Source organism: Sus scrofa, chromosome 1 (genome assembly GCF_000003025.6).
Source record: "Sus scrofa isolate TJ Tabasco breed Duroc chromosome 1, Sscrofa11.1, whole genome shotgun sequence".
NCBI classification, from domain to species: Eukaryota; Metazoa; Chordata; class Mammalia; order Artiodactyla; family Suidae; genus Sus; species Sus scrofa.
Genome location: NC_010443.5, coordinates 258,262,591 through 258,406,769, shown reverse-complemented (window position 1 = coordinate 258,406,769; position 144,179 = coordinate 258,262,591). Strand labels below are relative to the sequence as shown.

Here is a 144,179-nt window from a genome sequence, read left to right as displayed (position 1 = left end):
AATAGTCATAAGTGAAAAATAACCCAACTGTTCATCAACAGATAAATGGATAACAAAACGTGGTTATTTCATATAACAGAATAAGCCTCAGCGATAAATTGCTCTGCAAGAATTAACTTTTGATATATACAACATGAATGACTCTCAAAATGATTACGCTAAGTTAAAAAAAAAAACATTAGATGTACAATTTCATTATTTAACTTTATAGAAAAAATAATATGCATTAATTAATAAGCATTTAATTGGCTGTCTGCAGACAAGTAGGTGGGTTTCAGGAAAGGTAGAGGCGAGAGAATACGAAAAGGCTTGTGGACATTTTGGAGGCAAAGGGCATGTTCACAAACTTGATTGTGGTGATAGTTTCATGGGTGTAAACATATGTCAAACATAGGATAAAATGCAAGAGAGACTCTCTGCAATTTCACGATATACCAAGCTTTCTTAGAACACAAAAAGAACTAAATGTAAATGATAAAATATTAAGTTGGGTTTCATCTAAAGCCACTGTTAATATTTGTTTTTAAACTGGTTACTTGGAGAAAGTATTGTAAATACAAATATTTGACAAATGACTTTTACCTGGAAAATATTACAAATAGTTTTACAACTCAATACTAAGAATAAAAAATTCCCACAAGATGGGAAGACTATGTAAATACACATTTTAAAAAGGGATAATGGCATAATGGTTGAAAATCATAAATTTTTTCACCTACATTAATTCTTAGGAAAATCATTTTCGAAACACCTTCCTAGAATAACTAAAATTAAAAAGTCTGGCAAAATCAAGTGTTCATTAGGATATACAGAAACTGGAAGTGTCATATAAGGCTGATAAGATTAAAAATGGTACTTTGGAGAACATCTGGTAATTTCTCATAGAGTTAAGCATACTTTTACCACATGACTGAGCAACTAGGCATTTACCCGCAACAAACAAAAACATATCCAACACAAAAAAGTTGCACAAGTGTTTGTAGCCACTCTATTCAAAACAGCCATGATTGGAAACAGTTCAGTGTTTAATATGTGTAAATGCATAAACAAATTATGATATACATGGTATATGCACGCCATGGTACCTAACTAAGCTATTAAAAAAATTACTCAAAACTAAAATAAAATGAGTAAATCTCACAATTAGGCAAGACATAAAAGGGTACACTCTCTATTGCTTCATTAATATAAAGTTAGAGAAATTTCAAAATTAATTAATTATAATAGAAATAATCTCAGTTTATTTAGGGTGCATGGTAGAGCAGGTTGCCTGGAAAAGAACATGAAAAGACACGATGGGGGGATAAAAAGCATTTTATTTGATTGATAAAAGCACACCCATACCTTCCCAAATTTTTAAGAGTGTACATTTAAATGATGGTTTTATTGTATATATTTTATATCCATGGATTTTATGTAAACTTTTGAATATATATATTAAAGATGGAGATGATAAAGTATTAGTGTCAAATATATATAAGTTGAGTTAGTTTTATCTTGATATCTTACAATTTTGAAAAGCTTACTTATGTATGAAAGTTTCTCCATAGTACCACATAAATGTTTATAAGGTTCCTTCCCACCCACAGAACACCAACTTCTTACCGCCCCAGCCACATTTAGTCTTTTCCAACAGAGTTAAACAGCAGAGATATGGAGAGTAATACAACAAACTATATAACATACTGTGTAATTGAAATGGACCATAATCACTAATATTAAAGACAGTGAATCATTCTAATAGAGCTGTGTTCAGCAAACAATGAAAAATTATGTGCCAGAAAAGCTAATGCTGGTTTTAAAATGAACAGAAATGAAGTGAAATGGAACCTCACTTGTTATTCATGAAGGTCAATTTAACGTGATTTTTTTTTCCCCCAGCATCACAGCTTTGTGATTATTATTGTATACCTGAGTGCTATTTTATAACCTAATAAGACAATAAAAATAACCAGCTGGTGATGATTTTGTTTAAAGCTGAGCCTAAATAACCCCCTAACAGACATCAAGTTAAACATGCTACTGGTTGCAATGCAAACAAGTTCCAACATATCAAAAGTCAAAGGGAATAAGAGGCACTCAACAATTAGATTTTATTTTAGCAATTCAAAGGGAGAAAGACAGGCAAGTATGAATTAATCTTTGGTGACATATTTTTCAAAGCTAAATATCACATACTTACCTCTACTTCTACTGTAATATTTACTTTTAATACACATCTGCTATATAGTCTGGAAAGGACATATCCTAAAATTAGACCCTTAAGTGGCACAGGATGAATGCTGACACTGCAACTTGCTGGTAATTTCCAGAATATCTTGGAAATATCAAGCAGGAAAACCTATATAAAAGTTAATTAAAATATGCCTAAATAATATCATCACCAACACTAAGGGAAATAGTGTTTGGACAGCAAACAAACAATCCAGTAATTGAAAATTTCCCTTAAATTTAGCTTTACTGGGGTTTACTGGGGGTCTCTATAGATTGCAGCAACAAGTTTTCTAGTTTTTTTCTTCCTATAGAATTTACCCCATTTTGTGCTTATCTCATTTTTAATTTTACTAAAATCCCAAAGAGACAAATTAGTAAGGAGGCAGAGTCTGGCTGAGTGCCTTCATTAGCTCAGCGCTAATAACTTTTTTCAGCACCACGGATAGCGCCTGACATCACAACTCAAGCTTATCCAAAAGCTAATTATTTTCCCTGTTATAAAACAAAGGTTCTATATCAAAGGCCCATAATGCGACACAGTACACCCTCTAGATGCACTGATTTGCAAATAAATCAACTGTGTCAGGAGGGAATTTAAGCAGAAATTACACAAATTGCAATTATACTTGCAATGGTACACTATTTAAATGCACTGTCAGTTATTCGTGGCAAGATGGCACCCATGCCATTCTGAGGGTTTAGGGAAAAGACAGAATTCTCATCTGTCACAGCCATAAAAGTATTCGTTCTTCTGTTTTGCAATTTATATATTCCATTTTAGCTTAATTCATAAATAATGATGTGATTTGGAAAGCCTTAAGGGCCCATGACCAAATGAATGAAGTAGTATTTTAATCACACACACACACACACACACACATCTGCACACTTACCTATTTGCTTTAGGCAGTTATGCTATTGTATATTTTCTCCCTTGAACTGATAGGTGTTCTGAGACATATGCAACACGTATACTCTAGCTTACTTACAAAAACAAAAGCAATTCATTACCATGGGCCACAGAGCTTATCCTTCAGATTACATCAGATCCTCAGAGATTCAGAAGAGTTGAAAAATAGACCAAAGTGTACTTAGCTGAAAGTTACACTCAGATGCTAATAACTAGTACACCAAAGAATTTCCCATGGGCCTGTGTCTACACTATTTCAAAAATAAAGAAGACTTGAGTAAGAAAATAATGTTTCCACTTCCTCCTTTTTCAGGCCAGAATCTGTTAATTTGGAGCAGTGCTTGTGTTCTTTGGTTTCCTAGGGGTGAGCTCTTTAGAAGTCTCTCCAACCTCATATGGAAAAGAGTAGAAGAGAAACAAGATGCCTACAAGGCCCCTCAGATACACAACATGCAATCTAGGAAGCAATGAACTATTACAGGTAATTAAAAATATCCTCCACTCTGACTAAATGTGCTTTAGTGATTCAAAATAGTTAATACCCCCTTTTTACAATTTTTATTTTGGTTATGTATCACAAAGATTGCTTCTTATACCATCTCTCACACACTTATTCTTTTTAATTCTTGATTTAAAAGGAAAAAAGAGAATGCAGTCAATAAACTGTCTTCTGTAATTTTGTCCATTTCCTCTTTGAACTTGGCCTGTGGGTGAACATCGTTTCCATATTAATATCAGCTGTTTATTTCACTCACCGCATACTATCTCACTTTCATTTCCCTTGGTTTGTTTCCTAGGTTTTTATCTTGAAATCTTTTGTTATATGCCAGACAGAAGTCTGCCCCTTGAGTTCATTTGTTATTCCAGTCTCATACTCCCTATTGAGTTATTTTCTTTGCTGCAATCAGTCTTTAAATACAATCCAGTAAAGATACAGCAATGATTTTTGACAACTTGACCTTTCCCTGCTTTCTTACACTTGTTTAATTAGGTACTACGTGCAGCTGTGACTTGATCTTTACAGTTTTCTTCTGGAAAAAAGAGAGATATGTTGCTTAAAGAGGTCAGATTTGGCAGGTTTTCTAGTTACTCCAGGAATTGACATTGGAGACTTGGAGGCTGGAGGAGAGAGGGAATGCTAGAGCAGTTTTATTAAATACAATAATAATAAAAAATCTGATCTGGACAGAACCCTTGACTCCAAGAATAAGTTATAAAATTCAGAGCTTTTCACTTCTGGATTGACAGCTTCAAGTAACTGCAAATCATGATGGTGGAAGTGTTCATTTTGAGCCTGTTTTCAATGAAGTGACAGGCCAAAGCCAGGTTCCAATAGGAAAATACCTCAAATAACTCAAAAACAAAGATATGAGTCTAATTCGAGATGAAAATAGAGCAGACAAATCCAAAGGGGTTAGATATAGGGTGTCTTAATATCCAAACTAGTAGAAGGAAATGTTAAAAAGAAGTATAATGAAATATTAAAATCCTGGCAGAAGTAGAACTGGATCTGAAATTAAGACATTGAACTCAAGTTCCAAAACAGTCACCTACTCATTTTGAGATTTTATGGAAGTCATTTCACCTATTCTTGTATTTAATTCTTTATTTATGTAGTTATAATTAACAACTGCATATTCAAAAATTATATTTTAATAGTTTGATATTCAACCCTCATAAGGTATGTGAGGCTCTGATTACTATCTCTTTTGTCTCAATGAGACTTGGTAATTTGTCCAATGTAACATAACTGAAAAGTGACAAAACTAGAGTGAATTCTAAAATCAAAAACGATGTTTCTCATTTACTATTATTCACTGATTCTGCTGACAAATTTTATTTATGTACATTATATATTTCCTAGCAATTTTTAAATATGCATTTATTTCATTATATCACCCCTGCAACATGGGGTGAGTATCTCTGTATCAGATCCACAGCAATACTCATCTCTGGTTTGGTTATACTCCCTCTTTCTGTTTACATACCCATTGTTTTTTGTTGGTGATGGTGGTGTGGGATGACATATCTTGAAACCAATTTTTAAACAAAAGTTCCACTCTACTTTGTGTTTCAGGAAGGTGTTTTTGCTGAGAATTGAATAACTATATCATGCCTCAGAAAATACTGATGATCCAGGAGAATCAATCCAATTTGATATAATTCAATTCAGTAAGTACTTTTATTGCATGCTTATCTTGTAATCAATCCAATAATAGAGTCTACGAGAGAGACAGAAAAATGTGATGGTTTCTGCCTTACAGGAATATAATATTTCATTATAATAATATGATACTGACATATGTCAGATCTCAATAAAACTATTGGATGGTTACTGATTATATTCCAAGAGAAATAATCCTGTTATGCAATTTTAAAGCAGAAAGAATGCAACAGTAGATGAACTGGAGTTCAATATGTGACCTGAATAATGAATAAAGTAAGGCTAGATAGAGGTGAGAGAGAAAGTAATTTCTGAAGTTATTAAGGATTCTGATATGGGGTTTTACATAGAGTTCATAAAGCAAAGCAGGTATACATTTTTCCCTGGAAAGGAAAAGTAAGGGGCGAGAAGATCACTCATATCCACTTTGTCAAAAGTTAAACTGTCAAAATATGAAATTACCATGTACATGTTGATTTAATACATACATCTTATTTTTTTGCAATCACAGTAATACTGAATCTTTTTTTTTTTTTTTTTTTTTTGTCTTTTTGCCTTTCCTAGTGCCGCTCTCATGGCATATGGAGGTTCCCAGTCTAGGGGTCAAATCGGAGCTGTAGCCTCTGGTCTATGCCAGAGCCACAGAAACGTGGGATCCGAGTCGTGTCTGCAACCTACACCACAGCTCACGGCAATGCCGGATCCTTAACCCACTGAGCAAGGCCAGGGATCAAACCCACAACCTCATGGTTCCTAGTCAGATTTGCTAACCGCTGAGCCATGATGGGAACTCCTCAAACTGCTTATTAAGCTGGTTGCACTGCAACAGTGAAAGAGAAGTTATTTTCAGTGATTTTATAAAATAATTTTGATTTATTTTATCCTTGATGATATATATTCTAAGAACAAAAAAAACTATAACCACATTTTTTAAACCACGTTCTGTAGTCTTATTAGCAGTGAAATTGAAACTGTTTTTTAATTGATTATACATACATACATATGTATATATGCACATGCATATGCATACATATATGCAAATGATGTAAATTTTGTTGATTAAGAATCAAGATTTTCAATGTAATAAATACATCTGTAGGTATAAAAATCAAAAGAATTATGTAAAACCTTTAATTTTAAATTTTAATTGGAAATATATGGATTCATGATACTTTTTCCTTAAAATACTTAAAGGTCTAGGAGCAATGATAACACAGTGAAGAGAGAACCAAGATAGAACAAGCAGATACAGGAAGAAGTTGAATTTGGAAGGTGTAATTTTTATACAGGTCAAATAAATCAATGACTTTTTAAAATGAAGTTTCAATTATAGAATAAAATAGATTTAAAAGATTGAATAGATGCAATGCATAGACTTTATATCCTGAGTACAAAATATAAACAATTAGGATATCTGACTAGGTACTGGGTATTAGATAATATTTGATAATATTTTAAAAGTCCTCATGTTTGTTATTTAGAAAAATGTAGAAAAATATTTACAAAAGAAGTGACTTGATTTCCAGGGTTTGTTTTATAATAATCTAAACAAAAAGTAGAGAATTTAGATGATTCAAAACTGGCAAAATACTTCTAATTATTGAAGGTGAATTATGACTATATTAAGATTAATTATACTACTACCTATACATTTGTGTATACTTGCAATTTTCCACAATGAAAATTGGCGAGGAGATTGGGAGGAGAGAGGAAAAGGTAGTTAGTTAACTCCTACCCAAAGGCCAATTTTAGCTAACAATATGGGAACTTTATGAAGAATGGAAGTGTCCTTCCAAACACTTTATCAGAACTTCATGTCATTATAAAGCCTTTAATGATATAATGACTGAATTTATTATGAGTTACTATTGCACTTAGTGGTGTGATTAACAAATATTTATTAAGGGTTTACAGTGTCAAGTGCTAATGCTTAATTGTGACAAAAATTTCTCTTGCTTTCACAGAGGTTTCATCTGGTGGAAGAGTGAAAAAAAGCAAACAAATAAAATGACCATGGGTTTTGATGATTACTATAAAGAAAGCAAGCAAGAAAATTAGATAAATAGTACTGTAAAGAGAGTAGGATTTTACGGTTGTGAAGAAAAAGCCTCCATATGGGACAATATTAAAGTTCTGACCTAAAGGATATCGAGAAAAGAAAATATCAACAGCTGCTATGGGCAGACATCTAAGTTCTTCAAGATTCCTTGCCTAAAAAAACACACACCCTTCTTAGTTATTCAGCCAAGTCTAATCTAGATGGTGACGGGAAGAGATTATAGAGATGTAATTAAGGACCCAAATTAGTTGACCTTAAGACAGGGATAGTATGCATATAGAGCTGATTTAATCACATGAGCCCTTTAAGTGAAAAGGATTTATTCTAGTTGGTGGCAGAAGTCAGTGATTTTGAAGCATGAGAATCATTTAATGCACTGTTATTGGCTTAAAGATGGAAGTGGCCATGTGGCAAGAAAGGCAGGCAGCGTCTAAACCCTGAAGGCAACACCTGATTGACAGCCAGCAAGTAGACACCTCAGTCCTACAACCACAAAGAAATGAATTATATCAACAACGAGTATAAAAGAGGGTTTGCTTTGCTTTGCTCTTCTCCAGAGTTTCCAGAACAGCACACGGTTTGAGTGACACCTTGAGTTTAGCCTTGTGATACCCGGAGCAGAGAACCTATCCATAATGAGTCAAATTCTGACCTACAGAAGCTGAGTCTTTCACACAGCATCTGAAGGGATACTCTCTATGGGAAGTATTTTAGTGGTGGAAAGTCAAATGCTCTTCCCTTTGAGAAAAACTTACTCATAATAAATGCATATGGTACACTTGTCAACAGAGATACTTTAGGCAGGATAATACTTCAGGTTCCATTTCAGTGATGAAAATAATCTGGGGTTTGTAAATTGAGGAAATGAGAGTTTGAATGAAACGGTTAACGTGTATGTAAATTTAATAGGATTCAGGTACTGCTTAGATGGGAGGGGGCAAGGGTAAAAAGAGTGGAGAGAGTAATATCTTGAATTATTAGAAAATTTGTGATGCTGAAAATGGCAAATTAGAAGGACAGGGTTGTTGGGGAAGACAATGACTTGAGTCATATGCAAATATAATTTAAAGTTACAGCAGAGTGGGTAGAAAGGCTAGACAGAAACTAAAGAGAAATGGTGAACTGGAGTAAAATATGGGGTAGTCATTTCAATAAAGTTAAGAAGTATGTAAATAATAAGTATGGCTTTTCCCAGAAAAGGGAAAAAAAAAATCTAGAGACTGAATCTCACAGATGATTATAATTATATGCTGGACCTGGCTCACCCAGGCTTGCCTGAATGCATTTTGTATATTCTGTCCTAACTCTGTATTCACAGATTTATCTCATGGGTAGCTTGAACTAGACCATACTGTTGAAGTATTTAAAACATATACATCAGCAAACACTATAATCAGGTCCCTTTCCTCTCCCTACCACAGAGAACCGGTTGTTAAACATTTACTGTTTAGGGCCAATTTCAGAGTAATTTGTTTTTATTGTTTGTTTAAAGGCCTAAGGTAGTTGATTGTCAGAGAAGAAACTACTATCATGAAAATTGTGTGCCTACTGTGTAAATTGTTCAAGATAGCCAAAAAGTATGAATGACTTTTGAGACTGTGAATTTGTCATTAATAAAAGAGAGCATTTTCAATAAAGTAGAGGCCAAATGGCAAGAAACTGGGCAAAGATTTTATGCTGAGAAAATACATTCTAAGTAGAATGCTATTATTTTACCCAAATGACATAGTTTAGTATATCATTTGCTGGGATAAGCATCAGATCTGAAACCCTTATACTGTCACTATCGCTTATCTTTCTGGGCCTCGGTTTCTCATTTGTAAAATCAGGGGTTTGGATGAAGTCCTCTGAAAGGCCTATTCCAGGTCTGTTAGTTGAGAATTGATGTTCAAAGATGTCCAAGAAATCGGTTAAAAAAGAAAAGAAAAGAAATAAAATTCTAGCATCCTCAGACGCCTCTGACTACATCCTTTCTCCCATGAACTCCATATCTGGAGCCATCTCTTCTAGGAATTAAACACATGCATCATATCACATTTGGTACAGGTATTATTTAAGCGAAGAATGAGACAGTCAAAGGAAGCTGATTAATGTGCTATCTCAGAGGTGGGGGGAGGGGGAAGAGGGTTGTATTAAGTGAAACTACCTCTCCCACTTCATCCCTTCAGCTCAAATTATTAAGTCAGTGCTGTCAAGACAACTAAAATTATTCCTTGTGGTTGAAAAAAACAGATCTTTATTTTTCATGCTAAATTTTGAAACACATTTAAAATTACTTTGATCAAATATTTATCATGGAGAATCTTCGCTCTTTTCTCTCGGGGGGTTTCATGGATAACTTGCTAATATGGACTTTCCTTGGGAACTTGTTTATTGGTCGTTTCCTTTGACTGACACTCAACAGCTTGATTTGTCACTAGCTTTTAAACCTGAGAATTGTCTTAGAGTTCTGTCAACCTGTTCTGATATCTGCCTCAGTGTTTTGATACCTATGACTGAAACTATACAGGGGATTGGCGACCAAAGTTTTATCATTCACTGAGGGAGAAGATGAGCTGTGGGGAAATTTAAGTTCTCTTGGTGGAGCAAACACACTTAGCATCTGCATCTAAAGTAGCTAGTGAAAGATTTAGAAGCTCTGGAGAAGTTCCAGTCTCTTACCCCAATGTCTGATAGTATTCAATGCCAGAGCTAGAAATTCATAGAAACATATGAATAGCAGATCAGAGTATGTATATATGTGTATATATATACACACATATGAGTCTATATACACAAAAAAATGTTGCTCAGCCATAAAAAATGAATGAAATAATGCCATTTGCAGCAACATGGGTGCATCTAGAGATTATTATACTAAGTGAAGTAAGCCAGACAGAAGAATATAAACATATTATTTTGCTTATATGAAGAATCTAAAAAAAATTACAAATGAACTTATTTGCAAAACAAAGACTCACAAACAAGAAAACAAACTTATGGTTACCAAAGGGGAAAGGAGTGGGGGGAATAAACTAGGAGGTTGAGACTAACATATACACATTACCATACACAAAAATATAGAACCAACAAGGACCTACTACATAGCACAGGAAAATACACTCAGCATTTTATAATAACCTATAAGGAAAAATAATCTGAAAGAGAAGATATCTCCTAAGTAGAATGCTATTATTTCACCCAAATGGCATGGTTTAGTGCATGGTTATATATAAACTGAGTCACTGTGCTTATATCTGAAACTAATACGATATGGTAAATCAACTATACTTTAGTGAAAAAACCCTAGTTTAAAAAGAAGGGAATGCTGATGAACCTGGCAAAGTAATTTTTGGCCAAGTCTGTGTTTGAAGGAAGGAGAGAGGATAAAAACATGAAGAAGCAGAGAGAATTAAAAAAATGTATTTTAGAGGCTGATGATAGTCTTAAAAGGAAATAATTATAATTGGCTGCTGGATAGGGATTTAGGATGAAGGAGGATTATCTGTTTATTTATTTACTTTTGTGAAGGAGAAATTTATACGTCCATAGGCTATAAGCACAGATTAAAAACAAAGAAAGTGGACTAGTTTACTGATGAAGTGAGATACTTCAGAAAGGACATTCATGACTAAAAACGTACAATTTTATAGGATGTGAGAAATTTCTGAGAACAGGCTACTATATGGGTCCTGGATTCAGTTTCAAATCCTAATCTCTGTATTGGATCAAAGAGAGATGAGTGGTGTTACTACCATGTGATGGTACTTGAAATCCCTACAGGAATTGGGATGATCACTTTTAGGCATGAAATGTCCTGTTTCATAACTCTTTACTAGAGATTAGAAATGATCTTGGACAAACCAATCTGGACCAGAAAACATATAAGAAACCTGAAAACTATATGTCTACAGTTATCTGAGATTAGCTGAAATCAATATTTCCACTGATTGACTGATACAAATAATTTCAATTCACATTTGCTTATCTATATTTTCAATAAAAGGTGATGGACAACCTGCCATGTTCTGGGCACTATTATACATTTTGGGGATACAATAATGGCACAAAGGATACTTCCTTGTTCTCAAAAAATATACATTCTGGAAGACACAGAAAAACACACAAATGTAGAATATAATGCTGGGTAGTCTAAGGGTCAGCGAGGACTGCCATAACAAAATACCACAGACTTGATGGCTTAAACAACAGAACATTTCACAGTTATGGAGGCTGAAAGTCCAATACCGAGGTGCCAGAAGGGTTTGTTTCTGGTGAGACATCTTTTCTTGGCTTGCAGATTGGACCTCCCAGCTGTGCCCTGGCTTGGCCTTTTTTTGGGGGTATGAGGTGAAGTATCTCTGGTGCCTCTTCTTTTCATTATAAGGACACCAGTCATACTGGATAAGGACCCCACCCTTACAACCTCATTTAATCAGAACTGCCTTATCTGCAAATCTTGTCACACTGGGATATAAAGCTTCAACCTATGAACTGAATTTACATATAATTCAGTCCATTAACAGATAATGATGACTGCTACAAAAATTAAAAGAATGGAAAATAACAGAAGGGGTGCTATTTAGATAGCACAGCCACACACAGCCATACACACACACACAACTGAGGCAGTAATTTTGTATAGAATACTGAATCATGTAAACAAGTGATGAGAAAGCCAGGAAGCACATTCCAGTCTGAGAGAACAAAACATGCAATGCTTCTGAAGAAGTTGCAAGCTTGATTTGTTTGAAGGACATCAAGAAGGCCCACATATCTAGAGCAAAACAAGCTGTATGAGTAAAATCTAAATATTGCTGACCCTTAAACAATATGAGGTTTAGGGGCACTGCCCCTCTGTGTAGATGCAAATTCAAGTATAACTTATAGTAGCCCTCTATAAACATGAATTCAACCAAAAACCCATTGAGAATTACTGTACTATTTACTACTGAAAAAATTTGTGTGTAAGTGAATCCAAGCAGGTCAAACCTATGGGGTTCAAGGGTCAACTGTGATTATATGAGATTGATACTCATGTATTCAATACATTACCTATTGAGTTTCCACTATATTCTAGGTCACAGACTTGGTACTAGGGATATCAGTTATAAATTAAAACAATTTGAAAAAACCTTCAAGAGAGATCTCATACAACAGCGCAATGATTCAGACACATGGTCTTTTTCGTCTAAATAGAATTTGGCAGTCATTGCCATCTGATGGCTAATCTATGTAAAGTTACAGGAATGAGACTGTCTACATTATTTCTCTGCCCTACCACTCTGTAGTCGTATCGGTTTGAGCAAGTTACTTAATGCTTCTAAAGCTGTAATTCCTCATTTGTAAATTAATATAGTAAGGTTTCCTTTCTCTTTGATGATTAATATTACTTACGTTAATTCAAGAAAACTTCCCAATACAGAGTTGTACGTAGTATGTACTCAATAAGCAAGACTTTGTTTTTTTGTTTTACAAGTTACTCCATATACAGTTGGAGGTTATCTGATTCCAAAATAGTCTGTGCCTGAAGAGTTATTATGAAGAACCCTTCAGAAGAGAATTGAAGGAGAGGCTATCAGAAATGCAGATGAGAAATTAGTATTCTGTAGTAAAGGCAGCATACAAAACATGCCTTAGGTCAACTTTCAGAACCCTGTGTATCTAAGGGTAACAGACATTTAGAATAGGGTTGCCCATTGTTTGGGAAGAAGGCTACAGATGAAAAGAGAAGGCTAGATGATTTGTGTAGTAATGAATTAGAATTCCAGACTAAGTATGAACTCATATTTAGCTTACAATTATTACAATATTAATTACTTATAGATGTATTTATAGATATATATGTCTATGTAGGTTAGTATATATACACACATATATTTCCATATCGTTCAGACCTTGGTTTCGGATACTTCATAAGAGAAATGGCTGATTCTAAGACAAGGGCAGGGAATACAGAAGATGAGCCAGTAGCAAAGAGTGTATCTAGTATGGCAGTAAATGTGTAAGACAAACATGTAGCATTCTATAGTACTAGCAAGTGCTAAAACATTACACATACATCCCATACAAATCTCCTCCACACCCCATCCCACCTCACAACCCACACTGAAGAGGGGAGTCAAAAACTGGGATCAAAGCTGAAATATTTAATCCAAATAGTAATAGGTTACAAAAATATTCATGAGACATATCGATATAAATAATTAAACAAATAAACATATGGGGAGACAACAAAAATCCCATATATAAGAATTACAAAGATTATGTAATAAACTGCCTTTAACACAGTGGAACATAGCTCGTATGCCTTAAGTAGGCAAAGGAAAGAAAAACGTAACATTGCAATGGTGAAACCTTATAAACATTACCTCAAGCCAAATGATCCAAGTGGTACGGCATATTGATATGATGTGTATGATGTGAATGACGCTTTACCTCTGTGGTCCTTCTTCAGAAACACACTGCCTCAGTCCAATCATGAGAAAAAAAGCATCAGATAAAGCCCAATTGAGACCCATTCTACTAAAGACCTAGCTGGTACTCTACAAAAGCTGTCGAGTTCATAAAAAACAAATCTAAGACACTGTCCCAACAAAGGGCCTAAGGAGATATGACTACTAAATAATGTGATACCCTGGGACAGATTCCTAAAACAGAAAAAAAAGGACAAAAAGGAAAAAATGAGGAAATCTGAATAAAGCATAGACTTTAATAATAATAGCAGTATCAGAGTGTTTATTGTGACAAATATGTCATAGTGCACGACATTAATGGAAGACACCCGGTGTGCAGTACACAAGAGCTCTCGGTACTATCTTGATAATCCTGTTAATCTATTTTTTTTTTTTTTTTTGTCTTTCTGTCTTTTCTAGGGCCGCACCCATGGCATATGCAGGTTCCCAGGCTAGGGGTCTAATCAGAACTGTAGCCACGGGCCTACACCAGAGCCACAGCAACGCCAAATCCGAGCCGCATCTTCGACCTACACCACAGCTCACGGCAACACTGGATCCTTAACGCACTGAGCAAGGCCAGGGATTGAACCCGCAAGCCCATCGTTCCTACTCGGATTCATTAACCACTGAGGAATGATGGGAACTCCTGTTATCTAAAATTGAGGTTTTTTAAAAGCAAATGAAAGAATGATTTAAAAAGAAAAAAAGATACTAAGATATCTAATTGAGAGTTTATATCAATAATGGTCCAGCACTGGCATTCCCTTTGTGGCTCAGTGGTTAACAACTAGAATCCATGAGGGTGGGGTTCAATCCCTAGCCTCGCTCAGTGCATTAAGGATCCAGCATCACTGTGAACTGTGGTGTAGGCTGCAGACACGGTTTGGATCGCAATTGCTGTGGCTGTGGTGTGGGCCAATAGCTGTAGCTCTGACTCGACCACCAACCTGATAACCTCCATGTGCCACAGACGCGGCCCTAAAAAGCAAAAAATAAAAAAATTAAAAATTAAAAAAAAAATAAAGGTCCAGCATCTCTAAATGTATTTTTCATGGAACAGTATAAGCAAAACGCTTTAGGAAAATAAATCATTTATTTGGTCAAATAATTTTGAGACAGGCTCCATATTGCAAGAGCCTTTGGAGATGCACAAAGCACATCAGAATATTAAAAATTCTAAGAATCTTAGAGAAAATATAAATTATTGTTTACCACTGCATTTCCTAAACTTACTGTAACCATTTTAATTTTTTGGCCATATTGTCTAACATCTGTGGAGATACCATTCCCTAGAACATACTTTGGGAAGGGTTTGTTGTTCTGTTCACTACTGAAATCAATAATGAGCTGCTTTGAGATGGAAATGCTGTAAAACTGGGTTGTCAAGATCGTTGTGCAACTATAAATGTAATACAATTCATTCAGTTAAAATAATTCCTTCTTAGAAAAAAATAATGAACTGCCTATGGAGGTAATATGTGATATTCTTGAGGTGAAGTTATGCAGAATAGGATATGATGGAAGAATCTGTGGATGGCTAATGTGCAAAAGAGAAGGTTTTGGTAAAACACAGTATCTGCCATCAGAACTTGGAGGAAATATCCTTTTGATAATACCACACGCATAACCTAGTAGACCTAATCCACAAGAAACAAAAAGGTGACTTCAACATGAAGAAAACTCTGAGGAATTTGAACTACTCAGGAATATATCTGGAAGGCATTGAAGTCTCAGTTCCTAGAGGTGTTCAAGTTCTAAGATAAGGTACAAATGGACAATATAAATCGATGTACTTTATTGGAGGAAATGATCTCGGCAATCTCTCCCAGTCTTAGTATTCTACTTATGCATGTATCCATTCACAAAATGGTTAGTGCCTATTATGTGACAAACACCATACCATTTTTGGTGTAAAGCATTAGCATGTTTTTGGCTCCTCCTCCCAATTTCAATCTAATGGGAAACAAGAAAATGAGTGCTACAGAGTTCCCATTGTGGCTCAGTGGGCTAAGAATCTGACAGGTATCCATTAAGGACATAGGTTTGATTGCTGGCCTCAGTGGATTAAAGGATCTGGCATTGTGGCAAGCTCTGGCAAAGACTGCAGATGTGTGTGGCTCAGATCTGGTGTTTCTGTGGCTGCGGCATAAGCCAGCAGCTGCTGCACCGATTCAATCCCTAGCCTGGGAACTTCCATATGCCACAGGCACAGCCCTAAAAAGAAAAAAAAAAAAAGAAAGTAATAATAAAAAGAGTGCTATGAAAGAATGAAAAACCATACTAGAGAATGGAAAATTTTCCAGAGAAAGAATATTCAATAACAGCTTTACATACTTAGGTAGTTCAATGTGCCAGGCACTTATTATGTTTACACACCGAGTCATTTCATTCTCATAATTTATGAAGTGGATTCTATTACTATCACCTTACTTTACTCAGGAAGACACTGTGTGACCCAGAAGTTAAGTGACTTACCCTAAATGATTCAAGTATTTAATATCAGGTGGTCTGTCTCCAAAGCTGGATCTCTTAACCACTAAGTACCACTGTCCAAATTAAGACTTGAAGGATGAGTAGTCATAAAAAGCTATTTGGACATATGTGTGCATAGCAGGGAAAGGGAGGGAGACAGAAGGAAGAATAAAGATTTGAAAGGGAAAGGAAATAACTTGTTCATTCTTTCTGAGAAGTGAGAATAACAAGGAAGCATTTAATAAATTTAAAGTACCTTTTGAGTTATTTCCCAGACTAAAATTCCTGATAATAGCAAAAAGAAAAGAAAGCAGGTTTCTTTTCCATTTTATTTCTTTCATTTTCCATATCCTCACCCAAACATCCACCTTCCTTCCATGTACACAACCATACACAAACATAAACTCATATAGCACAGGAGTTAATTTGGAAAACTAAAGAGGTATATAACGCCTTTTTAAAATCACATCTCCATAGAGCTAAGGTCAGTTCTTCCTCCCTTCTATGTACCTAGGAAAATTAATTTAGCAAAGCTAAATTAGAAAAGGTAAAGACTCCATCTATCAGCTTACTCATTCCAGATTTGTATAGCACTTAGGAATGTGAGAGGGCTTGCCTGAGGGCCCAGCCTGATGGTGGTGATGGAACACTGGGTAAAGCCTGCACAGCCCACAAGTTCTCCAGCTGCTGAAACCGCATATTTGAAAATGATTGAGTTACTCCAGCAATTATGAAATTGGATACCACTCAGGCCTGCAAGACTCTTTATTAGACACAGTGATTTAGAGTTTATAAGACCATAAATCCCATCTGTAATGAAGTACTCCAGTCCTAGATAGGTTGTCCCTCTTTGGAAATGGAGCAAATGTCCAGAGGGCTGGTCTGATGACCAAGGTCCTGGAAGGTAGAAATGAGCATAATAAGTCTACTGACCCACAGAGCACAGGTGCTTCATACTATGTAAAGTTCCTTTTCATATCCTTACTTTATTCTCACTTGAAGGAGGAAGATTTTTAAATCCTCATTCAATTAAGGAACTGAGTCTCTGAGATAAAGTGACTATCCTGGATCAAACAACATTCAAAGCTGGATAACATGTTTATGCTTTTTCTTACCATAACCCTCAGGGTCATGGCAGAAATTAGCAAATCTTGCTCTGCAAGGTGGTAAGTCAGTTACAGACATGACAACACTATATAACCTCTATATAATAAAAGCAGCATACATCAATAAGCCTTTTCTTTATTTCTAAGTCAGGGCTGTCTAGGGGTCTGGTGATCTAGACTGGGCATAAGGGGATTCTGCCTTCTGTGCTTCATCCTCCTCCTGGGAACAGTAGGTTAGTCTGGGCATGTTCTTTTCACTGTATGCAAGATAACACAAGTCATCTTGAGGCTGAGCCTCAGAGCAGCACTATCATTTTCACCTTGTACTACTGGCTGAGAGAAGTTAGACAGATCCATAGTCAGAAAGGAGTGAAGTATATCTCATAGATAGTGGAAAGGTAGTACTGACTTATACAGAAAATAACATGGACAGCAATGAAGAATTTGGACAATCTACCACAGAGGATAGATGACTGTGGATCATGAGGAGAGAAAGTTGAAAATGTATCTCTCTTACCACTGACAGCAAGTCTGAAGCACACTGAGGCTCAAGAGAGTTGGACAGGGACCTCACATAGTACCGTATATATTTTAAGATTTTAACGTTTGTTTGAAGTAGGGATATGACGTGGTCAAACTTACATGTTCAAAAGATTAGAGCAAGAGAAACCAATTAGGATGCACGGGATAACTGGTAAGAGATTACAGATGTAACAAGTGGCAGTAGAGATGCGGGCAAAGTCTTGACTCTCAAAACTGCATCTTGGAGTTGAAAGGGCCTAGAAACTGACTGAAGTGAGAGAAGCGAGCACTGAGGGAGATGGTGCTGCATGCTGTGAACGAAATGCAAACTTCTGGCCTCAGCAACTCGGGAGATACAAGTAGAGAAAAGAGGAAGAGACCCATACTTTGCTCTATTTGCCAACGGTACCAGTCCAAAAATGAACTGTCAGAGTCTCTGCTTCTTTGGAGCTAGGCACTGCCTGTGGCCCCAGATTCAAGGGAACTTTCCTTTCCTTCCAGGCATCATCACTACTGGCACTTTTTAAAATTTTTTTTAGGATTTTATAGTGGAAAATGTCAAATATATTACAAAAGTAGAAACCCGTACACTCTTAACTTACACAATTATCAAACTCATGGCCGATTCTACTTTATACATGCCTACAACCATCCTCCACTAAAATTGCTTTAAAGGGAACTCCTGGCATGATATTTAAGAATATTTTAAAAGGCATCTCTAATAAAAGAAAAACTTAAATACTACATTAGACCTAAAAGAAAATAATAATAAAAAAAATTGAACAACATCAGGTAAGTCAATACCCAAAGGTCCCTGACAGGTTCATATTTTTAATAGCTTGTTTAAATTACTATCCATATAAAGTTCATATGTAGACGTCTCTTAAAGTTCTTACAGTCCATAACAGTCCCTACATATTTTTCCATGCAACTTATTTGTTGAAAAAAAAAAAAATTTGTTCTATAGCATTTTCTACAATCTGAATAGTTGCTTAGTGTGTTCTGTAATGTATATCATTTCTCTATGTTTTGTATATCACACAAATTAGTAGTTTTATAAAGATTGATCAGGTCTAAGTTTGATTTTTTTTGGCAAGATGGGAAAGGAGCATTTTGATAAAGTACCATGAAAACATCAGTGCAGGTGGAAAGAGAATGCATTCAATTCAGCTGTTTTTCACCTTTTTTCCTCCCTAGATTGTATCCCTGGAAAAATCATTAACCCATCCCACATTTCAGTTATCAAAGTGGGAAAATGGAAAGAATAATGTAAATTACTGATATGAGATTAATAATGCAATGGTTCTTATTTTGGTTTGTACATCAAAATCACTTGATTTGTTTTGAAGTTCAAACGCCTAAGCCTTACATTAAATAACCTGAATCAGAATTTCTGGGATGGGACCAAGATGTCCATATTTTTGAAAATCCTCAGGGAGCCCTTAGGTTGAGATCTACATACTAGACAATAAGCATCCCCTAAGCAGGGACTGTGTCTTGCTGACCAGGTTCTAGCTTATATTTAGCCCTCAACAAATATATTCAAGTAATAGCATGATGAAATAGGGATGGATGTATAGCTGGTAGGATGGATAACTAGAAAGATGAATGAATTTTAAAGTTTGATGACCCTTAATTAGTGATAGAGTGATTTTTTTTTGGTTTTTTTTTTTTTTAGGGCCACTCCCACGGCATATGGAGGTTCCCAGGCTAGGGGTCTAATGTCTAATTGGAGCTGTTGCTGCCAGCCTATGCCAGAGCTACAGCAAATGCCAGATCTGAGCCACATCTATAACCCAGACCACAGCCTGCAGCAACACCGGATCCTTAACCCACCGAGCGAGGGCAAGGATCGAACTTGCAACCTCACAGTTCCTAGTCAGATTTGTTAACCACTGAGCTACGATGGGAACTTGTCTGATAGAGTGATTTTTAACTTCAAGATAAAAATTATATAGGACTACCCTATACAACACAGCTTACATCATAACTACTCGGCACTGTCTCTGCAGTGGATCTGGTTTGATCCTTGGTCGGGGAACTTCCCTATGCTGCAGACGCGGCCGTGTGTTTGAAGGAAAAAATAAAAATGAGTTCCCGTTATGGCTCAGTGGGTTAGGAGCCTGAACAGTATCCATAAGGATGTGGGTTCGATTCCTGGCCTCGCTCAGTGGGTTAAAGGATCTGGCATTGCTGTGAGCTACAGTATAGGTCACAGGCACAGGTTGGATCTGGCATTGCTGTGAGCTACAGTATAGGTCACAGGCACAAGTTGGATCTGGCATTTCTGTGGCTGTGGGGTAGACCAGCAGCTGCAGCTCTGATTCAACCCCTAGCCCAGGAACTTCCATATGTCATGGGTGTGACTATAAAAAGAAAAAAAAAAGTTATCTAATATTTAACTGAAAAAAATCAATTAAAACATTTGTAATTTGGGCCAATATGACAAGCACTCTACATATAAATTCCAGAGTTTCTTTAATAAACTTAAATTCAAGCTATTAATTAGAAGTGTTTTCAATAAAATGGGACTTGGGAGTTAGCATAAGGAATACCAAAATATCTGAGTAGCTATCTTGGGAATGAATGGGATTTGTGAAGGTAATCAAGAATGTTTTCATGTCAGAAAATTTTTTGTGTGGATAGTAATCAAACAAATTCCATTTTTCTGGATATGGTAAATATTCAGGACTAAGCACAGCTGAAGAATCTCACCACACATATAAACACATTCTTGAAATGTCATGAAATTTAGGTTGAGGAAAGGATATTTTGAAAAAAATTTCCATGTCTTACCCTGTGCACAAATAGTACCACGTTCCCTAAAAGTCAGATAAGCAAGTGTCTCGTCTTAATCTAATCATCTGTGGTAACCACAAGGATTATTAATAAAAAAGAATTGACTATAAAAGCCAAGAATTACTGAACTGAAATGAGTGTGAGTGTATGTGTGTTCAGGGCTCTAACGGCTATTAAGTTTTGCACAGTTCTATTGTGTCTCCAGTTATTTGTCTTAGGATCTGCCTCTTCGTGTTCCCACACTGCAAATGTTAGCCTTTGCTATTGCTTTTATTTGATTTTGACATTTAATTGGTGAAGACTGTAAGCATCGATCTTTCTACCTCCCAGACTACCTGCTCTGTTTACCTAAGAAGGTTTTTGTAACAATACAATATGAAACAATATGTGAAACACATTATCGTTCAATAAAAGCTTACAGATAGGAAAACTTATGAATATGACCATCCATTATCATCATCATCACAACAGCCTCAGAACTGGGGACTGGTGATGAGGGTTAGAGCAACTCCTTTTTGTGAGGGGACCAGTGGCAGTCATGCCTCCATTAGATGATGATTCTCCCTCTCACATATGGAGAGGAACCAGGCTAAGTATTTTACAAATCCCCAAAGAAACACCTGGATGTTTGCCATGGTGGACAGGCAACACAATTACTGAGGGTAGGAAATAAAGGTTAGAAGGAAACAATGAAAGTACTGCCTTCTCTATGAGCTTCTCTACAGCTAACCAGCTCAAGATAGAAGAACTCTTTGATCTCTATGTCTCTGTATATTTCTCTCTCTGATCTGAATGTCTCCCTCTCTCCCCTAGACCTCCAACTCTGGTCCATGTCAACCAAGAGGGGAGAAAGCCCACCGTAAAGTATAAGGGGTGGTCACTTAACCCTAATGATGTGGGGTTACCGGGCAAGCGCAGACTCCCCCCCCCCCAGGTGCACTTGGTAATCAAGGTGGATGTACCTCAGTGGAACATTTTATTACCACTTTTTCTTTCCATACTATGAGCTTAATTCTTCTTTCTCTGTGGGTTTTCCTCTGTGATATTTTAATCATTATTATAAAAGATCCCCAGCTACCTGAGCCACTATTTCTTCTGCCTCTAATTATTAGAAGTGTGATCTTTGGCAACTCAACTTCTCTGAACATTTGTTTTCTTCATTTTAATACAGACACGATTTCTGTCCTACAAGAATCTTGGTGACTTAATTAGAAAATATTTGAACATGATGTATAAGTTGAACAAGACAATCAAATAATGAGGTATAATTATTGTAATTTGGTGTCTGACCCAATTTTTCATTCAAGTTTCAAAATCTATCATACTTGGGAAAATATTTGAATACAGGACTAAGATTCCTTTGCCTGGGGGTTTTTTCTTACGTACCCACTATGAATGTTTGGTAAGGGCTGCCTTCAGTACCCATTGGGAAGGATTTTAAGTTCCTTTCTAGGCTCTGCAGGGGAAGAATTCTATGATAAGTAAGCAGTATCTTCCATGGGCATGTGAGATAGAAGTGTCAAGCAAGGGTATTTGCTAGCTCCATATAATGCTCTAAAACAGTATCATAGAATGGAGGTACATAAATAAAATTCACTCCAGACATGTTTCATAGGACCTAAGCCCACATTTAAAAGTTGGAAAGTTTTTCAGATGTTTGTATTTTCTTGAAATGTGGAAGATCCAATGAAACTATTGCCACACACTCCAACACTTTCCCCATGGCAATAAGCAAAAGTAAGTAGTGTTTCCATTTCTCCTTTTAGATAAAACATGAGCTCTCCTTTTTTACCTAGGCCCTACCACTCCGTATTGCCTGAATCCAGTCTGTTTCTCTCACTCACTTTATTTTCTAAAGTTTCACAGACATTATTAGTTCTGATTGCTGGCTTAGAGTTTTTCAGGTTTTTTTTATTTTTGTTTTTTGAAGAGATTAGTGTGTCAAATTTCTCTTCAAAAATCAAGCAACCACTATTTGAGGACCACATGTTAAGAGATTTGAACTCTGAAGACTAAAAGTATTAGCTGTTCCAAAATACTGTATTGTACAGGTTTTCTCATTTCAAACCCAGCACTGTAGGTCCAGAAAATGTCAATGCCATTATGCATTGATCAAGCCTTTTAGCAAAAGGCTTCATTAAATGAATCATCGTCAACAGAGAAAAGCCAACTCTAGAGCTAGAAAAAAAAGTCACGCCTCTCTCTTCTTCCCTGTAATCTCTCAGAGCTGTCAGGACCTGGCCAAAAGCAAAGCACAAGCAATATAAAATGAAGTGAGTAATTCACCATTTGTTAAGGGAACATAAATTAGTACCTTGTTATGACGTCACTTTTTATTTTTTAAGCTAAAAATCTCCACAGATAAGTTTAATGTGGAAAAGTACATTTGTTTTCCTTTAATAGGACATGCTTATCCCCACCCCACCCCCACACACAACATGCTCATACATCCCCTCTCAGATCTCCTCTAATTGAACAAAGTGGACTTAATTTGAATTAAACTGTCAAAAATACTCCACTTAAATTGATGTATCTACCTTCCCAGCTAAAATGGATTCATTTCTGTGCAATACACAAGAGGTGTTGATGGACTGTGTTTTGTGAACTAGAAACATTTTGCATTTTGTCATGTAACTCAGGTATGAAAAGCAAAAGACATGTGGCAAGAGAGCAGGTCATTGAAGGAATAAGAAACACAAAGGGCAGGTGAGGGGCATAAGCTTGAGGAACTGGTTGTGTTTTTATTAAAAAGAAAATAATCACTCTCTTTGCATTTTTGGAGGCAGAGTCATTTTTCAAATTCGATGTGTTAAGCCCATCTTAAGTCTGATGCAGTTCACCTTCAAAATCCTCCACACTAGGCATTTTAATGATGTCTTCTATTTACCAGCATATGACTTTCAACATGAAAACAGCATTAACATTTTTTTTAAAAAAGCTGTATTTTTAACATTGTGAACTTACTATCAAATAGTGATTTAAAAAATATATATATCAAGAAGTCTTTGTGGACTTAACAGTAGATTGTCAGTTCTATGTTCACCCACTAGGGAATTACAAAAAATAAATTCAAGTGTAATAACTAGTTCTACTTTCAGGGATATTATAATTTAATTAGAGGACATAAAACAATTACTATCATATTTGAGTCAGAAAATAATTTAGCACTTAAGCCTAAGGTTGTGGTTGTGGGCTATAAATGATGAAGAAAACAGAAAAAGGAAATCAATGTGAATTTTTATAAATCAAGAAGCTTCATCAGTGAGGTTCAGTTGTGGGAGATGGAAAATAATGCTTCATGCTTGTTGGGGAAACTGGAGCACTGCTCAACAGTTTTGGCAGTTTTGACCAATGCAATGCCGTAGATATTAAAAGAAAATTAAATAGGAAGCAAAACACCTGTTTATAAATCACTCCATGAACATTTGAATTGCTTTTTGTAGGTCTCTGGAAAACATGGGAGTAAAAGAATACAACTTACGACATGAAATTAAAACTGGCCTCCAACCTCCCTATTTCACATCTATATATTAGAATCCATGTATTCAGACACGATTGCAAATAAGGAAGTTTAGAAGAGTAGTCACCTAGCTTGTTACTCAGCCAGCTGCATGGATGAGACACAGATCTGGCTCCTTGGTTAATTCAAAGGCAACACAGGAGAAAAAAAAAAAAATACAACAGGGCTCAGACCTGTACAGCCCAGCTGAGTTGCCCACTGCAAGAAGACGAGAGTAAGATTCTATCAATCGACACTAATTTTTATCAGTGTCTCTGCCTCCTTGTAAAAGGTAGTTCTTTAGATTAGCAAAGAACTCCTCTATCCCACAGGGAGGATAAAAGAAAGCAGGTGCTCAAAGGAGTTAAAAGCATGATAGATCCCCTACTTTACGAGCCAAAGATAAAACTTGAGATCAATAGCAAATACATTTCCCACAGTTGGGAAAGGGAATTGTCCCATATACCTACAATGGTTCTAAGGGAGTCTAGAAACAACTGACTTATGACTGTGAACTTCAATTTCCCCTCACCATCACACAGTACTTCCAAAAGTCTCTTTCAACTAAATATCCCATCTGTTATACATCAGAAATATCTTAACATATCTCAAAATACAAACATTTTGAGGGCTACATATAAAAATAGTAGCTAATTTAGAGAGAAAGTAGATATGAGACTAAAAAAGATTGTAACTTAAGAGAAAAAGGCTTAAAAAAACCTAGTGATATAAATGCTGGAGGGAAAGATTATCACGGTCTTCAAATATCTACATCATTATCATGGTAAAAAAAATCATGCAAATTCTTATGATCCAAATAATAAAAGTAAATGTAATCAAACATACTTCCCCAATCAAAGAGGAAGCACTGACTCTTTAATAACTTAACAGGGATTCTGTATAGAGGTTAGGCAACCATCTAACCTGAAATTCTCCGATTCTGTAAACCTAAGGCTATCCCACATGCTTTTAAACCATCTCTAACCTTTAGCTCCAGGAATAGTCTTCAAATGTTAATCTATTTCCTTTGAATGCATAAGATGCATAATATTTTTTTCACCGTTTTCTTTCCACTGTACAGCATGGTGGCCCAGTTACACATACATGTATACATTCCTTTTTCTCACATTCTCATGCTCCATCATAATTTACTACACATAGCTCCCAGTGCTACAAAGCAGGATCTCATTGCTAATCCATTCCAAAGGCAATAGTTGGCATCTATTAACCCCAAGTTCCCAATTCATCCACTCCCTCCCCTTCAGCAAACACAAGTCTATTCTCTAAGTCCATGATCTTCTTTTCTGTGGAAAGGTTCCTTTGTGCCGTATATTAGATTCATAATATTCTTGATTGAAGGCATATGAGTCCACTTTTGGAACTTGAACACCCACTGAACTTGGTCGAGACTGGGCCACATTTAAGAGAAGCTAAAATTTCCTAACAGTGGATTCATTCAATATCATGACTTAAAACACCATCTTTATGCTAAAGAAACACAAATTAGTTGTCAGTCAAATCTCACCTTTGAATTCTAGATTTGTAACACTAATGGCCAAATAGAAATTTCCTGTTTGATGTGGTAAGTATCACAAACAGTATCTTTAGTTAGAAAAAAGTAAACGAAAGTGGTGTGCATGTTTAACCAGCCCTCTATCCACCCCCCACACACATACAAAAAGCCTTTCCTCCTCCAATATTCCCATTCTCAGTAAAAAGCTTCAAAATCCACTTGTTAGCTGAGATAAAACACCTTAGAAGTGAACATTAATACACTGCTTTTTTCTCACTTTCTACTTGCAAATATCTTCTGTTTCCTTCAAGTCTACCTCAAGATCTATTTCAACTTTATCTTCTTTCTATTCATTCTCTCAAGGCTGCCATTATAAACCCCCTATACAATTACTATTGTCTCTAACTGGTCTCCCTCCTTCCACTTATGGGTCTTCCTGGTCCACTTTCCACACCAGTCAGTAGAGGAAGGAGGTGGCAAAGATGATGAAATGCTTGAGACCATTGTGTTTACTAAACAAAATATTTTTCAATCATGAAACATTATCTGCATTTTGATGACCTGGATAGTGTTTACTGTAGTGGGAATCACTAAAAAACACTAAATTTTCACTCAAAAAAATCCTTATTTCTAGAATTTGGTATGAAGAGTGGCAGATTCAAACTCGGATGAAGTAAGAATTTCTCTTTATCCCAGTGAGTCTAAATATTCTTTACTCTTTTCTTTCCATGCTCTTTTAGAAACTTTAGGTTTGAAAGACCATAAAGATCAAAAAAAAAAATTCACTTATTCATGATACACAAGCTTTCTGACTTATATTCCAGGTTCTGGGAGAGCAAGCAGTAATACAGGCATTAGCAAATCAGACTTTTTCTGCTTTCACATGGATTACCGGGTTGTGGAAAATAAAAGTTATTAAAACTTTACTCAACTGCTTCAAACCATATTAAGAGCCAGGCAAAGAAAGATAAGCTGAAGTTCGTACAAGAATGAAGGTAATCACCAGATGAAAGTTTTGTTTTTGTTTTTCACACAGTATCTTTAGTTTCTAGTAAAATTATTCCAATTAATACCCTGGACTATTGCCATTTAGATGAGCAACTTCTGCACCACTTTCTCTCCTACCACCTCTCTACTTAGAAGTAGACTTTATTGGAGTTCCTGTAATGGCTCTGTGGTTAACAAATCCAACTAGGAACCATAAGGTTGTAGGTTCGATCCCTGGCCTCCCTCAGTGGGTTAAGGATCCGGCATTGCCATGAGCTGTGATGTAGGTTGCAGACGCGGCTCTGATCCCACGTTGCTACGGCTCTGGCGTAGGCCAGCAGCTACAGCTCCGATTAGACCCCTAGCCTGGGAACCTCCATATGCCATGGGTACAGCCCTAGAAAAGACCAAAAAAAAAAAAAAAAGTAGACCTCATTTAAGCAAAAATGATGGTTTTAGAAATAGGAGTATAGGAGCGACACTGAAAGGAAAGAGATATCAGAAAAACATTTGAGTAGTATGCCTCATGAGATTTTACATGCTATTCTTTTTTTTTTAATTGTACTTTCAATATGAAGTAGAAATAAATATCCTACATTTTGTTCCTATTTTTCTTAAGCACAGGGAAAGAAATCATCTTTGAGATGGCAAGGAACTTAGCAAAGTCTCATACATAGACGAACTGGCATGTCTAAGCTCCAAGTCCAAGTTCATCCCCTCCCGCCCAAATCCATGCATCTATTAGTTGCACCATACAGCATTTGCATCTTCCATGAATTACGCTATGTCTGGGTTCTATATGGAAAAAAGCTAATAGGACCTTGGAAATAAACCAGAGATTTTTAAAGAGATCCCAGAGGCTTCCGGACCAAGGTCCTTTTCTGGTATCTGCCAGTTGAGCTGTCTCGCAAACTTTTCCTTTCAGAGTCCTCTGGGATTTTTCATAATTATGCACTGTTTTTCTCCAGCTTCCTCTCTTCAATTCCCTTGCCCCTTTGGCCCCTCTCAAATGGGAATTAATCTAGCCTTGAACAGGCTGTCACTAAGTAAAGATTTTACTGTGATTATTGCTTGGGAGAAAGATGGTGCCTTTCCTCCCCCCTTCTCCAAATGCCTTATTTGCAGACTAGAAATCATGGGGCATGTGTCCAATTGATACATTTCCCTTCAAATAGCAGATCCAACGCTCAAGTGGGATGCAAATTTAATTATTCCACATGTACAGAACAGAAACAGAATCTCATTGTTAAATTTGTTCTCCTATGTCGGAAAGATTAAAAACAAAAGATGTTGAAGTGGTTTGTGTGAGCGGAATATATTTTGGTTCATAAAAATGAGAGGCAATGAAATAAGGTTAGTAAAGGGCTTATTTCTACCACATGGATTTATTATTTCTAAATGTTTCTTCTCTCAGAAATCTTTGCTCCTCACCTGGGAACCCCAAAAGAGACCTTAATCCCTTTCTCTGTGGTGATTTCTCCAAATCTCCTTCAAACACCTTATCCTCCAGCCAAGCCTGTCTATTTACTTTCTTAAAATAATTTGGAATAAAATGGAGGTACAATTAACTAAAACATAACTATGAGTCTAGTGACTAGGAGCCTCTGTAGCTGGCTACTTAGAATCTAATCTTGGCTTTATGGCTTAAGGTTTATATAAGCTTGAGCAAGTTACTTGACTTCTTTATGCTATGTCTCTTGCTCCATAAAATGGGGACAATGATGCTAGCCATTTCCTATGGAAAAAAAAAAATGAGTCAATACAACAATTGTGCCTATAACAATGCCCAGAACTGGTAAGCACTCAGCGAATTATAGTTATTTTCAGAATACATCTTACACTTACTTCCTTTTCCTCTTCAGCACATACTTCAAAGCTCAACTTGAAGTTGAGTTACGTCACAAATCCATTCCTCCACCCAATGGTTCTCATCTTTAAAATTCCCATAAAACATTAAAGTCTTCCTACCCAAATCCCCTGGAACAAAGAAAGGTGATGAGGATAAAACACTTGCTGGTCACTCAAATGATTAGGATAAGCAGTGTTTAAATTACAACCCTCAAGGTCTGACTCTATACCCAGACCCTGGGCCAAGATTATGTCATTTAATCTTTGCAACATTGTTGGAGGGAGGTTTCACTATTTTCATCATATAGATAAGGACATGGAAAGTCCAAATCTGAGACCTCTGATAAGCTTGCATAAGCACACAAAGGCAGCAAGAAGCAGCCTGAGCATTTGATGGCATGTACCTCTGTCTGGCCAACTACAAAGTGCTTATTTGTAACTGTTCAGAAATACTATCCTATCAACCCTCAGGCTGGAGAAAGGATGGCCTATGAAGCACTTCTATGTCAAATTTGAGTTTTCCAAGTTATTGGATTTCTTACAGGCACATTTTTTTCTGTTAATGAGAAATGCTACAGAACTAAAACTTTGTTAAGAGTTCCCCTGATAAGTCCTAAATTGAGATGGAGGAAGTGAGAGTAACATTCTCCTTCATTCACTCACCTCATCTAGCAATATCTATATACCTGAGAGAAGGACTGCTTTCTTACTTGTTCAAGATCTTCCTCTTTCAGCAGCTATGGTTTTTTTGAGCCTCATTATTGGGTCACCCCTCCTTTTCTTCTCTCCTCAAGCCAAGAGGACTTTTTAAAATTCTCTGTATGTTCACTCTTCTTTATCTTTAAAGTTTCTTTGGCCAAGTTTCCACAGTTCTCATCTCACTGCAAAATTCTTGCCTAACCAAATCTCATCCTAGCCAGCCCTTCCTCTGGGAAGACTTTCTCCTTGGTCACTCCATGGATCAAACTGCATTGCATGTACCCATTTATTTCTCATTAACTCCTCAGAAGCCTGTACTCTCCATGAGAGTAATGGCGTTTTCTAATTTATATACAGTTCCCCAAACACAGCATCTGCTTACACGGAATTAAGAAAGAGAAGGAGGAGTTGAGAGAGGAGAGGTAATGAAGGAAATGGAGAAGAGAAAGAAAAGAACTGTAACACAGATTTCTGACTCCTGGTCTGGAACACAAATTTTTCTCAATAAAACACCTCCAGAAACTCTCAACACTAAAGAAAACTGGAGAGAAAATCTTTTACAGGTTATCAGAGCCTTATTGGTGTTTGAAAAATCCCTCAAGCTTTTAAGCAGCAGTTAACTTTAATTCCTCCTCCCACCTACACCATCCTCCCTCCCCCAAACAGCATATAAAGAAAAATAATTTAAGACTGAGATTACCTGAAGAGAGGGGCCAAGTGACGTAAAAAGAAGACTCTTCCAGTAATGTGGAGACAGACTTCACCCCTCTCCCTTCCCTTTTTTATAGCTAATGACTTGCCCTGTGTCCGGGCCCAGTGCTTCTTAAACCTTAGTATGCATAAAAACCACCTGGAGAGCTTCTTAAAACACCTCCCTAGCTCCCAATCTTCAAATTAGATTCTAACTCAGTAGGTCTGAAGTAGGACCATCATTTGTGTTTCTAAGAGCTTGCAGGTGATACTGATATGCCCACCTTGCAGAGGAACCTTCTAGTCTCTGGTCTTGTCTAGACAGTGGGTCACAGAGTCATCAGTGACTAGCAGGGTGACACTGAAATAATGGTAGCGTGAACTGTGGACTAATCTGAATGTTTATGATCCTTGAGAATTTTATTAATGTTTTGAGCCACTGGAGGTTTTGTGAATGCTATAAATGGGAGCTTAATTTCATATTTTTGAGAAAATAATGGAAACATGCATTAAGCATATTTATTTTCAAGAGATCTTGGCAGTACAAACACTGTCATTTGGTAGGACTAAACTAAAAGGTTTTACCACAAAGTAGAATTCAGGGTAAGCTGGGTTCCGCATCAAACAGCTTTGTGTTTGAATCCCATTTTTTAATCCATTCTAGCCATATCCTTACATTTTCTGTTTTTTCACATACAAAATTAACATAATTACATCTACCTCATACTATAGCATGTGATAAACAGTCTATAAATGTCTCTTACCAATGTAATAACCAGGGAAAACAACTTCACAAGATAAATATTACTATTCCTCTTTTATTGATGAATACACTGAAGTTTAGATAACTCATTTAGGGTCAGAAAGCCACTTAGTGTTAAAATCAGGATATATGCATGAGTCAGCCTGATTCCAAATCCTTTGCTCTTAAGCACTAGGCTATAGTGAATGGAATCTTTGGTGTTGAGTTGATGTGATTTTAGGGATACCTAAGAAACCTAAAAATAAATAGCTCTGTGTATGCAACCCTGCTATTCCTCAACCCAGAATGGGAATCCCAACCCCATACTTGCGCACAGCCTTTGGTATTATGAGGCTCTGTGACCTCCACCTCCTTACTGCTTCTGTAGGGCTCTTCTGTACCAGAACAAAGAAGGCAGCTGAAAATCATGTATCAATTATGGATAATCATGTCTCCATTTAGCACAGGCAAGTGATTCCTCATTGTCTCTGTCAAATAAAACCAGGCCTTTGCTCAAGCTGTTTCCTCCAGAAACCATAGCTTTGATTCCTCCACCCTGAGCACAGTTAGATTAACATTAATGATTTTTCTACTCAGATGCATCCCAGAGCATTGGACCCTGCCAAGCCATATTCCACTCAGAGTGATTCTTGCCCTGGCCTCTTGCTTGCAAAGTGGCCCTTTCTCAATTTGGAAGTAGCAGCTGTTTAACAGATGCTCACCCACTTAGATTTGGAATGGAGACCTTGAAAGATGTGGAGAGAGTCTGGTAGGCCAGGAAAGAGAGCAGGGCATTGCAGATATACTGAGATGAATTCTAGAAGTAGAGAGCATAGACCTGGCAGGGGAGAACTACCACAGGGCCTGATAGTTGACTTCAAGTGATGGAGACAGAGCATTTAAAACAATTTTAACTCTTTTTTTTTTCTCTTATCACAAGCTAAAAACTGCAAAAGATATAAAACCAAAAGTCTACATGTCCTAACTTCCTTTCTTCATTCCAAAGATCATCACTGTTTAGTGTCTGTGTATCCTAAAACTTGTATAAGAATCAAGGCATTTAAAATAAATATTTACTGCTTTGCAACCACAAATGAGATAACATGATATTCTGTGCATCATTTTAACATTTTTCTTGAAGTATAAGAAAAATGCGTGCATTTTAACTTTATACCTCTTTGTTTTATAAGCTGAATGCTCAGGTGCAGAAAACAGAACCCCAGAAGTTCCCGACTACACTGTGCTTTCATTTAATAAAATAACTTCATGATTTCTCCATTTCATTATATATAGATATACCATTTTTTGTCTTTTTCTTTTTCTTTTTTTTTTTTTTAGGGCTGCAGGTGCAGCATATGAAAGTTCCCAGGCCAGAGGTTGAATTGGAGTTATAGCCCTGGGCCTATACCACAGTCACAGCAACACCAGATCCTTAACCTACTGAGCAAGGCCAGGGATCAAACTCATGTCCTCATGTATACTGGTTGGTTTCATTACCACTGGGCCATGAAGGGAACCCCGAGATCTACCATCTTTTGATAGTTATGGAGTATTTTGCTATATGAAAGAGATTATTTATTTAATGAACTGGCTATTGATAGATATATCAGCTATTTCCAGTTTTGCTCTGTCAATACCACCAAGAACATTTGTCTAAGTATATCTTTGCACACTCCTGAGAAGTATTCTTTAGACAATATTATTGAAAGAGAACTGCAATAACAGAAAGTATACATATTTTAATAGTTTAGAATGTCTTAAAATTGCCCTGCAAGAGGGTTACACTAATCTATACTCCCACACTAGTACCAAATTTAGAAAAACGTATTTTTTAAAAGAATTACTTGCTGAATATATATCATTAGGAATATACCGATAAACAAAAAAAGTAAAAATTACCAGCTGTCTTATTACCTAGAGATAACTTATTTTTATACACATATGAAATATTTGTCTTAGATTCAAATGAGAAGAAAGGGGGTTGATCTGAAAAGGCATCATGAAGATACAGACCAGCCTGTTACAAGCTCAGCTAATGTTCTAAAAGAGCTGATCTCTTTCAGTTTAGCACCAAAACTTCCCCACAGCATGATTTTGGCAGCTCCTAAAGCCTCTTCTCCTCTCTATTTATTTAGGCTGACTACTTGAGGCCTGGGAGGAGAGGAGACCCAGGTAGCTGGCTAACTGGGCAGTGTGGCTTTTTATGCTTCTATTGAAGATGATGGATTGGTATTGTAGGATCTTTTCTTTGAAGTCTAGATTCTCTGATAGAACAAATAGATCCTTATACACTGTCACCGAGAGGCAGACTCCTTTCTTTCTCTCTCTGTGCATTTCTCACTGCTGACAATCATTGAGTAATATCTCTATTCCATGTATATGGGAAGAAAATGTTCAGAAAAGAGACTCCATGAGGAATGAGATGTCATTAAACATAGCATCAGATAAAGCAGAAACGTTCCTGCTGTATCCATCTCACTGTCCCTCGCTGCCGCTGCTTTTGGTTCTACCTGTGGCATCATATTTCTAAACAAACAACTCGAATGATTCTTCTTGGAGTATTTTCACTCTACTTGCTATCTTCAGCCTTAGGGTTCCTGGCAAAAAGAACCCAGTGCAACAGAGGTTTTCGGAGCTGAAGATTTTCAAATCTTAGAGGTGTCGGGATTCCCCCAAACCTCAGAAACTTTGGTGGACAGCGTTGAAAGAATTCCTTTTAGAGAACCAGCTCCTGCAGACATGTATTAGAATACCTCCCTACCATACTAAAACACACTTAGCCTGCGCTTAGATGACAAGTTAAATCTTAGATTTTCCTTCTCCCCCAGGATGTGCATTTATCTTATTTGCAGCCAAAATCTCAGAGCCTAAAGCAGTTTCTGGCACAAAAGCATTATCCTCTAAACAGCTAATTAAATCATGAAAGAATTAACCCAACTTTACCTCTCTACTAGACTATCCCAAAATCCATGCCTTCTCTTAATTTGCAAACATTACGAATTACCAAACCTATTCTAGTTCACCATTCTTTCTCACTCATTGAGTATTTGTCCACTGTTGTTGGCAGTATTTTAGTTATCCTGTGGTGCTTCCCAAAGCTTACAGAAAGAACTATTTAGGAACACCATGGTCTAGCCAGACTAGAAAGAGTAAATAGAGACTACAAATGACATTAAGAGGCCTATAGAGTTGGATTCAGCTGAAGATGCTGGAGGAAAAAGCAGGCAAGAAGTAGATGAAGGTATGAAGCAAACTTTGAGTGTGGACATGGTTAACACCTGGGTTGCCCAGCAGGTGTTAATGGGCAGGCAGAATGCAATGTCAGGAGGTGAGTTGATGATAAATGGAGATCCTGCTGAGACAATGATGAGACAGAAGTGAAAAGTTCCAGTGGGACCTAAAGTTCAGGAACAGGACTCCATTCTATTAGGTCCAGAAAGAGAAAGGTAGAGCCTTAGTCTGAGAGGAGACTTTGTATGCTTGGAACTCTTTCTTGACTGGGGCTCAAACACTGAGGATCAAGGCTTAGATGCTGTAAGCAAGACGGGGGGAGCAGGACTGGCCTTGCTCAGATGAATGTAGAACTCAGTTTCAGGAATGTGGATTTGGAGTGCAAGACTGAGTCCTAGGCTCCAAGCAAAGCTGTTGTTATAGCAAGAATGAATCCTCACCCAGTGGAAGGCATTAGAAAGTGAGCTCGAATAGCCTGCAAAGATCCTCTAGTTCTGTTTATGTAAAGAAAGACAGGACTTTACAAGGAATTTCATCTGTGGTCACTACTTCTGCTGCACCTCTCTACATTTTTCTTTCTCATTGTTCCCTTCTCAGGAAGCTCAGGTTACTGCAGCAAATACCATCGACTCAGTGACTTAAACAACAAACATTCATTTCTCACAGTTTCAGAGTCTGGAAGTCCAGGATAATTGTGCCATCATGGTCAGGCACTGGTGAGAGCCTTCTTCTTGGCTTATAGATTGCTACCTTCCCACTGTATCCTCAAATGGTAGAGAGAGCTCACTTTGGTGTCTTCATTTTCTTCTAAAGGCCCTAATCCCATCATAGAGGCTCTACCCTCATGACTTCATTTAAATATAATCACTTCCAAAAAGGCCCACCTCCAAATACTGTCTCTCTGGGGATTAGGGCTTCAACATATGGATTTCAGCAGGACAGAAACATTCAGTCCACAGCAGTCACACATAGTACAACCAGAATGAACCTGCTTTATTTTCTTAAATGTACCATAGATTTTGGAAATGCTGTTCCCTTTGCCTGGAATGCTTTTCCACACCCTATTTGTCTAACTCATGATCATACTTTAGGCCTCTGGCTAGAAAACGCTGTCTCTTGGAAGTCTTAATTATCTCTCCATTTTTCTGAGATACTCCTTTCTGTAGCCCCATAACTCACTCCCCTGCTCTTTCGTAACACTTATCCTCTGAGGAGGCAACATTCTCTTTCCCTCTCTCCCTAAATGGGATGCTAATTAATGGCAGAGGATGTGCCCACCTCAGTCATGACTGAATCCTGAACACCTTGCATTCAGTACATTTCTTCCTCCATGTAGTAAGTGTTCAGTATTTGTTCAACAGCTGAATACATACATTTAAAAAATGTCAGTTTGGGTTTACTCATTTTTAATAAAGTGCATTAAACGCCTCTCAACGACCCTGGCATTTCTATTATAAATTACAATGAACATTTCTCTTTATTTTAAACAAGGAATAATCCAAACTCTTAGGAGACCATAGCTGGTTTATACCTTGGGCCAGTCTTAAATCAGTACCTTAGTACAACATTTTAAGCAAAAGAAGTTTTGGACGGGAAGTGAGGTGACTTGAGTTTGCAAAACAGATCTATCCCTCAAATTCTGCGATTCGATAACTATAGTTTAAGATTTTTTTCTACCCAGTGAGCATCAAGTAGACTGTGAATATGAGCAATCTCACCAGCAATCCCTGAGCTCAGATCATCATGATCTCATAAGACAAGAAATGTTTATTCACCTGCCCAAGTGAGTATGGTGGCGCTTCTTGATTCCTATCTGTCAACTATGTTGACTGGACTGAATTTTGTGTAGTGACTCTTTTCCTCTGTCTCCCCTCTCTCTATGAAGAAGAGATCCTCTCTCTTTTTTTCCTCTCATTTCGCCTTTCTCTCTTTCACCTACCTACTCCAACTCTCAGCATCTCTACTGCATTATTAACTGGGACGTGTCCAATTAAAGGGCCCATGGACCTTCCTATTTCATGGTTGCTCACTAGCAGTCAGATTGGCAGGCCAAAGAGGAACTGCAGTTCCTCAGACACTGGCTGCATGAACTAACAGAAGAAGATGAGCAATGAAAAGGAAGTGTGAGAAATCAATAGACTCACACTGGCCCCACATGTCCACCTGCATCTTTATGCTCTAGGAGAATCACTAGGATGATTGTAGACATCATTACTACAGTATTTATTTTCATCCCTCTTGCCTATCAAATACCTGGCTACAATCAGGAGTCTATTGGAGTCTGGCATTTAAAGCTCTCTTAATTCACTCTGGGTCAGATTTCTAGTCTTTTCTCATGTTGTCTCACTAACAAGCCAGATGCTGCTTTTTTCTTTGACTGACTACAGGTCTAAAATATTGTGAGATGGTTGTATCATCGACGAGAAGGGAGGGGGCTTGGTCTTGATGATTTTTAAAGTTTCTTCTAATTCTGGGTCTCACAAATTCAATGGCTAAATGAATGCTTTGTCTGAGACTGAGAACTTGCTCTTGTCCTCATAAATATTTATTTATTCAAGAAATTTTGATTGCACATGTTGTGCCAGGTACTGGTTTATGCTCTTGGTTTTACTGATCATGGCCACCTTTCATGCTAATTTTAAACAGACTCTGCCTGGTGATTTGTGCCAGGCATCATACCTCCCTATAATAGCCACAGTCTCTGAACCCCCACAGTATGTACTTATCTGCATGTTTCTCAGAATATGATTCACAACTATCTGACTCAAGAGAAGCCACTAGAAAGTAGAAAGTAGTTAAGAAACTGACCCCTGGAGTCTGATCCTACCTTAGGCCACCTACCAACTGGTGAAACACTGAGCAAAGCATGTAACCATTTAGAACAATGCTTGGTAAAATCAGTCTTTAATAAACATTAACTGTCAGAATCACACAGAGATTGTGTGAAAATGCAGGTTCAGAGATGTTTACGTGATAGAATGAATGTCTGTTTGTTGCAAGGAAAATTCTTATTTATTGAAACTTGTACAATTACTGAATTTTATACCTTCTCTCCAGTTTCCTTGTGCTCCCTCCCATTCTCCTATCAAAGACTGGCTTCAAATCCCATTCTTTTTGAGAGTTCTGCACCCAATTTCCAATATGGGTGGGGACTCCCCCATACCGTCAAACAATTCTGGGACACCAACAGAAGTGTTCTATAATTAAACTCAATTCTGACACTCTCTGTTTGGACATGCATCATATTCCACAGCCTAAGGAATCGGTCCCACAGGAACACCTTCCACTTCAGTTGTCAATCCCAACTGAAGCACCTTACCTGTACTTCTGGGAAGTTGGCTATTAATCAGTTTCCTATGATCCCATTCTCTGGTTTGATTAATTCACTAGAGCAGCTCAAAGAACTAAGAGAACCAGATTCCTTACTAGATTACTGGTTTATTACACAGAATAAGCAAGGATGAGTCAACACCCAGATGAAAAGATACATAAGCCAAGGTCCTGAACAAAGGAGGTTCTGTCCTCATAGAGCTTGGGGCCCAAATCAGTGATACATGGAAATGTTGCTGCTCACTAACCTGGAATCTATCCTAACGTCCTCCTCCAGGATATTATAAAGGCCTCCTTACATGGACATGATTGATTAAATCACTGACTGCTGGTGTTTGATTCAAACCTCAGCCCCTTTACTCTCCCCAGAAATCAGGGGAGAGTGATTTCCACATTTCCATTCAAGTTGGGTTCCTCTGGCAACCAGCGCCAATCCTAAGGTGCTTTCCAAAAGCCACCTCTTTAACATTCACGTGTGTTGGAAAAGGGCATGTTATTTATTTATTTTTTTCTTGCTACTCTTCTGCCTTAATTTGTTGAGTCAGTAACTATAGAATCAAATGTTCTGTTTTCTGTGCGAACGGTGCTTTATACTATTCCCATTTAGTCTTTGGTCAACTTGGTAATTCTTAGTTTTATCTTAAAACTTGATTTTCTCAAAGAAGATTTATTTTTAAATATTATTTTCACATCCTCATACCAGCTACAGAGGAATTAAATTCACTTGGATTGTTACCGTGCTCCCAAATATCCTATAATTCTATTATGCTGTGTAAATTACAATTGCAATTTTTTTTTTTTTTTTTTTTTTTTTTTTTGTCTTTTTGCCATTTCTTGGGCCGCTCCCACAGCACATGGAGATTCCCAGGCTAGGGATCGAACCGGAGCTGCAGCCACCGGCCTACACCAGAGACACAGCAACGCAGGATCCAAGCCGCGCCTGCAAACCACACCACAGCCCACGGCAACGCCGGATCCCCAATCCACTGAGCAAGGCCAGGGATCAAACCCGCAACCCCATGGTTCCCAGGAAAAGGGCATGTTATAAATATCAGAATATTTATTTCATCTTTGTGGCTTTGAAGTAATTTCAGGAACTGAGGATGACAGTCTAAATACTATAACAAAAAATGCTTCCACTGTTCAGGAAAATCTAAGGGGGAGCTGTGATATAGGAACCATGGAAGAAGACCAAATATATATGAGAAATATTATTTTGTGCATTTGAAGAACCAAATATGTATCTCCTTTAAGTCACAACATTGCACCTGTCTTTTCTGAGATGTATCATCCAGGCAAGTTGCTTGAACTCTCTTACCCTCAATTTTTTTTGCACATACAAAAACAGAGGCAATATGTTCAGTGTCCCTGGTAATGATTAATAAGGCAAGGATTAAGTAACATAGAATACACAATAAAATTATAGCTACTGAAACCAAGCAGGACCTGGCAGGAACCTACCAGCCCCTCTATGTATGGAGGTTCCCAAGCTAGGGGTCGATTTGGAACTACAGCTGCCAGCCTATTCCACAGCCTTAGCAATGTGGGACCTAAGCCGCGTCTGTGACCCACACCATGGCTGACAGTAATGCTGGATCCTTAACCTACCGAGAGAGGCCAGGGATCGAACCTGTGTCCTCATGGATACTAGTTGGGTTTGTTACTGCTGAGCCATGATGGGAACTGCCCACTGAGCCATGATGGGAAAGCCCCATGTTTCTTGTTTGTAGAAAAACACTTTAGTCTCCTATGCCCTCCCTAAATTCTAAAGAACAGACTCAAGCAGTTACTAATTAGGGACACAAGGGAATACAGAAATAAAGGAAAAACAGTTAAACAAGAAAAGCAAGGATAGTTTAAACAGTAGTTCATCAATGAAACAGAGTCTTAGTAGTACCTCCCCAAGGATGGATATATATATAAAACAATCTTATGCATACCTTTGAGTTAGTCTGCAGAAAATAAGACACCCCACCAAGCAGAGATGGTGCCTATGTGCTGACCACAAGCACTCAGATCTCAGACTGGTTGGAACCAGAAGGCTGATGATTAAGATTCCCGAAGCAGTATCCTATTACCTCACTACCAACCAACCAGAAGAAAGTTCATAATCTGCAACTCTCACTCCAAGATTTTTAAGGACTTTAAAAACCCTTCACTTAAAGCTATTTGGGAGTTTGGGTATTTTGAGCACGACCTTCCCATTCTCCTTGCTTGGCATCCAGTGATAAGTGCCATTTTTTCCCTCATCGCAACCTGGTGTCAGTAGATTGGCTTTGCTGTGTAGCAGGTAAGCAGACTCAAGTTAGTGCTATTAATAAACATAAACACAGAATGGTATAACATGTCTTCATAGACCCACAATGTATATCCAAGTCTCTGGACTTAAGATTAAGAAGTTCTCTTGTGGCTTAGTGGGTTGAGGATCTGGCTTCTCACTGTGGATTTGATCCCTGGCCCAGGAACTTCCACATGCCGTGGGTGTAGCCATAAAAGGGGAAAAAAAAAAAAAAAAAAAGGATTAAGATTATCCCATCTAGGAGCTCCTGTCTTGGCTCAGTGGTTAACAACCTGACTAGTAACAACCATGAAGACTCGGGTTCGATCCCTGGCCTCGCTCAGTGGGTTAAGGCGCCAGCGATGCCATGAGCTGTGGCTCAGATCCCGTGTTGCTGTGGCTATGGCACAGGCTGGCAGCTACAGCTCTCATTCAACCCCTAGCCTGTGAACCTCCGTATGCTGCAGGTGCGGCCTTGAAAAGACAAAAGACAAAACAAAACAAGATTTTCCCATCTAAAGCAATCTTGGAGGCTTTGGAAACATGGTGACTTCCAAGACCAATGCCCATGATAGTCAAAGTAGATAAAATTCCATGGAATTAGACATGGTTGCTATGATATTGACATCCTCAACATTCTCTTCTAAAAAGAAATTATATTTCCACTCAAGTATCCCTTAGAGCAACAACGCTAGAATAGTCTGTTTGAGGACACAACACACTATTCTTTTATTGTAGAACCCTGCCTCACCAAGGTTACATTTAATTGATCAGAGTTGGCTACTTGTCCCTCAAAACAGCTAGAACACAGACTAGTCAGCATCCTATGAAATGGTCTGTTATAAAACATAAGCTAGACAAATTATATTTTCGCTGTAGGAAATCTGAACCAGTACTTAGAGAATGACATTGATACCTGTGGGGAAGGTAAGATGGTTCAGAGTCCAGAGCAGTGGGAGCCCTGAGATTCTGAGAAAGTCATATGAGGAGGATGCAGATGCTGCAGATGCTATGACTAAGTGAATACTACGACAGCAGAGACAGAGACCAAAGAACAGTGAAGTCAGTCTTTAGTTAAAAAAAAAAAAAAAGATAGAGATGTCAAGATCCAGAGAATACCAAGATTATACTAATTTTGGAAAACTAGAATAAATACCTACTAGTGTTTGCTGCCAGAGTCTCAAGAACTTTGTACTGTTTTCAATTTCTGAGAAGCTGAATGAGCACTTGGCTGGCATGGCATAAGGGAAATTCAAGAATCAAGTTGAGACTAGGCTAGATAAACCTCTAGGTGTTTCCTAATTATGAGAGTTTATAATCAAGATCCCAAATCATTACGCCCACATAGCTTACTGTCCATATCAACATCTTTTAAAATCCATTGCCTTCATCAAGATAATTTTACTATTCCAGGAAAATGTTGCCTAGAAAGATAAAAACCACAAATAATTTTATTGTTTATTCCAGATTCTCTACCAAAAATTTGTTTCCAAGAAGATCAACTCTTAATCTCTTACCTAGCATTAAAGAAAAATTGAGTCCCCATGACTCTTCCAACCAGTGTCCACAAATCTTATACAACGATATCAAAAATCCTTACTCAATCGTAGTCAAATCTCTTCAAAGACTCAAAAAACTCATAAAAGTTCTAACTTTATCCTCTACAGTCCAAGACTTCACTAAGAGTCTGCCAAGATAGTATGTTCCCTTACCATAGTAAGAAACAACTCAGCTTTTTCTTATCAACTGGTTGTTTTCCCTTTTAATATCATGTTGAATGAGACATGAGCAAAAAAAAAAAAAAATCCCATGTGACTTCTAGAACCTGAAAGCCTCATGCTTTAATTATTCCCATTATGCATTGTAAGACTCTGGCAAGTGACCTGAATTAATCAGGATTTTATCCCTCTTCCCACCCACTCCCATTATTCTCTTTCCACAATTCTCATGCCATGTCATTTCTCTCACTCCTTTCCTTTTAAAATGGAGGTACTTCTACTCTCATTTCATTTTCTACAAGTTTCTGAATTGTTCTGGATGAACCTCTTTTTCATCTCTGTAAATTTATCTCTATTTTATTTTCATTCCAGTTGTAAATATTTGAAATCTGTAATAGATCAAACCTTTGTTAAAATCCCTTTCAAATTATATTTGTGATGCCTGGAAAAGATGATGCGATTTTTCTTTTTCTGCTTGTCTGCATATGTGTGTGTATGCACACACACACACACGATGTCAAAAGAAACACATAAAATGTCTACCAACATCAGTCCTTTCACCAAATAGCAACCAAATTAAAAAGAAAACCATAGATAAATTCAGGTCCATATTTTCAGAAGTGAATGAGGACCTCTTTATTTCCAATGCAATAGAAATGCAAAGAGGAAGAAATCAATGCAAACCAGTATGTCTTGGATCAGCACATTTTAAAACAAAATGTACCTTTGTATCTAAAAATCTGAAAGCCATGAATATTTAACAGAGAGAGAAAAGAATGATTTTGTCAGTGCGTAAAGCAAGTCCCAGGGAAGCTTAAATTCTGCTGCCTTCTATTAGCTTCTCTGCTCAGTAAACAAAATGAGTCATTCAGGGGAAGGAGAGGAAGGAGGTAAGGACTGGGGGAGGCTGGTGAGAGGAGACATGAGTCTTAAGAAGGGGCAGACTCAGGAACAGTAGTAGAGGGGAGAGAATGATGAAGTTTAATGCCAGCCAATGGTCATGTGCTCTCTGGCTGGGTATAGAGCAGCTGGCGACAGTCCGTGAAGAGAATTTTCAAAATCCTGTCTGTTCTCCAAACCAAAGGAAGCAGGGAGTGGCTATTGTATTAAAGGACCTAAGGGATTGATTTGGCTGCTCCAGGATACAAGTCTTGTCCAGTTAATTTCTCCAAGGCTCTCTTTCCTCACCTCTTAAAAAGGCAGCAATATCAGTTCCCTGCTTTAGGAGGATATCTTGAGGATAAGTGAAGCACATTTGCCAAAATCCATGCTAAATATTTGATGGCTGTGTCTGAAGCCATGCAAGGGAATATTTGAGCAGCTTACCAGCTTCATGGGGGGAAGATCCTTAATGCGGCATAATTCGGGACTTTTATTAGAGCCCAACCCCTATCATTATGACTCAAATAATGCTCCCAGGAGCTTGCCTGAAACCCAGAAAACAATATCCTGCAGGCTAATGATATATTGATTCTTTGGCTATGAAGTCTGCAGAAAAGGAAAATGCTGACCAGCAGGCTGGGATAGTGTAAGTGGGTGTGGAGCTGCATTAAGCAATACTAATCAACATATGCAGGTAGTCCTTCAGCCTCCCCCCACATCATCCTTGAACTTCAGACTGGCATTCTGCCCCCTTTAACTTTTAACAGATAAACTCTGCAAGAGGCAGCATAGTGTTGCACGAACTGAACTTTGGACTGGGAGTTGAAAATGAGGGTCAGCATCCTAACTCTGCAATAAACACCATTCATGAATCTGAGTAAGGCACTTCTAATTCTTTTATTTTTAGAATGTCAGGTTTTCAGTCTACAGAAGAAAAAAAAAAACGTTCTACAGTTCTTTGTATAATAGAAGGAGGAGGGAAGAGACCTTCATTGTGGATATAACACATATCACTTCCCTGTTTATGCTTTTTCTAACCACTCCGAGCTTAGAGCCTATATTTCAAGGCTATAAGCTTTGACTATAAGCTATAAGCCTTGCTGGAGGCTGTCACAGCCTGAACAACCATTAACTAATTAAGAGGGAGCAAATCAAGTTGTCAGAAACCTCTAAAACTAATAAGTCCTAGTAAATCGGGAGATCCTTTTTTTTTTTTTTTAATTTAAGAAGGTACACAGCAATCTCATTGCTTCAAGGCCAGGCATGCTTCGCACAAGGTATCAGCAGATGACCCTTGAAAAAAGATTTCTCATTAAATGCAGTATCCCGAGGCCATTCCTTCGTTCAAAGCTGTCCTTGGTGCCTTAATTTTGGATGAAAATGCAGATATTCAGAGGAAATAAGAAGTCAGCACCACGGCTGTCTTCTAGGAGTCTCTTGAGCCCTCAGGCAATCAGTCTAGAAGCAAAAGTCTCTTACGCAAAGGGACACTTGAAATCCATCAATTATCCACCTAAGCTGACTAATTCTTCTTCATGGCTTCTTGATGATGACACCAGAGCAGAGGTGCCATCTATACGAAGGCTGACTTTGTATCAGCTGAAACACAGGAGCCACCCAGGAGCTATAGAATAGTAAATGCTCAGGAACTGCCATATTAGAGATGGAGATGACTGGCAGAGGGGCATCTGACTAGGACCATATCTGCAAGTAAGACACACTTACCCTAGAGATGGGAACGGAACCATTCAGCAATAGTTAACAGAGTTTCTACTCTGGACTCACACTTGTAACTGAGTATAGAGGATAAAGAGTTGAAAAGACAGGGTCCCCTCCACTTAAGTACCATACCATAGCTTTTAGCAGTTATATAGAGACATTAACAAACTTCGGACCGTAGATGGTTAATAAATCGAAAGCATGTCTACCCCTCTCATTGCATAAGGTGCTAAGGAAAGACATTACAAAAGAGGCAATATCTGAGCCAAGACTTGAAAGATGAGTAGGATTTATGAGTGTAAACAAAAAGAGGGAAGGCCATTCCAGGCAGAGGAAATATTACTTGTAATGGCAAGGTCTCTAAAATAATGATTTTTTTTTTTAAAGCAGCATGGAATGAAGAGGCACTGCTGAGATACTTGTCTGCCCAACAAAAACACCCACAATTTTATGCCACCGTTTAGGGAAGCCGTGATCAGATACTGAGCAGGTGCAGGACTTGATTGATTGCAAAAGGTAGAAACGTCACTCAGGAGGTTGTGGGGAGAGGGGATAAAAGATTGTCAAGTTCCGGTTCAAGATGGCGATGGAACATGCTCCTGAATTCCCCGCTTCCTACAAACACACTGAATGTACCGCCTCACAAGCCATGGTTTACTCTGAAAAGAGCTTTAAACAAAGCGACTCTTGCAAGTGAGGCAAAGGAGAGAAGGCCCACAGCAAAGCAGTGGGGAGCGGCCCGGCCACACCCAGTCACTTCAAGGCCACACACCCCTCCACCCTCCACCGCGTGAGCATCCCACTGTCCGGAGGGAACTCAAAAGCCGGAGCTTCTCCTGAGGAGGGCTTGAAGCCCACACTGGGCGTTTCGACTTTTTAAGACCTACACCTGAGCGACAAGCCCCAAACATCTAGCTGGGAAACCTGCCAAGGCCGGCTTGCACACGCCTGCCCGTGGCGCTGAGAGCCGTCTGCGGAATGGCCCTAGAAGAGCTCGCGCTTTCGGACTTACCTGCCTCAGGGCCCAGCGAGAAGCTGCTGATGGAGGGACTCCGGCCTCGTGGGAGAGGCTCCTTTGCAGAGTGTGGAGTGTCAAACTGAAGGACAGGGTCTGATTCGACACACATTCGGAGGCTGGCTGAGGTGTACTGTGGGACGAAGACCGCCAGGCGCCATCATTGTGCGCGAGCCTCGCTGCGGACGCCTGACGCCACCTTCACGGTGGACGCTGGCCAGCCTCCCGGGCTCCCTCGCACATGCTCCGCCCGCAGCGTCCCCCGCCTCGGCGCATGGGGCGGGGTGGGGCTTACACGCAGCTGTCCCCCACCCGGAGACCTCAGTACATCTCCTGGCCTCTGGGGGCCAGTGGCATGTTGGCTTATGACTCCCACAGAACTGTCAGCCGCAGAAAAAGCGTAATTCAAGGGCTGCCACCTCCAGGGCACAGCAAGAGGGCTGCAGGCCCAGGGGCTCAGTCTTTCTGTGAAAGTGGTCAATTAGCTAATCATCAGAGGTGCGGCTTGAGAGACAGGCGCCTAATTAAACACGAGTCGAAGAGCTTCAGGTCACCCCGTCTGGAGACGTTGCGGGGCTGCATTATCTCCAGAGTGCCAGCATCTCCTGGCCGGACCCGTTGCAGGCCTGTGGTGCTGAGGTCTCTGTGGCTGCTGCACAGGGGACATCTAGAGCCTGGCTTTGGTGGCCAGGAGGACTTGTATTCCTGGATGTCATGGACTGTTACAATCAGAAATAGTCCTTGGCAGGCTGCCAACCCCAGGGCACTACGTGGACAGTGGATTGAATCACACCCCCAGTCTTTCTGCAGAAGAGGCTGGTTTGGCCAAGCACCTAGAGACCACACAAGGTAAGTCTGTGTATGCCATCTTTACACTCTCCCTCTGCCTCCCCACAGCTTTCTGGTATCTCCCAGGCAAGAGCTTATGCACTCATTTAGACCTCTGATTTTTATGACTGCTGCCCAGGGGACACCCCTAATTCACCTGGCTCTGGTGGCTTAAGCTTGTGGTCCCATTGGACTGTATATATTTGCATACTTTAAAAGATGCTCCTGAGTGTCTGGCTTCCAATCAGCCTGAATTGAGGTGCTGAGATCCTCCGCTTTGGGACGCTGACAGGTCTTGGCACACCCTCAACTCCTGGGAGCCCTTAAAAATAAAATAGGCTGCATGGACAATCAAAAGGGTTTTGGAGACAACTAAGAGCTGGCACAGGGTTGAAAGTTAAGGTTTATCTCCTCCTTGAGGTCACTTTTTCAAAACGAGGAGAGGTGGCTGTTTAATGCAAAGAAAGCAAGGCAGAATGTCAGACAAAATGTAGAAATGGAGGAATAAGCTCCAGACAAAAGAGCAAGATAAAACCTTAGAATTGTCAAATCATGGGTGGTAGGGGTAGGGAGACAGTATATAGCCAGGAGAAGAATAAGGGTGCCATTTCAACAAAAAGGGTGAAAGGTGACCCTGAAGTAGTATGGCAACAACTGGAATGGTATCATGTAAATGATATTGGAGTGACGGAATTAGCACTGAAGTTTGTGATTGACATGGTGAAGGGGATGAGGAAGATTGAAAAACATCTCACCTGTGTTTGGGCTGTTAGTGAAACTTTCTCACTCAAAGCAATTCTCCCATTTTCCTAAGTTCTGAGGCATGTGTTAATTCAGTTGCAGCACCACAAAGCTGTGACGGTCTGTGTTTTCAAGTTGGCGGGAATTGAATAGCAGAGAGCCTTTTCCTTAGCCTTTCTAGCGAACACCCATTGACCTGCACTGCACCTTCTAAGCACAATATATGTATTGAGGGGAAAATGATAAAAGGTCACGACACCCCATACAAACGCTGGTGGAATCTGTCACCCCATGTGGTCTAATTCTTTCGTCCAAAAAGTCTGTGAAAGTGGGGATGCCAATTTTTGAAACTGTATTTTCAGGGTTTACAAAATAGCTCAGAAAGAGGTCAAAATGGATGTTTTGAAGTCCATTTAGATTAGATAGAGCTCTCTCTGGATTTCTTTGGGTTTTCTAAACGTGTGTGCACTGAAAAACTGAAGTTCCTGGGTAGGTAATGTGAAGACATGAACATGTACTTGCACAGAGGACACAGGAAAGATCTGAGAGTCAAAATGCATAGCATATAATGAAACAAAATAATTAATGGCTTATTTATTTGCTAATTAGCTAAGTACTTGTGGAATTTCAAACATTATAAAATTTGCAGTGAGTATAATGGTGGAATTAACAGTTTAGAAGTAAATTTAATACTCAATGGTGAGTATTGTGATGGAGTTATGAAGTGTTATGGGAATGGATACATTTAGCTATGGATTCAATTTCCTCTTAAACTCAGGGCTACGTATGTCATTAGTGGAGGAACCAGGTAGGAAATGCATAATAATTCATTTATCAACCAATATTTAATATTGGTCCATGCTTCAGATATTGAGCTAGGTTTGGGATGGATTTAAGATTATTTAGAGGTTCATCCTCCTCCCTAGACATTTGTAGACCAGTCATGGTAAGATATGGACTCAAGTAACTTTGAAATCAAGGACCTATGTTAAACACCTTCATAGAGGAAGTACTACAGGATTTGAGCACAAGGAGTTGAGTCCAATTGAGAATCTGTCCAGAAAATTTTCAAAGTTCACAGAAACATTAATAAAAATAAAATAGGTTAGGAAACATAATAGAGGAATTGCATTTACTGGTTCTTCTTGTGAGAAGGCCAGCCAATTGGTACCAAGTACGTTTGTTCACTCTCTTAAACTTTTGATCACTGTCTACTACACTGAATTCCTAAGTCAGGCCCTCCCTGTCTCACTCCTGGACTGCTTCCCAGCAAACCACTCTCTTGGTCTTCCCTCTCAGGTCCTGTCTTATCAGTTTGGACTGCTCTAACCAAGTACCATAGATCGAGTGGCTTATAAACAACAGAAATTTATTTCTCATAATTCTGGAGGTCGAAGGACCAAGATCAGGGTGCCAGCATGGTTAGGTACTGGTGAGGACCCTCTTCCAGATTGCAGACTTCAACTCTTCATTGAATCCTCCTATGGTGGAGAGCAGAGAAATAAAGCAAGGTCTTTTATGACTCTTATGAGGGCACTAATTAACTTTCATGAGAGATCTACCCTCATGACCCCATCTAATCCTGACTACCTCCCAAAGGGCCCACTTCCTTATACCATTCCATTGGAGAGTAGGGTTTCATCATAGGTCTTTTTAGAAGACACAAACATTCAGTCTATGACAGGCCCCTTCTAAGTTTTCTGACACTGAGCAATCATTTGGCTTTCTAGAAAACAGGCTTCTGTGTTCACTTTCTGGCTTAATATCTCTAATGCTTCTTTTGATTAAAGCAAGTGTGATCATTTGGTTTCAATGACCTCATCTCCCATCATTTCACCCCATTTTACCTTTACAACTGTGATGCAATTATCTGAAACTTTTTTCTTTCCTTTCCTCTAAACTGTTGTTTTAGGAGTTCCCATCATGGTGCAGTGAAAATGAATCTGACTAGGAACCATGAGGTTGAGGGTTCATCCCTGGCCTCACTCAGTGGGTTAAGGATCCGGCATTGGTGTAGGTCACAGACGTGGCTCAGATCTGGCATTGCTGTGGCTCTAGTGTAGGCCAGCAGCAACAACTCCAATTAGTCCCCTAGCCTGGGAACCTCCATATGCCACGAGTGCAGCCCTGAAAAGACAAAAAATAAAATAAATTGCTGTTTTATAATTACATGCATTTTTAAAATTTATTTTTATTGAAGTATAATTGATTTTTAGTTGAAGGCATATAGCACAGCTATTCTATTTATATATAAATAAATATTTTATATATATATATACATATATACACCTTTTTCAGTATCTTTCCCCTTATAGGTTATTACAAAACATCGAGTGTAATTCCTTGTGCTATACAGTAGGTCACTGTGTATGTGTTAATACAAACCTCCTAATTTGTTCCTCCTCCCACCCCCCTTTCCCCTTTGGTAATCATATTCTATGTCTGCGAGTCACTTTCTATTTTGAAAATAAGTTCATTTGTGTGTGTGTGTGTATAAGATTCCACATATCAGCAATTTCTGCCTTTGTCTGACTTAGTATAGTAATCTCTAGGTCCCTCCATTTTGCTTAGACCACATTATTTCATTCTTTTTTATGGCTGGGTAATATTCTATTGTATATATGTACTGCATCCTTATCTATTCATCTGTCGGAAGGACACAGGGTGCTTCCATCACTTGGCTATTATTGTAAATAGCCGTGCAATGAACATTGGAGTATTTTTTTAAAAATCATGATTTTCTCCAGATATGTGCCCAGGAGTGGGATTGCAAGATCATATGATAGCTCTATTTTTAATTTTTTTAAGGAAACTCTATACTGTTTTCCATAGTGGAAGTACCAATTTAGGTTCCTGCCAACAGTGTAGGAGGGTTACCTTTTCTCCCCACAATCTCCAGCATTTATTATTTGTAGATTTTTTGATGGTGGCCATTCTGTCCAGTGTGAGGTGATACCTCATATCTTAACATACATTTTTTAACGTGCTTACACCCTGACCTAGAATTGATCCCCTCACTCTGTGTACAAAGAAACTTCTATTTACTCTCACAGGACCCATCTTAATGATCCCCTTTACTGTTTATATATATAAAATCTCTGAGCCTCAGTTTCCTCCTCATCCCTGTTTCTTCTGTAGTACTTATAGTTTTAGAATTATCTCTTTTAGACCCTCACTGAACTTTAAGTTCTTAGAAAAAGGAACAATGTCCATATTTTGTATAATATTTAATCTGTAAATTTTGATCATTTTGGTATTCTAGTAGTCTATATTTTTTGTAAAATAACTTACAGATTTTCAGTGTCTCCAGTTACACCCTTGCTTTAAAGGATGGTCAACAAAAGGTTACTGAATGACTCATCAGAAGAAATAGAACTAGCTTCATCCCCTGGTTTCATTACATATCCTCTGTGTAATTTTGCACAACTTTTTTAACTTGTTCAAGGCTTAAGTTCATTATCTATAAAATGAGGATAATAATACTGAGCTCATTGTGAGGATTAAGTGAAATAATGATTGTAAAGTTCTTGGCTCAATTCCTGGCATGTCTTATGCTCCTAATAAATTATTTATATTAAAACTATTGCTATTAATTACTGTTTTAACCCGAGCAAGGCTCTTCCTCCATAAACTTTATTTCCTTCCATCTTGGTTAAATAAAAAAGGGGGATAAAAACTTCCACTGTGCCCTCCTTATAAGACTTTAGTAATTATACAATTAAATATTATATCTTTGATTACTTTAACAATGTAACAAGCCATATAATTGTTAATACTAATCATTGTATTTCTCAAAACCTTAGGTCACTTGGAAGACCCAAGGATGAGGCTATAAATTCTCTGTGACTAACACGAAAAATGTTTATAGTTTCTCAGAGTGTTGTCATAGTTGATTCTGTGTCACCCAAGGTTAAGAATTGTGGGTAAGATTAATACAGTCAAAAGTTTCCTTTTAATCATGGCTCACAGTATAAATCAGTTATTGCATCTTTTTCCTGTCCCAATAACTGCCTAATGTAGGTAGAATTATTAGCTGCTGTTCTGCCTCAAAGTACACATTTGTACCATCATAATTAGTCTGGCCTGAAGTGATAGGATGATTAAGGGGTGTTTCTGTCAAGATTTTGTCATTCAAGATTTAAAAGCAACCGGTTCTTAATATCTTGCCCAGGTCATTGTAAAATCTTCAATAATGCTGCAGTAGACAAAGGAGCACTTATTAACATTTTACCAAATTATTCAGGACTCTCAAACAGTTAGCAAAAATACTAATTTATCTGTTCAAAAGCTGTATCTCCCACAAGACCCATAGCAGTTGCTGAAATAATAGAAACTTCTTCCGTGAAGCCTTTCTTAACCACTGTGGTCTACATCATTTCTCTCTATTCCTATTAAATTTATAGTGCATTCTACTCGATTTCTCTCTTAATTACATGCCTTGTGATACTACTGGAACTGCTCCAGGTGTGTATTCAGCTAGATAATTTACTAGCCAAAACAACTTAAAAATTACAAGCCCATTTCTTTATCTGTAAAATGAGGATAATCTTGCCCTGCTTTCCCCCAAAATTTATGTTGTTCAAATGATATATTGGAATTTAAAATAATTTGAGAAATGAAAATATTTAGAGATTACTTAAATGTCAGTATCCAACAATTTTTCATTATTATTATTATCATTATTTTGCTTTTTAGGGCTGCATTCGCAGTGTATGGAGGTTAGGGGTCCAATCGGAGCTACAGCTGCTAGCCTACACCACTGCCACAGTAATGCCAGATCTGAGCCCTATACCACAGCTTACAGCAACGCCGGATCCTCAACCCACTGAGCAAGGCCAGGGATTGAACCCACAACCTCATGGTTCCTAGTCAGATTCCTTTCCACTGAGCCATGACAGGAACTTTTCATTATTAGCCTTTCATTATTTCATTTTTACATTAATTATATGTCATTATTCTATTATTAACTTTTCATTATTAACTCTTGTTTTATACACTCTCTAAAAACCCCATTTCTTCCCACAGTCTTAGTTATCATGTTTTAGATAGTTCTGAAATCTGTCTCTGTATGTTTTATCTCTCTCCATGATTGCGACACTGATATATCATGTCTCATAATTTAAAATTTATCAAATTTAGGGGTTCCCTTTATGGGTCAGAGGGTTAAGAACTCAACATAGTGTCTATGATGTTGCGTGTTCGACCCCTGGCCTTGCTCAGTGGGTTAGGGATCCGGCATTGCAGCAAACTGTTGCATAGGTTGCAGATGCAGTTGGGATCTCGTGTTGCTGTGGTGTAGACTGGCAGCTGCGGCTGTCATTTGCCCTCTAGCTCCAGGAACTTCCATATGCCACAGGTGCAGCCACAAAATGACAAAAAATAAAAATAAAATTTATCGAATTTGACATCTCCAGGTATCTGCTCATCATTTTCTCTCCATACGTGTGTTTTTTTTTTCTTACCGTGTTGGGTGGTACTTCCAACCACCTGGTTCCTACAGTCATGAACAAGGTGTGCTTGTTTTCTCCTTCATCCTCACTAACCATCACTTCTAACCACCCACTAAATCTGATCACATACCCCTCAAATTTGACTACTTCTGCAGCCCTGGATCACTGTAATAAACTATGAAGAATCATAATAGAGGGAGCTCCCATTGTGGCTCAGTGATAACAATCCCGACTAGTATCCATGAGGATATGGGTTTGATCCCTTGCCTTGCTCAGTGGGTTAAGGATTCCACATTTCCATGAGCTGTGGTTTAGGTTACAGACATGGCTCCGATCCTGCATAGGCCGGCAGTTGCAGCGCCAATTCAACCCCTAGCCTAGGAACTTCCATATGCTTCAGGTAAGGCCCTAAAAGAAAAAAAATAAAATAAAATAGAATCATAATAGAATCTTAAAGCTTTCTCAAAGAATTTTTAAGTAAGATTCTAACTGGCTTGGAATTCCTGTTGTGGCTGTGGTGTAGGCTGCCAGCTGCAGCTCTGACTCAACCTCTAGCTCCAGGAATTTCCATATGCCTCGGTTGAGGCCCTTAAAAGAAAAAAAAAAAGATTCTAAATGAAGCCTCCTAAGTGATTTCTCTAGCTCCTGACATGCTTCTCACACTGCTAGAGGAATATTTATAAATAAAGCAAGGAGCCAACTCCTGCCTAATTCCTAAACAGCCGTTATTCCCAAGACAATATCCAAATTCAAGGATGGTTTACAAACCTTTTAGAGTAGTTCTTCTCAAATGTAATGTGTATACACATGATCTGGGGCATCTTGTTAAACTACAGTTTCTGACCAGTGTGTCTAGGGCACAGGTCAGATTATAGTTTCTTTTTTTTTTTTCTTTTCCCTTTTTTTTTTTTACTTTTTAGGCCCACACCGGTGGCATATGCAAGTTCCCAGGCTAGGAGTCGAATTGGAGCTGCAGCCGCTGGCCTGTGCCACAGCCACAGCAACACAGGCTCCAAACCTCATCTGAGACCTACACTACAGCTCATGGCAATGCCGGATCCTTAACCCACTGAGCGAGGCCAGGGATCAAACCCACATCCTCATGGATATTAGTCAGATTTGTTTCTGCTGTGTCACAATGGTAACTCCCAAATTATAGTTTCTGATCCAGTGTGTTTAGGGTACAAGTCTAGGAAGAGAGTGAGTTGAGCAGCACATTCCAGGTAGACAAGGCAGCATTCACTATCAAGGCTGTGCCAGTACTCATCTCAGACTTTGCATGAGCCTGAGAGTGACCCCTTAAATTATGTGCCTTAGATGCTGCACGCATCAAGTTCCCAGGTGATGCTGATGCTGCTTGTTTAGGACCAGGTGAGAAGAACATCTTGAATGATCACTACCTATCTACCTAATTTCATCTCTCAGAATTTCTCATTTCAAATCCTACCTTCTGGCCATACTAAACGATTTACTTTTTTCTTTCATTTCTGAGCACATGTTGTTTTTGCTTGAGGTGATTTGTACCCTTAACCTTCTTTGCCTGTACTTCTACAAGTTCTTATACACCACTTTCTCTAGGATGCCTTCTCTGACTTTAAAATAATGGGTTAGGTACCTACCCTTTCTCCTTCCACAGCGCCAATTATATCTTATCTTTAGCATTTATCCAGTATAATATTCTGTTTAGATGTCTGTTTCTACAAACCAGACTCGTGGGTTAAAAACATGGGCTTATTTATTTGTTCAGATGAAGCCACAAATACATTTCATAGCACAGAGTAGGTAATTAACATGCATTTGATAAATGAAAGAATTGAATGTTAAATTTTGCGCTTGTGCTATCTTCTAAATTGACTTTAAAATCCTTTAGTAATGTCTTCTATAATTCTCACTCTAATTTATAGTGCATTGTATGTCCTCAATAAATATGCTTTCATATCAATAGAAACAGACAACAGTTTGCCTTTACTGAAGTCATTCAGTGAATAATTGTTAATTATACACCCTCTAGGTGCTATGATTTCAGTGGTAAACCATAGTAAAGTCCTAGTTTTCACAGCATTTATAGAAGGCTGTACCCATGGCATATGGAAGTTCCCAGGCTAGGGGGTCAAATTGGAGCTACAGCTTCAGTCCTACACCACAGCTCACGGCAACACCAGATTCTTAACCCATTAAGTGAGTCCAGGGATCGAACTCGAATCCTCATGGATCCTAGTCAGGATCATTAACTGCTGAGCCACGAAGGGAACTCCCCAATTTAGGTATTTTTAACATTAAACTTTTTTTTAATGATTAAAAGTTCAAACATGTGACAAAGGGGGGTAAAAAAAAGGGCCTAAGAGACCTGAACTCCGGGCATGTAATAATTAAAGTTAGTGGGAAAACATGGGATTTCCCATCATGGCTTAGTGGAAACGAATCTGACTAGCATCCATGATGATTCATGTTGGATCCCTGGCCTCGCTCAGTGGGTTAAGGATCCAGCATTGCCAGGAGCTGTGGTGTAGGTCACAGACTTGGCTCGGATGTGGCATTGCTGTGGCTGTGGTGTAGGCTGGCAGCTACAGATCTGATTTGACCTAGAAACCTCCATATGCCACAGGTGAGGCCCTAAAAAGACACGCCCTCAAAAAAAAAAAAAAGTGGGAAAACAGAAGCAATAGGAAAAGGCAAAAGGGTGGATACCACAGATATGAAACAAAGGGGAATTTGAAGCAGACAGAAAGCAGCAAGTATTGGAAAATGCTGAAGGGGCATCTGGATCCTGTCCTGCTAGTGTGACCATAGGTAAGTTATCTATCTCCCTGAGTCTTTTGCCCTCAGTCTGCAAAGTAATTATAGCATTGCCTATCTCCCCAAGCCATTGTGTGGATAAATGACCTTAATTCGGGCTGTAAACTTTAATGCTGTCAGGATCTGAGAGTGCTAAAGGCAGTTTTGCAAGGCCCTTTATATAGTCTCTGAAGTGACGAGTCCCCCTCCCTCTGCCTGAGGTGTTTTGCCACATTAGCATGGATGAGTGCCTTGGGATACAATGCTCTAGAGGTAACTCAGGAAAGGGTAGCCATGCAAGAGGCTGAGAGGAGCAGGCAGAGAAGTCATGAGCGTCACTGGGTCACAGAAAAGAGGGCACCCTCTCACAGACTAATGCATATGGACAGGGGTGTGATGTAGGGCAATTGGGACCTGTCTTCAGTGTTAATTAACCTTTCTCACCCTTACACTGCAACAGACAGTAGTAGTTATCGTACTCCCAAGAAGGGGATGTAATTAGAACAGATGGAGAAAATACAGATGAAAAGAAATAGCACACTTATTCAGCTCCAGGGGGTTCACACCCAGGGATTTTGTTTAGTGAAGGCAGGGAATTTTTTTTTTTTTTTTACCTTATAACCCAGGTGTTTTTCTCAAGCCCCTGAGGTAAGCCAGCTGTTCTCTAAAGAAAGGGAGGAAAAATGGAAAGCCTGTCTGGAATCCAATTTTCTCTTCTTCATCTCAGTATTTCTAAAGCCTCATAGTTTTTGGAATGCAATAGACGTTCAATAGATGTTTTAAATGAGTATATGAATAACATTTCCATATAAGGAAATAAAGTCTAGAATTAAGGAGGACACCAAGAGGCCAAGAATTCTTAAATGCCAGAGCAGGAAGACCTTATGGAATCATCCCATTTCATCTTATCAATTGGACCCAGAATTTTAGAGAGATTAAAAAAACAAAAAACAAGAAGCAAAACAAAACAAAAAGAACTATCCTAAACCACATAGCTGAACAATGGCAAAGCTATAACTAGAACCCAAATTTGTGTTTATTTATTACACCACCATGATTCAGTCACTCACATCATAATGCCATTTTGATGGTACAATTAAGAAAAAAGCAGCAGCTGGGAACTGTAGAGATTGTAAATGTGGATAAGCAAATAATAAAGGCAGTTTAACCAAAATCGAATTGACTGCATATTGGAGACGAAGCTGCATCAAATTCAGTCTATTTGTCGGCCAGCCTGGCAGGTGATATTGGGCAACCAAGGCACTGTGGAGAAAATTGTTCGGTGTAGAGATGAGGTGTAGACAGAGGGCTGTTGAAGGCAATTAAGCACTTAAATGAATTATTTCCCCCCAAATGTATCAAGGTATAATTCACAATTAAACATAGTATATATTTAAGGTATGCAGCTTGATGGTATGATGCACATATACATTGGGAACAAAATCACCATAATTAAGCTAATTAATATATCCATCACCTCATATACTTTTTAAATTGTGAGACAACCGAAGATTTACCCTTTTAGCAAATTTCAATATACACTACAGTATTGTATAGGGGAGCAGAATTTGTGACCCTAAAATATGTCTCTTTGGCATAAGGATTATTTTAAGCAGACTATTTTTAAGAAACAGCAGACCTGAGAGGTCTGAAAACTGAGTAAAATTGACTCTTTTGTAAAGGACATTTGCATTTATAAGAGAAACCTCTATTTGTAAAGATGTCTCCCTCTCCAGAACAGGAAGAGAAGGATGACTCAGACTCTGGAAAATCTTGTTAAAGTAGAAGCCAGGGACTTTAATCTGCATAACAACCTTACCCTTGTGTCTTATGCTTTCCCTGGTAACTTCCCATAACTGACTCCCCAGCCCCCACATCTTTTGTATTTGGCTGAAGGTGGTGTGCCACTTTGCAGCGTTAACTCAGTTTTCTTGGGTCTCTCCAAATATACATGGTACTGAATATTTTGATTTTCTCCTGTTCATCTGACTTATGTTAATGGAATTATTAGTCTAGCCAAAGTACTTAGAAGGGGAGAAGCAAAACTTTTCCTTCCTTACAGTTATTAATCATAGTCCCTTTGTACTCCGTGACCAACATCTATTTTAAAGAACTTCTCTTGATGAATATGAACACCTTCATGACACTTATTTTCAGGGTTATGAAAGAAGAAAGGTCCAGAAGACTTCTATTTTTTATGATGATTTCCTCCTTGAAAACAAAACCAAAGAAAGAAAGATATCTTACTTGCTTTGCCATGCTTACCTCTAGTATTTATTGGGTTTCCACATTAGAGACTCTGTGATTCTATGGATATTGTGATGGCTATCTATGGTATTGTTTGGAAACGCTCTTCTTTTGGGAAGTATCCCCATTTCATAGAACAAAAGAAGAGGGCAGTATGTTCAGCTATATTTCCTCTCCACTGGCCTAAGATTATTGGTAGTGAACATAATGCAAGTCAGGGCCAAAGTTCTGGCATAATTTGCATCCCTGTTCCCCACTGTATGTGAGGCTCATCTGTATCTTTTCCTTTTCAACAGTTATTTAAAATTTTTTAGATTCTGGGCGACATCGGCTTTCCTTAAGCTAATTGATCTCTTTCTTCTCCTTCAACCAAAAAATACCCAATTATAATAGAAACAAGAATTAAAAAGTAGGAGTTCCCATTGTGGCTCAGCAGATTAAGGATCCAGTGTTGCCTCTGTGATGATGAGGTTCAACCCCTGGCCTCTATCAGTGGGTTAAGGATGCAGCGTTGCTGTAAACTGTGGCATAGGTAACAGATGAGGCTCGTATCCAGTGTTGCTGTGGCTGTGGGATAAGCATCAGCTGCACCTCGTTTGACCCCTTGCCCGGGAACTTGCATATGCCACAGGTGCGGCAATAAAAAGAAAAAAAAAATTAAAAGTGATCTTGATAGTTCTATATTTATACATCATTTAAAATCATATACAGCTGAAACTGAGAGCACTAAGAGCCTAACCTAGCCAGAACACAGATTGGGACTTGAACCCATGGTTTTAAATTAAAATCACTCAACCGGTGTCTGGACTCACTGAGGTTCAGGTTCTTCATGCCTCTGCGCAGAAGGAATTCAGTGAGAGACAAAGTGATAGGCAAGAAATAGATTTATTAGGATAGAACACTTGTGAGAGATGCAAGCTGGCAGGCAAGGAAGTTCTGCCCCCAGGATCCAGTGGGCTACAGTTTTATTACTCAAGGGGAGTGGGAGTCAGAAAAGCCCACCTCTTCCTTTTTTGGGAGTAGTAGCTCCTCCTTGGTCTCTGATAAGGTGTGCACTCAAATCAGCAGAAGAGTGGTCCTCAAACTCACGCCCTTGGTCTGAATATTAATGCAGGCCTCATCCCATTCCCCAACCAAAGACCAGAGGCAATTCTCACACCTCCACTAGTCGAGCAAGCCTGCCTTGTTCTCTGATGGCTTTTTTTGAGCAATTTATTAATTTACAGTGATCTCCCGACCTCCCCTAGATTTCCCTCTCAGTCTGTGATCCTTTATTGGGACTTCTACAACTACCTGTGCCTGTTGCATCCCTATCACAACATATGTAAAATTCACATACATCTCTGAGAGCCCAATATCATTAGTTCTATTTACAAAGGGAATAGAAGTAACCTCAGAGACATCATGGGACATTTACAAGCTCACATGGCCAGGGAATATGAAATCAGTGATGTAAGTCTAACCCTGATTTTTTTGTTTGTTTCTTTCTTTCCAGTACAGTTCCCAGTCTGTACACAGGGACTTTAAAGTTTATTAGAGGCCCATAAATAAATAAAATACACATAGAAAAAAACAAAAAGTAAATGAGCATAAATTGCTATGAATCAAAGTAATTTCGTAGACGAAGCATTCTAGCTAAGTCTTTTTTGTTTTTCTGAGTGTTGGAAGTTATAATAACTCTGGCTCAAGTCGTCAGTGTCAGAAAGTGAGACACGTGGACAAGGAAAAATCTCGACAAGGCTCTTTACTTCTGCAGAAGGGCATGGGCACTCCAAAAAGTGTGCAGGCCAAACAAAGGACCCTCCCCTATTTATCCCTAATGCAGGTGATTTACCTGTCCCCTTCCCAGTGGTCAGGTCAGGGTGCACATTCTTCCTGGTTGGCTAATTTGAAACAAATTGTTACTGGGAGAAGAAGGAAAGAGGAGGGGAGAACTCAGGAAGGCATTTCAGCAAAATGGGGTTAAGATTTCCTCTGATAGAAAAGACATTATGTTACTTTCCACATGAGGCCAATTCCATCACGGAGCAGTGGGTGTTGTCACCACACAGCAACAAATAATTCTCCAGATACCATGAGTGCCCTGTCATTCAAATGAATTCTGAAAGTACCTACCCAGAGATAACAGCAGATTCCTCAGATTGCTAGCAAAATCCTACAAGACTTCTCTCCCCACCACCATTTCAGATGCTAATTGTAAGCCCACTTATTACCTCTATTTTCTGGCTATAGTTTGGGGGTCCCAAAGATCTCCTCCTAGGACTTCAGCTGCCAGTCACAAGCCCAGGTTGTTACTGGACTTTTGACTGACTAGCTGTAAAATTGAGAGGTTCCCACAACCCTCTCCTCAATTTGAATAATTTGCCAGAGAGGCTCACAGAACTCAGAGAATCATTTTACTTACTAGATTACTGGTTAGTTATAAAAGGATATCACTCAGGGACAGCCTCACTAAAAAAATAAATTAAAAAATTAAAAAAAATGCATAGAGCAAGTCATGGAGAAAGGACTCAGAGCTTCCATGCCCTCTTGAAGCAGGTTACTCTCCCCAATCTTAATACATTCACCAGCCTGGAAGCTCTCTGAACTCTGTCCTCTTGGGATTTTATGGAGGTTTCATTATGAAGGCATGATTGATGAAATTATTGGACCTTGGTGATTGATTCCACCTCTACCCTCTCCCCTCCCTGGAGGTCGGGGGTGGTTCAGTGTGGGTTCCAAACCTCTCACCGCAAGGTAGATTCCCTTCCAACCAGCCCCCAAATACCAGTCTTTCCAAGAGTCACCTATTAACAAAAGACACCTTTATTGCTCTCATCACTTAGGAAATTCCTGGGATTTTAGGAGCTCTGTGCCAAAAATGAGGACAAAGACCATCACACACTTCAAAAACATGATAAAAAGGTATTTCTAAAAAGGTCACAAGTTGGTCATGAGCAAAAGCAAAGTGAATGAAAATACAAAATGTGGCAGGAATTCAGCTTTCATGGAATAGTACAGTGGAAATGAGACCTGAAAGTATTTAAGGACCCTGTTATTGAAGTTCTTAAAGTTGTCTAAGGAATTTGGACTCTATTTCAGTAGTATTGAGAATATAGCAGAAGCCTTGGGGAAAGGAGATAGATTCTTCAGAAATCACAGGTTGAATTAGTGGTAGGAGGAAACACAGGTGTGTGGGCGGGTAAGCCATTATAATGATCTTCATTCCTCCAGAACTTCGAATTTCTGTGTCAGAATGCAAGGGCATGCTTTATGTCCAGACTGGGAACTCCATGTATATACCCATTCTTTCAAAATGTTAGCTCTTTGATCACATGAGCAGCATATCTCTTATTTTTTAAACCATTTACCTTATTTTAAACCTGAGTCTGAGGCCACATCTCTGCTACCAACTACTCACAGTTCCTCCTAATTCAATAACGGTGATTCAAGACTGCTACAGGTCTACCACCAACTGCATTTTATGCTGTAACTCCTTTTTCTGCTACATAAAATAACTTTCTTCCTACTCCTTTATAGTCTTACTCACTTTTGTCTTTATTTTTCTCTTGCATTGCTTTTGTCTTTATTTTTCTCTTGCATTGCTCTAGAGGGAGAGATAAGAAGTTTTCTATTCAAAATAGTTTTTTAAATGTGGCTTTTGCAAATTGGGATTGTTTCATTATGCCAACATTCTCCAATGTTATTCATGTAGAATAATTTCCCATGTCCTCTTTGAAAGGAAAGTTGGAGAACAGTTGAAAACCCATTTTACCTAAATTGTAGGTGTTCAGATTCCTAGGAAAATTTAAGAGGACAACAATGAATGAAAAATCCTGATCCCCTTTTTAAAAACTTTTCTCCCCTCTTCTTTTTATGCTTCTACTGTGTCATATAAATTCCTGTTTTTTGTTACAGTTCCTTTTATATGCTTATCACCATGATTAAATAGTAAACTCATTAAAGGTCAGTGTTGTTTTATATTGAACTGGATCCCATTTTGGAGGGCTGCTTCATTTCTAATGATTCTTTAATCTCTGGGAACTCCTAGGTATGAGACCCAGCTGTCTTGCCTGCAATATTTATCTGTACACCTCTGGTCATAGCAATTTTATCCTGAATTGAAGAGCTGACTCAATTGGAACAGTCAGATTCTCTCTTCTGGAAAATTATAATCTCAGAAGGAGAGATAGATGAGCCATATTGATGATAGCATCAAAGAGAAAATCAAGACGCCTTTTCCCCTACATCCTCTGAACGTCTATGCTCTCCACTTCCCCAGAGTCTTAGTCATTCAACTCTGGATTTAAGAAGATACCCAATATTCTTTCAAAATCTCACTTTTTAAGTTAGTCCACATTGGCTTCTGAGACCTTAATCACATGAATCATATCTAATTGTGTTTTTCATTGTCTTTCCACAGCACAGATCTCAGAAATTTACACATATTACATGTTCAAGATACAAATTAAATGAATCAACTTGAAAACATTGGCACAAACATTCAAGGTTCACCTCCAAGAGTGGAAAGTCAAATGAGAATTTTGTTAGTTGTAGCTTTTGAACTAAATCACAACTTTAGCTTGGCCTGGTGACTTCCTTAGACAATTCCTATCCGGGCATTTCAAATGAAGAGATTATATCACATGAACTTTTAGTTTACTCTGAGGCCCAATTTAAGATTCTTGTCTCATATTACTTTATAAAGATACAAGGCCTGACATCAGTGAAAAACTTTTTGGGTGACAAAATGTGTTGGGTCATCATTTATCTTAATGTTCACCTCCATATGTGCAGGTCTCCTTGTATAACATGAATGCTAATTATTTGTAAGTTTTTGATATAGTAACATCAGAGCTGGGACTGAATCCAGATCCTGCAGCTTCTAGTTCAGTGTACTTTCTTTCATCCCATGCTGTTGCTTCAGCTCTACTGCCACGTGTGGAAACATCTGTCCCACAGTCACCCAGACAGTCTTTCCAGATCACCCTCATTAGTCATGTAACACAGTCAAAATTCTTCCCAGAGAAGCAGTCCTTGCCAGTGAGGATGAAGTTATCATTACTGTTTTAGGGAACACACGGCATTAATGGAAATCTTGGTAAAGAGGTGACAGTGCTTGGAACAGAACAGACTTTAAGAGGTCAGAATTGTTTTCTGTGAGTTGAAGGGCACCCTGCTCTTTCTATACCACACACCAGTGAATTGCAGTTTTTCAGAACCCAGTATATGAAGGTTTTATCTTTGATGCTAGAAAGCGATGGCACTGGAATCAGAAAATGTTGGATCTCCCTGGAGATGACTCACCTCCCTGAGATGACTCGGATGACTGGAAGGGACTTCATTTCCCTGGACTTTGACTACTTGCTTGGTGTTTTTCCAGCTGTGTTCTGGGAAGGTCTAGGTAGTATAGTAGGGTCTCAGAAGGCACTTTGCAATAGCCAGTGTAGAGCAAATGTGTGGAGTATAAAGAGAATGGTGCACAGTATAGGCTTCAGGGAGTCTCCTCTCCATTCAGCACAGCTCTGCTTGGTGTCATGCCCACTGAATTCTCTAACAGGATTTATTTAGGGGTAACCATGAAAGCTTTTAAACAACTCTTTCTTAAAATCTGAAAATGGGGTATCTCTCTCCCTCTCTCTCCTGCTCTCTCTCCCCCTTTCCCTCCCTCTCTCCTTCTCTCTCTCTTTTCCTTTCTCCTACTTTCCTCTCTTAGTCTTAATCCTAAATGGGGAAGACTAAGGGAATTGCACACATCATGGGCAGTGCATCTCTACAAGGTGTTCAGAGCAAAACAATTTGTTTTTCTTTCCTGAAAAACAACATGGATTCATGCATCTCCAATTTCTGATTGTCTTTGTCATTGTGATTCTTCACTATATCAGCTTATCAATTCAAAATTAATTCCTGAAACCTGAACTCAGTTTTTCTCTCTGACAAACCAGCTTTTCAACAAGCCAGCTGAGGCTCAGTAAAAGGCACTTTTTACATGTCGTCTTTGTGGTTGGCCAGCAATAAAACTTTAAAGTTATATTTGACCTATCTCTCTACTTTAAATATTGCATACACTTATTCACCTACCCATGCCAATACTTCTTATTCTTTTGGAATTTCATACACATATGCTTCTTTTTTTTTTTTTTTGTCTTTTCTAGAGCCGCTCCTGCGGCATATGGAGATTCCCAGGCTAGGGGTCTAATCGGAGTTGTAGCCACTGGCCTATGCCAGAGCCACAGCAACGCGGGATCCGAGCTGCGTCTGCAACCTACACCACAGCTCACAGCAGTGCCAGATCCTTAACCCACTGAGCGAGGCCAGGGATCGAACCTGCAACCCCATGGCTCCTAGTCTGATTTGCTAACCACTGAGCCACAACGGGAACTCCCACACATGCTTCTTGATTTCAGTTTCTGTTCTCATAATCCTAATTGAGAGAAGCATCTCCTTTTTTTTGGTATGGTAGTTCTATTGTTTTTAATTTTTTTTTTTTTTTTAGTGTAGTTGATTTACATTGTTCCGTCAATTTCTGCCATACAGCAAAGTGACCCAGTCGCACGTCTATACACACTCCCTTGGATGCTGAGGTTACTGCAACAGTTTCTCAAGTATCTGTCGTTATGTACAACCATTCTAAATCTCTCATTCCTTTACACAGTCAAGTCCTCATGACCAGATTAATCTTTCTGGTATGCTGCTTTGATATGTAGTCAGTAGGGCTTTGTAACTCTAGTACCTCTGGAATAGATTTAAATCCTTCCATATTCTGTCCCCCATCTTATACATCTGCATACATTATCCAAAGTCTTTTTTAATACAAAGACTTCTCTCTAGAATATTGATTCCTTTGCTGTATCAGGAACACATATATTCTTTGGATTCCAAGAGAGGTAATCTGATACGGAATTTCAGCTGTTATATTTGATAGGACATTCTTCATGTATAAAACGGAGAATGTGACAGTTGGTACTTTTCTCACTAGGATGCAGGGAGAACTAAGGATCATGGGTTAAAGGATCATTTATAAGTGGTAATGATAAACTTTATGTGAAGTTAGAAGCCTTTAAGACACACTCTCTAAGGTACAAAGGCAAATTTCATATTTCCATGTTGTAATATTGCTTCACCTGTCTAAATCACAGATGGAAGAAGTTAACATACTACATTAATTGAAGCAGTTTCAATATTTATATCACATTTCTGTGATACTGTCAAAATAATGTGTCTTCAGAGAATCCTCCTTTATTCTAAAGTTTTACTTATTATTTTTTATTTATGCATTTATCACTTCTATATTATCATCTCCAACTATAATACCTCATTTCCATTTCAGACATATATTTCTATTTGCCCATCACAGGGATTATGCTCAAATCAAATTCATTGCTTTGACTTGAACAAATTGCTCTCCGGGCCATCTTTGTTATGGTATTCACTTTTCACAAAATCCCTGAACCAGACTCCTTGGAATTATCAGTGACTCCTGCACTGTTGAACAGTTAGGCAGGAAAATATATACCATTCCGTGTATTTTTAAGAGAGATATAATATAAGGAATTGATTATACAAGTGTTGGAGAGATGGTGAGAGAGAGTCAGAGACAGAAGAAAAGGCAGAATTAAGGGCTAGAAACCAGCTATTATTCCTGGGATTAGCAGGACAAAGAGAAGGTGATTATTATCTAGACCTTCAGTAAGAAGATGCTTCACAGAGCTTGGGCTGCTAGTGAGAAGGGGCCTGGGGGGCACTGGGAAGCTCTGACTGGTACCTCTGAAAAGCTGGAGTTTGGAACCAATTGTGCTACCAAGTAAAGTGTCATTCCTCGGTCATTGCTGGCAAGTGCAGGAAGCAAAGTAAGATAGAGAGTCCCTTCTACTTGTTTCTAGCTTTTTCATAATCCATAGTTGCATAACTTCCAGAAAGGTGGGAACCAGAAAAAATGTAATTTCAGAAGTTTAGTCCCAGCATAAAAAAAGAAATAAAAGACAGATTTGGAACTCAGAGAAGTAGTTTTCACATCTAAAAGGTTGCCATGTCCTGAAAATTCTCCCTTTGACACAGTACTAGAATGCTTTATTTCCCATTTCCTACAGCCCTGCCCGGATACAGGCTGTCATCATCTGTTGTCCAGACTGTCCAGATAGGCTGCTAACCTGTGTCTCCGTTTCTTCCCTCAAATCCATCCTTCACACCTACACTCTAGTTACTTTCTAACAACAATAATCATGTTACAACCTATTTGGAAACTATTCAAAATCTCTCATAGTTCCTCCACTGAATCAGCATATTTCACTCTGGGAAATTTCAAATATACTTTGCTTCATCTCCGCTCAGAGAACTTGTCTAGGAATATTTGTCCCATCTGCAAGGAAAAATAATTTCCCCACAAAACTTGATAGTATTCTCTATTCTGGCTTTCAGCCTTCACTGAGTATATATTATACACTATACATCAAAAAAAATCATATTTTCATTTGAGGGCCTGCTGCTTTTACTAAAGTATAAACGCCTCAAGATGGGTTTCTCTGTTTATTTTTTGGTACCTACAGTGCTGTCAGGTTCTGTGTTTATTTATTTGTTTATTTTTTTACCTGCGGTACTCTCTAGAGAGCCTGGCATATAGTAGAGGCTACAAGCTATTTGTAGAATGGATGAATAATAAATCTATCTATCTATCTATCTATCTATCTATCTATCTCTCTATCCATACATCCATGTATCTAGATATCTAGATATCTAATTAAATAATAAAACTATTTGGTTTCTTGCCCTGCTAGGTTTGCATGTTGTTTATCCATATCTAAGTTTCCCAGAGATCTGGATCAGTATTCCCTAAAGAACAGGCCCTGGGTCCCACAGTGCAGTCAGGGCCAGGGGCAAAAGTTGGGCAGGTGCAAATACTAGCTCAAGAGTTGAGGCTTGAGTTACACAAAAGCCTGGGAGTCTTGGGAGAAAAGTGAAGTTAAAGCAGCGTGGTGGTCTACTGGAGTAATTCACTCTTGCTAGCCTTCTCCCTTCTTCTCAGAAACATGAAATTAGTCCTTCCCTCCCTGTAACCCCTGCCTCCTCTCCATTTCCACCTCCTCATTTTTAAACGCCACTGTTTTGGAGAAACATAGTGCTGTTCCAGCTGCAGGCACTAAATCATTGCTGTACTTTGGACGTGAGCTGCGGAAGGGAGTCCTGTGATGAATGGGGCTGTCCGTATTTACATTGGGTGTGCAACAGCTGTGGGGATCATCCTGTGCAATGAGTATTCTGGGCAAACTTGGCTGGTCCCCACCCCACTACCACCTCCCCCACCTCCTCCTAGCTCAGTGACAGTGACTGATAGGCCACTTCTAAGGAAAACTGCCCTTTAGAACAAAGGAATTGCAATGCCCCCTCTTGTCTGAGCGCGTGAATACACACACTCACAGGACTCACACACACACACACCCCCACCTCACTCTCAATCTTTCAATGCCGTGTTCTTTTTGGCAATTTCATATTTCCCTGGATAACCTTGCAAACAACAAAATTTCTCAAGTGTAGGCAGGTGATGTAGGAGAAGCAATCTCTGTCTTTTAAAAAAATCTCCTTATGGGCTTTCAGAGACATACTGCATTGGTCATCCCAAAATTATTGCCCAAGGCAAATTGTGTCAAATACAGGTCATGCTAAAGCCCATGTAAGCAGGGCTTTTTGCCTGTAGGCAATCTACTTTTCTGACAATGTTGACTTGAGTTCTTGAACCAAAGAGACAGAGAAGAGAGAAAAGGGAATACAGATAGCTAAGATACATCACATCTATGTAGTTCTTCACAGTTTATAATGCATGCCATCCCCTTTTACTTTCAAGCCTGAAGGAGAGGAAAGTGTGTGTACAGATTATGTGTTTCACACCCTAAAGGTTGAGCAAGTTGCACTAATTCCATTAGCTAGAATCTTTTCAATACAGCATGCACATCTGCTCTTCAAGCTTTTAATCTGTATCCTTTTTTTTTTTTTTTTTTTTTTTGTCTTTTTGATATTTCTTTGGGCCGCTTCCACGGCATATGGAGGTTCCCAGGCTAGGGGTCTAATCGGAGCTGTAGCCGCTGGCCTACGCCAGAGCCACAGCAACGCAGGATCCGAGCCGCGTCTGCAACCTACACCACAGCTCACGGCAACGCCGGATCATTAACCCACTGAGAAAGGGCAGGGACCGAACCTGCAACCTCATGGTTCCTAGTTGGATTCGTTAACCATTGCGCCATGACGGGAACTCCTGTATCCTTTTAATTTCAGTTTTTGCTATGTGATCTAAACCTGAAAAAGATTGCCATCCAACTACATATCTTTTATAAATCTCCTTTGGACCTAGGAGTTCTTATAGGTTCTGATAACTAGGCATCAAGACGTAGAGATCATTGCCATGACCTTAATGATCCCATGGGTAAATCCATTGCTTTGTTCCAGCCCTTATTCTATCTCTGAGTGGGTAACCAAACAGTTACTGGCTTGACAAGAATGAATCCAAGTTTTCAGATGACTCATCAAGAATTTTAAAATTTCTTTATAGAACACATAATTGAATTGCTATTCCTAGGTTTCTCCTTCATATGTTTCAACCTGCTCAGGGACACTTCCTGTAATACCGAGCAAAGAGGCTACACAATCTATTATAATTGTTTCCAAACTCTACTCCATAAAATCCTAGTGGGTCAGTGAAGCCGTGCCAGGTTCCAAGGCAACCTGGAGCAGGAGGGAGGAGCAGACTGAGTTGATTAGAGCGAGCCTCCAGAGCCTCTTATGTTCCCACATAAGATTTTATTTGAACAGAATGTTCCAAATCTAACACAAAGATGCTAAAAACCACTTAGTAGATTTAAGTTTCAGTTCCCTACCCAGAATTTTGTTCTTGAACAAATAATTTTAGTCCCCTGAGCCCCCTTTCCCAGCAGAAAAAGGAAGATAGCAATAAAACCCTCATCCGAGTGTTGGCATTAAAGTTCCAGTGGTAAAACATCTTGGAGAAGCCATACTTCATAAAACATTACAGAAAGCTAAGATACTAGGATTGTCAAATCTGTTTCAAAACAACCTCTTTTCCTCCTATGTACCCTACTACTATCACCCAAAACAAGATCATCAGGATATGCTTTGGGACTTTGTCACCACCACTGGCTAGATTCACTGTATGCCTGTAACCCTATCAATTCTGAAACTTATTCAAACACAAAAGAAAACAGAGTAAGGTGATGGTTGAGGACCCAGGGGGCAGATTCCAATTCTATCATTTACTTGTTGTATGCTCTTAAGTAAGTTTTGTTTGTTTTGCTCTTTAGGGCTGCACCTGTGGCATGTGGAAGTTCCCAGGCTAGGGGTCAAATTGGAGCTGCATTTACCAGCCTATGCCACAGCCACAGCAGTGTGGGATCTGAGCTGTGTCTGTGACCTATACTACAGCTCAGGCAGTGCCAGATCTTTAGCTTACTGAGTGAGACCAAGGATCAAACCTGCATACTTGTGGATACAGTTGGGTTCCTAACCCACTGAGCCACAACAGGAATTCCCTTAAGTTTCTTAACCCAGCAAACCCTTTTCTCATATGTGAAATAAAATTAACTCATTGAATAAAATTGTGAGGATTCTATAATGTAATGAGTTCAAAGAGTTTGGTACCAGCTAGTGATTTCATAAATTGTCTTTGCAGTTTTTTTTATTTTTTAATTTCTTTTGATAAGAGTTATGGAACAAGGAGTTCCCGTCATGGCGTAGTGGTTAACGAATCCAACTAGGAACCATGTGGGTTAAGGATCCGGCATTTCCGTGAGCTGTGGTGTAGGTTGCAGATGCGGCTCGGATCCCGCGTTGCTGTGGCTCTGGCTCTGGCCGGTGGTTACAGCTCTGATTAGACCCCTAGCCTGGGAACCTCCATATGCCAAGGGAGTGGCCCTAGAAAAGGCAGAAAGACAAAAAAAAAAAAAAAAAAAAAGAGTTATGAAACAAGAAAGCAGGCAGTATGACTAAGATGCAAACAAACAAACAAAAATCAACCTCTAAAATAAGGGTGATGTGGAGGGATTCCATCATGCAATCACTTTAGAAAAAACTGTCTTCGGTGTGGTTTTCATAGCAGAATTTTTCATGCTTTACTATTACTGATATCAAAGGAAGATGTTTCATGCAGCATCTTCCAAACCTGCTTGACATTGAAACTTACATCTGCTTATGTCTGCAGTATCCTATAAAACTTTCAGTGCCATGATAGATGTGTCTATATCTGCTCTGACCTATATCATGACCACTAGCCACAGGTGACAGTTGAGCCCTTTTCAATATGACTAAGAAACTGAGCTTAAAGTGTATTCAAGTTCATTCATTTCTAATTCAGATTCCAGTAACCACATGTGTCTAGTGGCTACCACATTGGAGAGCACAGATCTAGAGACTAGTGTTTCAGGAAACACACTTTGGAAAATGCTGTAGCACTACTAACAGCTGGGCAAACTGTCAGATGCTGGCAGGGGTTTGAGGAAGCAGGGTGATATGGGCAGAAGATTGCTTGTTCTGCTCAGGGAAGGAAACGTCATGAATAACAGCTGATCTCCTAGGCAGGTTTACTGAGAAGCTAATGAAGCTAAAGCTTCAGTGCTGCTCCTTTGTGCAGCTTCATCTAAAGTCTTGGGAGTTTTTTACATGGTCATATATTAACAGTAATATGTGTTAACCATAATTGATTAAAACAGATCTTCCTATGGTAACTTTCATTATGTAATGTTTTATATCTTGCTGGTTGGTGACTGTGCAGCTATAAACATTTTTGGAGTCTGGATAATGGGAAGTTGAGATGGTGATACAGAATTTGGGTGTAAGATATATTTATATGGTCCAGAGTCACTTTAGAGTGTATATAAGTTATTTCTAGTCATTCTAGTGTAGGAATGTTTTCAGTAATATTTCTAATTCTGTGAGCTCAAAAAGCTTGTGAGGAAATCTAAAAACCGTTTACATTTTACAGCCCAAATAGGAAACAGACTCTCTAAAGATGTTCGTAAATTTGACCACAAACTTAAAAATCTACATGACATTAGAGTAATTAGTGAAATTCAAAGAAACTTCTCTGAAGTATCTATAATGGAAAACAACTTTTAAGCAACCTTATTAGAGAAAAGATGAAATTACCTTTTAGTTTCTCTTTAGAGAATATTACAAAAGCATTGTCATGGAAAGACTTGATCAAATGAAGCCAAAAGAAAAAATATCTAAGGAAAAATTACTACATAAGTGTGTCAGAAAGTTAATTTTTTTAAAATTATGTTGTTTTCTGAATTTAGAGAATTTAAAAAAATTTGAATTTATTATGAGTTATTTTATTTATTTTTATTTTATTTTATTTATTTATTTATTTTGTGTGTGTTTTAGGGCCACACATGCAGCATCTGGAAATTTCCAGTCCCAGGCTAAGGGCAGAAGAGCTGAAGCTGACAGCCTATGCCACAGCCACAGTAACTCAGGATTAAAGGTGCATCTGCAACCTATACCACAGCTCATGGCAAAACTGGATACTTAACTCACTGAGCAAGGACAGGGATCAAACCCACATTCTCATGGATACTTGTCAGGTTCATTACTGCTGAGCCACAGTAGGAACTCTCAAAATACTGATTTCTTTGTCTTCTTTTTTTTTTAAGGGCCGCACCTACGGCACATGGAGGTTCCCAGGCTAGGGGTCAAATGGGAGCTGTAGCTTCTGGCCTATGCCACAGCCATTATGCCAGATCCAAGCCACATCTGTGACCTGCAGCAATGCCAGATCCTTAACCCACTGAGTGAGGCCAGGGATTGAACATACATCCTCATGGATGCTAGTCAGATTTGTTTCCGCTGAGCCACGACAGGAACTCCCAAAATATTATTTTTAATTCTTTATTTTGTGTTTGAATTTTGTACTCTTGTTTTAAAGCAGCCCCTTACCCATTCTGTAATTTTTACTATCGACAAAATCTACATGAGGGTACAGATGTCATTTTAAATGTTCTTATCATATGCCAGGCATCATTCAGAGCACGTTGCATGGATTATCAAACTGACTCTTTGCACTAGCCCTCTATCGGAGGTTTTACTATATCTCAACTTTCAAGATGAGGAACTGAGGCATAGATTTTGCCTAAATTTACAGATCTTGTAACTGAAGAACTGGAAATCAAACCTGAAAAGACTCCTGCTTCTGGTTTGGAAGCAGAAAGTAACAACAAACTATTGCTTCTGTTAGAACTATCAAGGGAAGAAAACACACACACACACAAATTACAAAAGTAATATATTTCTAAAAAGTGATCAGACATTTATGGAAGATAAAGAGTGTAGAAGAATTAATCTCCAGAGAGCAGAGAGCTTTTTCTCTGCTAGTAGAATCACTGCTTTCTTCGTGGGTGGGGGAATACTTGACTCTAGACATAGGCAGGAGAAAAGGCTTGCAGTAGGCAGAGAGTCTTTTGTGAGGGAAAGGACAACTAGTGAGTGGAACTTTTGACAGCTATGTGGGATTAGAATCTGGAGGTGCCCCAAACCCTAAGTGCTTTTCCCCCACAGGATCTGCTGAGTGCTACAGTGGAAAGGGAAGGCAGAATGGTGCCTCTGAAAATCAGAGGAAAACCCCACACAGTGTTGCAGTACATAAATCAAAATAGTCTATATTGTCATTTATTGTTTTATTGTTCACCCTAATTGCTGCATTATAATCCATGGTGTGGCCATAAACAACTTCCTCTTCACCTTACTATCTAGGAGCATTTGGATGGATTCTGATTTTGGGTCGTTGTAATAGTGTCACTATGAACTTTCAATTGCATGTCTTTTGTTGGGCACACTTATATTGGGGATGTACCCAGGTGTGGAACTGCTGGGTCATAGGGGGATCATATAGTCATTCCTTTAAATAACAGGAGGGACCAAGTTTTAATTGTTTTAGCTTTACTGTAGATTTTTCAGCCTCACTGAGATATGCATAAGTTACAACTATAAAATTGACCTAATTACCATGTATCTCTGTCTATATTTATTTCTCTTTCTATGTATCTATTAAGAGACAAGAAGACAGGAGGAAACTATGGAGAAAAAGATATAGAAGAGAAAAAAGAAAATGTAGAGTCAGAGAGAAGAGAAATGGAAAGAAGGAAGAGAGGGAGGGAAGGAGGGAGAAAGGAAGGAAAGAAACAAAGGGACAATCTAACTTGGAGAAAGAGATAAGTAGAGAGATGGAGGTTTAGAATGCATCAATTCATACTTAATGTGTGCATTTTTTTAAAATAAAAGCACAAAAACATATTTTTGGAAAGATACCTTTATCTACTTTGTGTGTGTATTTTTTCCTTAAATTAGTTGGTGCCTTTGATGTATAAAGCGTGTTCTTTTAAGTGTGTTGACAGTAAAAGCGAATGTGTGTTTGAAATAATTCTTTATTTCCAGTATTAGAAGTAAACAAGATGTCAGATTCTCTGCAAGACAGGAGGAGAGGAGGACAAGAAAAGCAGAGAGATGTATATGTATATATACAAGAAAGGAAAAAAGAGTTTTACAGAGTTACAGATCAGGGTGAGGGCAGGGGGTACCCTCCTGTCCTCCTGTATTGGACAGTGAGGCTGAAACTCCAGCTTGCAGCCCCCTTTACAACATGGCTCACTTTGTGATGTGCAGATCAAAATAATTTACTTTTAATTCTTCAATATGGACTCTTACCATCTGATCTTAAGGTGCTTTTTGTCCAATCCTAGAATGTCAGGGCCCAGAGAAAATTGCGAAGATTATTTGTTCTAAGACTTCACTTTATATATGAGAAAGGCTGAACCCCCCAAAAGGACCATGGCTTGCAGAGAGAGGCCACAGACACAGTCTCTGATCTCTTCTCTACCCCTACATTCCTCTGTGGTTCCAACTTCTTTGCTGTTTGGGATAGTATTTATTTCCAGTAGGATATATACTTAAAAAGCTGCTGAAGCTTTATTGGTCTTGAATTACATTTTACTTAACCTTGTTTTCTCTTCTCCTCCTGGTCCTAAATGGGAACTCGCCTAAAGAGTAGAGCAGAGCAGTATGTTTTTGTTGCTTTTGTTTATTAGGAGGAAATATCTGGAATTCAGACAAGAAAAAATATTCAAATAGAATTATACAATTAAAAAATAATGAAATTCAAAAAAAGATGCAAAGAGATTTAAGAGACCATGTAGTCTACATATTAGAAATAAAATAACTGAGTCTCAGAAAGTTCAAATAGGAGAGGTATAGCTTGGGTTAGAATTCAAGTCCTTTGACTCTCAAGAGATTTGGTATAAAATTTAGTCTCTGCTGTGGGTTAAAGAGACTAAATTGCTATTCTGGCGCAATAAAGGAAATACAGGTCTTAGCTTCTACCCTCAAAGAGTTTACTAGAGGTGAGCCAGGTGCCATAGGTATGGCATTTTCATACTATGGAAGTCTTGTTTGATTCAGAGAGAAGGAGATGAGAATATCAGTGTATCCATTGTGTGTGTGGGTGTGGTGGGCTGTGTGTGTGGGGGCGTGTGTGGTGTAGTGTGTGAGATGAGGGGATAGTTAGGGCAGACTAATAATTACCCACTTCATGCCAGACATGCCGTAAACAAAGACGATGCCATGGTGAGATAGATGCAGTTTATGATCTGCTGTGAAAACAAAGAACAACAAAAATACAAAATGAGAGACAAGCAGAAGTTAGAAAGAGAGACAAAACAAGAAAAGAAATAATTAAGGAGCTCTAAGTAAGTAGGGGGTAATAATCAAGGGGTTTCTTGGAGATAGAGTAAGGACAACAGAGGGGCAAATATAAGATGACTTAGAAAACGCAAGCATTTTAAGAAGTATCGTGGATTGATGAGGACAGAGGGCCCAAGAATAGCTCTCTTCTCTCTTGCTCACCAATTCCATGTTACTATGCTGTGTGCTCACACAGATAAAGTGGTCTCTTTTTCACTCCCTTCTCTGTGGGTTTCATTTCTAGTCACACTCTCAGCTGGTTAATTCCCTTCTCTCTGAGATCAGAGATTAGATACAGCCTGGATTTATTGCTGGAAGACATAAAAAGAACTATTCCTATCAAGGATTCAAATGATTAAATATCCCACCACAGAAATATTTTTAACTTCCCACATAGTAGAATTTCACCTGCCTTCAGATACCAGAGCTGGTGTTACCCAGGGCTCTGAGTCATGGGGAACAAGGGCAGAAAGCAAAGGGATAGAGGCAGTGAGGAGATAAGACCAGGAATGAGAAACAGGAATGGATTTTAAAACAGGGTAGGGAGAGGCTGTAAGAGAGAAAGGGTGAAGAAAAGGAAAAATGAGAAAATAAGGAGGAAGATGTGAGTAGCATTGAAGAGGCACTGCTTCTGGTAGCTTTGGACCAGAAATTGAGAAATTGGGAAACTTAATCAAACACAGGAACAAAAAGCAAAAGGCAGAAGAGAAAATGGTGTTAATTTTTTTCCTAATCTACTCTCTTTATAATTTACCCTTAATTTTCATTTTTTATATCTAAGGACCTTCCATTCCTTATATTACAGAATCCCAGAACTGGAGAGCATGGAATGTCCCTTTTAAAAGAGCAGTTTTCCCAGACAGTGCATGTTGCAACCTAGTGGTTCCATTCACATTGTGTTAGGCTGAAGTCCTCACTTCTGTTTTGTTTGTTCATTGCATTTTTGCAGACAAATCAGGTATCCAGGGTTCTCTTGGAAACACTAGAAGATCTAGGTAACACTTGACTTTGATACTTACACATACAATTATTGGAAGCCAAATACTATCTATCCCCCATTCAGGCAGAGTCCCACATTGTTGGTTATCCACAGTCCCCACCGGCCTCTCTCCCTAAGGCATTTGAGTTGACTACTTAGGATTTGGTCCAATCCATCTGCTTCTCATCTTTCTACCTCCCCGTACAAACCTTGTACACATTGTGTGCTTTGGAAAACAGAGGCCAGCACAAGCCAAGGGACTGCCCAAGGTCACATAGTTTGTCTCTGCCAGAGGCCAAAGCAGAGTCCAGCATTCTTTCCACGACCTCCGTGTCAACTTTGAGGTCCTTTGTGATGACAGCTTTCTACACATCAGGGCTCTTGTCACGCCATCCACAAACTCAGCCTGTTGCCACCTATCTGGGATCATCAGCCTTAGCTTTGAGATTTCAAGATCATTTCAAAATGAGGAGGGACCTCATAGTTGACTTTAACCATCCTCTGCACTTCACAAAGAAACCAAGGTCCCTAGTGTTTACCCACCTTGCTAAGGTCATACTCCCTGAGAGCAACAACCTCAGACCCCAGGCTGCTTCTCAACTTCACACACATTCAAGCCACAGGATCCTGCAGGACTGCCATTTGACTTCACTTCCCTTCATGCTGTTTCCTGGGTCTCGGACCCAAACATTCCCACATTTCCAAGGATCTCAAGTGCCTCTCTCATCTGATTCTTAGTTCACATCTGTACCTTAGCTGACTTGTTTTTTTTTTTTTTTAAACTCAATCCCCCACTGCTCTCTGCCCCCAGACTCCAGCTGTCAAGTGCCTCCCCCTCTTCTTCTTTTTCTATTTCATTAGATTTAATTTTACCATGATTTCCTCCCAAATTTTCTAATTTAATCTGATGTTGACTTTGACATAGTAGTATTTTTCTTGACCGTTCAGTGTAGCACTTACCATCTGGCCTGAGAATTTAAATGATTCTTTCTGTTTGTTTCTCTCTCTCTCTCCCCCCACCCCTCTCCATCTCTTTCTCTCTCTCTCTAGCTGTCTCTGCATCTCTCTCTCTCCTACTTTCTCTGTCATTTTCTTGTCTGGCTCTTTCTCTTTTTTTTTCTTCCCTCTGCCTCTTTTTGTCTTCATCTTTTTTCACCATTTTACTTATCTCCTCTGATCTCTTACTCATGACATCTTTTCTCTCTCTTTCTCCCTCCCCCTTCCCCTCTATGAAAATTTTAGATTCCTTTATTTCCCCCAAGAGAAAGATGGGATAGGTTCCAGGTATGGTCAGAGTAATAGGAAAACACATATATTTTAAGCTCCAGTCCTCATTCCCCCTTGGGGGATGTGTAGAAGCATCTGCTCTACTAAACAGTGCATTTTGCTCACAGGTTCTCCTTGTCTTGGGGATACATGTTTCCTGTTCTCCTCTCTCAGATTTCCAGTCCTCAGATGGCTCTTGACTTTGGACTTTCTGCTTCATATTGAACTAACCATGAATGAAATTCAAGGAACTTGGAATAGAGTTTATTGACTGGTATTAAGAGCTTGGGGGAGGTCTATCGTAATATAATTTTTGATAGACCAGGGACCTTTTCCATCTTTGTAAATCATATTCCCTGAGTAAAATAATGGTGGAAAATTATGCTAGAGAGGGAGATGAGGAGGTAGGCAAAAGATATGAAGGAGGTTAAGAGGTACAAATAAGCCACAGGCATATAATATTCAGCATAAGAAATATGATCAATAATATTAGAATAACTTTGGGGACAGATGGTTACTAGACTTAGCATGGTGATCATTTTATAATGTATGCAAATGTAAAATCATTATGTAGTACACTTGAAAGTAACATCATATTGTATTTCAATTAAAAAATAAAAATAACTAGAAGCAAAAAAAAAAAAAAGACTAATCAAGCAAGGTAAAAAGAAAATGAGTGTGAATGTTTCACAAACCAAATCACTAAATTATTTTTTCTACTCTGTCCCCTTTCGGATTTTAACACAACAGTTTTAATTCTTTGAAAAAGAAATCGTAATGCCCATCGTGGCTCCACTGAAATGAATCTGACGAGCATCCATAAGGATGCAGGTTCGATCCCTGGCCTTGCTCAGTGGGTTAAGGATCCAGGGCTGCTGTGAGCAGTGGTGTAGGTTGCAGACCCAAACCCAGCTTGGATCTGGCGCTGCTGTGGCTGTGGTGTAGGCCAGCGGCTACATCTCCAATTAGATCCCTAGCCTGGGAACCTCCATGTGCCACCAGTGCAGCCCTAAAAAGACAAAAAGAAAAAAAAAAAAAAAAAAAGAAAGAAAAGGAAAAGAAATGGGACCATTGAGAGGATAGAATGAAGAAAAAAAACACACTATGGAAAAAAGAAAGAGGACGAAATTACAGTAGCCACTTAGGTTTTTGCTAGTGAGCCTTGAAGAGTTAAATTAGGGGATAAGGTAGGGGTTAGATTATATTGCCCATCTTTTTCTTTTATCTTCTCATGTATGGACACTCAATAATTAGTAATAATCAGATCTTTTCCAAGTGTGAGATCCTAGGATGCCATCATTATCACAATTATATTTAAAGAGCGATTCAGTGCTTAAGAAACGTTTCTCACATACCCTATTTTATTTTATTCATGGCCATGGTTCTAATAGTAAGTTTAAAGGGGAAGGGTGGGGTGGGGATTCTATCCTTTCTCTAAAGTTTGAATTAACTGGCCTTTTGTTATTATTGGAGGTTGATAAGATGATTGAATAGTATTTGAATTCAGCACTGTAAACTTCCCAGAAGAAATCGTATATAAATGGACCTGAGGATAGTTTGTAAACTGGTAAATATTACCCTTCCACGGGACTTCAAAGAAGCATTTGTTACATGATGATCATATCCACTGTCATTTATAAAAGCCAATAATTTCTAGGGCACACACATCGTATTTTCATTTTTCATCCAAGGCTTAAATATACCCATATTTACGTATGAGTAAATAGAGATGCAGAGAGGTTAACTGATTTTTAAGGGTCATGAAGCCAATAACTAATGGCATTTTATTTCAAACCTGGGTATACCTGCTCAAAATTCATTTTTTTCCCAAAACACAGCACTACCTGCCTTTCCGGAAATAAATGGGTGGAGGAGGAAAGGTAAAGCTATGACCTCAAATCAAATGATTTTATGTGTTTTTTTCTTTTTTTAATCAGTCATCTTTCTTGTCTCTTCCTTAAATGATTCATCAACAGAGGATAAGAATCATTAAACAAATGAATAAATGAATAATGACATCTTTACTGAGATCACTCATTCAGGAGGCAATGGACCGGTTCTTCCCCATGGCCTCTTCAAGTTAGAACATTTCAAGTAGATTTGAGGGAGTACTAAATATGTTTTACAGAGAAAAAAAAAAATCTACTTATCAAGTCATCCTCCTCCTATCAGGACACCTGCTGGATTGCAGTCAAATTGCCAATGAATAATTAAAAGCTAATTTCCATAAAGTGATTTGCCATCCTTTATTGGTTCCTGAATTACCCTCAGATGAGCTACTCCTTAGAGGAATGTTGGCTGGCTTTAATGTGTTTGAAGCCACCCACAATGGCCAAGCAAGGGTCCCCAGTGTCCAGAAAAGGAGATGCAGGTTCAAGACTCAAAGCATATTGCTGCTTCTGAGAGGGAAAGCAGGCCCTCTGGAGCTTACTGAACTGAGCAGAACACAGGAGGTGGTAGCAAACCTCAAAGACAAGCAGCTCATAGAATAATTGGCAGATGCTAAAAGACACCTTTGTGAGAACTTCTCTTGTGGTTTTTAAGCCACACACATTCCACGAAGCTGCAAAGAGAAGTGTATTTCTGGCCCCATTCTTCCACTATGTCCACTCTGGCAAAGCTGGAAGGGACCTTGAGATCAATTGATTCGGTACCTTTTTAAATTACTTTGGGTCCCAGAATATTTTTTTTTTAATGCTCATTCAGAATCCAGCTATAAAGGACAGATAAGAATGGATCTCCTTTAGTTATACTTAGCTGAATGGCTTGCGTGTGTGTGTGTGTGTGTGATCAGTGTGTAAATATTTATCAAAAATGTAAATATGCATATTCTTTGACACAGCAATTCTAGTATTCTAGCATCTAGCAAAACTCTCACCTATGCAGAATGGTGTGCATAAACATGGTCTTTGCTGCACTGTTATTATGCAATGTTTAGGATAAATGAGCAAAATTTATGAGCTAACATCAGAAGGTATCCAATACCAATTGCTATTAAAAGTTTTATAGGGAGTTCCCATTGTAGTGCAGTGGGTTAAGGACACACATATGTTATATACCTATATACATGTGTATATATATGTGTGTAATATACACACATATATGTATTAAACATCATCACCTATGGAGAGGAATATAGGCTTAAACCAGTTTACATGCTAAAACATATTCTTTATATTTCCAGATTATTCAAGTAATTTTTAAATTTTTGAACAAATTTATAATTTTGTCATTTTCTGTATATTCCTTTCATAATCATGACTAGATTTTTCATTTCAGAGATGAATTTTTCTTTCAGATCAATTTTTTTCTTTTATAAAGTCTATTATTTTATTATGGTTTCTACTATTAGCTCTATTCATTTTAATTTTGCCCAGATTTTCCCAAGCTCATTGAATTCTAATTCTCTTATTTCATTACTTTTCTTTAAGGAGAATGGGTTTGAAATTGTATTTTTTATTTGAGTTCATCTTTAACAAAATATTTTTGTTTTCCATGAAATCTTATGTATCTTGGTGTATAAGTATCTTTATAAAGTGGTATTACATTTGACTCTTTTAAGGATCCAAGGATTACTTCATACTTTACCATTTTTTTAATGTTAATTTTTGATCCTGGGATTCTGACGCAGTATGAATGATGAATTCAGGCTCCACATCCACCTATGACCCGGCTCTAGAGTTTTGATGAATTGTAGGAAGTTTCCTAAATTTCCTATTTAGAACCCCAGAAAAGTATTCTTTCTGATTCATAGACCATAGTAAAGTGTTTCTCACCCCCTTTCAACAATAAAGAGAACTATGGCAGGCTTACTGTTCTGTCAAGTCCCAGGTCCCACTTCCTTTTCCATATGGAAGGTAAATATTCATTATCAGTCTTTTTTTTAAATTTTTTTATCTTTTTTTTTTTTTTTAGTTTTTTGCTTTTTAGGGCTGCACCTGTGGCATATGGAGGTTCCCAGGCTAGGGGTCAAATCAGAACTGCAGCCTCCAGCCTACACCACAGCCACGGCAACACAGGATCCAAGCCACATCTGCAACCTACACCACAGCTCATGGCAACACCAGCCCGTTAATCCACTGAGCGAGGCCAGGGGTCGAACCGACAATCTCGTAGTTCGTAGCCGGATTTGTTTCCGCTGAGCCACAACAGGAACTCTGCATTACCAGTCTTTAGAACCTGTGTCTGCACACTGAACCCCAGCCTAGGAAAAAGAGCCTTGCTGCTTTATTGAATTGGTTTTAAATTACTTCTTTATATCTACCAGTTAAGTATTTTTTTACCAGTTAAATTCTGCTAAGTGATTAAAGATGAATTTTGTTATGTTTTTTTTTTTTCTAGTGCTTCTATAGTTTTGCAATGGAAAAGAGATATATGGTAACTATTTTATTGTCAAAATGTCTCTATTTTCTCTGCAATTGAGGAATAATTTAAAAATTGGAAATAGGAATCAACTAATCTTCCCCTAGTTTCCCAAGGTTCTTTCCTGGAATTCTCAGGTTCCAAATAATAATTTTAGTAATTGCTAATAATATTGATGATTTACTAAGTGCTAGGAACTTTTCTAAGTAACTTACAGATATTAGCTTATTTAGTATGTATAACCTCATGTGGTAGATACCTTTAATATCATCACCATTTACTGACGAAGAAACTGTGGCATGAAGAATTTAAGAAACTTATTTAAGATCCTTCAGTGTGTATGTAGCAGAACTGGAATTTGAGGGCCAAACGTCCATGCTCTTAATCACTATGTGCCCGTCTGCTCTTCAAGTAAATTGAAAACCATGGCAGAAGTTTACCCCATCTCCCTCCCCTACTGATATTGCTAGTGAGGCATAGAAATTCACCAGCAAATACTATGGAATCTTAAAATCTGAGCAATCAAAGTTAATGGTCACAAACGATAGTAACAGTTAGAACTTCACACCAGGCAAAACTCAGGGCTGCTTTTGTTTTTGAGTTACTTTTGGGCATTTTGGAATCTGTAGGATCATATAAACTCACACACACATATGAGGTAGGTAGGTAGGTAGGTGGGTAAGTGAGTGAGGATGGTATGTCAATAAAACATTTTATGGGTAACATGGAATGCTGCAACTTTTGTTCTCATCTGCTGTGATGTGCATGGAGAAAAAGAAAATAAATAATAAATGAAGAATCTTTGAATCTATTGATGGAGTACAGTGCCCAGAATATGTGCCAAAACCAATTCCCAGCTTCATTATTGACGTTTCCTAAAAAATGGAAGACTATTCTGAATGAGGTTAATGGAGTGAGAAATAGCCCAGGGTGAAATACAAATAAGATTTGGATGGGAGGGTAATGTGACCATAGTATTTCACCAGTCAAAAACCTTAAAAAAAATTATTTCTAGATCAAAACATTACTAGATGAGTTTATAACTAGTTTACTAGGAGATGAGACTGTGGAAACCAAAAGACTTTGGATAATGAGTTCATTTATAGTGCTTTGTAGGATTAAGGACCTTTATTGATAAGTGACAAGAATAATTAATAGTATTTGAAGCAAAACTCTAATCAACAGTGTCATTCATTCATGGCTATATAATGATCAGAACAAGGGCATCACTTTTAAATTGATGTACAAGAGAAAGTTTTATTTAGGGCTTCTTAAGTCTTATCACATACTGTTATAGTGAGAATGAGCAAGGGTGAAGCAGAACAAAAAAATTTCTTGCCTCCATGCTAAATGTCCTGTACAGCACTGAAAAGCAGGAACTTGAAGAAGAAAGCACTTCTTTTGCTAACAAAGAGCATCATCAGAACTTTCATATTTCAGAGAATCACAAATGCCTTTATATAGAACAAGGCTGCACAACAGAACTGCTGCACTGATGGTATTTTTTTTTTTTCCTATCTGTGCCACCCAATGTGATGGACCCTAGCTACTGACTATTAAGCTTTCAAAAATGTAGCTAAAGTGGGAGTTCCCGTCGTGGTGCAGTAGTTAATGAATCCAATTAGGAGCCATGAGGTTGAGGGTTCCATCCCTGCCCTTGCTCAGTGGGTTAAGGATCCAGCGTTGCCGTGAGCTGTGGTGTAGGTTGCAGACGCGGCTCGGATCCTGTGTTGCTGTGGCTTTGGTGTAGGCCTGAAGCTACAGCTCCGATTAGACCCCTAGCCTGGGAACCTCACATATGCCACAGGAGTGGCCCAAGAAATGGCAAAAAGACAAAAAAAAATAAAATAAAAAAGTAGCTAAAGTGATTGAGGAACTACATTTTTAATTTTAAGTTTTTATTAATTTAAATTTAAATAGCCATGTGTGTCCACTGGCTGCCCTATTGAACAGGGTCTCCCAGTGGTCAGGCTGCAGCTGAGGCATTGAAGAGAGGAGATAGATACTGATTCTGGGCTTACAAGTGGGCATGGTTCTGGGGATTCTCTTTATCTCTGCTCACACAGGCATTACTTAAGTGATATCTGTCCTTATCTATCCACAAAAAGTCACTTTACTCTTGGATTAATGGGAGATTAATGAGAGTCAAAACTCTCAGTCCACTAATGCCAACAGAATCCATTTCATCTTGCTTACATGATGAAACATGATAAGGAAACTGAATCTTTCTACCCCTTGAAACCTTCCCTCTTCTCAGGAATTTATGTTTAAAAGAAGAAAGAAAACCCATGTATGCTTACAACAGAGTATTACTCTCCATTAAAGGTGAAATTCCACCTTAAGAGCCCATCTTTTGGGTACAAGCAATATATTCTTGAAAACCTTTCTGAGATGTAGTAATGTTACCTAACAGAGTGAACACATATGATAAGAGGGACTCATTAAAACCTTAGCAGTCATCAATTTATCAAGCTAGCTAGCCTTCTGGGAATGTGGTTTAGACTAGTAAATTGCTCTAAGTACCACTGTCACTTCCAAAATGTTAGTGGAAAAAGAGAATTTAGAGCTGATTTAGTCTAAAGCTTTCCTTTTACAAATGGGGAAACTGGGGTTCAAAGAAAAGTGGAATAACTTGTCCAGAGGCAATTAGGAGTGGCAGCTTGTTGTAGAATGTAAGTTTCCTGAATTCTAGCCTAATTCCTTTTCTAATGCACTGAAAGTCTCCCCCAGGAATATTCACTCAAGAACAGCAAATACCTTTTATGTGAATATGCAAATCCTTATTTATTGTTAGTGGAATTTGGAGCTCTGTATGCTAATCTCTGAGGCTGCATCTGAACTTGATGGGAAAGACTTGATGGGATAGCAAAAACAGCACCTATACCAAAGATGTACCATTCTTTTTTTTTTTAAGTGTTTGTGGATATGCCTTGGGAAACAGAAAAATCTGGGCCAATAAAATTCATAAAAAAATATATTTAAGTAATATGTAGAGGAAGATTAGATTCCATCTTCTGGTAACATTCCAGGGATAACATTGAGAAGGAAAATAGTACATAATACTCTGGAGTAAGGAAACATGGATTCTAATCTCAGGTCCAGCTTACTTGCTATCTGTTTGTAGAAAAATTAATTTATTTTTCTGAAGTCTAAATTTTTTTGTTTGTAAAATAGAAAAACACAAAACAAAAAAAACTTCAAAAATTTTCTGTGAGAACTGCATGAGATTGATGGATATAACCCATCCACTGAGGCAAAGCATATAGTAGATACTTAAAAGAGTAGTTCCCCTTTTTCATGTGTGAGTTTGTATTCATCCAAAAGTTTCCTAACCATGGAATTTGCCATGAAATAGCACCTTAAGAGTTCCCATTGTGGCTCAGCAGGTTAAAACCCAGCATTGTCTCCCTGAGGATGCAAGTTCAATCCCTGGCCTCACTCAGTGGGGTAAGGATTCAGCCTCGGTATAGGTTACAGAAGGGCTTGGATCCAGTATTGCTGTGGCTGTGGTGTAGGCTGGCAGCTGCAGTTCTGATTCAACCCCTGGCCTGGAAACTTCCATATGCTGCAGGTGTGACCATTAAAAACAAGAAGAAAGAAATAGCATCTTAATAGTCATGTTCTAGAGTTCCCATCATGGCTCAGTGGTTAACGAATCTGACTAAGACCCATGAGGTTGTGGGTTCGATCCCTGCCCTTGCTCAGTGGGTTAAGGATCCAGCGTTGCCGTGAGCTATGGTGCAGGTTGCAAAGGCGGCTTGGATCCCGAATTGCTGTGGCTCTGGCTTAGCCTGTGGGTACAGCTCTGATTAGACCCCTAGCCTGAGACCCTCCATATGCTGCATGTGCAGCCCCAGAAAAAGACCAAAAAAAAAAAAAATCCTGTCCCAAGCCTCCTCACCTGTATATGTATGCCATCCTGTACCACCCATAGAGGTAAAAACATAGAGAATCCTCAACATCTTATGAAACCCTGAACTATAACACACAAGATTACATGAAGAGCACATCCAACTAGTGGAATAAAAACCCCCAAAACTATTGATGTCCCTGAGTGTCCTCTTTGAAAGGCCTCCAGGGCATTCTCAGGTCTGGGAAAGGTAGGTGTCTCCTAGCTGCTTCTTCCCCAACTGCCCTCCCTATTTTACTCCTTGATGTGGTACTGTTGACCTCTTATCAACTCTATATCCTCAGTTGAGTATCACCTCTATTATTGATCTATTTATTATTTTTTAAAAAATGTTACGCCCTATACTCTGTAAACGATGAGGCTATAAACAATGGTGAATACACACATGGTCCCTAAGTTCCTGAGACCTAAGTCCAGTGAGGAAAAAAGCACATTAATTGAGCTTAGCAAATACTAACACAATCTCACCTGTGTTCTTGCTTCCTTGTAGTACTGCCAATTAATCCTCTGAGTCCCCACAATGTGAGTGGATGGGAGAAAAAACAGCCCACTCTTTATTTTCATACATCATAAACTCGTCCTCTCATGCCATTTTTTTCCTTTCCTTTCTTTGTACACAGTCCTTGTGTTTGTCTTGCTAGGCTTTCTTTCTATACAGAGCACAGACCTATGTCACCAAGATGTTTCCTATGCCGTAAGGCACCAGCTGTGGCTATGCCATCGACTGCCTAATCAGAGCACAGCCTAATTACAGACGTGTTGTGTGTGATTTTTATCTTGATCAGATAATCAAAGACAACTCATTACTCAGATATTGAAAGAGAGGGGTGCATTATGGCAGTGATGCTCTGTGGTGATAACCCTGATAGAGTGTACAGAGTATCTTGGGGGGTATGGGAGGGGGAATTTCTAGGGGCATGCTGTTACTAGACTAGACTAGAAAGAATGGCAGTCCATTGATGAGATGCCCAAAAAGAAGATAAAGTGTGTCTGAAATGAAAATTTTTGGCAGTGCAGCTATTGATGTGCACAGAATATCCAAGAAACACGTTCTCTTTTGTAAAGGAAGGTTCGCCTGTGCTGTATTTTCGGGCCAACACCATTACGGCTTTATTTAGATGTGTGTGAAGGAACCATCTGTTCCAGCTCACAGGAGGGCCAGGTCTGCATCACAGGCATTCCCCCCTCAAGGTCCAATCACGGCACCTGATGCAAAAGTTTCCTGATGTGATGCTTGACTGAAAGCTAATGACAGGGAACACTTCATTTTTCAAAGTGTGCTTTTTCTCGGAAGCAAGTGTGCTCTTTGATGATTGCTTTTCTCTTCCCTGCAGCCCATAGAAACAGCATGAAGAGCGGAGAGCCTGGGATACGAGGACAGTTCTCCATTTATTCTTTCTTATATTTATTCCTTCCTCTATTCAATAAGCACATGGTGATACCTGCATTTGGGACACTGCAGATATACCTGTGAACAAGGCAGATGAGATTTTAAAGGTGATTACATGTGTAGTGAATAGACAGTAATCAAATAGGCAGTTTTTTAAAAAGACGTACTACCTGGTAGTAATCTGAGTTTTGGTAAAATACATCGGGCTGATGAAAGCAAAGAGACTAGGTGGCCACTCTCCATTGTGTGGTGGTAGACAGATTGTCTTTAAGCTAAGTCGCTAATATCAAGGAGTCAGCCTTGCAAAGTTCTGAGGGAATATGTATTCCAAGAGGAGGCGCTACCCGGGGCCAGCTTCCTAGAGTGAGAAGGACTCTGCTGTTTTTGAGGTATGAGGTGTCAGTCTGCCTGGTGTAGATAATTGTTGAGATGAGGCTGGAGTGTCAGGCAAGGGGAAGATCACATATGACCCTAAATGATAGGATTAGGGGCTTAACTGGTTGCTATGCATAATGAGTTCAAGACTCAGAATAAGGTGATCTGATTGAAATGGTGCCAAGCACTGCTGAGTTCCCATGAAAGACGTCTGGCTATGCGTCTGCTACGCAGCTTCCCCTCTCTATAAATATCATCCTTTAAACTCTCAAAGGAGGGAGAGGTAATAAAATTTGAGACTCCATTGTTTATCTCTGCAAACCTTTCCTGTTTTCCCTCCCTTTCTCTCAGACCAAGATTGGTACCATCCTCAAGAATATCATTGCTTCATGTATATTTATGATGCTGGGTGGCTGTTACCTGTTAACAGAGTTGCCTGGCTGCTTCTCTCCTTAGCGTGTAAGTTTCTTGAGTCCTCAGGTCAATGATGAGACCTCTCTTTCTCTCTAGACCTAATTCAAAGTTTTGCTCATTGTATGTCCTTTGTAATTGGCCCTTGCCCATGCGTTGTTTTACCCTTTATGATTATCACATCATAGTTTAATCTCTAGGGAGCTCAGAGTATCTATTTATTCTTCTACCCTGTCCTGAACCTCTGTCCTTTCCTGAAGCTCCCCTAAGCTATCTGCCTGATGATCTAGGATGCTTCCTTCTCTCTCTCCTTCAGTGGGGGTTGGATTTTTATTTTGGTCAGATGGCTCTCTGAATACATCCCTACCCCTACTCCATGTTCCTTCACAGTCACCTCCCTAACAAAATCCTTGCACATTTAGTCTCATCTTGGGTAAGTGATTATCTTCGAATCATTTATTGCAAAATATTTATTGAAGACCCGTGATGTCAGACATTTTGATAGTGGCCTTCAATTCAACTCAACCAAGATATGAGGTTCAAGAAGCTAGCTGGCAACCAAGACTAGTAACCAGATATAATACAGAAGGAGAAATGCTTCAACCAGGAGTTCAGTAGGATATAAGAGCATGGAGAAGCACCACATTCAGCCTGTATGTTGCCTATATGTTGGCTGTAGTGGGGATGCAGGGTGAAATCACAGAAGGCTCCCTAGAGGAATTGTTACCCATGGTGAATTGGGAATTGTAAGTATAAATAAAAGTTAGCTAGAGAGGCAGTGGGAAGGTGGCACCAAGAAGGAAGGCAGTACTCCAGGCAGGACAAATAGGAAAGAAGCCTCCAGCAGTAGATAAAGCAGGTGTGTTGTTTATCAAGGGAGGGGACATGAAAAGAAACTGAGAGTGGCAGATAAAAGGTGGAGGGGGTTTGTCTAACAAAGGCAACCATGGCGAACAGGACAAGGGGAAAGATCCTGGGAGGAGAGCTTGGAAGGGTTTGTTTTATAAAAGCCAGATTCAGGAGTGTTCCCTATTGACAGAATTACATGGTTATTTGGTTGACTGGTGGGTATATCTAACCCAGATTCTTCCATGCAGGAAAACAGGTAGCAAGGCATTAAAAATTACATTGCTCCTTAATCACATGCTGTTAAAGGCAAACAGAGTGCATTCATAATTTGGGGGGGTCCTGGGCATAGCCCAAACATAACATTTATTTGATTTATAGCTTAGTGGTCAGAACTGCGCATTTAGGAAGTAGACCATCCAGGTTTCAAGACATGCTCAAGTCATCCCTTGACTAGGGGCAAGTAATTAAGCCTCTGTGAACTTCAGTTTATTCACCTATAATTTGGAAATGGTTATATTATTTTTTAAGTAAAAATAAAATATGGTTTTTATGAAACAAGTCTCTGTGCCAGACAGGGTAATCAGTGTGTCACACATTTATTTATTTCCGAGAGGTATTTTGCAGAATAATATATTACAATTTCATGAGTAAGGACTATTTCAAGGTCACAAAACTGGTAAATGGTAGACCTGGCATTTTACTTGAATTTATTCCTTTAAAAAATATCCATGTTGTAAGTTAAACACTGTTCAATTAAAGTGATGCATCACACTGGTAAAGTGTTCTGGGCTTTCCTTCCCCTGTTACACTACCTTCCTGATTCTCCCTGTGAACACTCATATCTTGATTTAAGAGGCAAGGACCTAAATGATCAAGGCCTGGGAGCAAATTGAGAGCCAGACTCCACATTCAATAGGATAAAAATCAAGGAAGGTATAGAGAGGAAAAGCAGAGAAGGTGTTGGCAGGTCAGTAAGGTAGTGATAGACAGATACGAGGCCTCAGTAAGATGAGGAGACAGATATTAACAGGACAAGAGAGAGGGGATTGAGGGGAAAAAAGAGGATTCATGGACAGTAACAGCTAAGCACTTTACTTATCCAAAAAATTACTTTGGCCTGCACATTTAGGCTGTAAAAATATATCTTCAATCAACAAAAGCGGGCTCTTTCCAAGGACAAATCAAAATAGCATCTTCTGCTTGTCTTATAAAATCTCTCTCTCTCTCTCTCTCACTCTCTCTCTCTCTCTCTCTCTCTCTCTCTCACACACACACACACACACGCTACTGGGCAGGGTGAAAACCTTTTTCTTCCCATCATTGTCACTGAGTGAGAGGCACTGACTGAAGATTTAGATTGGCTGGGTCTGACTTCAATAAAATGAGAGAGATAATGATGCAGAAGGGCAGTAGACTCTTGCAGTTCTAATTTGTCCCCCATTGTTTCATTATTTTAACCTATATTAGTAATTATTATTATGAGATATGGGAACAAAGATACATTTATATACATCTGTTATTGATCTTTCAATATGCATTGAGCAAAGTGCTAATCAAAGTTGTATATTATCTAATGTAATCTTCACAAGAACCATATGAGATAGGTGTCATCATTAGCCTAATTTCCCATGTAAAAAAACCTGAAAATCAAAGTCTTTCATCAAAGGGTGCCTCCATTTAAAAGGCATGCCTTAGCATGGGAAGCAAAAAAGAAATTGCACTGAATTAGGTTCAAGGACTAAAGTTAGATTCCCAGTTCTACACTATCTTAGCTGTAGGAGCTCATGCAGTACTGTTTATGCTTTGTAAATATCTCCCAGTTCTATCCATTTCTCTCTGTCTCCAACACTGGTATCCTACAGCCAAGCCACTGTTACATTTTGTTTTGACTTTTGCAATCTCCTTGTATTTTATCATTCCATGTTTACTTTGTTCTCCTTCTAATGCATTACACAAGCTGCACCCAGAGTGATTATAGGATGGAAAGGTAGGTAGCAAAGATGACTCAAAATGTGTTGTTTGCCCACTTGGATAGAAGGGAATGACATTAACTGATAAGGGGGTCATCAGTTTTTTGAGGGAGGGGGTAGCTAGATCTTAGTCCTAGTGAGTTAGTTGTAGGTATAAAAAGATATGCATTATCTTAATTTTCTTCTTGCTGTACCTACATCCACTTTGTTGGGGTTTTTTTGTGATTTAAGTGAGAAAATATACATGACTTTGTGGAATAACATCTATACATAAAGTGCTATTAGGAAGACTATTTTTTTCTTGTGCACCACACAGAGTCATTGGAAGTTTTTAAAACAAATGCATACAGAGCGCCTGAAGGTCTTTAAAGGAAAATTGCCTTGAAAATATTAAGATAAATAAGTGGAGAAACAGGCTCTTGCTCTCTTGTGAGTCTCTTTCTTAGCTTCCATAAAGAGGATAGTTCTTTTTTTTTTTTTTTTTTTTTTTTTTGTCTTTTTGATATGTCTTGGGTCGCTCCCACGGCATATGGAGGTTCCCAGGCTAGGGGTCTAATCGGAGCTGTAGCTGCCAGCCTATGCCAGAGCCACAGCAACTCGGGATCTGAGCCTGTCTGCAACCTACACCACAGCTCACAGCAACGCCGGATCGTTAACCCACTGAGCAAGGGCAAGGATCGAACCCGCAACCTCATGGTTCCTAGTCGGATTCGTTAACCACTGCGCCACGACGGGAACTCCAGGATAGTTCTTTTTTGTTCAGTTTACCTCCACACGTACAAGCCCTGTTGTTTGACAGAAGATGTGTGAGGGGCTAATTCTAAGAAGTATATCAGAAATATAACCACTAACATGTTCTAAATTCTAACCCCATGTTTAAGGAAGAATATGAGCTAGAGAATACTGAAAAGGAGGATAATTTCAACTTAAGCAGCAACCCCAAGTCTTGTCACAGAAATATGCATTATCACAAGAGAATTTCTACAGAATAAGAGCTTATTGTTCAAAAGTGGACCAGAGAATGCTATCAATATTAATTATTCCTCCTTTCTCCTCAGCATCTTAGATGAATAATATTAATTAATTATTCCTTCCTATTCCTGAGTGTCTTAAATGAATTGCCTCTAGATCAGTTTAGCACTAGACTTTATTCCATGTCATATTAGATAAATATTTTGTTTTTAGATCTGTCATCTCTGCTAAATTAAAATGATAAAATTAATGCCCATTTGCGGAATGCCTACTTGATGCCAGCCACTGGTCTAGGAATATTGCATGTATTTATTCAATTCTCACAGTACCTCTTCTAGACAGACACAGTAATGTCACTTCACAGGCAGAGAATGTGGGGGGTCTGAGGCTTAGAGTCACTTGTTCAGAGCTTGCTTGTTAATAGGTAGAAGTACCTTCATTCATATTCGCATGTTTGTCTAATATACTGAATTCAAGGATTTTTTAAAAAAATCTTAATATGGGAGTTCCCGTCGTGGTGCAGTGGTTAACGAACCCGACTAGGAACCATGAGGTTGCCGGTTCGGTCCCTGCCCTTGCTCAGTGGGTTAATGATCCAGCGTTGCCGTAAGCTGTGGTGTGGGTTGCAGACGTGGCTTGGATTCCGCGTTGCTGTGGCTCTGGCGTAGGCTGGTGGCTACAGCTCTGATTTGACCCCTAGCCTGGGAACCTCCATATGCCACCGGAGCAGCCCAAAGAAATAGCAAAAAGGCCACAAAAAAAAAAAATTTAATATGTTTCATAGGGCCAGGGGGGTACCATTGTGGTGCAGCAAATCCGACTAGTATCCATGAGGATGTGGGTTCGATCCCTGGTCTCACTCAGTGGGTTGGGGATCCGGCGATGTCGTAAGCTGTGATGTAGGCTGCAGATGCAGTTTGGATCCTGCGTTACTCTGGCTGTGGTATAGGCCAGCAGCTATAGCTCTGATTCAACCTCCAGCTTGGGAATTTTCATATACCATAAGTACAGCCCTAAAAAGCAAAAAATAAAATATATATATATTTAATTTTATTTTTGTAATATTTTATAAATATTATATATATGTGTATATATATATATATGTTTCATAGGGCCAGTCATATGTCACCAATAGGAGTTTATCACATCCATGGGCAAAATTCCTTCTCAAAATATTCCTCTCAATTAGATTAAGAACATGAGATCCAGAAAGTATAAAGTCTATGTGAAACACATGATCATTGTGGAGTTGGGCTTCAAGCTCAGTCCTTTTGCCTGGAAGTTCCCATGGTGACTCAGCAGTAAAGAAACTGACTAGTATCCATGAGGATGTGGGTTTGATCCCTGACCTCTATCAGTGGCCTAAGGATATGGCATTGCCATGAGCTGTGGTGTAGGTAGGTTGTAGACGAGGCTCAGATCTGGCATTGCTGTGGCTGTAGTCTGGCAGCTGTATAGCTCCGATTCGACCCCTAGCCTGGGAACCTCCATATGCAGCAGATGTGGCCCTAAAAAAAAAAAAAAAAGGACCAAAAAAAAAAAAATCCTTTTGGCTGATTCAGATTATTTCTCTAGACCTTGCCTTCCTTCCCAGCACAACAGCAAGCCCAGAGATTTGGGAAGTTACCATTCAACAAATATCCTCTCCTTGGCTTCTAATTCCCATTTCTTCCCTAATGATGGGAGGGATTCCACAGGAAGTAGTAATTTCTTCATGATCTGAGATCACAGCATGCAGCTAATTATAGAAATAAATAACTGGTGACTGGAACCATCTGTCCTTCCTTTGGCAAACACCTTGCTTTGCTGTGAAATTAGTGCCACCTGCAACCTGTGGGCCCCTCAGAGACACAAAGGCTGCCCCTTCCACATTCAGAGGTCGGCTGCTTTATTCCTCTGAACCCATAGTCACAACCCCTGGGCTGTCACACATCCCCAGAGAGAGACAACTAATGAAGCCAGCTGCATTCCTGAGCCCTTTCCGTAGCTGAAGGGAAAGAGCAAAGGCAGCTCCCAGGCTTCAGTCCCTGGAGGTGTTGTGAGTAGCATGGATATGCATTGTGGTCACTCTTAAGGTCTGTCTTCCTGGGCCAAGGGCAACAGGCACTTTAGCTTATGCTGTTCATTCCCTGTGGCAGGGACACACATGCCCACTCTGTCCAGTAGCAGTGTCGATTTATAAAATAATGTTATAAATCCTTGAGCTCTGCCTTGCTCACTTTGGAAAACAACTAGTTCTAGTTCAATCCCCAGCCTTCTAATCACGTGGTCTTAGATACATTGTTGTACTGCTTTAAACCTCAGTTTCTTTGTATGTAATTTGGGAGAAATAGTAGGCCTATTTATTTATTAGGGCTGTTACAAGGATTATATGAGATATGATAGATGATAAATATTAGTATAATATATAGGAAGCATTCAATATCTTGTGGTTTCCACTTATCAGAAATGAACACTTTAGTTAAAATAGAACATAGGAACTATTACTCTGGGTTCCAAAGGCCCTAAAGAATCTACAAATGCCCTGAAAATATTTGAAAAACTTTGTGCAGGTGATGGTTTGTCTTGAGAATGTGATATTGTGATTTATTAGAAGAAATAAATATTAAATCTTTGTGCCCATTTCTGGCACAGAGATCCTAAAACCCTTGGAGTTTCCCAAGTGCTGAGAGTGAGCTGGGTGTATTTTGTTATGTTAATGAGGTGACCTTAGAAAGACCCTAAGGATGGGGGCTGATTGCCAGTGGAACCAACCATCTGATTAGGGGGCTGGAATTTTCAGTCCCATCTCCTGACCTCCAGTGAAGGGAGAGGGGCTGGAAGTTGAATTAATCATGAATAGGTAATTATTTCATGAAGCATGCCTAGATAATGAAGCCTCCTTAAAAACTCAAAAGGATGGGATTGGTGAACAGGTAATTTGGGAATATTGGCATACTAGGAGAAGGCATGGAAGCTCAGTGTCCTTTTCCCTTATCTTGCCCTTTGCAGCTTTCTGATCTGCCTGTTTCCAAGGTATATCTTTTTATAATAAACTGGAAATTTGGTATATACAATATTTCTCTGATTTCTGTGAGCTACTCTAACAAATTAATCAAATACAAGCAGGGGGCCAAGGGAACCTCTGATCTGTAAGCAGTGGTCAGAAGCCTAGTTGACAACCTTGACTTGTGATTGGCATCAAAATTAGGGGGCAGGGGCATAATCTCAGAGGACTGAGCCCTTAATTTATGGGATCAGCTGCTACCTCCAGGTGGATGCTGTCAGAATTGTAGGGAATTGTAAGACACCAGGGTGTCAAAGCATTGCTTGCTGGTATGAGGAACCACCACCCTACCATTCCTACTGTGGTGGAATTAGGTGCAAAACCCTTAGAAGGAGTGAAAGTGATTCATATCTTTGATCAGAATCTCAATGGCATCCTCTGACCTCCTCCCACTTTCCCAATTTAGACATTGGACACTTGGAAGATTTCCCCCAGGTTTTTCAATTATATTTCCTTCTGTTGTGGAAACTGCACACTCAAAATCACTCAGAGTCTCTTAGGTTTGGAAGCAGCCTTAATCCCTCTGCTCTCTATCTGCATCACCAAAAGAATGAAAAAGCAGATCCTTTAGTATGTCTCTATTACTACCTCTGTGATAGCACTTCTCTCCAGTTGGTGATTCATTAATTTTATCCCAACATGCCCTGTATGAGTTGTCTGGTGTTGGGAACAGTATTGTGTGTGACCCCCCTGGCATCTATTATTACATGAACACAGCAGACATCTATTATTACTTGAGCACAATTTCAGTTATTGTTTCCTTGGCAGAGATCAGGAACTTAAGTCAATAATTCTACTAGTCTTGGTAGCATTTAGCAGTTTAAAAAAATGATTTCACAGTTGTTATTGGATCTTTCCATAGGCCTATTATTGGTATTTGGGGCAAAAAAAAACAAAACAAAAAACTTTACTCCCATTGTATAGATAATGTAACTGAGACTCACTGCAGACAAGGATTAAACTGGTTTCTCTCTCCCACCATCCAGTAGCCATAAATCTAGATCTATGAAAACACCTGTTACTATTTTTTTGCCCTAGTTTTTGCTGAGAGAGGAATTAAAAAAATGCCTTCAGGTAGCCTGCTACTTAAGTCCTCCCTACTGATCCCTTCCCCAGGATTAATTCAGTTGCATGATTTGCATAGCTTTGACATTTCAGTTATCTATAAGATTGACACCGTCATCTACCACCATTAGGTAATTGTTACTTACTTTTTTCTTAGCAAATAGGTACTGATCTTCCTTGACCATGAAATATCAGGATACATATATATTTAATCTCAATAGAAAAAAACCCCAATATTAAAAAGTTATATTATAGTTTTTTGTATTTGACATCCAGAATTCTGGGAATCTGCACATGGGCTTCAGGAGGTCAGTAAACTCTCAACACCCAAGCTTTTAAGAATGGCTACATGATGTTATGATATTCCTTTATACAAAGAAAACTCTGCTGGAAAGGTGGACATTGACAGCATAAAGAATGTCTGGGTGGTAAGAAGTTTTATCGAGGGACTAAGGGGGTTAATAAAGATGGAGAAATGATGTGTATAGACTACTCATTTTGAGTTTATTCAAAACACAACTTTATAATCTATTATTAAGCTGGAAGTAGATACACCCTAGATTTATTCTTATATATACATGGATTCATAAGTAGAAACATTATTTTCAGGAGTTACCATCATGGCTCAGTGGTTAACAAACCCGACTATCATCCTTGAGGATGTGGGTTTGATCCCTGGCCTTGCTCAGTGGGCTAAGGATCCTGCCTTGCTGTGGCTGTGGCCTAGACTAACAGCTACAGTTCCAATTTGACCCCTAGCGTGGGGACTTCCTTATGCTGTGGGTGCAGCCCTAAAAAGACAAAAAAAAAAGAAAAAAATATTATTTTCATATTACCAGGATTCAGAGTACTACTTGGCAAGAGTAGAAGAATCCCTTCAATCATTCAGTGCTCTCTCATCCATTCATTCAATCATTCCTTCATTCATCTAATATTCATGAAACATTGACTATGTTATATAGCACATTTTGTTAAAATCATGAAAGCAAGCTGGGGAAGGAAATAGACAAGAAACTAACAGACACAATACAGTTATATAAGCACCACAGTGGAAGTGTGGACTGGGTGCTAACAGAAAGTAAAAGGTAGAAGAAGACATAAATCAAGCTGGAGGCTTCAGAAAATGCCTTGCAAGGGAAGTATTGCTTGAGATAAATTTTAAAGGATGTGTTTATGTTCAACATTACAGATTAGGGAAATGAAGAGAAGGCAGAGATTTCAGGTAGAGGGAAGCCTATGTAAAGACACAGCAATTTGAGAAAGCCTCTTTGCTCTCAGTTACCTCTGACCTAACCACCACCCACACCAACAAGTCTATCTCCTGGTCCCTCCCAGTGCTGGCATTAGTTACTTTACCTTCAGTGATAACTGCCCAGCTGTTTCTCAGGTTAAGTAACCTCTTCTTTACAGAAAGTAATTCTTACCAGCTACATAAACTATAGAGCTGGTTCTGCACATTTTAAAATATTCATTTGCTTTCTAAGAAGTATCACCATTGGGTTTCAGACTAGGATGAATTCTTGATGGGATGAGCATGTGATGCAACTTATAAAATGGTGGCTACTCTCATTTCTATAGAAATGATTAAAGGGAGATCCACCCGCATGCAACACATTTTTAAGTTGCATTTACAAAATACAAAGTCTCCAGAAACATATATTTTAGGTTCTACCTATATCTTTCTTACTTAATCAGAATCAGTCTGATCCATTTACTGTGTGTGTGGTTGTTTGTTTGTTTGTTCGTTTTTTACTGAAAGTCATCTACCCTTATACTGTATTCTCTATTCTCTCAAACTCCCTTATCCAACTCTTAAAAATCTCAGGAGGTGACCTAATGGGAGCAGTCTTTTATTTTTTGCTTAATTTTTGATCCCCCCCTCTCCCAGGCTCAGCATAGAGAAGTGGATTCTCAAATCAGTTTTAAAATCATTATGAATTCTTTGCATTTGACTTTTTAGTGGGAGCTCAAAAATATTTCAGGATTTTAGAGCAATAATTAGACCTATCATTTTAAACAAATGCCACATAATTTGTCCACTCCTGAGGAAAATCTTGCTTCTGAAATGGAGGGCAAATATTTAAGAATGAAATGAGACTGACATTCACATGAATTAAAAAACAAGTGGTTTAAATCTTTAAAATGATTTCCCTGGTTCTTGCTCATTAGTCAATATTGCAGAGTCACGTGCCAAAATTTTGAGCAGTCCCCGCATTTCAAAGACCATTTCTTTCCCCCCCCCTTCATTATTAATGCTAATTTACATGAGCTTTGTGGTAAGTGATTGCTAATGTTCCTATCACACCAGTTTCAGCTTCAGAAATTCTAAGGAAACATGCAGGAGTCTAATTCTTAGTTATTTCTCTTTTTACCTGAGCAACGTTGAAAGTGCAGCTTTCTTTCAGCAGGAAATAGTGAATGCCAGGAGGGCAGTCTGGGGAATGGCAAATAAAGACAGAAGAGAAGAACCTCTCAGCCAGAGTGGTAATCAGAGAATTTAAAAATTATTTTTTGACAATACAGACAGCACTCGCAGAATGCCATTCCCTTTTAGATGGAGTTACTCGGTGAACCAATACAATAGAACAAGAAATAAAATGTCAGACAATTCATGAAACAAAAATTATTGCTCTTTACACATCTTATTTCCAAACTATAGCTGAGGCAGTCTGTCTTAGAACATGACCCAGAACATCACATGGCTGGGATGTGATGGCACCAGTCACACAATGACAAAAATTCAACAGTTGAAATTAGATCATTGGCTAAATTCCCCAAGCCCCTCTGCTATGTTGTTTGAAAACCTAGTCCCTGCTTCAGTGATGATGATGATGTCAGCAACAGTAGTGTCCAATAAAAATAGAATTCCTTATTATATAGTATTTATTAATAACATATATTAACAATAGTATACAATGGGGCCAATAAAATAAGACTGGTGATTTGTTTTTGTAGGGTCCATGAACTAAGAATGGTTTTTCCATTTTGTAGGACTATTTAAAAAAAAAAAAAAAAGGCAAGCATATGCCACAGAGACTACATGGTTTACAAAATCTAAAGTATTTACTATCTGGCCCTTTACAGAAAATGTTTGCCAACCCCTCATATATATTAATATTCATGTAGCATTTGCTTGATGCCAGATTATTGTGTAATAAAGAATTTTGTTGGCTTTTGTCTCTGGTTCTTGGGAGGGAGTCTCTACACTCCTGGAATTTATTTATGGTGGGCTTCTCAGATGATATCTGACTTCATGCTAATGAGGTGACTTAATGGTGGGTTCCAGTATACTCTTAGGATGGGGGCTGACCATGCTGGGAAAACTAACATGAGATTACACAAAGCTGGAGTGAGCTTCGAGGTTGCCAGGAGGGTTGTCCATCCTGAGAACACAGAAGCTTTGTGTTTGGGACTCTCTCAGATCTCGCCCTATGTTGGTCTTCATTTGACTGGCCCTGATGTCTATTCTTCATAGTAAAACTGTAATCAAAGGATAGCACTTTCCTGATTTCTGTGAGTTGTAGAGAATTATCCAACCCGAGAGGAGAGTGGAAACTCAAGAATTTGTAGCCAGTTGGTCAGAATGATAAACAACTTGGGGACCAGAGTTTGTGGCTGGTATCTGAAGTGAAGGCAATCTTGGAAGGCTGTTCCCTTAGCCTGTGAAGTCTGCAATAACTCCAGGGAGTTAATGTCAGAATTGCATTGCACAGGCATTTTCCCCAAATTTTTAACAATATTCATCCTGAAACAACTCCATGAGAAGGGTGCTATTTTACCTATATTTACAGAGGAGGAAACTGAGGCACAAAGTGATTGGGTAATTTGTCCCAAGCCACATAGCTAGCAAGCGGTGGAGCTAGGATTTAAACTCTGACAGTCCAGCCCCAGAGGCCAGCTGAAATTGTAACCGTCCTGATCTTTTATGCTTCATCTGGTGGTAGAAGGATGGTATTAGGCCTAAGATTCAGAATCCAGTCCCTGTTTTCTTTGCCTTGGCCTTTAAGGTTAGTTCTGATCCTAAGCCTTAACTGCTTTCTTAGACTTTTTTACTGTGTGTTCCCCACTTCGGGTAACTGGATCCTTGATTTGTCCCATGTGTTCCAAATACCAGGACAGACTTGTTCAAAAGAAAAATCATGAACAGTGGAGCAAGGCAGACTTAGATTTGAATCCTGGCTCTGCCGCATGGTTGTATCAGACACGTTACTTGATAATCCCAAATCCTGCTTTTCTCATCCATAAAATGGAAAGGTAGATGAGTGAAAGAATAAAAGTGTATTGGGGAAAGACTGGGTCTTAAATTTGTCTGAGTTATGAAGCTGAGGGTACTACTTCAGTTTCTATACACACAGCATCCATTTGGATCCATGGATTTGCATGGGAACTACGAGGTATTTACAAAACTACCAGTGGGCATGGAGAAGCACAAATCAAAGGGAGAGCCTGTGCATCTTCTGAGGGGGGTGGAAATCCTTTCCATTCATCAAGGAAGAAAGAATCTAGAAAGAGTGGGTAATAGGGTTTGAAGGTGAGTGGACAGATGGGGTTCTATCCAGAAGGTTGTGACCCTTAATTAACCCTGTCCTTGCCAAACATACTGTTAGCATGTGAGCCCACTGGGAAAGAAAGGGCCACACCTGTCAGCTCAGAGATGTTGCATTAATTCCTATTCCTCTTTTGCTGTGCAACGTATTCCCCTCTAACTCAAAACAATACAGAGGGAAGGCAGTGGCTCCCTTCTCCCTTCACATCAAGGAAGGGCTGGAAAGCATCAGGGCCTATGAAATCAGAATTTGGACTTTAGTGATGTGAGGTCAGCAAGCTCAATGGATTTCAGGTTTGATTATCAGTGAATAAGCTCGATTACAGTGGGGACTTATCATTGTACTGTGATAGCTGGGGAGGAGGGTTGCAGTCGTTTCACATGTTCATCTGCATAGGTTGGTGTGATCTGTCTGGCTATGTTTTGGTTCCACGAGTTGGCACATAATAAGTATTCAAACATATTTTTAAAAATCTTTTTCATTTTCTTTCTAGATAGTTTCCTGATGGAGTCTTACCATACTCTGCCTTCCAGGGCCTGAAGATGTGCCTGAGACCTAGCTCTTACTCCATTGTAATAGGCTACCTCTTTGCTGCCTGCCTGACTGCAAACGTCCACAATTAATTGCTGCTCCTTTGTCCCTATTCTTGCTGTGGAAACATTTGGGGAAGCTGAAACTTGTTCAAGATCATACAGTGCCACCTGGGGCCTTCTGGAGGCAGGTGTCAGGTAGGTACTACAAAAGCATCCTGTTGGTTTTTGTCCCTGTCCATTGCTTTATTCTTCTCAATAGCTGAGCTTCCTTTTACCTGGGCCTGTAGCCCCAAATCAACTCAATGTGGACCCACCCATACCTGAGTGTACCTCAAGAAGCATTATGTTTCAAAATTTCTTCAGGTTTGTCCCAGCCCCACCCTCAGCCGTTCTCTACCCCAAACTCTTTTCTGTCCACCACTTCCAGGGGTTCACTGCCCAGGACAGTGGCCTCTCACCACATGTGGCTATTGAGCACTTGAAATGTGGTTAGTTCGATTGGAGATGTGCTGTGAGTGTAAAAGGCACAATGGATACCAAAGCTCTAGTACAAATGAAAGAATGTAAAATACCTCCTTGACAGTGTTTGTGTTGATTTCATGCCAAAACAATAAGAGTTTAGATACATTGTGTTATATGAAATATGTTACTAATATTATTTCATCTCTTTATTTTAAAGTATGGCTATTAGAACACTTACAATTATGTATATGGCTCTTCTCTGTGATTACACTATATTTTTGTCAGTGCTGTTAAGAAGACCCTTTAAAAACAGAATATGGACATTCTCTTCCTCTGATTAAAGCCCTCCAAGAGTCCCTTAGGCAAAGGTCAAATTCCCTAACATGACCTGAAGATTTTTCTAATCTGGACCATTTGCTTCTCCATCTCCAATGCTCCTGCCCCCCGAATCACTTGCAGCCCTGTGAACAGGCTCTGGTTTCTCCTCATGCCAGTTTCCCCATCTGGAGAGCCTTTCCTTCCCAGAGTCCTCTGCTGACTCATCTTTATATTTCAGTTTAGATGTCACTATGCTCTAGTGTAGGTGTCCTTCTTCTACCTCCCCACAGTGTCCTGTGCTTGCTGCTCTCATAGCCTTCATCACAGCACTAGCATCCCCAACCAGGGGCTCTGTCTTGCTCTCAGATATGTATCTAATGCCTATATTAGTGCTGATATATAGTAGTGACAATGCTTTTAAAACTGAGGCACAACAGACACATTTTTGAATAAATAAATGAATCAATTGATAATCATTCTTTTAAATTAATAGAGCATATCTGAGATGATCAATTCATCAATGAGCTGGTGAAAGAGATAAGTAGGATTGCTTTGGAGACCATCCCTAAAGACTCAGATGGCTTGGGAACAGGTGCCTGATTCCAGCTTCACAGGGACCATGGCATCCCTTTTGGCCAGGAGCTCAAATCTAAAGTTTACTGTAGTCATAGATGCTGGAGACTGCCATTTTCAACAAGTTTATGCACAACTGGCATTTGCCTCAAGATGTCTGGTAAGGAACTCTGCTTCAAAATTATCCTTGCTCTTGCACTGTGGTATAGCAAAGGAACAACACCTTTGCCCTAAGACTCAAACCAGTTATGTTTTGTGCAGATCATTCAGGCCCCAGACCCTTCTCTGCATGATGCTGTCAGAACAGGGGAGCTTTCTGACCTTCAGCTTGTAGGTTTCCATGGTAATACTTGTCCTTTATCCCTTAGTGTAGGGACATTGAGGTATTTGACCTCACCTACCTTGCCGTAATGAAGTATTCAAAAGTAAAACAAATCTTAAGTCATTACCTAATATCAAGATATGTTTGGAAACCTCAATTAGTTAATTCCAGTTCTCACATTTGGGCATAGTATCCCAGAAACTCCTGTTCTCTCATTCTTTGATCCAGTCAGCCCTTTCGATATCTTGTTCCTCCAGTTTATTTAGGTTCACTCGTATGCTTCTGCTTCTACACGGCTCTTACCTGGCTTGTCCTCATATTTTCTTTTTTCCTAAGAAAATCTTACCTATTTTTAATAACCTGGTCAAAGCTCTTTTCCTCTATGAAGCCGAAATAGATCAACTAAATCCTCAATAATGTCTTCTTATCTGCCATTATATATATTATCCTTATTGTTCTCTTTGGCACTTCAATTTTGTCTTAATGCAGTCTTTTGATATTGATTACATCACCGTGTTAGTATTATTTAACCTTTCAAAAGATTATGTCGTGTCTTCCAATATATCACATGCTCCCTGAGGGCATAGTCTGTCTTGTATATCTTCATCGTCAAACTGGAGCCTAGCACCTGGGTCAATAAATTTATTCTGAACTGGCTGGTGGGTAATAAAAAGAAAGGATAAAGTCAAATATGGTTTGAGTTGGTAAAACTAGATCAATAACATTATAAACTGATATACTTGAATTTGCTGAAAGATCTTGATGAGTGGGAGGAAAATGGGTTTATAAGCATCCATTTTTCAGATTTATTCCTCCCACTTAGTAGCTTTGAGTACAGACTCTATCCGAGTGCTGAGGATCCATTGGTGAATGAAACAGGACAATTTTGACCTTCAGAGGGCTTAATATTTTAATAGTAGAGGTAAAAAAAGGAAAATTGTAAAATGTTCATTACATTAGACAGTATAAGTATTATGAAGAATAATGTATTACGTGCTAGGGGATAGATGTTGCTATTATGAATTAAAAATTTCTAAGTCCAGCAAAACTAAATTCAAAACAGCCTCAATTATATATATGGTTTGCATTATTGAGTACATTAACTATATAACTGTCTCTTTCTGTAAAATGGGTAAGAATGAGTATCTACTTGGGCATTAAATGTTACATTAAAATGTATAACACTTTTTTTTTTTTTTTTTGGTCTTTTTGCTATTTCTTGGGCCGCTCCCGTGGCATATGGAAATTCCCAGGCTAGGGGTCCAATCGGAGCTGTAGCCACCGGCCTACGCCAGGGCCACAGCAACGCGGGATCCGAGCCGCGTCTGCAACCTACACCACAGCTCACGGCAACGCTGGATCGTTAACCCACTGAGCAAGGGCAGGGATCGAACCCACAACCTCATGGTTCCCAGTCGGATTCGTTAACCACTGCGCCACGATGGGAACTCCTGTATAACACTTTTGACATATTGTAGGCATTCAGTATATTTGTGCCAAATATAGGACTACATAAAAATCTGTAGAGGTGGAAGTACGCACATATCTGTATAGTTGTGATTGTATTCTCTGTTGTATTTATACATCCTAAAATGTATCCATATGCTTCAAATGCCACCACCTCTGTGAAGCCTTGCTTGAGATCCTCCTGCACAAACCGGGATACTCCTATGCTCCCCAAACCTCTTTAGATGTATCTCTCTTATTTGTGTGCATATTATCTTCCTACTAAGGCTATTAATTCTTTAGGAAAAAAATCTGTGACTATTGGAATGTTACACTTTTTGATGTGTTCCTTATTCACCTATCTACAAGAAATACAAAACGAAGTCCTATACAACTTACCTGCAAAAGAGCCTCAATATTGCTCCCTTTTCACCTGTACTACTCAAATGTAAACTGTCACCACGCCTCCCTTAATCTCTGACCCTGCAGTACTTAACTGATCTCCTAATTTTCATTCCTAATTTTATTTCTATATCATAGTCAAAACTACGTCTTTAAATATGAATCTAATTAAGCCATCTTGTTCTTAAATCCTTCTATAGACTCTAATTAGACTTAGAATAATATTCAAACTCCTCATGCAAAGCCCTGTGTGACCTGGTCCTGTCTGTGTTTCACACAATCCAACTCACTAGTCTCCTTGCCCACTGCTCCTCAGCTATTTTTGTCCTCTTTTCGTTCCTTAAATTTTCCTTTTTGTATTCCTCAAAGCATTCTACCAGAAAAAAAAAATTTTTTTCCCATTCTTTGCCCAAATAAGACTATATATCTTTCAGGTCTCAATTTAGAAGTTACTCCTTCAGGAGTTCCCATCGTGGCGCAGTGGAAACAAATCTGACTAGGAACCATGAGATGGCGGGTTCAATCCCTGGCCTCACTCAGTGGGTTAAGGATCCAGCATTGCCATGAGCTGTGGTGTAGGTCTCAGATGTGGCTTGGATCTGGTGTTGCTGTGACTCTGGTGTAGGCCAGCAGCTGTAGCTCTGATTGGACCACTACCTGGGAACCTCCATATGCTCCAGGTGCAGCCCTAAAAAGCAAAAAAAAAAAAAAAAAAAGATTCCTTCAGAGAGAGTTCCCTTGTGGCAGGGCAGGTTAAGGATCAGGCATTGTCATTGCACCTTGTGTTGCTGCTCTGATGTGGGTTCTATCCCTGGCCCAGGAACTTCCGCATGCCACAGGCGAAACCAAAAATGACGTTATTCCTTCAGAGAAGCATTTTGTAATTATTAATCTAGATTATTCTACCTACCTCTCTTTTAAAACCCAATTATGCTTCTTTATAATTTTTACCGCAGTAAGTTTGTAGATTCACTTTTATCCCCTCATTTGTCTATAAGCTCCATGAGGGAAGAGCAACAACTCTGACAATACAAATTTGTGAAATAAAATAATGGGATTTAAATCAAATCTTGATACCTCCCTGGTAGGTACTATTAATTATTTGCTAGTTGAATTAATATTTATCTGATTTTTAAAGTAAACAAAGATATACTCAGCATTATATAGAAAGAGAGCCAGTGTCAGTAGAGGCTCTGACGTTTGCAGCTTTGGTTCAGAGCCTAGAATGCCTTCCTCTCTCCTACTTAGCACCAGCAGTCACATAGCTGGAAAATGATGGTATTTTTAGCCCATCTTTTCCCTACAGCTCATCTTCCATCAGTGACCTATTCCAGCATCCTTTTACTAGCTAATCCAGAAGAAAAAAAAAATGTGTAACTCACGTCCGTTCTGGATTTTTGAATATTAGATTACATCCTTGTCTATATTCATGATCATTGTCATCATATTTTAATTTGTGACATGGATTGAGTCACAGTTTGCTCTTCAAATCAAATATGTTGCATGAAAAGACGAGTATATAGAGAGGTTTCCATAGCCTGGAATGATAGAACTAACCAGATGAAATTTCACATGGAGAAATGTAAACGTCTGCCACTATTCACTTAAAAAATATAGAGGCTAGGAAGAACGTAAGTTAAACTCAGCATGGATGAAATAGGCTTGGGGCTTTCAGCTGGCTCAGTATGTTTCAGGAATATAATACATGTGGAGACCAAAAAAATATATTTGATTTGGAATGAATTAATAGAAATAGAAATTGGAGAATAGAAGAGAGTCTATTCCATTAGGTGATCAGGCAACCTAGACTAAATAAACAGTTTAGGACATGATAATATATGGAAGACATTTACAAAGAGAGAAGATACAGAAGGTTACCAGGAAGGTGATGGAGAGGAAAGCACAAAACTAGAGTAATAGAGATGCATATCTTAAGAGAGAAACAGAACATAAATCATGCAATAGGTGTAACAGCACAGTTGAAAGAGCAAAACTTTGGGATCTTTCAAATATCAATATAAATCTACACCTCTCAAGTTTCTTGATATATGACCCTGTGCCTTTGTTTTCTTATCCAAGAAACAGGTATATCAACTTCATTAATTAGTTGTGAGGCTACAACAAAAGCAGTCCAGAGCCTATCACATGGCAGTTAGCCAATGGATATTAGACTTCATTATCAATATTAATCCAAAGAACCTTAATAGAATGACTAGGCTTAATAGGTGGTAAGTTCCCTGTCTGTCTGGGAATTCAAACAGAGACTGGATGAGCTCTTATTGGAGGTGGGAGGATGTGGAAGCAATTCAATATTAAATAAATAACTATACTGACTTCTAAATCTGATTTGATATTATTTTTAAATGAGAGTATTTAACAGTCCTGGGTGGTAGAGAAGGGGGAGGGAGGGAGAGAAAGCAAGAGATATTCAGTCTTTAATGAGATGATTTCCATCTTTGAATATGCCATGACCTTTTTAGTCATCTTATCATCTGAAAAATATTTCCAGGCACCTTATAGACTACTTCCTTACCCCATTTTCCCCAAACTACCTTGCCTCAAGCAAGTTCATATTCTGTGGATGCCTGATGAGACCCTTGGGCCACAGAGGTAGCATCCCAGCCCATCCAGGAGAGCCCCATCTCTGTATGATTTGGTCCTGTCTGCTCCCTCTCCTTCTCTTCTTCAGCCCCTCTGTTTGTCCTATAATGGTTTCAGTCAGCAAAATCACCCTGGGGACAGATAAGGCTCTAGTAACCCATGGCAACCAGCTGCCTTTGGATATAAAATGGCTTTTCCATAATTTCATAATGTGCTTCATTGGAGGGGCAGGAGAAGAAAATGGGGAAAAAAAATATATAAGCCTGGCTCTGAAGGGTGTTGCACTCACACCAGGGAATGGAGGGTTGTAAATTCTCCAAGTTGATTACACCACCCTTTCATAGGGAAATCACTCTTTCTGCCAATAAACTTAGAAAGGCCCTCCTTACTGTGTGGTTCAAAAGAACTCTAGGACTACCCAAATGCTAATGATTTTTTAACACAAGTGTGGCAGGCCAGTTTGGAGAAACAGGCTAAGTTGTCCCCAAGTATTCTCAGACAGGCCCTTAAAAATGCTATTGAAAAGTTATTTTCCCAAAATATGTACTTTCCTCAGGCCTATTTAATTAGTTCCCAACACCCATATATTGAGAATCATAGAATTTAGAGCTGAAGGAGGCAAAGACAATTATCTTTTTCAATCTTTAATTTTATTACTGGAGTTCCATGAGTAGCAATGACTATACCAGTTAACTAAGGTCAGGGCTGGCTAAGGAGGGTCTGGAACCAAGGTCTACTGATTCACAATACAATATTCTTATACTTTCTCTCTTAGAGAGTCTTGTTTACTTCTTTATCATTGTCCTCTGCATAGTTTCTCTTTATTTTCAAGTTTCGGTAAATTTAATGAGTAATAGCTTACTGAGGGGGATGGGTATATATCCAGTAATCTAGTTTTTATAACAAGTAATAAAACGATAATAATAATGTTATACCTTACATTTCTTAGAGTCTTCATTACTCTAAGACTTTGCAGTCACTTAGGATTTCAGTGGTTTTAAGAACTGATTTCTGAATTTTCATCAGATGTCTCAGTTTCACAAATATTTGATTAAAATAGTGTTCACTTTTTTGTACAACAGAAGTTGAAGAAACATTGTAAATCAACTCTATAGTTTAAACAAGAAAAAAAAATTATTATTATTATTATTATTATTTTGTCTTTTTGTCTTTTCTAGGGCCGCACCCATGGCACAGGGACGTTCCCAGGCTAGAGGTGTAACAGGAACTGTAGCCGCCGTGCTACACCACAGCCATAGCAATGCGGGATCCAAGCCGTGTCTGCGACCCACACCACAGCTCATGGCAACGCCAGATCCTTAACCCACCGAGCAAGGCCAGGCATCGAATCCACAACCTCATGGTTCCTAGTCAGATTTGTCAACTGCTGTGCCATGCGGGGAACTCCAAAAAACATTATTTTTAATTGTTCATTTTTTTCTGATACATCTTTATTGAGGGTATGCTCTGTGCAGAGTCCTATCCTCAGTCTTTAGGAAACATCAAATAATCTATTGAAAACTATAACAACAAGAAGAATAAATAACCCATACCCCAGTTGATGTAAGTCATGTTTTATCAAAGTGAGTAAACTATGTTTCTTAACCTTGGCTGCTAAATTAATCTGTTTTAGTGTCAAAGGTGGTATTCAAGTTCTTTTCTTAATTACATCATTTGATATAATTATATCATTTGATATTGCCAGATGCATTGCTGCAAGACTTACTATTTGAAAATACTTTGCTCTCAGAACCTCATGTTCTACCATAAAAATGTAATTTAAAACAAATAAGAGTTTGAAGTTGACCCCCAAAATAATGATCTTTTAAAATCTCTCATTCTTATAATTTTTGTTCATCAAAATGACTCCTTTTTTCATTTAGGAATTAACATTAATTTTTAATTTGATGTTACCGTTTTTTGAGTCCTCATATTTTCAATGTACACATGAAATGTTTACAAGTGAAATGACATAGTCAAAGGGGATCTGCTTTAAAAAATGGGGCTGTGGGAAAGGAGAGATCAAATAGAATTGGCCATTAGTTGACAGTTATTGAATCTGGGTGATAAATGCCTGGTGCTTTATTTTGCCATCACTTCTATCTTTGTTTATCTTTGAACTTTTCCATTATAGAAACATTATATTCAAACAGTTTTTTTTTTTTTCTCACTGAGGGGCTTCAAAACAAGTAAACAGCAAACATTTGGGTTTATAAAATATATTTGTTGTACTAGTAAAATACTAGGTTTTGTTCTATTTATTTTTATTATAGTTTATTTACAATGTTGTGCCAGTTTCTGCTGTGCAGCAAAATGACCCAGTCATTCATACACACACACACACACACACACGCACACATACATATACACACATATACACACATGCACACACACACACGCATATTCCTTTTCTTATATTTTCTCCTATCATGGTTTTTAGCATCCAGACACTAAGTAAGATTTGTTTGCAGTTTTGCTCCTTGTGAATAGTGAAAACCATTGTGCTACATCAACACACTGAAAGGTGGGGTCACTAGCATGACAAGCTGCATTTTATAGAAAGGACAACAGAAGAACCCAGGGGATTCTATGATTTATGTAAGATCATGCATCCAGCTGAGGACAGAGCTGGGACATGGACCACATTTCCTAACCTTGAGCTGTCTCTCATCTATAAGAAAAAGAAAGTTGCCTTTTTACAAGTTCAATAATTGAAGGAACAGAAAGATATGGTCCTGTGATGGATTGTAAATGAAGTCTCCACACAATAGACCTTTCCTAAGTGAAATGGCATTATCATATTTTTACTGCCCAAAGGTGCATGCTGACTTCATGCCCTTACACTGTATTAAACACATTTACGGGGAAAAAGCTATTTCCCGTGCAAACACAAGTTTATAGGAGAGCAATCAACAGGCATTTGATGTAGTTGGTGCCAAACAGGAACTATCTGTTGACATTTTTGTGTTATTTTATGTACTCTGTGTGTGTTTATGCAATTTTTTTTACATTAACTTCTCCTTTAAATATATCTTCCAGCCAGCTACATAATTGGATTTTCTTTTGTTATAAGAAGTGAACATAAATTACCCCTGTTGGGTGCAGATTAGGTTACAGGATTTCTTCTCTTCTGTCACCGTCAAAACCTGGGTGTCAGAAAGCTTTAATATTTAATGCAGGCCTAATTAGTCTCAGTTGGGCCCAGGGCACTTAGCAAAACCTGACACCAACCATAAAGTCAAGTTCATTTAGAGAGCATAATTACCAGTTATTTCTATACTGCAATAAATGCCCATATTAGAGTAGCCTTCCTCCTCACCCCCTGACTTTACAAGTAAATTGAAAAATAAAGAAAAAGAAAAGCCTTGATTCCTAATGACAGTAGACAAAGATTATGTAATTTGGTTCTGGGTCTGACATTTGTGAGATGACTTAGAGAACTTACAAGTATATAAAAATAGAATCAGAAATGGCTAGATAAACTGAGAAGATGAATCTGTAACAGGTTGTTAAAGAAAGTTAGCAATTCATAAGGATAAATTGCTGCCATGACCAACATTCTGAAAATACCATTTAAGTACATATTACCAGTCATTCACAAAATGTATATTGAAGTCTTCTTTGTAAGGCAGGCATCATACTAAGCCCTAGGGCGACAGTGGCAAAAAAGAAAAGAATTCTGTTCTTGGGGCGTACATTCCAGCAAGGAACCACAGAACTTAAACAAAGCATATGTTTAATTCCTATTTACACTTGTGATTACCACTACTGTAGAGAGTCATAAAATGCTAGAGTAGCAGGGTGACCTAACCTTACCTGGGATTTCATGAAAAGCTTCCCTGAGGTGTGGACATTTTAGCTAAGATCTGGAGAAGGGCAAAAGAGTGAAGAGAAATGAGAACACAGAGAAGAAGCAGGGCATGTTCATGGAATGAAAGGTCTATGTGATGGCACCACCCCCCACCACCCTGCCCCCACCAGAGGCCTTGACAGTGAGAGGTTGAAGTAGGTGGGAATCAGATTATACAAACCCTGCTGGGCCATGTTAAGGAGTTAAACAATTAATTGTGTACTTTTGTTGTATAATGTCTTTCTTATTTGGTATAATGCCTGTCTTATTTCTCTTCAAATCTGACTTAATATACATGCATCAAATTAGTGAATCTATTGAATCAAATGAATTATGAATCAAAAATTATAATCACAGGAGTTCCCGTTGTGCCCCAGGGGGTTATAAAACCCAACTCGTATCCATGAGGATGCGGGTTCAGTCCTTGCCCTTGCTCAGTGGGTTAAGGATCCAGCATTGCCATGAGTTGTGGTGTAGGTTGCAGACACAGCTCAGATCATGCATTGCTGTGGCTGTGCTATAGGCCAGATACAACCTTGATATAGATGAAAAACCTTTCTCACCCAGAATCTGAAGCCATCTCAGGTGACTTGGAAACAGCACTCTTGATGCTATTGATGGCCCTTTTGTGGTCAAATTCAATAAAGTTTACTCAGTCATCACTGTGACTTGAATCCCTGAAGCATTTCTCACTGTTAACTGGCCCCACCCCCTGCCTCTGCCCCTGAGTTTGAAATTCTATCTGCTCCAGTCTTATCATAAGAATGTTTGATTTTGATGCTATTGTTATCTTCTGGACCTTTCTAGATGTGTTTTTTTTTCCCCCCCAAGTTCCACCACTCCTTTTATTTATGTACTTAAACAAAGGATTTACAGTTTAAAAGTCAATAATTCAAGTTTAAACAAGGCAGTCCTCCACTCCACTTCTCCTCAGAATTAATGTCTTTCAACAATTTTTAATGGTTTCTTCAGGTATTTATCTCTGTATTTCTAAGACACAACTGTATGTTGTTTCACTTGTTAAAAAAAAAAAAAAAAACTTAGCTATCTTAAAGTCATACTCTGAAAAAAAAAAAGTATTTGGTTTTCTGACATGATCCACCAATTAAAATCATTTTTCTCCATTCTTCTTAGAAATACAGTTGTGTCAATTTTATATTTATATTTAGAGTTTATATTATCATGACAATGTAAATATTACCCACAGCTAAAGTACATATAATATGATGATTATGTGTTTTGTGTGTGTACAAACAAATATATATATAAACTTTTCCTGAAATTAAAATGGACTGTTTTTTTACATTGGCTAACTTTTCCATTTTCTTATCACTAATTCCATCTCAGATATTTTCCCTGAAGTGTAAAATACATTAGGTAACACTAGTGCATTGGTTCCTTTTACTTTTCTTTATCTTGGAGCCATGAACCATGAACCCTCCATCTCCTCTCATTGGCCCTCTTTGTCCATTAGTTGCTAACAACTCTTGACCTTGGGCTTTCTTCAGCCATTACCATGACACTTGCTAACTTTTTCAGGATGGATTGCCTATTTCCTGCTTATGTCTTCTTCCTCCTTGGATTGCCTTCTGATTTAGGTGGCATACACTCTCCGTCCTCGTTATAAAGTATACGTAAGGGTTATGTTTTTGTGTTCCTCCCTGGATGTCTGAAATATTCTTATTAAATAATTGCTTGTGTATAGAATTCTAGGTTCGAAATGATTTTCTTTCAGAATTTTTAAGGTATTGTGCTACTTTCTGTCAGGTTCCAATATTGTTTTTAGAAAGCCTAATGCCATTCTGATTCCCAGTCCTTTTATATCTGATCTGTTTTATATCTCTTGGAAGCTTTAAGAATATTTGATTTATTTGTTATGTTCTGAAATCTTATAATGATAAGCTTTGATATGCTGGGTATTCCATGGGCACTTGTTGAATTATTTTTTTGGTAAATACTGTCTTTCCATTTTACCTGTTATCTGTAACTTACTTTAGTCAGATATTAAACTTTCTGTATTAATCTTCTGTGCTTTTATTCCCTATTTTTATCTATTTTTGTACTTTCTGGGAGATTTTCTTGACATTAACATATATATATATATAAAATTTTTGCTGCCATGTTTTCAGTTTTCAAACTTCCTTCCTTTCCTCTATCTTAACATGTTTACAATATTGTTTTTGTTTTATTGATTAAATGTCTTTTTTTCTCTCAAAGTAATAATTATATTTTTCCAGACATTTCTTTTATTTTGCTCTTTACATTATTTCTATGTCCTTAGAGTTCTTTTTATAAGATGCATTGTGTGGGTCTCTTTCATATGAGTTTCAATTTTTTTTTTTTTTTTGTCTTTTATCTTTTGTCTTTTTAGGGCTGCCACCCATGGCATATGGAGGTTCCCAGGCTAGGGGTCTAATCAGAGCTACAGCTGCCAGCCTACGAGAGAGCCACAGCAATGCCAGATCCAAGCCATGTCTATGATATACACCACAGCTCACAGCATTGCCAGATCCTTAACCCACTGAGCAAGGCCAGGGATCAAACCTGCAACCTCATGGTTCCTAATTGGATTCATTTCCGCTGAGCTGTGATGGGAACTCCATATGAGTTTTGATTTTATATCTGTATTTTATCTGTATCTACTATCTCTCTCTAATCTCTCCCACTAAGAAGTGTCCTCAGAGCAGCTTGCCAGCTGGTGGACTGTACTGAAAGGTGACATAAGTCTTATCCACTGCACTCACTTTCCTTAGAGGTGAATGTCTAGAGGACATAAGCTTTGATTCCAACATTTGGAAGCAAAGTAGAGGCAGAATTCCAATTGCTATGGTTATCTTCCATGCATTGCCTTTTGTCTAGCTTAATTTGCACCTAGCCTTCCTGCATTCCTGAGACTAGAGTCTCTCTGATTCAGCCTTTTAAGGGATTGAGTCTCCTGTCTTACTTTTTTAAAAGAGTGCCAGGCTTTTGAAGGAATTTTTTGAGAGTCTGACTGCTCAACACCCATACTCTCAACCAGCTCTCTTATTTCCAGTTCTAACTATTATTGCTGCCTTCAGAGGTGCATGTTGCCTGGCTCCTCCAGATTTCCGAGATGCCAGTCAATTCAGCCTTCTCTGATGGGTTGAGTCAGTCACTACTTAACCACAGGCTTTTACCCATTGTAATTCTAATGACATTCCTTGTTATCTATCAACTTTTCTCTCATTCTCTTTTACTCTATAGATGTATTTCTGTTTTGGTCCAACACTATCATTTTACTAGGTTTTGAAAAAGAGTGAGAAAAAGTCTCTGTTCTGTCTAGTGTGTTTAACTCCAAGTCCTCATTTTTCTCTTCCATATCCTTTTTTTTTCTTTATACAAATCTTTAGTCACATTGTGCTCAGGAACACCATGTATGTACAGTCACAGACCAAACCAGTTCCACCAAACATACTTTTCTTGTAGTTAAACTCACATGTTTTACAAACATCTCAAATTTATTGCATCTAAATTTGGATGAACACATCATCATTCCTGACCACAAAGTAAACTCTTGGTTAATATTCAACAGCATAATACAAAAGAGAATTAATCATTTTCCCTTTAAATGTAATCAGTAGAAGTTGCAAAGCCTATATTGAAACATAATCTGTTCTTTCTTATTCAACAAGTGATTACTGAGTATCTCCTATGTGAACACAGGCTGATAGACAAATAAAAGCATTTACTGTGCTTTTACAGAACTTGCACTCTTGTGAAGAGAAAAAAAAACGTAAGCAAGGAATTGCCCCATGTAATGTGATAAATGCCACAAAGGAAGGGAACCACCTGGGTTATATGGACAGGGATGACTTCCCAGAAAACAGCACCTGAGTAGCATATTGAAGAATGAGTAGAAGTTCTCCAGTTGCTGAAGAGCACTCTTAGCCTAGAGAAAATATGTGCAAGTTTTAGGAAGAATAAAACAAGTGTGGTTCTTTCAGAGGAATGGTGAGTAATTCAGTCTTTCTAGAGCCCACAGTGGAGAGTTGGATTGGCTGGAGGCTACCCAGGAAAAGTTTTGACTTCTATTCTAAGGAATTGGGGTGCATGCCCAAAAGATTTAATTTTCCATTTGATCAGGAATGTAAAGAAGTCCTCCAGTCTAATATTAGACACTTGCATGTTTATGCAAACACACACTTACACACATGGGCTCACAAATTCACACACTCATATGTATCCTGTGAAGGCAAGATTTTTAGATTGTTATATTACCTATGTTGGACTGGGTAATGTTATCTGGAGTCAAATGAAGGAAAGGCATACATGTCAGAGTGTATCGTACAACACAGGTAAAGAGTCACAGCCAGGGTAATCAATAGAGAGTCTATGCCACATGTATCTGGGAAATCTGATGTCCCAAAGGAACCAAACCTACTTTGCTAACAATTGAATTTTCTTTCTTTCTTTCTTTTTTTTTTTTTTTTTTTTTTTTTTTTTTTGTCTTTTTTGTCCTTTTTTGAGGGCCACACCCACGGCACATGGAGGATCCCAGGCTAGGGTTCTAATTGGAGCTGTTGCTGCTGGCCTACACCAAAGCCACAGCAACACCAGATCCAAGCCACATCTGCGGCCTACACCACAGCTCACAATGACGCCAGATCCTTAACCCACTGAGCTAGACCAGGGATCGAACCCTCAACCTCATGGTTCCTAGTCGGATTTGTTTCTGCTGCACTACAACAGGAGCTCCCGACAATTGGATTTTCTAATTACGGTGTGTAGTAAATTCCTTGCTCCTCTAACTGTCATTTGAAGCCATATGGACATTCTCAGGGGATAATGCAGAAAGATTTTCTACCCTCTGGGTGAAATAATCTTTCCAGCACTGGGAAAGAATGGGACTCTAAAGCACATAGAAAAAAAAAAAAAAAAAAAAAAAAAAAGGGTTTCCCTAATTTCTGGATTCTGGAAAGAAATGTCAGACTGAGAATTAGGGGAAGTTTTTATCAGGATACCATGAGGACATTACCAATAAATGGAAGATGATAAAAGAGGAGACCATATATGTGGTGGACTGCTTTTCATCGTTATAAAATATTTTGACGCCCAGGTTTTAATTTGATGCTTACAACCCCATGAGAGAGACAGAGCACTTTGTATTATCCCCACCTTTACACAAAAGTACATTCTAGAAAGCTGAAATTTTATTAGCATCATATAAGTAGAAGGCCACTAAGCCTGACTTGGAATCCTGTCTCAAGTTTAGTGTTTGAGAGTCAACCCATCTTTGCCCCAATTTTCTCTCTTGCCTGGCATAGGTATATGAAACTTGGTTTGGGCTGTGAGGGTTCATAATGGGTAGTGCTTACCTCACAGTTTTTTGGCAGCCATGGTAGCTGACAGATATTCCAGGACTGTTTTATAAGAAATACAATATTCCTGAGACCGTATCTACAGGTTTATTAAAGGCATTTGTGCTTATATGCATCGGCCTTCATGACAGCAGACAACAAGGGGTTAAAGATGGGGCAGGAGGGAAGATAATTGACATGTGGGCCTGTTGGTCTTTCCCCAGGCCATCTGGGAGCTTAAATAGCCAACAGTTAATTAAAAATAAACTGACACTTTACTTTAAGGATAGTTTTAATAACCATTTATAAATGTTACATTAAAAATTCATACACTGTTATCAACTCCTGCTAAGGATTTACAGCACAATGAAGGTGTTATGAATGTTTTATAGGTACTGGGGAAAAGGCTTTTCCTGTAGAGACATTTTCAGAAGCCTATTTGTCTTTTCCAGGCCACATCATGAGTGCTTGAGACAACAGCAGCTTATGGAATAAAAACACTCCCAAAGTTCAGGCTCCAGTCTTGTCTCCATGCTTCTAACTGGCTGCAACTCTTTTCCTTAGGTATAGTGTGTTCTTAGTAGAGTGTATATTCCAAGTAGGAGATGATGTAGGGCAGAAAAACAAGTTGTCAGCGGAAACTCAAAATGGCACTGGTGAAAAAGATCTTGCATGTCACCAACAGAGAAAATGAGCAGAAACTGAAGATGCAATAGAAGAATTGACTAAAGAGTTATCATGTCTGGTGACCCATGGATTCTGCTAACCCAAGATATCTATTGCTGCTTTTCAAAATTCTGTTTTGCTATGAAGCACTAGATTTTTATCTTGTATAAATTTGGCCACAGTCTGTGAGTTTGTGTAAAATTTCTACGTGTTGCACACATAACTTTTTGACCATGAGTTTGGAGAGATGGTTTCATTTTACAAATGGCAGTTGAGCAGGTGTTAGGCTCAGAACTAAGGACAAGTCTTTACCAGCCACTACTTTTTTTTTTTTTTTTTTTTTTTTTTTTTTAATCTTCAGGCAGGGGCCATGAAGTTGCATATGTTGCAGGGATTGAGGAAGAAAACCCCAAATTGTCTGCATCATAGTCAACAATTTGCAAGTACATGTCCTTGTTCATGAGCCAAGATTTACAAACTTTCTCTCTTAACTGTTTAGGGTTTGTGATGTTATACAAATGCATGACTGGATTTTAAAAACCCTGGAGAGTTGCCTCCAGTGGTGGCCTGGCTTCTCAAGTTAAGCAAAAGAGAAGGAAATGGAAATCAGTGGTACATTTTTTAAAAAAGTTTCTGTTGACAACATTTAAATTCTGTCCTCTTAGCAAATTTCAATTATACAATACAGTCTTATCAACTACAGTCACTCAGTTATACATCAGAACCTCAAACCTTATTCATCTTAAAGCTGAAAGCTTGGATGTTCCCTTTTACCGGCATCTCTCTAGTTCCTGCATTCCCCAGATCCTGGTACCCACTTTTCTACCCTCGGTTTCTATGGGTTTGACTTTTTTTTTTTTTAAGTTTTTTACATATAAGTGATATGATGCAGTACATTCATTTTTATTTCTTTGTTTTCCTTTTAGTTCTGTAAGTACAGATCAGAGTTACTTGAACTTCTTGATGGGGAATTTATGGATTGTGAATTAAATCTAGTTCTTGATGCCATTCTGACTGAGCAAAATATCAGCAGTAACCTACAGTTGCAGAAACACAATGCAAACTTTATTAATAATTACCTAAGAGAAAGTAATATGAAAAATGTGTTTAGAGGAGCATCAATTTGTGTATGAGGCAGTGTTGGTTTCTCAGTCTTTATCACTTTATTTCATTGTAATCATTCCATTCTCTGACTGGAGTTTTCCTGGGTGTGCTTTTGTATATATCATACCTATTTCCCTTTATTAATTGTGACATAGCAATACAATATCATAATTATCATCACATATTACAGGATGTAAGCACGTTTGGAAATCTTTGTTTTTGGACTTCTAAAAGAAGCCTTTAGCCTTTTCAGATTTCAAAACTGTATCTTTTAAAGTTGGACTAATCAAAAATTGTATACTTTATTTTCTTCCAGTAGAAACAGAAAGACTGAGAAGAAGAAATAGAAATAGATGGAAAGGAAGCCAGAATTAGAGCAAGCATGAGAGAGACAGAGAAAAGAAAAATGTGAGAACAAGAGACAGAGGCTATGTGTAAGAGAATATGAGGGGAAGAGAGAAGGGAAGAGACAAAGTGAGGTATAGGAGAAAGAACAGAGGCAAAAAACAATTTTACATCTTTGGAAGTAGTTAAAATAATGCTTCTCTGTTATGAGATTGGATCTGGGAACCATCAGATTAGTGTCATGTTACAACACAGTTGAAAGTGTACTGGGCTTGAATCTGTGTTGTGCTTGCCTGACCCTAGTGGCCACACTTCTGCCTTAGTTTTCTCCTTTATAACATCAGGGTAAGTATTAATTTTCCCCCACAAATAGGGCAGTACCTTCCTTATGGTATTGTTGTGGGAAGCAAATGAGATAATGGATATAACTTTAAAACAGCACTTTGTAACCTGTACCTTTTCATACAGAAGATATTATTATCTTCAAAGTAACACTTTGTAACCTACCATTTTCATATGCAGTATATTATCATCCTTCTAAAAATATATTATAGGGACAATAGAATTGTATGTAAGGAAACAAAAACAATGAACAATAGATACCCTGCACCATCCCTCACACTGCAGGCTTTCTCTTACTTTTCCCTACCTTCCTTCTGCGATTTTGCCTGTAAAGGCAGTTTTCCCATTGCCATCCATGGACTGCTACTTTGTTCTTTACAAATCTATATCTGGGAGGCCAAATTCACTAAAGCATACACAAGAGGGATTACTGCTGTTCTGGCTTCAAAAAAGTTTGTTTCATTTGTTTCATCCTTTCATTCAGACGTGCTGGATCAGACTCCCACTGCTCCTCAGCCTTATCAGCTACCATGTCTGTCAGGCAGTGCAGAAAAAAAGAAAGCATTACTGTTGGCTGCATCCTTACCATACTTGTCACATATATAGAAAGATTGTCTTTCCAGTAAACTTCCTAAACTCCTTCCTACTTATACTTTCTCACATGGTAACCTATGAAAATATACCATATGGATGTAACTTTGTATGCATTTAAAAATAATAATTAGCTTTTAGCACTCAAAAGTGTTGACATTTCATAATCCATTAATGTTTAGATAAGAGGAAAGAAATCTGAACTCAGATTGAGTGTAGAAGCCTGGATTTATTTCTGTTCCTGCCAGTAATTGGCTGCTGTCTATGTGATCTTGAGACAATCACGTCTCATTGCCTCTAAGTTTCTTAAATATGAAGTTAAAAAGAGCGGATGGAACTAGAGATTATCATACTAAGTGAAGTAAGTCAGAAAAAGAAAGATAAATACCATATGATATCACTTATATGTGGAATCTAAAATATGACACAAATGAATCTATCTATGAAACAGAAAAAGACTCACAGACATAAAGAACAGACTTGTGGTTGCCAGGGATGGGGGCAGGCAGGGATGGTCTGGAAGTCTGGGATTAACAGATGCAAACTATTGTATATAGGGTGGATAAACAACAAGGTCCTTCTGTATCGTCTAGGGAAGTATATTCAATATCCTGTGATAAACCATAATGGAAAAGAATATAAAAAAGAATGCATCTATATGAAGTTAAAGAACTCAATGGTGATAAATATTTGGCAAGTCTGTTGCCACTTCTTACCTTCAATCCCCCAGAAATCAATCTAATATTAGAAATTTTATGTATTTACTAACAGTTTAGGTTGAATGTTTGTGTCCCCTAAATTCATGTAATGAGATACTAACCCCATATAATGCAATCCTAAATAGAGGCTTTGGGAAGTCATTGAGTCATCAGAGTGGAGCCCTCATGAATGAGGTTAGTGCCCTTATAAAAGAAACCCCAGAAAATTTTCTTCCCATTTGCCATGTGAGAGAACAGTGAGACTACAGCGATGGCTGTACATCCATGCACATCCAGAAATGTGAACAATAAATATTTGTTATTTAAACCATTCAGTCTATGGTATTTTTTGTCACAGCAGCCCAAATAAACTAAGGTACCAACTACAATGCTTTAGGCTAAGAATTTAAGAATGGAAGAATTAACCTTGGAACTGAATTTTGAATATTGAGCAGGAATCACACAGGTGCAGATGGATGTAAGCCATTCTAGATGATGTCCAGAGATAGGACAGAGCAGCATAATCATTCATTTATTCACTCATCCAACATCTCTTAGTTAAGTATCTATTCTGTGACAGTTTCTATTCTAGGGACTAGAGATTCAGCAATAAAAAAGAGAGGTGAAAGTAGTTCAGTTCTTATGGAGTTTGCTTTATAGTTGGGAGAGAATGTGTAGTTCCATTTAGCTGGAGCAGAGAGTGCATTGAAGAGGTCACTGCTCATTGTTTGGAGTTATACTAAGTTGGATAATGGAGAGGCTTCAATTCTAGCCTAAGTATGAACTGCATGGTGAGGCAGTGGTGCTGCTCTTAAAACCTGATAATGGGCCATTGGTATCAATGAAGACTTTCCTAACCAGAGCAATGGAGCAGAGAAGAATGTGCCTTATAGTGATATGACATCTGATTTGATCACTAAGGGTGATCCCAGAAAATAGGGCTGTAGGTGTAAGTTAACTGAAGGAGGAGAGGAAGTGTTCCATCCATAATGGAAATAACCCAGGATTTGGAGTCAGACCAAAACTTAGTAGTTGTGGAACTCTAGAAGAAGAGTTATTTAACCTTCTTAAATAACCTTCTTAAATAGTGTTGATTTCTTCAATTGTAAAACGAAGCCTAATTGATATACTTATTTTGAGGTTTAACTTATAGGATCATTCTACTCAAGTCTAGCAAAATGCCCCATACCCAGTTGTTCAATCATTGGTATGAAGTATTTTATATTTTAGTGCCAACTTCTCTCAAAGCATTTGATAACTTACATACGACCTTGGCAAAGGGGAGAATCTTGACAGATGTTGCTGAAGAAGCAAATGAACAAGGACTTATACTGAGAGACAAAAGAGGAATCCTCCACCCTAAGCTGAGAAGTTCTGGGGATTGTACCTTGCTTTGCTAGAGAGAAGAAATGAGGGGGAAAGTGGTCTGCTTAAACATGATAGACACAGAATTTATATTACAAGTTAAATATTATTTGTTAAATTTTCCATTGTGAGCTATGCAAATTTTTAATAAAACATCTGCCAGCAAATTATATTATCTTTAAAAAATCCATTTATGAAACATGATCAAAATCCCCAGTGGAAATCTGTGAGGTAGGAAGAGGTAGATGGTAGAGTCTTTCCTACAAATTAAGAAATAGAAAATCAAAGAACAGGTTCAGATTTTAGCCCATGGCCATCCAGTGAAGTGTGGTTAGCCCAAGCATGTAAGTCTTTTGATTTGGATTCTAAAATTCCTTCTACTAAATGCATCTACAGTTTTACTGAAAATCATATGTCCAATGAAGGATAAGAATCCTTTACATCACCTATTAAAACAAACCATTAAGTGGAGAAGAAAGTATGAATAAGCAGAAGCTATAGATAATAGAGTCACGGATGCCATGAGTTGGAAGATTTCAAAAGCCTAGTTTCAAATGTTTGTTCTAAATATGACTAGTTTCTCGTAGTAAATAGGAAGGAATCTCATATATTTACAGTGAAATCTAATCATTATGTATGTGAAATAATTTAGCTCTGTGCCTAACTAATACCTATTAATAAATGAAAGGGACAAGTAACCTTGCTAAGGTTTCATCCAATAAATTGTACTGTACAATAATCCCTTACATTTCCTAAAGTCGTAAAGTCAGAATTGCTTTAGCCAAACCTATGATAAATGACTCAGTTATTTCAGGGTAACTTGTTCAATTGCTGGCGAATACTCAGTAGACATAGTCTTCTTACATTTACTTCAAATGTGCTAGTGGTCAAATGTGCTCGCTGCTCTGTGGAAAACACTCTATTTACGCATAGACTATTTTCTTTAAATTTAAATTCTTTTTTTATATAATGATTTTTATTTTTTTCCATTATACCTGGCTAACAGTGTTCTGTCAGTTTTCTGCTGTACAGCGTGGTGACCCAGTTACACATACGTGTATAGATTCTTTTTTCTCACATTATCATGCTCTATCATGTGACTAGACTATGTTCAAAATATGTATGGTATCATACCTAATATTTGTTTCTTTAAGCTTAACACTCCAAGGTTCCCCAACTGGTTTATCAAATACTGATTTTGAGATTGCTTTTAGGTCTTCTGTTCATTGTTAGTACAACCCTTTCAAAAACTACTTACAAAAATCTATTTGATTATAATCAGTTCTATGTACCAGTAGCAACATACATGGTTCCCTTTTAGATATACTGCTTCACTTTGTTTTCTCTCTTCTCTATCATCCTCTCTTCTCTTTCTCCTCTCTCTCTCTTTTTTCTCTCTCTCAACTTAATCACGTGTACTCTGGGCCTCTTAGAGTCACACTCTGTTCCTTGAGCCATTGTGTGTATTCAGTGGAATAGATTTACTGTGCATAACATCTTTAGTTGGTCTTATAACCTTCAAAAATTTCATATTTTAGAGCTTATTTTTAGAGGTTATATCAATGGGTACAAAGGTTATATCTTGAATTTTATCCTTGCTACAAGTCTGAGTTTTAATCAGCCTTTAGTACTCAGAAGCCATCTCAATTTTATTCTTTGCTGGTGGGGACAGAGAAGTAATTTCCTTTTCCAGTTCTGAAAATCCCTGAATTGATGAATTCTCTCTGTTCCCTTCCATTTTTACTTACAAGCCAAGCAACACTTTTCTGAAACCGTATCTTTATTAATATGTTTCCAGATTAGCCAGAAATACAAAATTCTCTTTCATGGCTATTTCTCCTAAACCCACAAGTTCATAAGATATATAATTTTCTTCCCAAGTTACCATAGATAATGGTTTTATCAAATTCTTTGTCTCTGAAAATTAGAGAATATGATCTTTCCAACTCCCAATCAGTTTTCTTACCCTATATCAAACAATTATGAGGCCAGTATCACATGTTTAAAAGTTTTATTGCAGCCGTTCTCAGTTTCTAGGTATCTTATACTACATCAATCAGGATGGGGAGGCTATTCTACTCTAATAATATAAAATTCTCAGTGGACTAAACCAAAAAGTTTATTTTCACTCAAATTCCATGTCCACTTCAGGTCAGGTGAGAGCTCAGCTCCATGTCATCCTCAATCTAGGATCCAGTATGAGGGAGGAACTGCCACCTGGATTCTGCCGATTGCTGTGCATGGTTCTAAAAGCTGTTGGCTAGAAGATACACAGTTCCACTGGCCAAATCAAGTCATATGGCCATAGACAACTTCAAAGTTGTGTTGCAGTGAAAAAAATCAAAATGCAAAATATATGGGATGGATTGGGGTTAGTTGTTCTATTACATTTGAAATTGATGAGAAATGAGGTCCTACTGTACTGTACAGGGAACTACATCCAATCTCTTGGTATAGAACAGGATGAAAGATAGTATGAAAAAAAGAATGTATTTTTAGAGGAAGGATCAAGATGGCAGAAGATTAAGACATCGTGCTCACCTTCTCCCACAAATACATCAAAAAAACACAACTACGTGTAGAAAAATTTGCACAGAAAATCTACTGAATGCTGGTAGAAGAACTTAAATGTCCAAAAAGGGCAAGAAACCCTCCACATAACTGTGGGTAAAACAAAAGAAAAAAAGAGAGAGAGAGAGAGAAAAGGAATCAGGACAGGAATAGCACTCCAGAGAGAGAGAGAGAGAAATACTAAAGAGAAAAGGAAACCACACCCTGGGAAGCCACCTAACCAACAGGGAGATCATTGTAAACAGAGGGACCTCAAAGTTCCCAAGAAAAGCACAGCAGCTGGACTGAGGAAGGCAAAGCAGAGTAAGAGCCACACAGATTATCTCTGTCAGTGCCCTGGACAACACAGGCAGAGGCTGGGCGCTGAGACTCAGGTTCCAGGGGGTCCCTTCTGGGAGAAGACTTAGGGTTGGCTGTTTGGAGACAGCCTGAGGGCTCGGGAGTGGTGTGCCATGGGTGGGGGAATCGAATGCCACAGCCAAGAGAACCTGGGAGGAGGTATAGGCCTGCAGGAGAAGCAAGGTGCCACTGTTGGGGAGAGCAAAAGGAGGAGGAGCAGACTGCCATAGGAATCTCCTTTTCTGTGCACAAAAGGACTCTCAGAGGGCAGGGCACCTCTGGAGCAGGCTACGAATGGAGAGAGGCCACTTGCTTGGGCTACGGAGATCAGGCGCCTCTTGTGTGTGCTAAGGGCAGTAGGGGGAAAAGTGTGGGGGGGGTGCCTCTTGCATGATCTACAGGTGGTGGGGACAAACCACAGCAGTCATCTCAGAAAGCAAAGGGAAGCATGGCCTGCACCTCTAGGGGTCTGTGAACAGGCTCCACCTGCAACCCCAATCACCTCAGAGGTCGGCAAAAAAAAGGGCACTGAAACTGAGCACCACCTGTTGTTGCTCTCACTCCCCTGGGAATACACCCACCGAGCTGTTGCTACTGCCAAACACTCAGGGCAGTGCCCACACATGCCTGATCACTGTCACTTCCCAGGACCCTGCAACTAGGAGCCTGTGCAACACCTCCTCCTGTATGGGCTAAGTGGGATGGGGTGCTTTGTAAGTGCTCCAAAGGTGGTGGGGGTAAATCACCGCAATTATCTCTGACTCTAAATGTAGGCATGGCTCACCACCACTAGGGGTCTGTGGACAGGCACCACCTGTGCCTCCAATCACCTCAGAAGGTACCACAGAGGAGGGCATTGTGACTGAACACCACCTGTTGTTGCTCTCACCCCCCTGGGAACTCATTCTGCCACTGCCATTTCCAAATGTTCTGGGCACGACCTAAATCTTCCTGAGGCTAATTACCACTTCCCAGGGCCCTGCAACTAGGAGTAGCCTGTGTTGCCTTCCTACACATCCTTGCTACATCCAAGAGCCCAGCAACCAGGCAGTGACTACTAGCCCTGCCCATTGCCTCTTTCTCCCTGGAAACACACTCAGGGAGATAACAGCCTGCTCACCCCAAAGAAGGAGACAACAAATATCCAAAAGCCCAAGTCACAAATAAATAGTAACCTGCTACAAAATACAAAGGGGCATTCTTGCACAGAAATAGCCCTCCAAGACTGCAGTAGTGGGTTTCCCTAAACTCACAGAAAAAGAAAAATATAAATGAAATGAAGAAGCTCAGGAACCATTCCCAGTTAAAAGAAGAGGAGAATTCACCTGAAGCAGCAAACAATGAATGGACCTCTGCAGTCTAATAAACACTGAGTTCAAAAGGGAGATAGTGAAAATGCTAAAGAAATTAAGGGCAAATATGAAGAAGAAATTAAGAGGAGATATAAACAGTAATGCAGATTACTTTAAAAAGGAACTAGAAAGTAAAAGGAGGAACCAAGAAAAAATAGAAAGTTCATTTGCAGAGATGCAAACTGAGCTAAAGGCAATAAAGACCAGAATGAATAATGCAGAGGAACGACTTAGTGACTTGGAAGATAGAATAATGGAAATCACCCAATCAGGAGAGCAGACAGCAAACCAAATGAAAAAACAAGAAAGCAATATAAGAGATCTATTGGATAATAAAAAGTGAGCTAATGTACGCATAATAGAGATTCCAGACAGAGAAGAAAAAGAAAAGGTGATTGAAAATATATTTGAAGAAATTATGTCTGAAAACTTTCCAAATCTAAAGGAAACAGATATCAAGATACAGGAATCACAGAGGGCCCCAAACAAGTTGACCCAAACAGGCCCTCACCAAGACATATTATCATAAAAATGTCAAAAGTTAAAGAGAGGTTTCTAAATGCAGCAAGAGAAACACAAAGTGTTAATTATAAGGGAACCTTCATAAGGCTATCAGCTGATTTCTCTACAGAAACACTACAGGTCAGAAGAGAGTTGCAAGATATATTTAAAGTTCTAAAAGGGAAAAATATGCATCCTAGAATACTCTACCCAGCAAGAATATCATTTGAAACAGAAGGAGAAATAAAGAATTTCTCCAACAAACCAAAGCTAAAAGAGTATAGCAATTAAACCCATTCTAAAAGAAATACTGAAAAGGCTTCTCTAAATAAAAAAGAAGAAGAAATAGGATGGAGGAAATCACAGTGGGAAAGCAATCACTTAAGCCATTTTATAGATCTAAAAAGGGAAAAAAATCTAAAAATGATAAACACAAGAAACAGCAGAAGGACAAACATGAAGATGTTAAAAAAGAACTTCAAAATCATTGAATATGGGGAAGGAAGTAAGAAAATCCAGACTCTTTTTTAAAATAATTTGTTTGTGCCTATATGGCAGTCAGGCTAAAGCAAGCAGATACAAGAAGGGGTTAACATACTTGAAAAACAGGGCAACCACAAATCGAAACCAAACATTACATTCACAAAAACTAAAAAAAAAAAGTACACGAGTATAAAATAAATGGAAACCATCCAACCAAAAAAAGAAAGGAACAAAGGAAAAACATAGAATCAACTGGAAAACAAGGTTTAAAATGGCAATAAATATATATTTATCAATAATTACCTTAAATGTCAATGGACCAAATGCTCCAATTAGAAGACACAGAGTGGCAGATTGGATAAAAAAGCAAAAACCTACAATCTGCTGCCTACAAGAGACTCACCTTAGGGCAAAGGACACATATAGACTGAAAGTGAGGGGATGAAAAAAGATATTTCATGCCAATGGACAAGACAGGAAAGAAGGAGTTACAATACCCATATCAGACAAAATAGACTTTAAAATGAAGGCCATAAAGAAAGACAAAAGGACACTATTTAATGATAAAAGGATCCATTCAAGAAGAGGATGTTACAATCATTGATATACGTGCCCCTAATAGAGGAGCACCCAGATACCTATAACACAAATTAACAGACATAAAAGGAAAAATTGATGGAAATACAATAATAGTAGAAGACTTTATCACCCCACTCAGATCAATGGACGGATCCTCTAAACAGAAAATCAGTAAGGCAATGGAAATCCTAAATGACGCAATAGAAAAGTTAGACTTAATTGACATTTTCAGGACATTACATCCAAAATAGTCAGAATATACATTCTTCTTAACTGCACATGGAACATTCTCAAGGGCTGACCACATACTGGGGCACAAAACTAATCTCAACAAATTTAAGAGTAATTATTTCAAGTATCTTCTCTGACCACAATGGCATGAAAGTAGAAATCAACCACAGGAAAAGAAATGAGAAAAAACTGACTACACAGAGATTAAACACCATGCTACCAAAAAGCCATTGGGTCAATGAGGAAATAAAGAACTAAATTAAAAAAATACCTTGAGAAAAATGGTAATGAAAACACAACAATTCAGTATCTATGAGATGCTCCAAAAGCAGTGCTTAGAGGGAAATTCATAGGGATACAGACCTTCCTCAGAAAGGAAGAAAAATCTCAAATCCACAACTTAACCCACCACCTAAATGAATTAGAAAAAGAACAATCAAAATCTAAAGTCATCAGAAGGAAGGAAATCATAAAGATCAAAGAGGAAATCAATAAAATAGAGATTCAAAAACAATAGAAAAATATCAATAAAACCAAGGACTGGTTCTTTGAAAGGGTAAAAAATTCATAAACCTCTGGCCAAGAGGAGGAGAGAAAGAAACCCAAAAAACAAAATAATAAATGAAAAAGGAGAAATCACAATGGATACTGCAGAAATACAAAAAAACATAAAAGAATACTATGAACAATTATATAACAACAAATTTGACAATGTAGAAAAATAGAAAACTTTCTAGAGACTTAGAGTCTGCCAAAACTGAATCTCTTGATTCAACTGAACACACTGATCACTAGAAATGAAATTGAATATGTAATAAAAACACTCCCTATAAATAAAAGTCCAGGACCAGATGGCTTCACAGGAGAATTCTACCAAACATACAAAGAAGAACTCATACCCATCCTTCTTAAACTTTTTCAAAAGGTTGAAGAAGAAGGAGTATTTCCAAAGACATTCTGTGACACCACCATCACCCTAATACCAAAACCAGACAAAGATACTGCCAAAAAGGAAAATTATAGGCCGATATCTCTGGTGAATACAGATGAAAAAATTTTCAACAAATTTTTGGCCAACTGAGGAGTTCCCGTCATGGCACAGTGGTTAACAAATCCGACTAGGAACCATGAGGTTGCAGGTTTAATCCCTGGCCTTGCTCAGTGGGTTAAGGATCTGGCGTTGCCGTGAGCTGTGGTGTAGGTTGCAGATGTGGCTCAGATCCTGCATTGCTGTGGCTCTGGCATAGGCCTGCAGCTACAGCTCTGATTAGGCCCCTAGCCTGGGAACCTCCACATGCTGCAGGAAGCAGTCCTAGAAAAGAACAACAACAAAAAAATATTTTGGCCAACTGAATCCAACAACATATAAAAAAGATCATACACCACGACCAAGTGGGATCCATCCCAGTTTCATAAGGATGGTCTCCACGTATGCAAATCAATCAATGTCATACACCACATTAACAAAAGAAAAGTCAAAAACCACATGATCTTCTCAATAGATGCAAAAAAAGCATCTGACAATGTCCAACATCCATTCATGATAAAAACTCATACCAAAGTGCGTGTAGAGGGAACATATCTTAACATAATAAAACCCTATTTATGACAAACCCACAGCAAATATAATACTCAGTAGAGAAAAGCTGAAAGCCTTCCTGTTAAAATCCGGAACAAGACAAGGCTGCCCACTCTCACCACTTTTATTCAACATAGTGTTGGGAGTCCTAGCCACAGCAATCAGACAAAAGAAATAAAAGGCATCCAAATAGGAAGAAAAGAGGTAAAACTGTCACTGTATGCAGATGACATGATACTATACTTAGAAAATCCTAAGGACTCCACACAAAAACTACTCAAACTAATCAACAAATTCAGGAAAGTAGCAGGATACAAGATTAACATTCAGAAATCTGTCACATTTCTGTATACTAACAATGAAATATTAGAAAAGGAATACAAAAATACAATATCTTTTAAAATTTTGCCCCCCAAAAATAAATACCTAGGAATACACCTGACTAAGGAAGTAAAGGACTTATATGCTGAGAACTATAAAACATTAAGGGAATTAAAGAGGAGTCAAAGAAATGGAAAAAATAATCCATGCTCCTGGATTGGAAGAATTAGTATAGTAAAAATGGCCATACTACCCAAAGCAATCTACAGATTCAGTGCAATTCCTATCAAATTATCCATGCCATTTTTCACAGAACTAGAACAAACAATCCAAAAATTTATATGGAACTATAAAAGACCCAGAATTGCCAAGCAATCCTGAGGAACAAAATCCAAGCAGGAGGCATAACTCTCCCAGACTTTAGGCAATATTACAAAGCCACAGTGATCAAGACCATATGGTACTGTTACCAAAACAGACATTGAGAACCCAGAAATAAACCCAGACACCTACAGTCAATTAATCAAGAACATAAAATGGGAAAAAGACAGTCTTTTCAGCAACTGGTGCTGGGAAAACTGGACAGCCACATGTAAATCAGTGAAACTGGAACACACCCTCACATCATGCACAAAAATAAACTCAAAAAGAATTTAGCATAAGACAAGACACCATCAAACTCCTGGAAGAGAACATAGGGAAAACATTCTCTGACATCAACCTTACAAATGTCTTCTCAGGTAAGTCTCCCAAAGCAACAGAAATAAAAGCAAAAATAAAGCAATGGGACCTATTCAAACTGACAAGCTTTTGCACAGCAAAGGAAACTATATATATATATATATATATATAAAGACAATTGACAGAATGGGAGAATAGTTTCAAACAATGCAACTGATGAGGGCTTAATCTCTAAAATATACAAACAACATATACAACTCAACAGCAAAAAAGCCAACAACCCAGTTGAAAAATGGGCAAAAGACCTGAATAGACATTTCTCCAAAGAAGATATACAGATGACCAATAAGCACATGAAAAAGCCTCAACATCACTGAATATTAGAGAAATGCAAATCAAAACTACAATGAGGTACCACCTCACACCAGTCAGAATAGCCATCATCAACAAATCAACAATAACAAATGTTGGAGAGGGTGTGGAGAGAAGGGTACCCTCCTACCCTGTTGGCGAAAATATAAATTGGTACAACCACTATGGAAAACAGTCTGGAGTTACTTCAGAAAACTAAATATATAACTATCATATGACCTGGCAATCCCACTCTTGGGCATATGTCCAGACAAAGCTTTCCTTGAAAAAGACACATGCACCCGAATGTTCATTGCAGCACTATTCACAATAGCCGAGACATGGAAAAAACCTAAATGTCCATCGACAGATGGATGGATTAAGAAGATGTGGTACATATATATACCATGGAATACTATTCAGCCATAAAAAGCACAAAATAATGCCATTTGCAACAACATGGATGGAACTAGAGACTCTAATAAGGGAAAGACAAATACCATATGATTTCACTTATATCTAGAATCTAATATATGGCACAAATGAACCTTTCCATAGAAAAGAAACTCATGGACTTGGAGAACAGACTTGTGGTTGTCAGTGGGGAGGGGCGGGGAGTGGAATGGATTGGGAGTCTGGGGTTAATAGATGCAAACTATTGCTTTGGAGTGGATAAGCAATGAGATCCTGCAGTATAGCAGAGGGAACTATATCTAGTCACATGTGATGAAGCATGATGGAGGATAATGTGACTGGGTCACTTTGCTATGCAGGAGGAGTTGACAGGATACCGTAAGCCAAGTATAATGGAAAAAATAAAAATCATTTAAAATTTTAAAGTGAATGTATTTTATATATGTATGTAGACACATATATGTATATATATGTGTGTGTGCATATATATATATGTCACTTTGCTGTACAGCAGAAACTAGCATAACATTTTAAATCAACTATAATGAAAAATATGTACAAAAATTAAAAAAAGATACAAAAAGGGGGGAGACAAGGAAAAGAGAAAAGCAACCAAGAGAGTTTTATATCGTGAAAGCCAAAGGGTGAAACTATCTCATAAATGAGAATGCTGTTGGCAAAACCCATGAGTGAGAAATGAAGTAAGATAGAGCCCTATAAATAAAATGGTGACAAAATTAGTAAAACTTGAGTGACAATAAGATTCTAACAACTCCAAGAACACTGAGAGACAAGAATGTGATCTCACCCTCATTAATGCAAACTTAAACTTACCTAAATTGCCTCTAAGATTGCCTCTACCCAATAGGAACTCTTCTGCAGACCTAGGATTCCAGTATGTGGAAATCAGTCTTTTAATTTTCAATAAAATAGACTCAAGTCCCCAATGAGCAATAAGTCTCACCAGTTTTTTCTATTCAGAGCTTCTCACTTCCTCTGAATTGTGGAAGAAAATTTGGAGGCCACACAGTTCAAATGAGAGTCCAGCTTTCTCGCCAGAAGTCAGCTACTACTGGTTATGATCATTGCCACACACAGTCTTATGAGAATAAAGACTCAGCCCCACCAGTGATGTCAATGAACTGCTTATCCAATTCCCTGGTTATTCAAGAAAGGCTCATTCTATTAACTTAGTGCTAAGACCAGTCATAAATGCTCCTTACTAGAGTTCTTAAATTTGTACTTTTTGGTATTTGCTTCTTTCATTACTGACTGTATAGAGTTATGTCTTAGAAAGATGGCCTTCTCAACAACTGTTAAGTTTTCATCCCTTGCAGAATAACTGTCTCCTTTTTCTAAGGGGTCGGGCAAGACTTGAGCTGTTATCATCTTTCCAACCATTGCAATCCAAAGAGTGCTATTTCAGGACTTCCTATCTGGCTCACAACAAACAGCCCTATTTCATCCCCTTTCTCGGATAATGCAAATCCACACACACATCCTTCTAGGGGCCGTTCACACATTTCTGAGGTCTTATTTGTGGGGAGAATAGGAGAATGCTGCTTTCATGAACTCAAAATGAATTTATTGTACTAAATGTGACCATGGTGACTTTCTATCACAGAGCTCTCCTGGGAAAAGCAAAGCAAAACAAAACAGAAACAAATCAATAAGCCAGCCAAACCTACATATGCTTGGTCTCCTGCAAAGCCTTCCTCTAATTTTTCAGTGAAGGGTTCTTTATTAGTGGATTATTTTATATTTTATAATTAATGTTTCTAAATGTAACATTTTTGGTAATGGAAAAGAAAGTTTAAATATCAAGATGTACCTGGCAGTCAATAATAGGTGAATGAATGAATGAATGAATGAATGGTATGTATCCACTGCTGCATGCTGTTCATAGCTCTGAACAACAGCCTCAGCACACCAATAACATGAAAAATACCTGAATTACCTGGAAGCATCACAGTGGCTGCTACATCAGCAGTTATTTTGCCTGTTGTTTAGAGGCTGTGAAAATTAACATAAGCTGGCAGGAACACTGGCACTCTATCTAGGAGCCATTTTTACCTAGAATAGAGGTGCTTTCTTTAGATAAAATACAGTCGGTAGGATCACAGAGGATGAGAGGCACACTGAGCAAAGATCAGCATCAAACAAGGACTAAGAACAAAAAAAGCACCTTGAGACAACCCAGCACCATGTCCTGTTAAGCAGATTGTGCTAAGCTCTGCTACCACACAGGCAGATACATAATTGTTTACCTGCAAGGATGGAACCTTTAAATATTAAGATAGTTTAAGTGAAAACTATTAATGAGAGCCCTCCTGGGCTGGTAGGTGAGTTTTCACACAGGGATTTAACAGAATCAAATATATGGTGTTTATTGTGGATCAGGCACTGCGCTGGATCGTTGTCACGAAGAAGCGGACCTATGAGACATAGCCCTGCCCTCTTGAAACACATAACCTTCTATTTAGTACATACTTTATAAGAAATTTCCTTGAGAAAAGCTAGAATAAGGGAAAGAAAAACCAGAATGATTTTGAGATGCCATTAACGATTGTACTCTTAGCCCCAAAACATCAGGACAGATGCTAACAATTTATTTGCCAAAGCTCAGTTTATTTCCATCATTTACATCCTCCTCTCCCCTTTGCACAGGTGCACATACCCCTTCACACACTCTCTTTTGGAGATTGATCCCTGCTGGATCCCAAGTTTCTTTTTTTTTCCTCCTCCTTTCCCGAGTTTGTCACTCTGAGATCACTCACCCAGGTCTCCCAGCAGCATTTTTCATCTAATCTTCTTTGTAACTCCAAGGTGAGGGTCACTGATAGATATTTTTTCATAAAAAAACAAAACCACAATATTTCAGAGAACATAAAAACCAGAACTTGGTGGTCAGAGAGCCAATTAGGGCAATCTCTGAGGTTTGTCTCCCTCCACTGTTCAGCGAGGGGATCAGCAAGACATTTCTCTGCTGGCTTGTGCCTGGAATGCCAGCTGCATTAACATATGCCTGCTCACCTCTTCAAACATCTGAGAGGAGGTGAATGGGATGCTCACATTTCTCTCTGGATTTCAGTTTACTAACCATCCATGGCTGTCCCTACTATAAAATTCAGTTCTAGAAAGCTGACTAATATATATTTTACTTTCATAAACTCTCTAAGCCTTTAATCGAACCCTTCCCCTTGATAGCAATTTATAATCTACCCAGGAGGAAAACTGGCCAAGAGTTAGAGGAGGAAGGCATAAAATTAGCGAAAGCAGGGTCCCTGTTCAGACACTGTTCCTCTGGTTGTGTTCTCCTGCCTGTCTTTGAAAAATCCTATTCACTATCTAAATTTCAGTCTCTTCGCCTGTAAAAGGAGAAGGTAATCTGGAAATGAGAAGATGGGATAAACAGAATGGTGCAGTTGAGGAATGGGAAGTGACTTTGGCCATCATTTAGCCTAACTGCCCTGCCATACTTACAAGCAAACTAAAGCAAAGTGTCTGTAAACCTGCCACTGCTTAGAATCACTTGGGAGGCTTGTGATGCATGTGCCCTGCACCCAAGCCCAGGTTCTGGCAATTTTCATTTAAATGGTCTGGGAGAAGGTTCAGTGTTGGTACTTTTAAAAGGCTCCTTGAGCAACATAGTGTGCGACCAGAGACTAAAACAAAAACATCACCACTCAAACACAGGAAAAATACCTAAAACCCCCAAATCACATTGCCTTATAGAGAAGGCAAACACTGCCTAATATCTGGTGGAGGAGCTCCTGAAAACAGACCCAGGGTATGAATGCATATTTTATATATTATAATACACCACTGCTTCCATATCCTCAGTGGCTAGATGACCCATCCCGCTCCTTCTAGCTGGCTGCAATTTCTCCCTCCATAAGCTACCAGAGCGCTTATCACTTCTTCCCTCTTATTCAGGTGATTAATTTGCAGCCTTTATACAGGCTTTATAAGAATGTAAACTTTCATTGAGTTCCTGCTGTGGCAAGCAGGTTAAGGATCTGGCATGGCTGCAGCTGTGGCGTAACTTGCAGCTGCAGCCTGGATTTGATCCCTGGCCTATGAACTTCCATATGCCTCAGATGCAGCCAGGAAAAAAAAAAAAAAAAGACTGAAAAAAAGCATTAAAAAAATGTAAACTTCCTAAGAAGAGAGACTACAATCCACATCATTCTACACACTCCATATGGCCAAGGACTTGCTGTGTGTTATACACAAAGAAATATATGCTTCCCAATAGTTTTCTTCATACCCCTCCTCCTCCCTCTCTCCACCTTCTGTACCCCAAGCTGTATTTTCTTCTGGGCTAATTCACCCAAATTGCTTTTTTGTCATCACTTTCATTTTTCAGGTGGTAACATCATATCTCTAGCTAACTGTGCTTTTTTATTTTCTTTTTTCTTAGGCAAAGGAATCTAACCCTTTGAACAAACCCCCCAAATTACCAGCCATGATGACTAAAACAATTAACTCCTCTTTAGTGTTTTGGGATTAGTTTCACTCTATTCTTGGGATTATGGTTAAAGGGCCATGAATGGGTAAGCTCTTTCCTCCAAGGAGGCAAAGGAAATTCCCTTGAGTCATCTCCAGTTCTGTTGTACATTCTAATATTTGCTAGTGTTCCATTATTCAATTACATGTTACTCTTTGCTCTGAATGTTACCTGTCTTCCACCTGCCATTCCATCTCTCTCTCTCACACACACACCTCTCTTGCAATACATCTTAAATATCTTTGCTGTTGTTATTTATCCAGTATCTTCTTCCCTTTATTCATTAATATACCTCTTGCCCATACTTCCAAGGGTAGGAAAAATTCTACTTTTTTTTTTTTTTTTTTTTTTTTTGTCTTTTTAGGGTCACACCCACGGCACTTGGAAGTTCCCAGGCTCAAATCGGAGCTGTAGCTGCTGGCCTATGCCACAACCACAGCCACACCCAATAAATGTACACCTCAGCCCAAGGGAATGCTGGATCCCTGACCCCACTGAGCGAGGCCAGGGATCAAACCCATGTCCTCATGGATACCAGTCAGATTCATTACCGCTGAGCCACAATGGGAACTCCTAAATTCTCTCTCTCTTTTTTTTTTTTTAGAGTCATCTCTGATGTCCCAAGCCACTATCGACAGCTGTCGTCTCAGCACAGCTGATTCGAAATCACCTCTCATTAGGTGACCCTTTATATAGTTTTAGTAAGAAACTATTTTCTTACTGTTTTTTTTTCCCAAAAGAATGTAAACAACATTAGAAATCATTCTTCTGCTTCTTTTCTGTTTCCAATATCTTCCAGTACAGTGCTAGGAAAGCAATATGGTGGTTATCAGAGGCCAGATATACTGTCCACGACTCTGTGCTAGATTTTAGTCTAATATTTCTCTTCTGACTAATTTAATCCTCCTCACAACTCTAGGAGTTTATCTTCATTTTGCAGAGACAATGATGCACAGAGAAATCAACTAACTCGAGTTTACACAGCTAGTAAGTGGCAGAAACAGTACTGGGCCATCTAACTGCAGAACCCATGTTTTAAATCTCTATGTAGTACTTATGTGCTGATTTTACTTGTTAGCATAGTGTGTGCTTACTGTGTAGTCATAAGGAGCAAAGAAGATGGTAACATAAATCCCTTAGTACAGGGCCTGGCACACAGGTCTTCAGTAAATGGTAAATGTTATCATTACGTGGAACAGTCCTAGCTGCGCCTCTTACTTAGTGTGATATTACATTGATCACGAATAATCTCTGTATATCTACAGGCTCCACACAGGATGGACTTGGACAATCAGCAAGGGGCATTTCAAATGTGTGGGAGACTTATTTTCATGTGAGGTGTCATTTTTGGATACCATAATGACTGGAGCTCTACTGGCCTTGAGCAGGGAAAAAGGCACGAGTCTGCATATTGAGCTGTTTTCAGACCTGCACAACAAAGACCACTTTTCTCAAAATTTAAACAGCACTCTTGTTAGGAAATGCTGGACCAAGTAGTTTAAGGTCCCTTCAAGGTTTCAAATAACAGTTTTAATATTGGGCTTTTTGCTAAGATATGATTGCCTGTCAAAAGTTTTAATCTTGATCACTTGCTAAAAATTAGCTCAGCACTACTCATCAGCTAGCCAGTATTTAAAACACAGGGTTATGTATTTAAAATTAATGTGGGTCAGATACTATTTCCATGCAGTATGGAAGACAAGTCAGTTTGGAGAGCATACAGCTGCTCAATAATGCAAATAATGCCTATTTTAAATAGTGTATCACATTGTTTTTTCAGTGTGAGAAGCAGCACGGCATAGTTAGAAAAGCCGAGTCTGGAAGCAGAGAAATCATCTTCTAGTCCTGGATCTATCAGTGATTAGCTATGTAAATGTGGGCATATTATTACCTTTGTGGGATCCTGTTTCCCCAAATGGGGAACAACACAGTATGTTTCATATGTTTTAAGAATTAGAGGAACTTAGAATTAACAGTGCTTGAGAGGGTATGGAGAAAAGGGAACCCTCCTGCACTGTTGGTGGGAATGTAAATTGGTACAACCACTATGGAAAACAGTACGGAGGTACCTTAGAAAACTATGCACAGAACTACCATATGACCCAGCAGTCCCACTCTTGGGCATATATCCAGACAAAACGTTCCTTGAAAAAGACACATGCACCCGCATATTCATTGCAGCACTGTTCACAATAGTCAAGACATGGAAACAAACTAAATGTCCATCTACAATTGGATTAAGAAGATGTGGTATATATACACAATGGAATACTACTCAGCTATAAAAAAGAACAAAATAATGCCATTTACAGCAACGTGGATGGAACTAGAGACTCTCATACTGAGTGAAGCAAGTGAGAAAGAGAAAGACAAATATCATATGATTTCACTTATATCTGGAATCTAATATAGGGCACAAATGAACCTTTTCTCAGAAAAGAAAATCATAGACACAGAGAACAGACTTGGGGTTGCCAAGAGGAAGGGGGAGGGAGTAGGAGGGACTGGGAATTTGGGGTTAATAGATGCAAACTATTGCCTTTGGAATGGATAAGCAGTGGGATCCTGCTGTATAGCCCCGGGAACTATGTCTGGTCACTTGTGATGGAGCATGATAATGTGAGAAAAAAGAATGTATACATGTATGTGCAACTGGGTCACCTTGCTGTGCAGCAGAAAATTGACAGAACACTATAAATCAGCTATAATGGAGATAATAAAAATCATTATAAAAAAAGAATTAGAGGGACTTCATTTAGAAAGGCTGGCACATGTTGGTGGCTCAATAAATGGTCTCCATAATCATTTTTATTATTTTTTTCATCTTGTGGAAGATATTTATTGTTTCCTCCCACTGGACTAGAAGAGGAAATGCAATTTTGAATCTGGACCTTGGAAGATAAAGGAAGTTTTGATCTGGTGGATAAGTGGGCAGATTTATGACCACAGAACGCAATGGCTCTAATGCTTTCATTTATTCCACGCATATTTCTTGAATAGCTGTTACACACCAAACGCTATAATAGGTCCTGAAGATAGAATAAAGATGATCTTCACACTCTTAGAATTGGCCCTCTGGATTATTTTGCTTTGTCTCACTATCAAGAAGTGATGACCTCGGAGTTCCACTTGTGGCTCAGTGGAAACAAATCCTACTAGTATCCATGAGGATGTGGGTTTGATCCCTGGCCTTGCTTAATGGGTTAACAATCCGTGTTGCCGTGAGCTTGGTGTAGATCGCAGACACGGCTTGGATCTGACATTGCTGTGGCTGTGGTGTAGGCCAGCAATTGTAGTTCCATTTGACCCCTAGCCTGGGAACTTCCATACGCCACAGGTGTTTGCATCTATTAACCCCAAACTCCCAGTCCATCCCACTCCCCACCCCCTAAAACAAAACAAAAAAATTGTGACCTACTGCTGCCTTTTCAAAACTCTTTTTTATAACTTTCAGTAACATCACTCTAGACCTATTGACATGTTTCTATTTTTCAGCCTTATTTTTATACAAAGAAACCATAAATCCTCTGAGGTATTTTTTTAAATCCAGGAGAGTTGCATCTTCCATAACAGCCTACAGACAGACATACCTTATATTACCTCTGTGCCTCAATAGCATGAATACAGTGGATACATTATTTACTCATGCTTGTCTTGATTTTTCTCACTATTAAAATTAGTTTGTAAAGTTCCTTGATCTATTTCTTGAAAAAATCATTTAGCAGTAATAAATGCTTAGGAAATGCATGATTTCACTGGGTCTTTAACATGTATGGTGAGTCTCTAAGTGGTGGATACACTGTTTTTAGAATTCTACAAGTCAATTAGACCTGAGGAGCCCTCTTAAAAATATTTTCCCGGAGTTCCCGTCGTGGCGCAGTGGTTAACGAATCCGACTAGGAACCATGAGGTTGCGGGTTCGGTCCCTGCCCTTGCTCAGTGGGTTAACGATCCGGCGTTGCCGTGAGCTGTGGTGTAGGTTGCAGACGCGGCTCAGATCCTGCGTTGCTGTGGCTCTGGCGTAGGCCAGTGGCTACAGCTCCAATTCAACCCCTAGCCTGGGAACCTCCATATGCCGCGGGAGCGGCCCAAGAAATAGCAACAACAAAAAAGACAAAAAAAAAAAAAAAATTTCCCCATTATATCTGGCTTGATAACAAATGCTGGCAAGTTCATATGTACCTACTAGTATTTTTTAAAAAAATTGTTAAGGTATAGTTGATTTACAATGTTCTATCAATTTCTTCTGTACAGCAAAGTGACCCAGTCATACATATATATACATTTTTTCATCATATTATCTTCTATCATGTTCTAACACAAGTAATTGGATATAGTTCCCTGTGCTAATACAGGAGAACCTCATTACTTATCCATTCTCAATATAATAGTTTGCATTTGCAAACCCCAAACTCCCAGTCCATCCCACTCCCCCACCCCCTAAAACCACAAGTCTGTTCTCCAAGTCTGTAAGTCTGTTTCTATTCTGTAGATAGGTTTATCTGTGCCTTATTTTATTTTATTTTATTTTATTTTATTTTTGCTTTTTATTGCTTTTTAGGGCCGCACCCGTGGCGTGTGGAAATTCCCAGGCTAGGGGTCAAATTTGAGCTGCAGCTGCCAGCCTATACCACAGCCATAGCAACATGGGATCTGAGCCTCACCTGCAACCTATACAGCTTATGGCAACTCTGGATCCCCACCCTACTGAGCAAGGCCAGGGATCGAACCTACGTTCTCATGGATCCTGGTCAGGTTCATTACCACTGAACCACGACAGGAACTCCTTGTGCCATATTTTAGATTCCACATATATTTTATCATGGTGATATCATATGGCATTTGTCTTTCTCTTTCTGACTTACTTCACTTAGTGTGAGAAACGCTAGTTCCATCCATGTTGCTGCAAATGGCATTACTTTGTTTATGGCTGAGTAGTATTCTATTGTATATATGTACCACATCTTTTTCATTCGTTCATCTGTCAATGGACATTTAGGTTGTTTCCATGTCTTGGTTATTGTGACTAGTATTGCTATGAACATAGGAGTTCACATATACTTTAGAATTGTAGTTTCATCTAGTTATATGCCCAAGAGTGGGATTGCTGGATCACACAGTAGTTCTATATTTAATTTTCTGAGGAATACCCATACTGTTTTCCGTAGTGGTTGCACCAATTTACATTCCCATCAACAGTGGAGGAAGGTTCCCTTTTCTCCACATCCTCTCCAGCATTTGTTATTTGTAGACTTATTAATGATAGCCATTCTGACCAGTGCGAGGGGTGTACCTACTGCACTTACTCATGTCTTTCTCTGACGTATTTCATGAACACTGGTTTGAATATATAGCTTGAAAGTTGATGTTTCTTTTCCTGGAAAAAGTGGGAGATAATTTTAATTAATTTTCAGTTCTGTAGTTAAAGCAAGCTAATTTTATTTTCAATTTAAAGATATCAGGAGATGTTGCAGCCAATAATTAAAATGTTTAAATTATCCCATTTAGGTCTCTTATTTGTTCTGTCCCAAAATACCAGTGATATTTGAATGACTCCTAGCAGCTGCTGTCTTACAAATTTACATTCAGAAAATAAGACTTGAGTATCCATTATACTACATGTGCTATATATTAGTAAGCAGTGAAGAAAAAGAGATAATTATGGCTCATGCCTCAAGGAGCTTATAGTCTAATAGAGAAGACAGTCATATTAATAGGCAATTATAATATATTGTAATAATTAGAAATGTGTCACAGAAGAGGGCATGATTATCTGGTTGAGCAAATTTCTGGAAAAAAAAATTCTTAGGACCCAGACAAATGATTTATTACCACCGAGCAAATACAGTTAAACCAAATCCCCTCTTCTTGGATCTCAGAAAGAAACAAGAAAACATCATAAACCACAACAAAAATAATGGGTCAGGATACTTGAATTTTTCTTATCCATCACCCTTCTTTTCCAGGAGTGACTAGAAGACTATTGGCTTAATCTCTAGAATATATAAACAACTTATACAACCTAACAGCAAAAAAAACCAATTAATCAATGGAAAAATGGGCAAAAGACCTGAATAGACATTTCTCCAAAGAAGATATACAGATGGCCAACAAGCACATACAAAAATGCTCAACATCGCTGATTATAAGAGAAATGCAAATCAAAACTACCATGAGATATAACCTCACACCAGTCAGAATGGCCATCATTAATAAATCCACAAATAACAAGTGCTGGAGGGGCTATGGAGAAAAGGGAACCCTCCTGCACTGTTGGTGGGAATGTCAACTGGTACAGCCACTACGGAGAACAGTTTGGAGATACCTTAGAAATCTATACATAGAACTTCCATATGACCCCGCAATCCCACTCTTGGGCATCTATCCGGACAAAACTCTACTCAAAAGGGACACATGCACCCACCCGCATGTTCATTGCAGCACTATTCACAATAGCCAGGACATGGAAACAACCCAAATGTCCATCGACAGAGGATTGGATTCGGAAGAAGTGGTATATATACACAATGGAATACTACTCAGCCATAAAAAAGAATGACATAATGCCATTTGCAGCAACATGGATGGAACTAGAGAATCTCATACTGAGTGAAATGAGCCAGAAAGACAAAGACAAATACCATATGATATCACTTATAACTGGAATCTAATATCCAGCACAAATGAACATCTCCTCAGAAAAGAAAATCATGGACTTGGAGAAGAGACTTGTGGCTGCCTGATGAGAGGGGGAGGGAGTGGGAGGGATCGGGAGCTTGGGCTTATCAGACACAACTTAGAATAGATTTACAAGGAGATCCTGCTGAATAGCATTGAGAACTATGTCTAGATACTCATGTTGCAACAGAAGAAAGGGTGGGGGAAAAAATGTAATTGTAATGTATACATGTAAGGATAACCTGACCCCCTTGCTGTACAGTGGGAAAATAAAAAAAGAACATTAAAAAAAAAAGACTATTGATTAATTAAACCTCTAAGAGCAATTGTACTTTGAGGAAAGACGAGGGTCACCTAAAATAAGAATTGTCTACAAACACACTTTGAATATCACCTCCAAAGAGCCAGCACGAGGTAGTATATCCTCACTCTAAATCTCCAGCCTAGCTGACAAACATCAAAGCTGTTTTCCCACAATGCCTGTACCCTAACATTGCTTCCCCTAGTTACACCCAATTCACTGAAACCGTATCACTGAAAGACATAAGGATGCTCTTGGTAATGACAGCAGCACACCATTACATTTTGTTATTTTCTATAGTCTACTATTTAATTTCTACCCAAATCCTGCTCATCAGTTTATATAACCTACCTTTTTAATTTTTAAAAATTATTTGCTTGGTATAGAATTCACAGTTAATATATTTTTTCCCTCAATTTCTTGTTTTTGTTTTGGCCGCCCCATGGCATATGGAGTTCATCCAAGCAGCTGCCACACCCTACATCACAGCTGTGTCAGTGCTGGATCCTTAACCCACTGTGCAAGGCCAGGGGTGGAACCTGCATCTCTAAACTCCAGAGATGCTGCTGATGCAGTTGCACAGCGGGAACTCCTATAACCTACCTTTTATAATTGAGAATACTAAGACTCAGAAGTATTGAATAAATAATTTCAGGTCACCCAGCTACAAAGCATTGCTACTGAGGCACAATTTTCAGTCATTTGACTTCAGTTTAGTGGTTGTTGTTACTGTTTTCAGCTTAAATTTTGTGAAGCTTATATGTCTAAATATTGAGCTGCCGAGGAAGCATCCTAAATATTAATCGTGGCTTAGGTCCATTATGATTTATGAGCTAGAATTACCTTTGTTCCCAAGCTATTGTTATGCAGAAGATGACATCAAAACTATTCTCAGACAAAGACTATCAGCCTAATAGACCCATTAGAATTTTTATAGTGTTTTAATTGAAAATAATACTCTTTAAAGTTATATAACTTACTTAACTGACTAGATCATGAGTTCTCAAGTTAACATGAAACACATCCTTGGGGTCTTATACAAGGTCGTTTGAAATTGCCACCCTATTAACTATAAATCTACTTCTTTCCCACCCACTCAAGAGAGCATATTGGAATTCAAGTGAGTGACAATATAATGTATAAACTTCAGTCTAAGTGATCATAAAAGTAAGTTAGTGCAAAAACTTTTGTACCTTAGTTATTATTGTTAAGACACTAATTATAATACTCCTCACTCCAGATCAAGACTCACTGGGGTACCACAGTACTACCAATTAGAAGACTGATTTATTCATTTACCACATAATTTGGGGTGGCTTTTTTTTTTTTTTGTCTTTTTAGGCTGCACCCGTGCCATATGGAGGTTCCCAGGCTAAGGGTCTAATCGGAGCTATAGCTGCAGGACACAGACACAGACATAGCAACTCAGGATCCGAGCTGCTTCTGTGAGCCACAGCTCATGGCAATGCGGAACCTTACCCCACTGAGCAAGGCCAGGGATCGAACCCGAAACCTCATGGTTCCTAGTTGGATTTGTTTCCATTTTAGCATGACAGGAACTCCTTTTGTAGCATTTCCATTGACTTTTGATGAAGGAATGTTTTTAAAAAAGTAGCTTCAAATATTAGCATAGTTATTTAATCCTTTGCTTTCATTCAATCTCATTTAAAATTCACTAAAAAGAAACCTGGCAATAATTATAATGATAAAATGACTAGTATTGTTATAGTATTTTATAATTTATCAAGTATTTTCACTTCTATTACACTTGATCCCCAGTAATCTTTTAATATTTTCAGACCATTTTACAGATAAAGAAGCTAAGATTCATAAAGGAAATGTTGAAGATATGAGAAACTGTGTTTATTGCCAGTTTTATCATTCTAAGGTTAATGTTCCTAAAAAAGAAAGAGGAAAAATTAGAAATATACAAATCCAGGGAGAATTACCTCAACCACCTAATCGGAAAGAGTAGCATTAACCTGGGATTCGTAATTCTGATTGGTTTGTTCTGCATCAATACAGTTAATTAATATACAACTCCAAATTAGCTTTTGCAGGCAAGAAAATGTCAGCAGGTTTCTTCTTGTCCTCCTGCTAAGTAGAGGACATTAAATCATTATTACACATAATAGTTCCTAATTTGCAGGTGGAAATATTAGCTCCCGAATGCATAAAAATCACTCTGAGCCTGAAGGTCAACAGTTGCATATCAGATTGTTTTGGTTTCCTGCTGGTCACTTTACAACACAGTTTAATGGTTACCATAGTATCTTTCTTCCAAAGTGAATTATGACCTGAACCTCATCTCTTGATCTTTACTTAACCATGAGGTAGCTAGGAGACAGCATTGTCAGCGGCCTTTTCCAACATAGGAAAGGAAGCCCAGAAAGGTTAAGTGACTCAACAAAGGTCACAGAAAATTTGACTGCTCAGTGGATCTTCCAGATTGGTACACACTTTGGAGGGAACCGATCAATCTATTTCTTCTTGCTTATCTTAATGTCTCCTCTCTTCTATTATAATTCTACGCCCCATGACATTCACGGGGATAGTGGAAAATGCATGGCTTGACCAGCAGCAAACACTCTGTAAATAAAACTGCAATTACTGCCTGAGAAGACTGGGACTCACCAATGCAGCGTTTTATCTGCTGGGTGGCCAATTCATTAAAACAGATATCTAGTGTTTTAATCACTCTGCCAAACCACCATCTGTTTCCATCCCAGCCTCCTCTCAATCCTAAACATGCCCCCATACCTCCTGCCACAGTCCCAATCAGGTTTTGGTATAGAAATGGACAGCTTGTGAGTGGAATGTTGGGGGCCTGTGCAATAATTCATCTTCTGGGCATGACAGAACAAGCTGTTGGATGCTGTGAATATGCATAGCAGGTCTTGCTGGGCAAAATCCTGGATCCAAAAAGAGGATGGCTCCCACTTGGTGGAAACAAATGCTTCCTTCCTCCTCTTCCCACCCTCCACTTGAAATAGTTACCAAATTTTCTAGAAAGTTTGAGAAATATTTCAGAGCCCAGGAATACGACTCTTGGATGAATAGGTTCTGAATCCCAACACTTAGGAGAAGAATCAAGATCACACATGCAGTTTTCTTAGTAGCAACATGACTATCATTTAATAGATTCTTGTTATGAATTAGGATCAGGTCCAGCCCTTTACATAAACTATCTCACTTTAATTTCTAAAATAACCTTAGTGGATAGTAGGCTGTGTTCCCATTTTACAGACAGATCAACTAAATGAGACTGACTGCTTGTGTCCTTAACCTAAGGTCACAGCCATTAGATGACAGAGACTGGATTTAAACTTATATTTCTTTGACACCAAATCCTATACCCTTAATGATTATATTATCTACCAAGCTTTCTAATGCCACAAAAGTGTTAGCAATCAGCTGCTTCAATGACAATTTTATGTCAAGTGCTGTGACTTGCAGTGTTATTGCCTTCTTTTTATTCTCATTGGGTGGTTTTTCTTAATTTCACCCTTTATAAACCAGCAAAAGCAATCTCAGGCTCAGAAGGTACAAAAGTACTTAGTTGAATCTCAGTAACATAGTCTTTTGATGTCATAGCCCAAAGCTTTTCCTGAATAATGTGTAG

General features: G+C 38.6%; 1 protein-coding gene and 1 long non-coding RNA gene across 2 annotated transcripts; one reads left to right on the top strand and one right to left on the bottom strand.

The window, feature by feature from the left end:
- On the bottom strand, positions 17,006-30,085 carry LOC110257087. The gene is made up of 3 exons (XR_002339320.1): positions 29,930-30,085; positions 28,528-28,659; positions 17,006-17,153 (listed from the first exon to the last, which is right to left on the bottom strand). It is a non-coding gene; the product is annotated as an uncharacterized LOC110257087 (long non-coding RNA).
- LOC110257084 lies at positions 44,222-99,714 on the top strand. The gene is made up of 2 exons (XM_021075740.1): positions 44,222-45,683; positions 99,224-99,714. The coding sequence occupies exons 1-2, from the start codon at positions 45,076-45,078 to the stop codon at positions 99,225-99,227; spliced, it is 612 nt and encodes a 203-aa protein (XP_020931399.1). The 5' UTR covers positions 44,222-45,075; the 3' UTR covers positions 99,228-99,714.

What these genes read in the sequence shown, in the direction of transcription:
- LOC110257084 (XM_021075740.1), top strand. Translation starts at nt 45,076, where the DNA reads ATGCTCCGCCCGCAGCGTCCCCCGCCTCGGCGCATGGGGCGGGGTGGG.